The following is a 142,251-nucleotide window of genomic DNA, read 5'->3' as shown; positions in this document are numbered from 1 at the left end:
GTCAACACATGCACTCACATGTCTACAGTGGCCACAAGAATTATGCTTAAGCCACTCTTAATAATGTATGAATGTTATTGCTTTAAATATAAAATGTCAACACAATCACATTTATTTTAAAGGAATATAGTGCAAACACTCCTTGAAGCAAAACAGTTTTAGAGGTTTTTATTTTTGTCTGTATCTGTCACACTGTTCTACTGTACACCTAAAAATTAAGAGTGAATAGTTGTCAAACTTTAGACTGTGTCTTATATTGTGCTAGGCCACCTGTTTGAAGCCTGGGGTTGGGACCTTAAGGGTCACAATCCACTGCGATGGTGGTCATCGCCTGCTGTGTGTTGTCCTCTGTGCTCAAGCTAGTCTTCCCTAGATGCAACACTGTGACCTGTGCTCTGGAATCAGACACAGAGCAGCCATTAAAGAGTTTTAACCATCTGAACAGAATGAGGTTAAGTGAGTAGCTAATAAATGTTACATGGACTGTTGGTGTGTGTGTGCCTACTTAATATTTTAGAGAGAAAAAGTTGTACCCAAAATTTTGAGCTAAATCTGAAAACCTCCTTTTAGGAATGTCCTCATTTGTGAAAATGGTATAAAAATGAAGCAAGAAAGTAAAAAAAAAAAAAAAATTGTAAAAATGCAGAACGTTTTCAGGTAGGGTTTGGGAATGGGTAAGGATTAGGTTATAGTATTTACAGCTAGCTGTATATAAAATTAGTGTGTGTGTGTGTGTGTGTGTGTTTTGGAGATGTCCTCATTTGTACCAACACTATAAAAATAAAGTTATTTTAAATGTGAAAATGCAGAAAGTTTTCTGATTAGGGTTTAGGCTTAGGCTAATAGCACTCAGAAAATTATTTTAAAGGTGACATTATGAATGCTGAGAAACAGAAGTCTGTTTTAAAATTAAATGTGCATATCAGAATATGATATTTTAATATTTATAATATTATTTTTAATTTTTATATATTTGTATATTTATTATCTTTACCAGCCGTTTGTATACTGAAGGAAAAAAAAAGGAATCATTGGTATTTTTTCTGTCTTATTATTCTATATGAACAGCCGGTGGTATTTTACTAACAAGATGGTCAGTAACATTAGTTAATAATTACATGTCACAGTTTCACAATTTTATAAGAGTATACATTCATGTTTGTTTTTCTTATCAGGTTTAATCAATACGTTTAAAACTCACTTGTGTCCAAACACTCTTTGGAATCTTAACGCATTTAAGATTTTTATAGAACTCTTTGATATTGCTAATATGGGTAAATGAAATAGTTTTAAATATTATAATTTTGATCATGAATATAATCAAAATAATTGGATTAATGAGAGTTGTGTTTTGATATCATAATTGTGATAATGGCACTGACAGGAGGTCTGAAATCCAATCTTAGTAGGCATGGTAGTTTATTGTGTTTTCGAGGTGGCAGGTGGCTGATCTGGAAGGTTGTTGGTTTGAATCCCTGTCAAAACTCTTTTCGTCTGAATTCAGCTGTTGCCCTGGAGCAAAGTACACTGCCTGCCATGTGCCAAGGCCAACCTATTTCCCTTTGTTTGTGCAAACCTGATGCTTATAAATATTTAAACTAAAAAATCAGTGTACGGAGAGCGTGACTACAAGGTTCCAGCGTTCTTATTATATACTGTATATATATACACAGGATATTTTATATAAAATGTCACATAATTATCTGTAATGTACCAATAAATATATAAATAAAAATAATTCTCTTGAATAGCCTTTTTTTGTTCACAGATATGTGGATGATTACATAAGGAACGTTTTGCTGTTTCATTTCCAGCTTAGTTAATGGTTGAAAAAGCTAATCTGATGTTGAAATAATTATTTGTTATGGCTTATCAGTTTCAACAATGTCTGATGCCAGATGACTGACGCATCTACCATTTATTAAACCGAGAACATCAGCTCATGATACTAAAAGGTCATTTCATTCAAAAAGCTCATTAAACTGAAATTCCTCAATTATAGTCAGTCATGACAAATTGTATTTATTAACTAACTGATTAACCAGTCTCCTCCTCAGAGAGAGAGAGAGATTGTTTGTATTCAGTCAAAAGGCCTAGTGTAAACAGTTGCTAATAACCGTTTTGATCCCGCTAAAAAGGCTTATATTTGCAGATAACATGGAAATGAATCCAATTTGTGGAAGAGTTAAAACTTGCATATTTTGTAGCACTTAAGCTTCTAGATTAGTGGTACTTATATTTTCCATATTTTAGATTTGTTTGGTATCGCTTATGTAATATCTCAAAACAACTTCATTTTCTACAAATGAATAAAATTAGTTTTATTGCAATTTGATAATGGTCATGGACATAGAACCACTAAAAGTTGATATAATACAAAGATTTCTTTAATCTATACAGATAAACTACAATGAAACAGTCGATGATTCTGTTTTAACCTGGACGTACGATAGAGGGCACCAGGTAACCGTCAGCAGCAAAGGGTCTCTGATCTTCATCCAAAAACAGATTGTGGTTGAGCATTAAATTTGATTTTACTCCAGAACTTCACATTGTATTTATCCACTGATGTGTGTCAGGGTGCTATGTGCTTGTGCAGTATTTTTAACAGGGCAAAGGTAACAGGCCATTGGAGCCAAGAGTTCAACAGTCATGTTTTCTCCTCAGTGCCGTCTTCTTCTGGGGTTCATGATTGTAGTTCCAGGGTGGTGATAAACTCAAGACCAGACAGAGATGGAGTTCTGTTGAGGTGTGATACTATGTGATTTAAGAGCTTTCTTGAGGGTACAAAATATGGTATATCTGGTCATTGAAGATGCCGGCATAGGTGCTGACAGCGCGAACTGTGTCTTCATACAGGTTCCTTGATGAGGGAGGAAAGACAAAATGGATCGTGAGTCTTCATTTTTAGGGTTTCATGAAAATTACACTTAATCACCCTCAGGTCATCAAAGATGTGGATGATTTTGTTTCTTCATTGGAACAGATGTGGAGAAATTTTGCATTACATCACTTGCTCACCAATTGATCCTCTGCAGTGAATGGGTGCCGTCAGAATGAGAGTCCAAACAGCTGATAAAAACATCAAAACAATCCATAAATAATCAAAACTACTCCATTCCATCAATAACATCTTGTGTGGTGAAAAGCTGTTTTGGCCAAAAAAGTCCATAATCCATAAAAACACTTCTTCCAGTGAAAAAGTCCATCTCCTGTTGTCTCTCATTTTAAAATTCACCAACATACTTGTTTAGAACTGTTTTTGCTCAAACAGTGCTTGTTCTGTCAATATTTCTGTTCTGATTCAGATGAAATGACTTTTTCACTGAAGAAAGCAATATTATGGATGGTTGATTCTTATTTTAACCAGAAGCAACGGGTTGAAGTTAAAAATGCCTCGATTTTTACTTCTTACAAACACAGCTTTTCACTTCACAAGACATTAATTGATGGACCGGAGTCGTGACAGTTACTTGTGGATTGTGATGTTTTTATCAGCTGTTTGGACTCTGACAGCACCCATTCACTGCAGATGATCCATTAGAGCAAGTGATGTAATGCTAACTTTCTCCTAATTTCTTCCAATGAATAAATTAACTCTACATTCATCTTGGATGGCCTGAGGGTGAGTACATTGTCAGTAAATTTTCAGATAAATCTCATCATTGCACATATATTGTAATGGAAAACTACAAGTGTTCCTGTGTGTAAAAGCCCAGAAGGGAGTGTTTGTAAGTACGGACTAGGGTAATGTGTAAAACTAGATTTACTTGGCTTTCTCATTCAGCTTGTAGCCCTTGATGGTCTCAACATAACCGCCGGCAGTGTCAACACTCTGGTCGTAGTAGGACTTAAGTGTGTCCACCACAGTGGCAATGGTTCCTTTCTCCTCCTCAACTTGCCTGGGCACACGGAAGCTATCCGCTCCTGCAGGGGGTGAACCAAATTTTGAGGGAGTGAGATGAGATTTAAAAAATCATTCTTTATTTTCATGTTTCATTGTCATTTTAGGTTACTTCATTAGCAGCAAAGCAGATATAATAATAATCTAAATTGAGTATGTTTATGAATGTGTCTGTCTGTACGTACCCAGAGCAAGGAAAGCAATGACAGCTGTGATAACCAGTAGCTTGTTCATAATGACAGGTATCTCTGAGGGATTTAGTAAAGCACTGGTCAGATCACAGCAGAACAAGTGTGAGAGTATGAATGTGACCACAAGAGGCATTATTTTATTTTTAGTGCATGCAGTCACTTAGTAAGTCATTGGGTATTAAAAGCATATTGTATATGCTGTTATACCCGATTATCCTTTTACTGATGAAGCACTTTTAGTGGCATTAAAACAATTTCATATTTGTTTATTTAATCGATTATTAGTTTTCTTTGTTTTTCTAAGACAGTAACCATTTGCTCATATAATAAAGGTTGTGAAAAAAATCATGTTTAAGAAATCTGCATGTATTTTATCAATTATATTTTAAATAACATTGAAGCTTTTTACAAAGCATACTAAATGCAGCAATATTACGTGTACAGTCATCTATACAGACTTACATCATGTGCATTTTAGGAATTAATCAGGTGTATGTATACGTGCTAAACAGTCAAGAATCATAGAATCTGTCATAATATCCAAACATTTTTATAATGCCTTTAATACAAGAAGGAAAATATGGTTGTACTCACAGTTTCTCCTCTGCAGAAAGTGTGTCAGACAGGTTAGCGGCAAAAACTCTTTGGCCTATCTTATATATGGGTACAGATTTATTGACTTGATAGCTCAAGTGCCAAAGTCCAACCATCTCAGATAAATGTAATGTGAGTTTGTGTGTGTGTGTGTGTGTGTGTGTGTGTGTGTGTTGATGTGGGGCTGTGATTTTTGCTAGTGCTTGTTGTTGTAAGATAAAGGACTAAAATTAGATTACCTGTTAAAAAGATATGGCTCTTCACATAACTAGACATACCGATTGATCACATTAAACAAACTTACTGACTTTGATCAACAGTCTGACATTTAAGATGATGTAAAACTATCTAAAAATATCTGAGCTCTTATTATGATTACACACTTGTTATAGCGTCTTTTATATTCTGTTCTCATCCACCAGCAGACAGATAAATGCTAAGAGGCTCTTGTCTTGCGTAATTGAACTTCAACACATTTCCAAATAAAGTCCTAAGTCTATTTTACCAAATACACGTCAGCCTGTTGAGGCTACTTCAGGTTATTTTTTGCAAAAGTGTGAGTGTGTGTGTATAGATCTTTCTTTGTGTCTGTACAAGATGTTTCTGAGTTGGTGAAATCAATTTCTTCACTAACATGAATACTCTTTCTTTATAGGCACCTATGGTACCATGAAGAAGGGATAGTTCCTTAAAGCAAGGGATAGTTTAAAGGGATTCACCCAAAAATGTTTTATTTTGTCATCATTTACTCATGCTCATGTCATTCCAAACCTGCATGAGTTTTTTTCTTATGTTGAACATAAAAGTAGATATTTTGAATAATGCTGGTAATCAAACAGTTGATGGTCCCCATTGACTTCCATAGCCCAGACCAACAACTGTCTGGCTCTTCAAAGACAAAAATGCAAAGAAAACAAAAATAATGACTTTATTCTCTCCATAATGGAGGCAGAGGGTGAAGCGGAGGAGAAGAACTGTTGAATGAAGTCATTGTTTTTTTTTTCTTTGCACACAAAAAGTATTCTCGTAGCTTCGTAAAAATTACGTTTGAGCCACTGATGTCAGATGGACTTACTACGTTTCTGTACCTTGACCGTGGTAGTTCCCTTGCTTTCTATGGAGGGTCAGAAAGCTCTCAGATTTCATCAAAAATATCTTCATTTGTTTTTCCAAAGATGAATGAAGGTCTTACGGGTTTGGAATGACATGAGGGTGAGAAATTAATGACAGAATGTTTTAGAACATTTTGTTTGGTCAACCAGCTAATAACCAGTTACTATATTGCAAACAACAGCTACGAGTTTAAGCAGGATGTCCAGGTCAGGTATCAGCTGTTTTAGTTTTAGTTTCGGTGGAAATACGAAGGTGTCGATGAGTATGATTATTTACTAAAAAAAAGAAACAAGGGAGTGACAATGATTTTGGCAGCAGGACAGATATCATAATGAGAAATCAAATCATGTGAGGTTTCATTGAACTTTAGTGATGATCCAGTGACACTGGTGTCCCTTAGAAGGATTTTGGTTGGTTGGAAAATCTTACAAATATGTATAATGAAAAATGTTTTACACATGTACTGTACTGTATATTATTGTGTATGTATGAGAGACAACAAGAGAGAGTGTTATAAACAATAAGCCCCAGTCACTTGTATGAACCTCGGCAGGTGGTTACCATTGACAGCTTCGGTTTTAACTTCCACATTACCACTGTAGGTAAAGCACTCTTGTTGCACACTTGAGGAGGAGCGTCTCGCTGCAGCCCACAAGATCCAGTGGGCATGGTTGGATCCAGATCCAACTTTACATATACCTAAACCTACCCATCTCCACCCCCTGATCCCTAAAGCCACCCATCTCCACCCCTAAACCTACCAATATCAACCCCCTAGATGTGGATCCAACCACGCCCCCTGGATCTTGTGGGCTGCAGCGAGCCCTACTTGCACTTGAGGGCATTATTTCTTTAAAAACATCGACACGCTAGGCTGCTAGGGTGCTCTATATGGTTGCGTTTGGCTTGCTTAATTGGAGTTAAAAGATCCTTAATATTCAGTAGTATTACGGATTTGACTGCACTGACAATATCATATGAGAATAAAACTTGAGCTGAATTGAGCTGTATGGTGAGCTGCTTTACAGCTTAATCAAATTCATTCATTATCATTATTCAATTCATTATAATTGATGAACTCTGCAGTAATTGAACTGAACTGGATAAACACTGAACTAATGCTGAATAGTAACACTACGTCTTTATAGAGCTGCTTTACAGCAGAATTTGAATTTGTCATTACATGAATGAAGCCTGCATCATTGACGTTATTTCCCTCTTTATTACTGTGAATCTGCTTTGAAACAATCTAATGACTTGATTTGCTAACGTTGCTAAATGGTTGCATGGGTGTTCTGGGAGGTTGCACACTTACAAGTCTCTTTGACTTTTAAAAAGTCATGTGTGAAAATCATTTCCCATTGGTAATAATATATGCACCACCTCTCCTCAATAAGATATTGGATTTGAAACATCATTTATGTGGGTAGAATGCAGGATAAAGTTATGCTCCCAGTTTTAATGATCCTTCATGTTCGCAAAGTATGAGCAAATATAATAGTAATATTTGTCTTACATTATTATTATTATTAGTAGTAGTAGTATTTGTTTTATTCACACTTTCAAACAAAGCAATTATTATTGCTTCTAAACTACTATATAACAATTACAAAATGTCATTGCAGTAGAAATGACCGAATCTAAATTTCCATGAGCTATGATCCAAATAACTAAAGGTGAAAACTGAATGAAACTAGTTAACAGTGACAAGCAGAGAATACGGTGGCTTTCTATTATATTCTTTGATTCGAATTGCACAGTTCTTGAACATATTTGCATTTTTGTTCAGATTATGTGAAAGCGTACATTAAAGAATGCATTTCTTGTGTTCGTGTCAGACTAGAGAGGAACCGTGGAGCTCATCATTGGTCATTACAAAAGAGTGCAATGCACTTGTAAACACTGACCTTTCAGGTCTGGAATAAACCGTTTAAATAAATACCTTACATTATGTTGACATAAATGTACCCATGTTTTTGTTTTGCTATAGTACACATTTTAGTTCATCACAATCAAAACTCGGGTTTGCATTTTCCAGATGTTTTTATTTAGAATTAGTCTTGTTGTTTCTTTATGAGGCACACAAAAATCATATAATTCATACTCTATTAATGCTGGACTGGATGTTATTTATTTTTCCTGCACTGAACAGAATGGTATAAAATACACAGATACAGTATATACATACAAAATCTGCACCGACATGCTGGACACACAGCTGTCAGAGAGTTTCAGATTCGGATCCATTATTGAAGCAATGAAAATACATGTTTGCTGGGTTGAAGGAGTCAGTGGTTGACGAGCTGCAGACTCTAACCCTCTTGAGGCAGCACGCTATCCAGCACTGGCTTGATGTTGGTGATTGCTTTGTCCAGGTGTTCTCCAACGTAGGGCCGCAGATAGTGGCCATAAGCACCGAGAAGAGCCATGCGAGCTTTGTCCACAATAGGTTCGAGCTCGCTGGCCAGACCGCTGGAAGAAGCACACAAAACATAATAGATTTACTCACACGGAATAACTGGAATGAACAGCGTTAGAATGATATGCAGTAAGGGCCAGGATGACTAGTTTGAGGCAGCCCTCACCCAATGATTTTGATGGCGCTTTCCACTCTTGGTCTTTTCTGCATTTCTTCAAAAAATTCTTTGGCTTCTCCTCCTGTTGTTGAGCTCTCTATTGCTGGTTGAATGGCCTCTTTGGCCTTTTCCCAAGCATTGACGAGCCTCTTAAAGAAAACTGCCTTCAGCCCCTCATATTTCTCCACTAACTCCTTGTCAGGTTCGGGCCAATCCTGTGCCCAGACACACACTGACACTACAAGAGGAAGAAAAGACCTTGAGAATGATATAAACGAGCCATGTCCACGTTTATTGAAGAGTTCCTGGTTACTGTGTGTATGTAGTCTGGTTTTATCACGGAGACATGTGAAAAAGGATAGTTTGGATCAGATAAAGGTCTGCATGACTGTGTGTGTGTCTAGTAATTCGCTGTTCATGCTTAGATACCACTTATATGTCAGTCATTCCTTTTTAATTTAATTAGAATTAATTTAGGATAAATGGGAGAGTCTTTTTTGGCAAAAGTGTCCCAGTTCATCCTACTAAACTAAATACAAATAGCCTGGTGACTTCTGTTATTTTACTGCTCATTTGATCACTTCATAACAACTAAATCTGCCTCAAATTTCCAGCAAGTTCATAACCTTGCCTGATGAGCAAAAAGAGATGAAAAGGCCTCAGGCCTGCTGTTCCAATATGCTAATATGTCTTATTCTTCTTTGCAATTGTGCACCAGTTAACAAAGAGAGACAAAATTTCAAGAACTAGCTTTTACCTTGGAGTGCAAGAATGAGAGCAAATGTCAGCTTCATCTAGGAAAGGAGACAGAAAAGTAGACATGATATCCTTGCTGAATATGTCAGTGAATGCAACCAATTCTCAGTACTTTATAATAATATTTTAAATATGCCCAAACCAAGGGAGGTCAACCAATCACTGCAAAAACAGCCATGAAACATGTTTAGTGCCGTTTTAATATAATGTTATGCATTTGAAAAAATATAGTTTTGCCATTAAATGTTAATGCATGCATGTATAAGAGCAACTTGGTGAAGATTCACTTTACCTTGTGCTAGTGAGATTCCTGTAGAGAGAAATAAAGGACTGGAGTCAAGTGCAGTGGCTGCGTCCGCAGTTATATTGTCTACCGTCCATCCCTATATCTGCCTGACCGCTTGACCAAACAAACGTCATCACACACACACACACTCAATAACTTAAAATCAATCACATACTCTTGCCGTATGCACATACACCCACGCGGGTGGACCTACTGTTCCTGCAGGGCAAACATTTACACCATGGTTTGCCCACTCAAAGTCCACTGTCCCCTTTGTGTGTATTAATAAGGCATGAGAGGATACTCATGAAACCACTAATCGAGGATATTCATGTGCTCTCTTTGTCCGTTAAAACATTAAAGATGCATGTAGGATAAAATGCTAAGCAGTATATAACTTTTATACAAAGAATCCTAGGTGCATTCAAAGCAAGACCCCCAAATATAATGTTCCCCATCTCACAATGTAAAACCATTTATATTTTTAGGATTTAGTATAGTATATGTTTATGTATATGTATAAGGACCCATTTTGGCTGTAAAGATAAAGTGTGATATTATGTAAAACTCTATAATTGGCTTTTATATTGTTACTGGTCCAATTCACCATTACCAACTACAACCTTTGCCTCAATAAACTACTAATTTGCTGCTTATTAATAGTGAGGTAGTCATTTAGGTATTGGGTAGGATTAGGGATGTAGAATATGGTCATTCAGAATATGTGCTTTATAAGCACTAATAAACCATAAAGCCAAAAATAATAGGCATGCTAATAAGCAACTAATTACTAGTGCGAACTGGTCCCTATACTAAAGTGTTACCAATTATTCAAACATATTATGGAAACTACTTACCTTTTTTATTCCCAGTAATAGAATGATATTAGATTAGATCACATTTATTTGCAATTTTCACAGTGCATGTTGTTCAGAAGAAATATTTAGTTGCTTACAGTTAATATCTGGATTTCTTCTATACACAGAAGTATAGAATACATTCAAATAAACATAAAACATTTTTTTAACCTATTCAGCATTAAATTGACTGATTGTGCTCAGACAGCCATTTCATTTTTGAGTGCCAGAATCGATGTACACAAACTAATGAGGGTTAAGCAAAGGCTGTCCAAAGGTTGTGAAAAACTTTCCACATGCCAAATTGACAGAAGCAGACCCTAATGAACTTTCCACTTTGGAACATAACGTGTCTAATCTACAACCTGTGGACCTTTTTTTCTTCTTTTTTTCATAATATTAATTCTATTAAATTATTTATTGCATACGTTCACTTTCCTTCTTTTTTTTTTTTTTGGTCTTTTGTCTTCTTCCTTAACTTTTCTCTCTGTTTACTTCATTCACTCATGCGTTTCTCAAGCAAAGATTCCACAATCCATTTTTTTGTAACATTGTCCATGTTTATTAATTTGATGTTAAAAGGAAACATACAGAAAAATAATTGGATTATCAATTTATAATCTTCATATACATTTGGGTATAAGTAATTGCACTTTATCTTAAGTTGTGCATTATTACAATGGCATGACTACATTGGAGGTATGATTTGGTGTATTAATTCCAAAATATCTATATCCTGAAAAATTGGGATTTGGATTGGTCCCTAAAGAATTGCTTTGCTTATTGATCTTGGGTTGATCTGAAGGAGGGCACTCTACTTTTCATTCTCTCCCACAGGGAACTTGCACGGTCTTTTGCCCACTCCATGTAAGGGTCAGTTACAGGTTTGAGATGTTCCTCATAGTACATGCCAGCAAACTCAGCCACTGTGCTGCCAACATTTAGAACTTTAGTCTTTGTGTCCCTGTAACAAGAACAAAATGTACAATAAAATGTTCACACTTGCATATGCATGTATATGGTGCATTTTATGTAAGAATGTAGCAGTTAATGAACATCTTTAGCTGTACCTGTACACTTGCTTTGCTCTTCCGATAAATCCAGCATTGTCTGGAGCAGGAGTGGGCAATGGATTGGATGATGCCAAACACACTAAGGGGCCATAGATTTAAAGATTTAGAAATATGTTGCATGACAACGATATTTCTGTTGATATTTTTAGATGCATAAATATAAATAAATAAAATATACATGCATATATAAAGCCAGACCTTGCAATGTCATAATCAGAACAAAGAAAATCAATCTGGACATCTGGAAGAATAATCAACTGAATTAACTATTTGGTGATGATAGATCTGGAATTGCTTACATGTACATTATTACAGTAAACCTTAAACATATATAGTAAATATGTACCTTTAGCGTTAATGCAGTAGAAGTAAATGTAGTTTTTTTTTTCTTCAGATGAACTATCAGCTGGATTTCGGAGACTTTTGTAAAGCTTACGGTTGCTTTGAGCTTGTCTACAGTTCAGAGTTTTCTGTGAAGAATGATATCTTGCTGCAGTAAAGCTGTATTTGAATCAATTTACATTCTGAGAAACAGGTCACACATTATTTCTGAGCAGGCACTGACTGCTGCTTACTTAGATGAAGAGCAAAAACAACCAAATTTGGAGATTATGAAACAATTATTTTTTACTTTAAATAAGAAATGTTGGGAGAAAAAAAATCACAATTATATATTTTAGCAGTAGTTTTGTTTGTGGGGTGTCCACTTGATGAAGGTGGGGTTGGGGTCTGACTGTATTTCTTTATTAATAACGACATACACCTATACTTAAAAGGCAACTCTCTCTCTCTATTACTTTATTATATAAGAATGATTCCTGTTACCATTTGCATTTTTTTTCTGTGACTGTTAGCACAAATCAAGAATGTTTCAACCTTGATCCACTGAGGCACTGAACAGAAAAACAAATTTACATTTGTTGCATTTAGGCCAAAAAATTCAATAGTGGGATGTAATTCAAGGAAAAGGGGTTCACTCGACTGCTGAACTGGATAGATTATTATTAATCAAGGGAATGTACTGATCATTAACTGGGGACAAACAGTGACTTTACCCGCATGTGGTCTGATATTAAAAGCCCTTTGACCTATGACTTGCATTTGACTTTAAATACTGGTCTACATATTGTATATTGTTTGATCCTTTATAAATTTTTACGTTGATGCTGTGTCTTCATTTAAGTGTTTGCCTGAATATTTGCTGTTTATTTGCTATTTATTTTAGAAATAAACTACCAAAACGGACTTGATTTTATGAAATGATTTCATATAGCATACTATAGTTATGTAGGTTGATACGAATAATAAATATGAATTCAAATAATTTATTTTCAAAATAAATCAATCTTGAAAATAATGCAAAAACATATTGGTTCTGTTTCAAAATTTATTCTTTTGAAAAAATTCAGAATGTATATTTAGATGTTACATTTTCCTCCACAATATTTAACAGCATTCCACAAAATTGTAAACTATTTTACAGATTACACAAATGACAAGAGATCATCAGTTTTTGGATATGTACTGAACTGTAACAAATGCACCAGTTGGCACAACAGGGTTGGGGGTGGTATCACATATCACACAGCAATTGCATGATTGCAGGGAAGAAGGGTATAAGGTGATTGGTTTTCACTTTAATTGAAGGTTTCAGACAGCTTCTGCTTCACCTTCTCATACTGCTCACTAAACCAGTTCCTGCCAAGACAAAAAGACCAATTCATGTTAGAAAAAGCTAACTGACAGCAGCTTCTATACCAGTGCAAAAACAACATGCACATCCTAATAATACATTTTTATGAAACTAAAACAAAGTTAATTATGATAATCTTACTTGGTTTTAATAGCAAACTCGCTCTTTTCAAGCTGTTCAAAGGTGGTCTTGGTCTTCTCTGTCAGGTCATCTGCAATGTCTTTCACCTGGGTCTGGAACTTGGTGAAATGCTGCTCCAGTGTAGGCTCATCCTGGGCCTCTGTTTAAATGCAATTTAGACGTTGTAAATGTATAAATCTCATTTGTACTTATATGATATTAAACGACTAAGAATAGTTGTTTTATAGGTCTTGAGTTTGTACACTGTAGAAGCATCAGAGGGAAGACTGTACCTGTGTGTACAGCAAGCACAAGCATCAGCACGGCTGCAGCCAGGTACAGTTTCATCTTTGCAGTCTTTCCTGTAACATAGAGAATACAACGCGATTAGATCCAGTGATAATTGGGTCAAATTATTTGATGGCTACATAACAAATAGCCTATGTCACATCCAGAGTGTTAACTGGTATTTTTTATGTATCATAAAAACTATCTGCGAGTTTAATTACATATGATAGTTATGCGTTTAAAACACGAATACGTTCGTTTCAATAATAAAAATAAACAAGATAAACACAAAACCGAATTATAACACATCATGTTTTTATATTTCCATTTTTGCGCTCGTTCTTGTGCTTGTTTGCCAGGATTTCTAAGCAGTTACTGTTATTAAATGTTTTTAAATAACTGGCAAGAATAATTAAAAGCTGCTGCATTTACCGATGATGGCAAACAACGACGCCTAGATGTCGCTAATTTGCTGCCTATTTACTGACTGAATGTAAGACGAACGTTTATTCTGTTGTTTCAGTATAAAGCTCGCTGGATTCACTTCGTACTTCGTTTAAAGTTTTGGAAAGTTATCGCAACAGGAATAAATGTAAGCTGTCATACCTTTTTGGCAGTCCTCAAGAGAATTGGGTTGAGATTGTAATGCCCCACAGATGGCTGGGCCCTTTATAGCGGCACTGAGCTGACGTAGTGTGATAACACCACCTCTGACCTATCAAGACCTCCTGCGATCACCCTCTGTCCCTCTCTGTTGATCTTCTCTCTGTGTTTTGCTAGGTCACAAATGACTATAGTGAACATCTTTTAAAGGTGAGTAAACTCTGTTTGCCATAACACCTGTATTCCCAGAGATTCTGTTTAATTATTCCTAAAAAGTATGCATTCTGTGACCTTTGAGACAACAATCACAGTCACAAATGAAACAATTTTACAAAACAGTGGGTATTTTCTTTATCTGGTCCCCTGATGCCCAGATGGTACAATGTCCATTCATTATTAGGGATTTTACAGTTACGTACTTTTCTCAACGCACACATTTTCAAAACTATCCTAAAAGTCAAAACAACAGTATCTGTGGACTTAATTAAATCTTTGGTAACACTTTGGAATACTGTTCCATCATTAATGAATAACTACACACGAACACATGAGTAATGCAATATTAGCACTTTAGTAACTACTCTGATTAATGAATTAGTAAGTGCTTAGTTGAATGTGGTAGTTCACTATTAGCTAATCAAAAAATATTATTTTTTCATACCTCCCTAAGAACTACTGTATACAGGTTCATAATTAATATGAATACTGCATAATATATAATTAATTCTAAAGTGAAGGTCATGGTAACCCACTAATAATGACTCAAGTATTACCAAATTCATCAGAAGGAATTACTAATTCTAAAGTGAAGATCATGAAATCTTCTTAGTAATTACTGAAATCATTGTAAGCTTTTGAGGGTTTTGTAAAGTATTGGATAGTAGTTATTCAGGTGTACTACATCCTTCTAAAGGAATTACTCATTTTTTTGGATCAGTATTCTAAAGTGAAGATTGTGATAACTCCCTAGTAATTACTGAAGTCATTGTAAACTTGAGGTTTTTGTAAGGTTCTGGTTAGTAATTCATTTTGCTAGATTTGGTAGCACTTAAATCATTACTAGTGGGTTACCGTGATCTTCACTTTAGAATACTGATCCAAATAAGTAGTCATTTCTTCTGAAGTATTTGGTCATTCTTGAGTCATTACTAGTGGGTTACCATGATCTTCATTTTAGAATTAATTATACAATATGCATAATTCACATTAATTATGAACCTGTATACAGTAGTTCTTAGTAGTTCTCCAGGATATATATATATAAAAAATAGTAGTTATTGATTAGCTAATAGTGAACTACCAGTTTCAACTGAGCACTTTTACTTACTAAACCATTAATTAGAGTTTCTTGTTATGCAATGGTGGTTACTACAATGTTAATAGTCCATTAGTCACTTGTTACCGTGTAGTTATTCATTAACGAAGGAACAGTATTCTAAAGTGTTACCAAATCTTGTCTCAGTAACGTTCATACACTAGGAAAAACTCAGTATCTACTGCCCCCCCCCCCCTTTTTTTGCACAAAACTGTTAAAATTGGGAGTATTTTGCTTTACTGGTAAAGTCATTCCAGGTCTAAAAAAAAAGATCTAAAGTGTTGGTTCCCATTATAGTTGAGAGTAGTTTCTTTGATATCAGTTTCATTACTATGTAAAGTAGTCAATAATGATCACATTATGCTATTCTATGTAAACATTTCTCAAACTGGAAGCAGTGATTGGAGGAACCTCTGAGAGAGAATGCATTGTTTCATTGTGTCTAGGACTTGATACCAGATGAAAAAAGAGAGGAAGTAAATTGCCAACATTTCAGCAATTTGTGCAACCTGAGTTCATGTGACGCTATCGAAGCATCCGCTCACCATTCACCATCTGGAGGTGGGTAACTGGAGGGGGTTTTTTACGCAATGATACACTCATTTAGTCCACAGCTCTTTAACCTTTTAGCCACATCATACCATGAGATAGAGAGACTGGATTTGAACTAGAGTAAATTAAAGTTGTTTATATCAGTTCAGTTTCACAACCTTTGCCTCATCCCTGCTGCTGTCTGCAAGCATAACAAAGATACAGGAGTTTGGTAAATGCTGATCGCCTGCATTGAAACCACCTTTGGATTCTAAATCAGCAAGATAATTAGATCTCTTAACCTTTTATTGACCCAGTTTCATGCACTAACCTACTTCATAGCAATATATATTAAAGTGTATTTATGTGTGTTTATGTCATATGCTCTGCTTAAAGATCCAAATACATCACCTCTTGCATGCTGTAATTTTATTGTTAATGCACTTCACTTTTGGGATCTACATGTCTGGAAAGGTAGTTAATTTTTATTTATTTTCACACTGCAAATTTTATTTATTACAAAATGTATATAATTTTTTTTTTAAAGTGACCATAAAGAGTAAAATATATACAAAAAACTTTATTTTAAATATAAAAGCATTTTCATTGTATTAATATTTTACATTATTACTGTTTCGCTGTATGTTTCATTTAAACGACTTCTTTAAAAACAATAATATATATTACTGACCACAAACTTTTGAACAGCACTGAAATATTAAACTCACTATATATGTTAGTATCTAATATGATTCTATAACAACATTTAAATTCTTACCTGTTGAAATAAGATCTCAAAGGCCAAGAGTTACAATCTTGTCACCACTGATCTTAAATCTGTCACACAGAATCGATTGTGACACACACACACACACACACAAACTCAGCAGTTCATTCTGGGCAATGGCCAATGACCTGTTTATTTTTTTTATTTTCTAGGTCAAGAAGATGTCTCTGCCCTTTTAATGTTTTTTTTTGCACAATAACATGCTTTCTTGTACTGCGGTGCTTCTATTAAAAGACTTGATCATGATAGGAAATGCTGACAATGAAAAGCTGAAAACATGCAAAAGTGTTGAAAGCGTCTAGACTCAAAAGAAGGGAAGTGAAGCTCTGTGCAAACGAGGACATCATGTTTATGTGGGATCCCGCCGAGAGTGAGTGATCTGCAGTTACCTCTGCTCACATCTGATCACTCACAGTCTGTGGCGGTGGCGGCTTGTGTCTTTTGTCAGTTAACTACAGTCTTTGTAGCACATTTCTTGACAAAGCCTTGCTAACCACTTACAGATTTCCTTCTCATACATGCATGCATGATTTACCACCTTTTTTTCTTTCAATTTCATATACGTAGTCAATGGCCCATAGCCTTTTATGTAATGTGAGAAGGGTTCATCAGCGTGTCTAGTCAGTGACATGCTGTGCCATCTGAACATATTGGATTTTCTTTTTTTTTTTTTTTTGTTTGCTTGCCAATGACATGAAATATTAGCTCCTCAAAACAAAAACTAAACAAAAATTTACATTTAATTGTACAAACTTGAAAAAATAAAAGTTTATAAAACAAGTTAGTATGTGTGTCTGAAATCTAGAAAGAGTTATTTTCATCTCAATGTGAACAGGAAAGGCCTGGGCTTTCAGGTATAAAGTTTTTGCGGATTTTGTCTTCCAGACACCTGCATGATTGAAAGCTGAAGCTTCAGATGAGGACAGAGTTTGCTATTAAAAAGGACCATTGAATGTTGTGGTATTTCAAGCTAACCAAGATATCCATCAGTCTTTAGTGAAGAAAGGGACTCTTTCTTCTTGGAACAGGGGGAGTAACCAAAATTACAACAGATGTTTTCAGGACTGACGCTCAATAGTGTTATGTAATTTCTTTCTTTCTTTCTTTCTTGCTTTCTTTCTTTTTTTTCTTTCTTTCTTTTACTGTCTTTATATCTTTTTATATACAAATACAAAGCTGAGAATTTGAGTTAATTTTATATTTTATTTGTTTTTTTATGTATTAGTGTGTTTATATATTTTATATTATTTTTAATTAGTTATACTGACATTGGAGCACACAGAACATTAAGAACTTGCTATCAGGTATATAACAAAAGTTTAAAAAAAAAGACTGAAACTGAAACTTTCTTTTTCACAAAGACTGAAACTGTAAATCTTTCCTAAATTATGAAAATTCAAAAAAGAGAGAGGGTGGCATCTGCTGGTATGATGTACTTCAGACTGATAGACAGATCAGGCTCTGGCAGCTGTGATTGCCAGAAAGTTGGCATAAAAAAATACGGTATAGCAACATTTTAGGTTATTTTTATGAAAAGCCATAAAATGTGAATTGTCACACAAAGAATTCTGGGAATTACATATTTCACTGTAAATTGTAAGATGACCTGTTCTTTTTCCATTATTTTGGGTACAGAATTTTATGAACTATACCAATTGATTTTCCACTGTATAAGGAAACATAATATTACCCAAGTAACAAGTTTTGCTGTTTTAAATGTCTAAATTTTTCACAGCGTTTGGAAGTGCAAGTCATTGTTTGCAGTCCCAGTGCATTTGTGTGTTGTGTTGCTTATCCAGATGTGAGAGTGAATACAAGATAGCAAAGATTAAAAAGGAAAAACATAACCAGGGGCACAGCATGTTCCTCATGCAGCAGTCCCGCAGGCAAGCAAATGGAATTTGGAAACAGATCTCAACATGTCTTCCTTAAGATTAAGCAGCAGAAAAAAAAAGACAGAGAAAGAGGGGTTAGAGAACAGGTCCTTTGTTCATGTACACTGTTTTATCCAACATATATATATATATATATATATATATATATATATATATATATATATATATATATATATATATATATATATATATATATATATATATATGTCAATTAATAAAGTTTTAATCTGTGATTAATTTAGGTTGACTGAAGGCTTGTACACAACAATGACATAATATTAGTTTTAAACAGTCCCTTTGGATATAATTTAAGTGTTCATTTCAGAGATTTTTACCTTTGTCAGTAAAAACAGTAATTTTTACAGTATTTTACCAATGTCAACACACACACACAAACACACATGTTGAGTTTATATGGTCATGTTTTATGGGGACTTTATCCATACACTCTTAAAATAAAGGTGCTTCACGATGCCATAGAAGAACCTTATTGTCTAATTGGTTCCATAAAGAACCTTTAACATCTGAAGAACCTTTCTGTTTCACAAAAGATTCTTTGTGGCAAAAGAAGGTTCTTCAGATTATAAAAAGGTAACAAAGAGATGGTTCTTTAAAGAACCTTTGACTGAATGGTTCTTTATGGAACCAAAAACGGCTCTTCTATGGCATCGCTGTGAAGTACCTTTCAAGCACCTTTATTATTAAGAGTGTATATATGGACTCGGCTGGGGGGGGGGGGGGGTCCTGTTTAATCAGTGATTTTATACTGTACAAACTATCCCCTGCATTACCTTAAACCCACATCTACAGTAAATACAACCCCCCACAAAAAATGCATTTTTACATTTTCAAAAAACATATGCAGCACCCAAACATAAGCTGTTTCCACCATGGGGAGCAAAAATCAAGGTCAAACATTTCACATTTTCTATCCTTGTGGAGACATTTGGGTTTTCCTGGACCACAAACACAAACACACACGCACACACACACACACACACCTATTTCCAAAAGAAATTCAAATAAATTGGAGGGTCACAAAGCATGGTTTTATTTGCACCTGATTGATTAGAATTTTTTTTTTTAAATCCAAGAAAAGCAGACCTTCCCTTGAACTTGAATGGTTTAAATCTCAGGTTCCTGGAAAAGGAAAGGTGTGTCCAGTAAACGGGTCTTGCCCACACAAGTCTTATTGAAAATGCTGGAGAAGGCAGAGAGATGCGTGACAGTAAGCTGAAGTTAGAAATAGGGGGAATAAGGGGGTATATAGAAGTGAAAGTTTCCTGCGGAATTGGGTCAGTCTTGTCTAAACATACAAAATCTGGAAATTCGAGACTAGATTAAATGCTAACTGCTTTTTGCAAGGGCATATGTATGTGTTGTTCCTGACTCTTATTACAGGTCTACATTAATAGTTGTGTTGTATAAAGTGAGTGCATGTTTCAGCCTGTCTGATCCTTTTGCCAGTTAGAAAAAAAAAATCAGATTATAACCAGAAATACACTGCAAAACAGATACAATACTCATGCTACTGTACCAGTGTATTGCCTGTCTGTTTATATGTATTGTCATTATATTGTTTTTGTAAGATTCATTACTGTACCAATGTTTGTGGTCTGCATAATTTTGTTTACAAAGGCTGAAATATTTCCAATTTAACAAATTTAAATTTTAAGTTTACTCTATATTTCTAATTGTCAATATATGACGGCAAAGCTAAATTTTCATCAGTCATTACAGCAGTTTTTAATAAAAAAAATTCTAAAACCATGAAAACAATCTTACGACCCCCAACATATATGTTGGAAATGCATGTATTTGTCTAGGATTATTAACATGGCTGTGGTGGGAAAAGAAATGTTTTCATAAGTACTTTGTAATACTCTTGACAAGAATCAAGTGACATAAGTAGTGTAGTAGGACGAACATTTATTGAAAACCAATTCAAATACAACAGTGCACAAACATGTAAAGTAAACAAGCATTTATATGTGGATTTGTGGCTAACAAAGCTCATCTTTGCATATATTCTGATTTAGTTCAGCAACTGAAGGCACTTTTTTAATGTTTATTTTGAATGGTGCCATGTTGGCCCCACTAACTAGAAAAAACTAATAGAGCACTGCCAAAACAGGCAAGTTGATTGATCTTAAAATTTCTGTACTGTATGCTAACGAAAGACGCTGAAAGTATATCTTCAAACAGTGGGTTAATACTGAGAAAGCAAACATGGTGGGTACAGGGTATTTTTGGTCTAATAATGTACAGTGCTAGTCCAGTCGAGTCCAGTTCTTAACCACTTATCAACCTCACAGAATGAAAAAAGCACTTTTCAGTAACACAAAACCTCCCTTCTTGTTTCTGTTTGGTGTTAACACTAGATAAGTGTGGAACTCTTAAGCTTGAGTGGGAAGAGCTGCTGAGGCCTCCTTGATCTTGTCCATGACGATCTGCAGCTGCTCACGGATCTTCTCGGAGTAAGGGCTGAGGAGGCTGGTCAGCTCATCCACGCGTCCCTCTATGGATGTGCGCAGGTTCTCGGCGGTCTGCTCCAGCTTCTCCTTCAGAGCTCCAGCCTGGACTTCCAACTGCTCGCTGGCCTCCTGAGCCTGGGACTTCATCAGCTCGCCAAGGGCATCCAATTTCTGTCTGGCACCATCATGGGCCTGGCTGACGTAGGGCTCGAAACGGTCCTTCACGGCTTCAGCATTTTGTGAGGCACGAGACTGCAGCTCACCCAGGTAGGTAGCCACGGTGCTGAAGACACGAAAGAGAAAAGTTTTAATATATTCAAAAATTGTTTTATTAGTTAGCTTGCTTTTAAGCCATCTGAGAGGGCATCCAGACTTACTTGCGGATCTCCTCGGTGTCCTTGTTCAGGCGTTTCTTCAGTTTGCGGGTGTAGGTGTTCACACGGTTCTTCACGTCATCGGCGTTCTGCTCCATCATGGTCTTCAGCTCTTGCAGGTACTGAGTGGTGCGTTCCTTAGCGTCGGTCATGTCAGTTTGCAGTTTGCCAGCCAATAGCTGGATATCTTTGTTGAGCTGACCAGCAGCATCAGAGGCATATGGAGTCATCTGGGTTTGAAGATTGTCGCTGTATGCGCCCAGCTCAGCCATGGTGTCACTAATCAGGGTGCTGCAAAAACAAAGCTGGTCAGGAACGGTGTTTCAGAAGCATGCATGCTATTTGATAATGTGAGAAGATGAGTATGATGGTGCTGTAGATAAATTTTAAGAGGAACTTACTCAAGCTCTCTGCTAAGCTGGGAGCCCTTGACGTTCTGGACCACACCGTCAGCATGTTTGTTGAGTTCGGACACAGACTGCCAGAAGCGGTCCACCATCTCCTCCCATCTGGGCTGAGGGGCATCAGCCTGGAACAGGCTACGAGCCTGGCAGCCTATAAGGAGTGTGAAGAGATTGTGAACTCTATGCCACATTAGGTTATTCACAAATGAGCGAGCTGGATCATTTCCAGTGCCCTTTATTAATTATGTAATGAAATAGTTGATAAAGATGCATTACAAACATAACATTGTGCATTGATATACCAAACAGACAGAAAAACTAAACCATGAGTGAATGGAGATTTTTTTTTTCATACCAGTAAAAACAGCCAGAGCAAAGATCACCACAAGAGACCTCATTTTGATGGGCAGACAAGTACACCTGGAAATGGGAACCCCTAAACGTATTAATTCACAGGTATTAAAATATTTCAATCTAAACAGTATGATATAAAAGACTCGTCTTATAATGCACAAATAAACAGCATATGAATATATGAGTATGCATGCAGTAGGCTACTTTCTACATGAATGCGCGTTTAAAACTCAGTGACCGTTAACTGGAAGTTTAATAGGTAATAGTTTTAGAAACAAACTGCTTTTCCTGCATATAACCCGTTCAGTAATAAGTTTACGACTACCCTGTGAGTGAGGAGCAAATGTTACTTACCTGAGACGTGTAATTTTCTCCGTGTAGAGGGAGTGTGGATGTCAGGTCTTTTATACAGTCCCGGGACGCACCCGCTGCATTCACAAACACTGCCACGTGATTTCTCCTTTGTTCAGGGCTCGCGCATCACCCCACGCGTCACTGGCTGCAGCAAGTGTGCGAAGTCCGCATCTTTCCGTACCAGCTGGAGATAAATTGCGCAATTTATATTATTTCCTTAAGAAAATATAAAGGGCACATCGCCTTTCATATTGTGCTAAGGAATTGCTGATGTGTGTTTTTCTGGCTATGAGATTTTGCGTCTATTATTCTATATAATGAATCAGACTATAAACTAGGCCACTCTCTTTAATTCCCAAAAAATGATGATGATAATAATAATAATATTGTAGGCTACATGCAATATATTTATGCTTTCCTTTAATGACAAGCATTCTGTTTAAATTAAGGCGTGTATCTAACAATATCGTTTATAATTAGCCTATTTTATGAAGCCAACTCTCAATAATGTTTGCGCGAATGAAACTCGAAGCTGTTCTTAGACGGACGACTTTAAAAGTCAATCAATTGTTAATGTGCCTGTAAGACAAGTCCCTCGTGATTAAACAGACAATTGAGTCCGAAGGTGACAGGAACATCAATGCAGGCGCCAACAGTTGTTTACGTTTTACTGGAATGGGCTGGATTAAAATGGATGACCCTATTAGCATTTAAATAGACCCAAATTGGCCATACTATTGCTCATTTCACATATTTGGATTAGCATTTACATGAGCAATGGCAATAGTGGTGGTAACAACAACAAAAGCATACATTTTTTATTACAGCATACAAAATGTTCCCCTATAATATCTTGTGTATTTCTTGTCATTTTGTTTAGTAGGCCTAAGCTCGGTTATGATTTAACAAGTAGCAATGTCACAAATTTCAAACTTCTGCTGATTGCAGCCTGTTTGATCACAATGCCCTTCCACGTCTATAAGGCCTAGAGTTTATCTTAAAAGATAAGACATTCTTTGGTATTCCCTAAAGTTAACATAATGAATGCAGCCTTATATTTCCTTCAAAGTTCCTGAACTTTCAACACAACCCAACAAGATTGTGTTCTTTTCTAATCTAAACTAATCTTTTTTTCCGGTCGAAAAGCTTAGGGTAATTATGTTGTTTTTTCCATGACAACGTAAGAAAAGCCTTATCACCCACAATTTGATTCCACCTATTCAGTGATTGTTAGCCTCTTGTCCCAACTTGTCCCTTTCTCCTGGCTCAGCTCTGTCTGTTTCACCCCTGCAGCTGGTGAAAACAAACATGGCTTTAGAATGCACAGGGCCCAGTATGATCACTGCTCATGCAGACATCCACTGTAGTTTCATATACTCTTCTGTACATTTTCCAATTCAATGTTGATCTGTAAAAATCTACTTTTTACTGTGATACAAAATTCAGTTTGTGAAGAAACAGGTATTAAGAATGTATATTTTCTACTCTAAATTATAAATATACTGAATTAAACATGAAATTTTGAAGCAGAAAAACTGAATTTTAAGTAGTTTTTTTTACAGCACATGATGAGCTTGTTGTTGTTTATGTGTCCTGATGAATTGAGGTTGTTGAACTTAATTTGTAAGTCACTTCAGAATAATGGATCTTACAAATGAATTATTGTGAGCAATGAAGTTTATTCCGTGATGCAATGAGTTGCACCAAGGTTACCACTGGCACTGAGGTAATGTCTGGTTGTCTTTAAAATGCTGATGCATTATATAAGTCAGAAACTTCCCATTTCCAATGGTTGTGTCTTGAAATGGAGAGTATAAGGCATGATCTGAATACTGCAAATTATAATGACTGACGGTGCTACAAGAAAGATACATTTTTACTGACTACTTGAATAGAAAAAAGAAAAACAAAAAGAGGCAAGACTAAGAAAGAGTTGACTATTATGGACTGCTGTTTTTCAGCCCTCCCCAAGCTTTTGTATTATGTTCCTAATGGATTAGTTAGATGACAGCATTGCAAACAGAGCTTCCTCTGTAATTCATTTTTCTGTTTTTGATAACACTGCTTTCATAAGGGGAAGATCAGTGCCAAGTGTCGGACAAAACATTTTTCATGGGTTTACAATTAGGAGGTGGTGAACTTTTTTTTTTAACTGAATTTTCTCCATGAAGTATTAGACTTGTGGTTTCACCAAAGTGAGTATTTAATTATTTTGTTGCATCTAATAATAATGGAATTGGAGAAAATGTGATTGAAGACTATCCTGCTCCCGAAAACAAACAAAAAATCAATTCAGCGTGATGATTCAATTATGAACTCATGAAAGGGCTCGGTTGTTTATGTCCCATGTGGTTTTTGGATAAATATGTGAAAGGTGAACAGTAAGTAATGAACGCATGTAACCTCAGCCAACTCATCATTTAGCAGAATAGGGCTGCTAGATCCAGTGTACCGTATGAGAGGGTCTATACGCTGCTCCCCCATGAGATACCAACTATTCTTCAGAGCAGCAACATCACAGCCACGACTCAAGTTGATATTCATGGACTGGATTTATCTAACACAAACACGAACAACACAAGTGCTCTAGCGTGAGGGCTGATGAACCCTAGTGACTCTGACTCTTTGTTTTTCTCTTTTCTTGCTTTCTGTGGTTTGTGATTCAGTCCTCACATGTGTCAGTTAGGAAGATTGTCTACATTAGTCATTGTTTTCAACAGTCAGGCATCCCGGGTCAAAGGCCTCTCAGCTCCTTTGTTTCAGAGAAATCAGTCATCTGCATCTTAATCAGTTTCTTGACCCCTCGTCTCTGTGCAAAAAGTTATTTTGTGCTGCTAAAGTGCAAATAATCAGGCCCACTTGCAGAAAGCTCAGCAGAACTGGAACACCCATCATTCATAAACTTCTACAAATCCTAAACTCATTTAAAAACTCATTTTTAAATGAAACATATTTAGCCAATCTGATGATGCTTTGAGTTACCTGTAAAATGCAACAGACTACCTTACATCACCAGACTTTGAGTAAAACTGCTATGAAAAATCCATTTGTAAAGTAAACATAAATGTAAACGTGAACCAACAGTAATGCAAATTGATGTGTTTTCTTTAGCTGTATCAGGTTCACTTCAATTTACATTTATGCATTTTTGACAGACATTTTTGAATACATGTTAATCAGGTCATACATTCCCGGGGTATTGAAACCATAATCTTAACTTCTTGTCACTAGTGCCATGCTCTTGAGAAGAAGAAGGAAAAAAAAGCAGCTTATATCAGCCTAAGCTGCTCCGGTAAATGTGGTTTTCTGGTTTTAGTGGTGCCATCATCAAATGTTCAGGCTGGGAGACCAGATAGAGCAGCTATAAACCAGCTCAGGCTGGTTGCAGCTGTTTTCATGGAGTGTAGTGTCTTAGTATACTCTTGGAAAAGGCAGGATTAGCTTCTTTGTGTGAGGTGGAAGATGAAGGTTGTTTTTTTTTGTTCTGATGGGAGTGTGTGGCAGACTCTTGGAAATGGCATCAACAGGTACTTTTAGAAACATGCAAGAACAACTCCTGACTTGTTGCCGCTGGCATTTATATGGGATTTTAATGCCTTGATGGGTGCTGTGGGTGTTTATGAATGTTCTGGAGGCACGCACGTGTCTTCATGCAACCATTAAAAAGGAACTGGCAATCAGTCAATAACAAATTGCATGAGGTGTAAAACCGGTTCCACTTTAAGAAAAAGCTACATGAATAATCATGTACTAATACCTAAATTAATACTTACTTCAGCTCATGATTAGTGAAGACATGAGCTAATGGTGAACCAGTCAGCTATCCTTAACTACAACTCATAAGTCAAAATTTTCCACAAATGTTATTTGTAGGTTTTAATTCTTATTTTTAAGTCGCAGTAGGTTGAGTTCAACAGGAAAGAAAATAACACAAAAACAGATTATTACCTTTTAAGATAAGTTGATAGTGTATTTAGTATGTTGATACGGAGGATCAGTGAAAACAATGACAAACTAATCCCGTGCCATACAGTAATGTTTATGATGAAACTCCAGATGTCAGTAGTTTAAATTATGACTATAATAAATTGTTTACATTTAAAGTCAAAATACTTATCATTCCTTCTTTTAGAAACTGTCTGACTTAGCTAACCCCTAAATGTTATTTAATGCATTAACTATCAAACATGTTAAGGCTGCGTTATTGTTTGAATCCATATGACTCCAGTCTAGATAAGCTCTTGACTCGTTAGTTCTTCACTTTTCACAAGTTTCATGTAGTGACTTCAAATGATAGTAGGCTTCCACTAGGTGGCATGTGTGGTGCATAAAACTAGTGCAGGAGATGTAACAGGTTTGAGCTGAGTATTCAGTGAAAACCCAAGGTACATAGTACATGGTAGTGCCTTTCTACATATAATAACTTTGGTGTATGTCTAAGTGTCCAGCTTATATTTTATAAAGAAGCCATTATTCCGAATCCTAGTTAGGACACTATGGCTAATTTCAGATGGCCTTTATCAACAAAGCCTTTTTTTTTTTTGCCCAGAATTCAAAATAAAACATTTATTGTGGAAAAACGATTTACTTACTAGTTTTGAAAGATTGTATTATTTGACTGTATCATGCATAAATAATCATCTTATATCTCATCCTTGACACAATTCCCATTCATTTTATAAATAAACCTTATGATCGTTTAATATTATGAGAACAAGGATACTAATAACTATTACTAATACTACTGTTCAAATGTTTTTAAATTCCTATTTTATTAATATTTGTATTCAACCCTTTTATTCAAAACAGGCAGTGAAGACATGTATAATGTTACAGTAAAATCTATTTCAAATAAACTATGTTCTTTCAACTTTTAATTCATCGAAATTTTAGACACACAACCGTTTTCAACACTGATAATAAAAAGAAATGATTCTTGAGCAACAGTTAGAGGATGACTGATTTCTGTAAGATCATGTGAACCTGAAGACTGGAATAATGGCTACTATTTAATCAGATTCCAAAAAATAAGTAATTGTAATTAGATTAAATTACATTTTAAAATACTCTAGGGTTCCTTTTTTATGGATCACGCTAAAATATTATTTATACAATATCAATAAATTATTCAAAATTGATTCTTCTTAATTCCTCTTTTTCATCTATTAAATGTTCCTTTCTAAAATATCCTACCACTTTCATACATTCAGAAAGTCTTCCAGTTTTGTGAACATTTACACAAAGACCAGTCACTAGTTAGGTGACTAGCATTTGACCACTGGATTTACAAAAAATCAGTTCAACATTGCATCAACTACTGATGAACACAAATTTGCATGTTCATGGTTCTGTGAATTTGGTTATGGTCACATGACATGCAGGTAAACAAATAAAACATTCAATTTTCTTTCAAATTATGTTTTTTTTTTATTATTATTTTGATTTGACATTTTTATGATTTAATTCATTCTTAGCTTTTCATTAAACTCATAAACACCCTGCAGTTCCTTCACAGACCCCAGTCTACGAAACCTTGATGTAATATAATGTTTAATGCACTTCATGTTGTTAATAACAACAAATTGAATATATTTTCTTACTCTTTGTATTTTTTTACACCAATATGGTACAAGATTATCCTATTTAAATAAATGTGAAAAACTAGATAGGTCAAAAGTAATCTAAAATTAGTCGGTTTTAGTATTATATTATATTATATTATATTTTATAAATGGACTAGTTCCATTCCTCGATTCTGATTGGTCAGCAGCTGTTTTATTCACGATACAGCGCGGCTATGACCGCTTCATCCAGTTTTGGGAAAAATTATATTTTAAAATATGTTGAAATAGAAGACATTTATTTTAAATTGTAATAATATTTTACAGTATATTGTATTTTTTTTTTTTACTGTATTTTGGATCAAATAGCAGCAGACTTGGTGAGTGTAACAGATTTATAAAAAAAAATAAAAAAAAATCTTACCAACCACAAACTTTTAAATATTGTATATATCTAAATCTCAGAAGAAATTCAGAAGTGTCTCATTGTTTTTAGGAAGTAATATTTAACTAATGAAATACTGTATTTTTTTGTCATCAGGAGTTTTGTTGGTTGTATGTAGAAGTAAAATCATTTGAAATGTATGCAAAATTTAGCATATCTGTATACAGGGATCAGCATCAAAGATTAAACATATACATATTCTGATGGCATTTAACATTTGTATATTTGAAAATGAGAATTCTAGAGTAAACATAACTGGGTCTTAAAACTTCAACCACCAGACCAGGAAAAAGAAAACATTTTAGACTTATTTCCTTTGACAAAATATTTATTTAGTTTAAATTAAAATGTTTCAAACATTACATAAACATCATTGTGTAAATGTAGATGCACATGATTGAATCTTTGTGTTTTGTTACTTGGCTGTGAATAAATTCTTCCATCAGGTCACTGTAAGGTCACCAGCAGTTGTTAGTGTTAACCACAGACAGTGAAGAACATACTTTCACACTGAACAGAATCTAGCATCGAATTCCATTAGCAGCAGTTGGCAAAAGTCTGTTGGTAGCATTTAATTTCTCTTGGTGAAGGACTCGTACAGGGAGGTGAGCTGGGCCTGCAGGTCCTGTGCGTAGGGATCCAGCTTTTCCTTCAGGTCTTCAGCGTAGGGTGAGAGACTCTGCTGGACCATCTGGGCTTTCTCTCTAATCTGGGTCTGGAGGTCCTCAGTCAGGGGTGTCACGGTCTTCTGGAACTCCTGCAGATGTTGATCCACTTTCTCCTTGATCTCAGCAGTGTAGGGCTCCAGCTGAGCCTGCAGCTCCTTCACGCTCTGCTCCAGGTTTCCTCTCAGCTCCTCGCTCTTCTGGAGCAGAGTGGCCTTCAGGGTCTCAGAGTCCAGGGAGTCCGCATATGGAGCCATGGCCGTCCTGAGCTCCTCCACTCTCTGCTGGATCTGGCTCTTGAGGTTGTCAGCATAGGGCTCCAGTTTGTCTCTCACGCTGATCAGGTCCTGTCCCAGACGTTCCCTCAACACCTCAGTTTCCTTGGTGATTTTGGTCATCAGCTCTTCAGTCAGAGGATCCATCTGTTTCTTGAGGGTGACGGCATATTCGCTGGCCATATCGGCACTCTGGGTCAGTCTGGCACTGTGAAATGGAGAACATTTGAGTTTCTTTTCAGGGCGCAAGAAATACTCTAAATAACTGTGTCCTGCAAGTAAATGTTCTTGACTTACTTGACTTCCTGTCCCACTTGGGAAGACCTGATCATCTTGACAGTTTCCTCTGCGGTTTGTGTTGCCTTCGCAACATAGCTCCAGAAAGCATCTGTCAGCTGCTCCAGCTGTGGCTTGGGCTCATCAGCATAGAAGAGGTTGGCCTGGCAACCTTTTAATGGAGCATAAATAAAGCCGGTCAATACAAATTGTTAATTTGAATATGAATTTATCCAGCCAATAACACCATAATTTTCTCTGAAAATATTACCTGTAAATACAGCGAGTGCGAACACCACAAGAACCTTCATGGTCTTTACTTTGAGTCTGTAAGTAAAATACATTTTTCATCAACATTTCTGGTTTTCATTAGGAATTCATGATCATCGTAAATGCAGTACTTTAACTTGACTGAAAAGTAAGGCTGTCTTCTTACCTGTGTCAGTGTGTTTTAAATGACGCTGTCCTGTCTGAAGAACAAGTGTGAAGGTGGCTGTTTCACATCTGTATTTATATTGCATGGGGAGGTGATTGTTGTAGTGGAAACCCAAAGTCCAGTGGGTAGTGCTTTGCTGTCACTACTCCACATCATAACGTCCTATTATCACTACAGATCCTGAATCCAATACGGACTGATAACTCTTGGACAATAAACTGTACAGCTAAATTCCACTATAAATATTGTTTTAGATGAATGCTTAAGACTATTTAGTAAATTCTCTAAGCTAAATAATTTTCTTCAGTGTGATAGAAATAAAGAAATGATAGTCTGTCCTAAAGTGTTTCTGTAGACTCATAATCTAAGAGTGTTTTAAAAAATGTCAGGGGATTCAAGAACAGACAATCTCCTTTTAAGTTTTAATATAAAGACATTTTGAATACCGCCCCTTTATGAAATTGTCGATCTGAGGTCTTAGGTACTTAATCTATGAAACCAGACTCTGATTTTGAACCTTTGAACTAATAACAGTAACAAATGACACCAGACTTTGTTCACTTCCTGATAAGATTTGACACATCACTCAAAGAGATATGTGTTTTTGAGCCTGGATGAATCTATGCTCTATAAATTCACTCTAAATAAATCTGATATATATCCTTATATCTTAAAAGTTAGCGGTAGGTCTTTTCAGTTTCTTTTTTTAAATAACCTGTCCAGTGTTAAAAATGGACCTCAAGTGATTCTTAAAAGGAATTATCATCACAGTCAGTGATCATGCATGTAACACTCGGTCCAGGTTACACATGTTTGCTAAACCCCTACAGATAAGGGCAGCTGCTTGACCTAGAACCAAACTACTGCTGCTGATGGATGTCTGACCTTCATAACATTATAAAAGTACTTTTATTAAGGAACTTACTTTTTTTTAGGAGCCCAAATGTAGTGATACACTTAATTTTCGTGGTGAAGTTAACATTTGTCATTTTGACAAGAATTAGAGTTGATTTTAAGTGAAGTTAAGTGAAGCATCATTCCTTTTTTGGCTAAATGAATGACTTTATATCAGTCTGATGTGGAACAGAATAAGGAGTTGATTTCAGAAATTGTGTTTGTTCACTAAAACAAATATAAGTAAACCATAATATTTGTAAACTCAGAAGACAAAAATTCTAAATAGATATAGACTATACCGTAGGGGTGTAAGAAAATATCGAAACACGTGAGTATCGCGATATTTTGTTTGGCGATACTGTATCAGTTCTCCAAAACGGAATATCCATATTTAAAAAAATAAAATAAAATAATCATACAAGATTCATGGCAGTTGTTTCGTTTTGAGTTCATATCCCGACCGCTAGTCTTCATCTCTGAACTTAAACAGTGACAGGAAATACTAGCATCAGGGCACTCCACTAATGTTAGCGTTAATATAGTTCGCTGCCAATAATGGAGGATGAAAGAATTGTTCCAGCTCTCGTTTCGATGTACAAAGCTGAAGTGTGGCACCATTTAGGTTTTTTTGTCTGAAGGTCCATGTCTGAAGGTCTGGCTACTTGAGACTACATTAGAGCAGGCTAAATATTTTCTAAATAAATTCAATTGAATGATCGCAGATGTATCTAAAATAAGATCAATAAAACTAATTTAAAAGATTTTAAGATTTGAAAAAATTACCTATTTATCAGCATGGCTATGTAACCACTTTTGACAATACTTGTATGTGTAACCTTACTCATGTCTTATTTTAAGGTCACCTGAATGTAAAGCCTAATGCTCTGGATAAAATAAATAAAGGTGTCTGTTGATCTCCAGTGGATGTAATCGCTGATAACAGAAGTGTTTATCTGAGTTTTATTTATTTATTTTTTCCATTATATTTAACGTATTTAACATGTAACAGAGGGTAATTATTTTATGGAGTAGTGTCCTTCACAACTTCTTGTAATGTGACAAGAAGTCATTTGCACCCTTCTCAAATGGACTAGTGACATATTCAACGCCCACATCACTAGACATAGAACTAAACTACTGCTGCTGATGAATATCTGACCTTCGTAACATTTGAAAGATGCTTTTTTTTAAGGAACTTACCTTTTTAGGCAAAGGGGAGCACAAATGTAGAGATACTCTTGATTTCCATGGTGAAGTTAACATTTGTCATTTTGACAAGAATTAAAGTTGATTTTCAAGGATAAACTTTGAAGTTAATTAAGTGAAGGATCATTCATTTTTTGTCTGAATCACTAAAACAAATATTATAAGTAAAGTAAGCCATAATGCTTGTAAACTCGGAAGACAAATATTATGTATAGAAATAGGCTATAGGTTGAATACGGCATACTTTACCATGTACTGTTTATTCCTCAGAGTGGATGTATGAATGTATGGATGTTTTATATATATATATATATATATATACACTGTAAAAAAATGTTTACGTTCAGTCAATTTCTGACTTCAAATTGTTGCCTGAATTGTTATTTTTTAGTTGGCTCAACCTTTACTGAAGTTTTATAGTGCACTTGCACGTGTATTTATTAGTTTAGTCAACATTAGCTTTTCATTTTATACTTAGTCACCAGATATGTTCACCTTAATAAGGAAGCGTTAGTTTTTTATAGAATTTATTTGGGCATGCAAATGTGAATATATAGCACATCTTCTACAGTTCAGAAAAGACACTGTGTTAAAACAACAGTGTTTCATAGTTGCACATGGAAAATGAACAGCTCTTGAAAAAATATTTTGTCATTATTTTCTAAAACAAATACAATTTTTTTACAACTCCATGTATATAACATGAAAGGATAATCAATGCAACTGACAATTCTGATTATTCAAAAATAAATACAAAGGTTATATTAAAACATTTTGATGTTTTACACATATATTTACCTTCTTGTTATTTCATAGAAAAACAGTCATGTTGATAATAAAAAGAAATCAAATTATTTGAATATTTAGGTTGTCATTTAGGTGGTCTTGGTGAGGTTGCTTCACTAGTTTAGTGATCCAGCATTTCCTTTAGGTAGAGGGTTCCAGCTTAGCCTGCAGCTCCTTCACGCCTTGCTCCAGGCTCTCTCTCAGCTCCTCAATCTTCTGGAGCTCAGAGGCCTTCAGGTCCTCAAAATAAAGGGATTGTCTTATGTATTTCTCACCCTTCTCAAATGGACTAGTGACATATTCAATGTAGGGCTTCAGTGCACATCTCACAGTGCTCACTTCCACCTCTATACGCTCTCTCAGCATGTCAGCACCTTTGGTGATTTTGGTCATCAGATCTTTAGCTAGAGGATCCATCTGTTCCTTTAGGTTTGTGGTGTACTGGCTGACCATATCAACATTTTCTGTTAGTCTATCACTGTCATTTCATGGCATTAGAAATGTTGAAGGAAGTTATTACTAGCAATTGATTCCTTAACTTACTTGATTTCTTTCCCCAGTTGAGAAGTCCTACTCTTGGCTCGTTCAACTGCATAGAATAGGTTGGCTTGGCAACCTGCAGATATATGTTCAAGCAATATAATGTTTAATTATGCCTTAATTATGCCAGAAAAAATATTTATGTTAGCTTAAAGCATGGCATACATTCTGCCATCCACAAAATTTATAATATGAATAGTGACAATAAAGATATTTTCAGTAACAGTGTGATAATATTTGCTTTATCTGTTTTTGTAATACTGTATGTCTAACCTGTGCACACAACCAATGCAATGACCAGGAGTATCTTCATTATTTCCAGTTTTGGCTTGGAAGAAAAATAGAGTCAGTGTATATTGATTAAAATTATATTAATATAATTAATATAAGTAATAATAATAATTACCTATCAGTATGTTTAAATTCACGCTGTCCAGTCTGAAGTTGTATTGTGGAGGTAGCGGCTGTATAGCTCTATTTATATACCACAGATTGTTGCAATGAAGCCTAGTGAAGTGGCTAGTGCCTGACTGTCATGATTACTCCATAACAAATTTTCCAAGATTGGAACTTTTTGTCACAAGAGATCATCACGTTTCCTGTGTAGCTAAAAGCAATGGTCACTTGGTGGGGAAGTTGTGGCCTAATGGTTAGAGAGTCGGACTCGTAATCAAAGGTTGCGGGTTCGAGTCTCGGGCCAGCAGGGATTGTAGGTGGGGGGAGTGAATGTCCAGCGCTCTCTCCACCCTCAATACCACGACTGAGGTGCCCCCAACTGCTCCCCGGGCGCCGCAGCATAAAATGGCTGCCCACTGCTCCGGGTGTATGTTCACGGTGTGTGTGTGTTCACTGCTGTGTGTGTGCACGTTGGATGGGTTAAATGCAGAGCACGATTTCCGAGTATGGGTCACCATACTTGGCTGAATGTCACTTCACTTCACTTCACTTCACTTAGAAACAAATTTAGTGCAGCCTCTGATGTCGCATCACAATTTAATGTTGTGTTATTTAATTATTTTGTGTTTATTATAGATTTAATGTTGTGTTTAATTTGCGGCACAGCTGTCAGTTATTGCCTATTCAAATATATATATATATATATATATATATATATATATATATATATATATATATATATCACGGTTTGGTTTCAGGTTAGTTCCTGTTTGTCCTTATTTGGTTGGTTTTCTGTCATTAGTTAATCATCATTTCCTCATTAGTTTGTGTTCTTTATACGCCTTGAGTTCTGTAGTAGTCTTCGTCGTGTCTTAAAGTTATGTTCATGCGGTTTAGCCTGTTGTTAATACTTTTACTTCATTAAAGTACCTGATTATTCTGCATCCCTCGTTGTCCTACTTCCCTACTCCAGCAACGCATAAAAAAAAAAATATATATATATATACTGTATATATATATATATATATTTGATATGTCATATCGTTTGATATCATTTTTTCCTTATCATGGATTTGTTTAATTTCCTAATATGGATGTGTCTCACATAAATCTTTTTAAAAAATCACCATTCTGTTAATAAATAATATTTTATTCATCATTAAAATAGCATAAAATGTGGCATTTGTAAACTTACAAACAGGAATATAGCTGCGAGCAGCGATGACGGGCCCAAGCCGTCAGCATACGCCATCCCGGTGGCATCGATAAAACGGTGCCCAGCGAGCACACACATTACAGTAACCCTCTGGCAGTTTGGTTTTAAGGGATACGGCAATTAAAGGGTTATTCCAAACCATCAACTCTGTGAAACACACACACACAGAACAACATATAAAACTTTAAATTCTGTGAAAATATATTTTTCATTGGTAGTTGATGTTAGTTAATGCATTTACTAATGCTAACAAATGAGAAATTATTATAGTTACCAAAGGTTTTAATGATTTATAAGCATTTTTTAATGATTTATTTTTCCATTAACTAACATGAATAATTTATTCTAACACAAATGAATAAAGTAAAACATATATTGTTAATATTTAATGTTATTTGTGAATTAACCAATGTTAAAAACAACATTATTTAACTGTTGTTAATTTACATCATTAATAAATATATACCATTTAATGTTTATCAAAATCAATTCCAAAATGTGTTAATATATTATTACATTTTAAAGTTTTATCTTTTGAACATGACTATTTTTCTAATATTAAAAATATTTTGTTCATTGTAAGTTCATTGTAAGTTCATACTATCAATGAAGAATTAACATGCTGTAAAATATATATTTTTCATTGTTAGTTCATGTTAATTAATGCATTCCCTACTGTTAACAAAAGAGACTTAATTATAAAGTGTTATCAAAACCTTTAATGCTTTATAAGCATTTTTTAAGGATTTTATTGAGAAGTTTAAACAGACCCTCTCTCTCTCTCTCTCCCCCTCCACACTCACTGAACTCACACAGTCAGTCACCCACCCAGTCACCCACCGCACACATTAGAAGCACAGAGACAGGAGAACTCTGATAGTTTTAATTTTCTGCTCTCCATAGTGTATTGTAAATTCATGAAATTAATCACATATCTCAGACTGTCTTGTTCTGTGTATGTAATTTTTTATGAAGTGTTTGGAAGCTGCTCTTTAAAGATAAAAAAAAAAAGTGTTCTTTTTTACTGTAACTTTAATAAATTGCCATTAAATCACCGTTCAAGATATCCTAAATCAGTCCGCAATGTAGCATCTTCAGTATCTTGGAAGCATGTGAAAAAATGTTTGGTGTGAATTTTTGGTTTCTGCTTGAAGGAGTATGAATTTGTTTACAGCCCGTTTAAAAAAAAAAAAAACACATAAAAAAAAAAAATAGCCGATTTCCTGTTGGTCGTAGCTAATGACTGTAAATTAGAAAGTTGTCCGGATTAATAAGAACAATTTATGTACCGAGTTTGGTGTCTGTAGCTATCATTATATATATATATATATATATATATATAATCATTAATAATTATATACCATTTAATGTTGATCAATATTAATTCCAAAATGTGTTTATATATTATTACATTTTAAAGTTTATCTTTTGAACATGACTAATTTTCTAACATTAAAAAGATTAATAAATGCTTTAAAAAAATTGTTCTTTGTTAGTTCATACTATCATGGAAAAATTAACATGCTGTAAAAATATATTTTTCATTGTTAGTTCACGTTAATTAATGCATTTCCTAATGTTAAGAATTGAGACCTTATTATAAAGTGTTATCAAAATCTTTAATGATTTATAAGCATTTTTTAAAGATTTAAAAAAACAGACCCTCTCTCTCTCTTTCTCTCTCTCACCCACTGGCTCAATCCACACAGTCACTCACACAGTCACTCACACCCCACCCCACCCCTCACTCAGCTGCAGGCTGACAGGGATCTCTCACTCAGAAGCAGTCTAAGTCTAACTCTCTGATAGTTTTCAAATTTTCTCCTCTGCATAGTGTATTGTAAATTCATAAAATTAATCACATATCCTCAGACTGTATTGTTCTGTGTATGTAATTTTTTATGAAGTGTTTGGAAGCTGCTCTTAAAAGATAAAAAAAAAAAAGAAATGATCTTTTTTACTGTAACTTTAATAAATTGCCATTAAATCATCGTTCAAGATATCCTAAATCCGTCCGCAATTTAGCATCTTCAGTATTTTGGCATCATGATAAAAAATGTTTGGTGTGATTTCCGTGTTTCTGCTTGGAGGAGTATTAATTTGTTTACAGCCCGTTTTTAAAAAAAACCCACATTAAAATAAATATAGCCGACTTCCTGTTGGTCGTAGCTAATGACTGTAAATTAGAAAGTTGTCCGGATTAATTAGAACAATTTATGTACCGAGTTTGGGGTCTGTAGCTAAAACTAACCCCCTCATTTTTGACAAAAGGTGGCGCTATAGAGTGCCTCTTCCACGCCCGTATATGAGCTTTTTCCAGTGTCTAACTATCATTAATACTCATATGTGTGTTGAGTTTCATGACATTCTAAACATGTTATCTGCCTCAAAATCACCAGAAACGAATTTTCAACTTTGACACGTTGCCATGGCAACATAATTTTAGATATCAATCTTCCCTTCACAGTTTTACATCGGCCGTGTTTTGACATTATTCTGGTGAAGTTTGAAGCAAATCGAGTAAAAATAAGATGCTGAATTCAAAGCATTTTGAAAACGACACACTTCCTGCAGCCAGTTGGTGGCGCTATAACTTTCAGTCATAATAGTCACATCTATCCGATCGGCATCATACAAAGAACAAATCACTGAAGTTTGATCTACATCATACAATGTATGTGGACGTTATTAGGCATTTCCTGGGTCTCATTTTTCGCCATAAATTCATCGCCTCGCCACGGGCAAACCGTTCGACATATCAAAAATATCTTCGCAATTTAGCGTCCCCAATGTCCTGAGATCATGTTCACCGAGTTTGGTGGCAATCGTATGGAAATCCTCAGAGGAGTATATCAAATTCCAGAGCATGCGCTTTTTAAACAGCCCTGAATAGCCGACTTCCTGTTGGGCGGAGCCTAAGACATGCTGCGTGAAAGTTGTTCAGCTCAATGAGTTCTATATGTGTACCGAGTTTCATATGAATACGTGCAAGTATGTGTGAGCTATACATCAAGTTTTCTGACAATTTTCCAGGGGGCGCCGTAGAGCCCCTGTGCCACGCCCGGGTCCCACCCTCAGCGGCGTCCTAATGGCCGCAGGTTCCAATGTGCGTGCCAATTTTCGAGAGTTTTCGGGCACGTTAAGGCCCCCAAAAGTGCCCGGATGATTGAAATAAAAAAAAAAAAAAAAAAAAAAAATAATAAATATAGCTGCGAGCAGCGATGACGGGCCCAAGCCGTCAGCATACGCCACCCCGGTGGCATCGATAAAACGGTGCCCAGCGAGCACACGCATCACAGTAACCCTCTGGCAGTTTGGTTTTAAGGGATACGGCAATTAAAGGGTTAATCCAAACCATCAACTCTGTGAAACACACACACACACAGAACAACATATAAAACTTTAAATTCTGTGAAAATATATTTTCATTGGTAGTTCATGTTAGTTAATGCATTTACTAATGCTAACAAATGAGAAATTATTATAGTTACCAAAGGTTTTAATGATTTATAAGCATTTTTTAATGATTTATTTTTCCATTAACTAACATTAATAATTTTTTCTAACACAAATGAATAAAGTAAAAAATATATTGTTAATATTTAATGTTATTTGTGAATTAACCAATGTTAAAAAACAACATTATTTAACTGTTGTTAATTTACATCATTAATAAATATATACCATTTAATGTTTATCAAAATCAATTCCAAAATGTGTTAATATATTATTACATTTTAATGTTTTATCTTTTGAACATGACTATTTTTCTAATATTACAAATATTTTGTTCATTGTTAGTTCATTGTAAGTTCATTGTAAGTTCATACTATCAATGAAGAATTAACATGCTGTAAAAAATATATTTTTCATTGTTAGTTCATGTTAATTAATGCATTCCCTACGGTTAACAATTGAGACTTAATTATAAAGTGTTATCAAAACCTTTAATGCTTTATAAGCATTTTTTAAGGATTTTATTGAGAAGTTTAAACAGACCCTCTCTCTCTCTCTCTCTCTCTCTCTCTCTCTCCCCCTCCACACTCACTGAACTCACACAGTCAGTCACCCACCCAGTCACCTACCGCACACATTAGAAGCACAGAGACAGGAGATCTCTGATAGTTTTTAAATTTTCTCCTCTGCATAGTGTATTGTAAATTCATGAAATTAATCACATATCTCAGACTGTCTTGTTCTGTGTATGTAATTTTTTATGAAGTGTTTGGAAGCTGCTCTTAAAAGATAAAAAAAAAAAAGTTTTCTCTTTTTTACTGTAACTTTAATAAGTTGCCATTAAAACACCGTTCAAGATATCCTAAATCCGTCCGCAATTTAGCATCTTCAGTATTTTGGCATCATGAGAAAAAATGTTTGGTGTGATTTCTGTGTTTCTGCTTGAAGGAGTATTAATTTGTTTACAGCCTGTTTAAAAAAAAAACCCACATTAAAATAAATATAGCCGACTTCCTGTTGGTCGTAGCTAATGACTGTAAATTAGAAAGTTGTCCGGCTTAATAAGAACAATTTATGTACCGAGTTTGGTGTCTGTAGCTATCATTATATATATATATATAAACATTAATAATTATATACCATTTAATGTTGATCAATATTAATTCCAAAATGTGTTTATATATTATTACATTTTAAAGTTTATCTTTTGAACATGACTATTTTTCTAACATTAAAAAGATTAATAAATGCTTTAAAAAAAATTGTTCTTTGTTAGTTCATACTATCATGGAAGAATTAACATGCTGTAAAAATATATTTTTCATTGTTAGTTCACGTTAATTAATGCATTTCCTACTGTTAAGAATTGAGACCTTATTATAAAGTGTTATCAAAATCTTTAATGATTTATAAGCATTTTTTAAAGATTTTAAAAAACAGACCCTCTCTCTCTCTTTCTCTCTCTCACCCACTGCCTCAATCCACACAGTCACTCACACAGTCACTCACACCCCACCCCACCCCCACCCCTCACTCAGCTGCAGGCTGACAGGGATCTCTCACTCAGAAGCAGTATATCAACTCTCTGATAGTTTTAAAATTTTCTCCTAAGCATAGTGTATTGTAAATTCATGAAATTAATCACATATCCTCAGACTGTATTGTTCTGTGTATGTAATTTTTTATGAAGTGTTTGGAAGCTGCTCTTAAAAGAAAAAAAAAAAAAAAAAATCTCTTTTTTACTGTAACTTTAATAAATTGCCATTAAATCATCGTTCAAGATATCCTAAATCCGTCCGCAATTTAGCATCTTCAGTATTTTGGCATCATGATAAAAAATGTTTGGTGTGATTTCCGTGTTTTTGCTTGGAGGAGTATTAATTTGTTTACAGCCCGTTTTAAAAAAAAACCCACATTAAAATAAATATAGCCGACTTCCTGTTGGTCGTAGCTAATGACTGTAAATTAGAAAGTTGTCCGGATTAATAAGAACAATTTATGTACCGAGTTTGGTGTCTGTAGCTAAAACTAACCCCCCCATTTTTGACAAAAGGTGGCGCTATAGAGTGCCTCTTCCACGCCCGTTTATGAGCTTTTTCCAGTGTCTAACTATCATTAATACTGATATGTGTGTTGAGTTTCATGACATTCTAAACATGTTATCTGCCTCAAAATCACCAGAAACGAATTTTCAACTTTGACACGTTGCCATGGTAACATAATTTTAGATATCAATATTCCCTTCACAGTTTTACATCGGCCGTGTTTTGACATTATTCTGGTGAAGTTTGAAGCAAATCGAGTAAAAATAAGATGCTGAATTCAAAGCATTTTGAAAACGACACACTTCCTGCAGCCAGTTGGTGGCGCTATAACTTTCAGTCATAATAGTCACATCTATCCGATCGGCATCACACAACGAACAAATCAATGAAGTTTGATCTACATCATACAATGTATGTGGACGTTATTAGGCATTTCCTGTGTCTCATTTTTCGCCATAACTTCATCGCCTCGCCACGGGCAAACCGTTCGACATATCAAAAATATCTTCGCAATTTAGCGTCCCCAATGTCTTGAGATCATGTTCACCGAGTTTGGTGGCAATCGTATGGAAATCCTCAGAGGAGTATATCAAATTCCAGAGCATGCGCTTTTTAAACAGCCCTGAATAGCCGACTTCCTGTTGGGCGGAGCCTAAGACATGCTGCGTGAAAGTTGTTCAGCTCAATGAGTTCTATATGTGTACCGAGTTTCATATGAATACGTGCAAGTATGTGTGAGCTATACATCAAGCTTTCTGACAATTTTGCAGGGGGCGCCGTAGAGCCCCTGTGCCACGCCCGGGTCCCAGCCTCAGCGGCGTCCTAATGGCCGCAGGTTCCAATGTGTGTGCCAATTTTCAAGAGTTTTCGGGCACGTTAAGGCCCCCAAAAGTACCCGGATAGTCGAAATAAAAAATAATAAAAAAAAAAAAAAAAAAAAAAAAAAAAAAAATAATAAATATAGCTGCAAGCAGCGATGACGGGCCCAAGCCGTCAGCATACGCCACCCCGGTGGCATCGATAAAACGGTGCCCAGCGAGCACGCGCATCACAGTAACCCTCTGGCAGTTTGGTTTTAAGGGATACGGCAATTAAAGGGTTAATCCAAACCATCAACTCTGTGAAACACACACACACAGAACAACATATAAAACTTGGAATTCTGTGAAAATATATTTTTCATTGGTAGTTGATGTTAGTTAATGCATTTACTAATGTTAACAAATGAGAAATTATTATAGTTACCAAAGCTTTTAATGATTTATAAGCATTTTTTAATTATTTATTTTTCCATTAACTAACATGAATAATTTACTAACACAAATGAATAAAGTAAAAAATATATTGTTAATATTTAATGTTATTTGTGAATTAACCAATGTTAAAAAACAACATTATTTAACTGTTGTTAGTTAACATCAACATTAATTATATACCATTTAATGTTGATCAATATTAATTCCAAAATGTGTTAATATATTATTAAATTTGAAAGTTTTATCTTTTGAGCATGACTATTTTTCTAATATTAAAAATATTTTGTTCATTGTTAGTTCGTTGTAAGTTCATACTATCAATGAAGAATTAACATGCTGTAAAAAATATATCTTTCATTGTTAGTTCATGTTAATTAATGCATTCCCTACTGTTAACAAATGAGACTTCATTATAAAGTGTTATCAAAACCTTTAATGCTTTATAAGCATTTTTTAAGGATTTTATTGAGAAGTTTAAACAGACCCTCTCTCTCTCTCTCTCTCTCTCTCTCCCTCCACACTCACTGAACTCACACAGTCAGTCACCCACCCAGTCACCTACCGCACACATTAGAAGCACAGTGACAGGAGATCTCTAAGTTTTAAATTTTTCTCCTCCGCATAGTGTATTGTAAATTCATGAAATTAAGCACATATCCTCACACTGTATTGTTCTGTGTATGTAATTTTTTATGAAATGTTTGGAAGCTGCTCTTAAAAGATAAAAAAAAAAAAAAGTTTTCTCTTTTTTCTGTAACTTTAATAAATTGCCATTAAAACACCGTTCAAGATATCCTAAATCCGTGCACAATTTAGCATCTTCAGTATTTTGGCATCATGAGAAAAAATGTTTGGTGTGATTTCTGTGTTTCTGCTTGAAGGAGTATGAATTTGTTTACAGCCTGTTTAAAAAAAAAACCCACATTAAAATAAATATAGCCGACTTCCTGTTGGTCGTAGCTAATGACTGTAAATTAGAAAGTTGTCCGGATTAATAAGAACAATTTATGTACCGAGTTTGGTGTCTGTAGCTATCATTATATATATATATAAACATTAATAATTATATACCATTTAATGTTGATCAATATTAATTCCAAAATGTGTTAATATATTATTAAATTTTAAAGTTTATCTTTTGAACATGACTATTTTTCTAACATTAAAAAGATTAATAAATGCTTTAAAAAAATTTTCTTTGTTAGTTCATACTATCCTGGAAGAATTAACATACTGTAAAAATATATTTTTCATTGTTAGTTCATGTTAATTAATGCATTTCCTAATGTTAAGAAATGAGACCTTATTATAAAGTGTTATCAAAATCTTTAATGATTTATAAGCATTTTTTAAAGATTTAAAAAAACAGACCCTCTCTCTCTTTCTCTCTCTCACCCACTGCCTCAATCCACACAGTCACTCACACAGTCACTCACACCCCCACCCCTCACTCAGCTGCAGGCTGACAGGACCTCTCACTCAGAGGCAGGCTGGCAGGGAGCTCTAACTCAAAAGCAGCTCTGATAGTTTTTTAATTTTCTCCTCTGCATAGTGTATTGTAAATTCATGAAATTAATCACATATTCTCAGACTGTATTGTTCTGTGTATGTAATTTTTTATGAAGTGTTTGGAAGCTGCTCTTAAAAGATAAAAAAAAAAAAAGTTTTCTCTTTTTTACTGTAACTTTAATAAATTGCCATTAAATCATCGTTCAAGATATCCTAAATCCGTCCGCAATTTAGCATCTTCAGTATTTTGGCATCATAAGAAAAAATGTTTGGTGTGATTTACGTGTTTCTGTTTGGAGGAGTATGAATTTGTTTACAGCCCGTTTAAAAAAAAAACCCACATTAAAATAAATATAGCCGACTTCCTGTTGGTCGTAGCTAATGACTGTAAATTAGAAAGTTGTCCGGATTAATAAGAACAATTTATGTACCAAGTTTGGTGTCTGTAGCTATCATTGTATATATATATAATCATTAATAATTATATACCATTTAATGTTGATCAATATTAATTCCAAAATGTGTTTATATATTATTACATTTTAAAGTTTATCTTTTGAACATGATTATTTTTCTAACATTAAAAAGATTAATAAATGCTTTAAAAAAATTGTTCTTTGTTAGTTCATACTATCATGGAAGAATTAACATGCTGTAAAAATATATTTTTCATTGCTAGTTCACGTTAATTAATGCATTTCCTAATGTTAAGAAATGAGACCTTATTATAAAGTGTTATCAAAATCTTTAATGATTTATAAGCATTTTTTAAAAATTAAAAAAAACAGACCCTCTCTCTCTCTCTCTCTCTCACCCAGCTCCTCAATCCACACAGTCACTCACACAGTCACTCACACCCCACCCCACCCCCACCCCTCACTCAGCTGCAGTGACAGGGAGATCTCACTCAGCTGCAGGCTGACAGGGACCTCTCACTCAGATGCAGTATATCAACTCTCTGATAGTTTTTAAATTTTCTCCTAAGCATAGTGTATTGTAAATTCATGAAATTAATCACATATCCTCAGACTGTATTGTTCTGTGTATGAAATTTTTTATGAAGTGTTTGAAAGCTGCTCTTAAAAGATAAAAAAAAAAAAAAAATCTCTTTTTTACTGTAACTTTAATAAATTGCCATTAAATCATCGTTCACGATATCCTAAATCCGTCCGCAATTTAGCATCTTCAGTATTTTGGCATCATGATAAAAAATGTTTGGTGTGATTTCCGTGTTTCTGTTTGGAGGAGTATGAATTTGTTTACAGCCCGTTTTTAAAAAAAACCCACATTAAAATAAATATAGCCGACTTCCTGTTGGTCGTAGCTAATGACTGTAAATTAGAAAGTTGTCCGGATTAATAAGAACAATTTATGTACCGAGTTTGGTGTCTGTAGCTAAAACTAACCCCCCCCTTTTTGACAAAAGGTGGCGCTATAGAGTGCCTCTTCCACGCCCGTTTATGAACTTTTTCCAGTGTCTAACTATCATTAATACTGATATGTGTGTTGAGTTTCATGACATTCTAAGCCTGTTATCTGCCTCAAAATCACCAGAAACGAATTTTCAACTTTGACACGTTGCCATGGTAACATAATTTTAGATATCAATATTCCCTTCACAGTTTTACATCGGCCGTGTTTTGACATTATTCTGGTGAAGTTTGAAGCAAATCGAGTAAAAAGAAGATGCTGAATTCAAAGCATTTTGAAAACGACACACTTCCTGCAGCCAGTTGGTGGCGCTATAACTTTCAGTCATAATAGTCACATCTATCCGATCGGCATCATACAACGAACAAATCACTGAAGTTTGATCTACATCATACAATGTATGTGGACGTTATTAGGCATTTCCTGGGTCTCATTTTTCGCCATAACTTCATCGCCTCGCCACGGGCCAACCGTTCGACATATCAAAAATATCTTCGCAATTTAGGGTCCCCAATGTCTTGAGATCATGTTCACCGAGTTTGGTGGCAATCGTATGGAAATCCTCAGAGGAGTATATCAAATTCCAGAGCATGCGCTTTTTAAACAGCCCTGAATAGCCGACTTCCTGTTGGGCGGAGCCTAAGACATGCTGTGCGGAAGTTGTTCGGCTCAATGAGTTCTATATGTGTACCGAGTTTCATATGAATACGTGCAAGTATGTGTGAGCTATACATCGTGTTTTCTGACAAATTTCCAAGGGGCGCCGTAGAGCCCCTGTGCCACGCCCGGGTCCCAGCCTCAGCGGCGTCCTAATGGCCGCGGGTTCCAATGTGCGTGCCAATTTTCAAGAGTTTTCGGGCACGTTAAGGGCCCCGAAACCCTCCGGATAGTTGAAATAAAAAAAAAATTCTTAGGGGAACAATGATTCAATATAGCTGCGAGCAGCGATGACGGGCCCAAGCCGTCAGCATACGCCACCCCGGTGGCATCGATAAAACGGTGCCCAGCGAGCACAAGCATTACAGTAACCCTCTGGCAGTTTGGTTTTAAGGGATACGGCAATTAAAGGGTTAATCCAAACCATCAACTCTGTGAAACACACACACACACAGAACAACATATAAAACTTTAAATTCTGTGAAAATATATTTTTCATTGGTAGTTGATGTTAGTTAATGCATTTACTAATGCTAACAAATGAGAAATTATTATAGTTACCAAAGGTTTTAATGATTTATTTTTCCATTAACTAACATGAATATTTTTTTCTAACACAAATGAATAAAGTAAAAAATATATTGTTAATATTTAATGTTATTTGTGAATTAACCAATGTTAAAAAACAACATTATTTAACTGTTGTTAATTTACATCATTAATAAATATATACCATTTAATGTTGATCAAAATCAATTCCAAAATGTGTTAATATATTATTACATTTTAAAGTTTTATCTTTTGAACATGACTATTTTTCTAATATTAAAAATATTTTGTTCATTGTTAGTTCGTTGTAAGTTCATACTATCAATGAAGAATTAACATGCTGTAAAATATATATTTTTCATTGTTAGTTCATGTTAATTAATGCATTCCCTACTGTTAACAAATGAGACTTAATTATAAAGTGTTATCAAAACCTTTAATGCTTTATAAGCATTTTTTAAGGATTTTATTGAGAAGTTTAAACAGACCCTCTCTCTCTCTCTCTCTCCCCCTCCACACTCACTGAACTCACACAGTCAGTCACTCACCCAGTCACCCACCGCACACATTAGAAGCAGTGACAGGAGAACTCTGATAAGTTTTAAATTTTCTCCTCTCCATAGTGTATTGTAAATTCATGAAATTAATCACATATCCTCAGACTGTATTGTTCTGTGTATGTAATTTTTTATGAAGTGTTTGGAAGCTGCTCTTAAAAGATAAAAAAAAAAAAGTTCTCTTTTTTCTGTAACTTTAATAAATTGCCATTAAATCATCGTTCAAGATATCCTAAATCCGTCCACAATTTAGCATCTTCAGTATTTTGGCATCATGAGAAAAAATGTTTGGTGTGATTTCTGTGTTTCTGCTTGAAGGAGTATGAATTTGTTTACAGCCTGTTTAAAAAAAACCCACATTAAAATAAATATAGCCGACTTCCTGTTGGTCGTAGCTAATGACTGTAAATTAGAAAGTTGTCCGGATTAATAAGAACAATTTATGTACCGAGTTTGGTGTCTGTAGCTATCATTATATATATATATATATATAAACATTAATAATTATATACCATTTAATGTTGTTCAATATTAATTCCAAAATGTGTTAATATATTATTAAATTTTAAAGTTTATCTTTTGAACATGACTATTTTTCTAACATTAAAAAGATTAATAAATGCTTAGTTCATACTATCCTGGAAGAATTAACATGCTGTAAAAATATATTTTTCATTGTTAGTTCACGTTAATTAATGCATTTCCTAATGTTAAGAAATGAGACCTTATTATAAAGTGTTATCAAAACCTTTAATGCTTTATAAGCATTTTTTAAGGATTTTATTGAGAAGTTTAAACAGACCCTCTCTCTCTCTCTCTTTCTCTCCCCCTCCCCCTCCACACTCACTAAACTCACACAGTCAGTCACCCACCCAGTCACCCACCGCACACATTAGAAGCACAGAGACAGGAGAACTCTGATAAGTTTGAAAATTTTCTTTTCGCCATAGTGTATTGTAAATTCATGAAATAATCACATATCCTCAGACTGTCTTGTTCTGTGTATGTAATTTTTTATGAAGTGTTTGGAAGCTGCTCTTAAAAGATAAAAAAAAAAAGTGTTCTTTTTTACTGTAACTTTAATAAATTGCCATTAAATCATCGTTCAAGATATCCTAAATCCGTCCGCAATTTAGCATCATCAGTATTTTGGCATCATGACAAAAAATGTTTGGTGTGATTTCCGTGTTTCTGATTGGAGGAGTATGAATTTGTTTACAGCCCGTTTAAAAAAAAAAAACACACATGAAAATAAATATAGCCGACTTCCTGTTGGTCGTAGCTAATGACTGTAAATTAGAAAGTTGTCCGGATTAATAAGAACAATTTATATACCGAGTTTGGTGTCTGTAGCTATCATATATATATATATATATATACAAATTAATAATTATATACCATTTAATGTTGATCAATATTAATTCCAAAATGTGTTAATATATTATTAAATTTTAAAGTTTATCTTTTGAACATGACTATTTTTCTAACATTAAAAAGATTAATAAATGCTTTAAAAAAAATTGCTCTTTGTTATTTCATACTATCATGGAAGAATTAACATGCTGTAAAAATATATTTTTCATTGTTAGTTCACGTTAATTAATGCATTTCCTAATGTTAAGAAATGAGACCTTATTATAAAGTGTTATCAAAATCTTTAATGATTTATAAGCATTTTTTTAAGATTTTAAAAAACAGACCCTCTCTCTCTTTCTCTCTCTCACCCACTGCCTCAATCCACACTCAATCCACACAGTCACTCACACAGTCACTCACAGCCCACCCCCACCCCTCACTCAGCAGCAGTGACAGGGAGCTCTCACTCAGAGGCAGGCTGGCAGGGAGCTCTCACTCAAAAGCAGCTCTGATAGTTTTTAAATTTTCTCCTCCGCATAGTGTATTGTAAATTCATGAAATTAATCCCATAACCTCAGACTGTATTGTTCTGTGTATGTAATTTTTTATGAAGTGTTTGGAAGCTGCTCTTAAAAGATAAAAAAAAAATGTTTTTTCTTGTTTACTGTAACTTTAATAAATTTCCATTAAATCATCGTTCAAGATATCCTAAATCCGTCCGCAATTTAGCATCATCAGTATTTTGGCATCATGAGAAAAAATGTTTGGTGTGATTTCCGTGTTTCTGTTTGGAGGAGTATGAATTTGTTTACAGCCCGTTTAAAAAAAAAACCCACATTAAAATAAATATAGCCGACTTCCTGTTGGTCGTAGCTAATGACTGTAAATTAGAAAGTTGTCCGGATTAATAAGAACAATTTATGTACCGAGTTTGGTGTCTGTAGCTATCATTATATATATATAAACATTAATAATTATATACCATTTAATGTTGATCAATATTAATTCCAAAATGTGTTAATATATTATTACATTTGAAAGTTTATCTTTTGAACATGACTATTTTTCTAACATTAAAAAGATTAATAAATGCTTTAAAAAAATTGTTCTTTGTTAGTTCATACTATCATGGAAGAATTAACATGATGTAAAAATATATTTTTCATTGTTAGTTCACGTTAATTAATGCATTTCCTAATGTTAAGAATTGAGACCTTATTATAAAGTGTTATCAAAATCTTTAATGATTTATAAGCATTTTTTAAAGATTTTAAAAAAACAGACCCTCTCTCTCTCTTTCTCTCTCTCACCCACTGCCTCAATCCACACAGTCACTCACACAGTCACTCACAGCCCACCCCACCCCCACCCCTCACTCAGCTGCAGGCTGACAGGACCTCTCACTCAGAAGCATTATATCAACTCTCTGATAGTTTTTAAATTTTCTTCTCACCATAGTCTATTGTAAATTCATGAAATTAATCACATATCCTCAGACTGTATTGTTCTGTGTATGTAATTTTTTATGAAGTGTTTGGAAGCTGCTCTTAAAAGATAAAAAAAAAAAAGTTTTCTCTTTTTTACTGTAACTTTAATAAATTGCCATTAAATCATCGTTCAAGATATCCTAAATCCGTCCGCAATTTAGCATCTTCAGTATTTTGGCGTCATGAGAAAAAATGTTTGGTGTGATTTACGTGTTTCTGTTTGGAGGAGTATGAATTTGTTTACAGCCCGTTTTTTTAAAAAACCCACATTAAAATAAATATAGCCGACGTCCTGTTGGTCGTAGCTAATGATTGTAAATTAGAAAGTTGTCCGGATTAATAAGAACAATTTATGTACCGAGTTTGGTATCTGTAGCTAAAACTAACCCCCCCATTTTTGACAAAAGGTGGCGCTATAGAGTGCCTCTTCCACGCCCGTTTATGAGCTTTTTCCAGTGTCTAACTATCATTAATACTCATATGTGTGTTGAGTTTCATGACATTCTAAACATGTTATCTGCCTCAAAATCACCAGAAACGAATTTTCAACTTTGACACGTTGCCATGGTAACATAATTTTAGATATCAATATTCCCTTCACAGTTTTACATCGGCCATGTTTTGACATTATTCTGGTGAAGTTTGAAGCAAATCGAGTAAAAAGAAGATGCTGAATTCAAAGCATTTTGAAAACGACACACTTCCTGCAGCCAGTTGGTGGCGCTATAACTTTCAGTCATAATAGTCACATCTATCCGATCGGCATCATACAACGAACAAATCACTGAAGTTTGATCTACATCATACAATGTATGTGGACGTTATTAGGCATTTCCTGGGTCTCATTTTTCGCCATAACTTCATCGCCTCGCCACGGGCAAACCGTTCGACATATCAAAAATATCTTCGCAATTTAGCGTCCCCAATGTCTTGAGATCATGTTCACCGAGTTTGGTGGCAATCGTATGGAAATCCTCAGAGGAGTATATCAAATTCCAGAGCATGCGCTTTTTAAACAGCCCTGAATAGCCGACTTCCTGTTGGGCGGAGCCTAAGACATGCAGCGTGAAAGTTGTTCAGCTCAATGAGTTCTATATGTGTACCGAGTTTCATATGAATACGTGCAAGTATGTGTGAGCTATACATCAAGCTTTCTGACAATTTTGCAGGGGGCGCCGTAGAGCCCCTGTGCCACGCCCGGGTCCCAGCCTCAGCGGCGTCCTAATGGCCGCAGGTTCCAATGTGTGTGCCAATTTTCAAGAGTTTTCGGGCACGTTAAGGCCCCCAAAAGTACCCGGATAGTCGAAATAAAAAATAATAAAAAAAAAAAAAAAAAAAAAAAAAAAAAAAAAAATAATAATCCTTAGGGGAACAATAGGGCCCTGCGCCTTACTGGCTTGGGCCCTAATAATCCTTAGGGGAACAATAGGGCCCTGCGCCTTACTGGCTTGGGCCCTAATAATCCTTAGAAGAACAATAGGGCCCTGCGCCTTACTGGCTTGGGCCCTAAATATAGTAATATCACATTTTTCTCAAAAATAATGTTTCCCATTTTTACTAAATAAATATCCACCTTTACACAGAAAAAAAAGAGAATTTGCAAATGTAAAGGACATTGGATATTGCACATTTTAATTAATGAGACTTTCTTAAATCTTTTGCTTTTAGCTTTAGTGTAGGGCATGGTAGGATGAATAAATGGAGGAAAACAAAGATCAAATATGTCAAGTTTTGAGGTTCATGAGTAGTTCTGCAGTTCTGATAGTGACAAAAGATGTCTTAGAAGCATTTAATTTCTCTTGGTGAAGGACTCGTACAGGGAGGTGAGCTGGGCCTGCAGGTCCTGTGCGTAGGGATCCAGCTTTTCCTTCAGGTCTTCAGCGTAGGGTGAGAGACTTTGCTGGACCATCTGGGCTCTCTCTCTAATCTGGGTCTGGAGGTCCTCAGTCAGGGGTGTCACGGTCTTCTGGAACTCCTGCAGACGCTGGTCAACTTTCTCCTTGATCTCAGCAGTGTAGGGCTCCAGCTGAGCCTGCAGCTCCTTCACGCTCTGCTCCAGGTTTCCTCTCAGCTCCTCGCTCTTCTGGAGCAGAGTGGCCTTCAGGGTCTCAGAGTCCAGGGAGTCCGCATATGGAGCCATGGCCGTCCTGAGCTCCTCCACTCTCTGTTGGATCTGGCTCTTGAGGTTGTCAGCATAGGGCTCCAGTTTGTCTCTCACGCTGATCAGGTCCTGTCCCAGACGTTCCCTCAACACTTCAGTTTCCTTGGTGATTTTGGTCATCAGCTCTTCAGTCAGAGGATCCATCTGTTTCTTGAGGATGACGCCATATTCGCTGGCCATATCGGCACTCTGGGTCAGTCTGGCACTGTGAAATGGAGAAGAACATTTGAGTTTCTTCTCAGAGTGCAAGAAATACTCTAAATAACTGTGTCCTGCAAGTAAATGTTCTTGACTTACTTGACTTCCTGTCCCAGTTGGGAAGACCTGATCATCTTGACGGTGTCTTCTGCGGTTTGTGTTGCCTTCGCAACATAGCTCCAGAAAGCATCTGTCAGCTGCTCCAGCTGTGGCTTGGGCTCATCAGCATAGAAGAGGTTGGCCTGGCAACCTGTTGATGGAGCATTTCAGAACGATTCAATTTTATTGTTAGTACACTCTGTGAATTTATCAAACCAGAAACATTTTTACCTGTAAATACAGCGAGTGCAAGCACCACAAGAACCTTCATGATGTTCAGTTTTAGTCTGTAAGTAAAAGACACTTTTAATCAATGTCTCTTTTACATACATTTATGTTTAAAATGCAGCATTTTGAACAGACTGAAAAATAAGGCTGTCTTCTTACCTGTGTCAGTGTGTTTTAATTGATGCTGTCCTGTCTGAAGAACAAGTGTGAAGGTGGTTGTTTCACATCTGTATTTATATTGCATGGGGAGGTGATTGTCGTAGTGGAAACCCAAAGTCCAGTGGGTAGTGCCTTGCTGTCACTACTCCACATCATAACGTCCTGACTGTACCTTCAACCACCACAGATTCTCAGATTCAGTGCAGATACTGATAAGAGTGGAACTTTGTCTTTGAAAGCAGTTATGAATTTCTTGATGCAATTTTTAATTGGTCAAAATAAGTGAAAATTATTTTAGGGTTTGCACACGACACAGATGTCATTAAAATAATAAGAATAAAAAGAATTAAAATAGAATTTCACACTGCTTAAAAACAAACAAGAAATCTACATATAAAAGTATATCTAAACTATAATTTAATAAAAATCTGATAAAAATCCCCCCCCACGTCATCCTGAATATAGTCTAATTATTTAAAATCCATCTTAGGTACTTAAACCAGACAGGGCCCCGAGTTTGAACATTTGACCTAATAAAACAGCAAATGATAAAAGATGTTCTACACGCCCTGATAAGATCTGACACATCACTCAAAACCTCATTTCTGTCTCTGCTGGATTTAGGCAGCGTCATGCTTTTCCTTCAGCCTTAAATCTAGGAGTAAACTTTATTAACAATGATAATAATTTGCCATTTATTAAGAATATATAAATAGTTTCAAAGGATATTCAGACTCCAGAGACTGATCCTTTAAGTATCCCATTGAATTGTCATGACCAATAATAGGGCTGTAAGAACATTTTCATTATTCATTAATATTTAGCTGTTTAAACTATGCAATTTTATCATAAATTCCTCCAATTTCACCATTAGCTGATTTATAATAAACTACAGTAGGGGCCAAAAGTGAAGTCTGGAGAGGATATTTCTCAATATTTGCTTTTAATGATCCAACAAGATCGAAATATATTACAAAGAGGAAAAAACACAACTTGGTTCAAATTTAACTGACAAAATGATTTGGCAATAACTTGCCACAAGCAAAACTAAAAAGCTGGCAGGAAATACAGCATACGTTGAATACAAGGATTTTTGAATGTTTTTTTGTTACACAGTCGTGTAGGGCAGTACTCATTAAGTTTTGTGTTAAGTTTTGCAGAATTTCTTTGTATGACACAATTTATAATGTTTTTTTTTTGCCTTATTATAAATTAAACTGCATTTTTTCACCACTAGAGAGCACTGTCACTGCTTATGAAGCCATATGGGTTAGTGTTCCTTTTATTGATTTATTAAATTAATTTATACATAATCGATTCTATTATGAATCCTGCATAGAAGAAAAATATTGAGATCATGAGAGATGAGTACACAAATCAAGCCTAAAATGAAAAATCAAACTCAAATGAAGCAATAGATAATCTTTCAAATTTGCCTAAAATATTGATAGAGTCTAAATTATAAAAGGATCTCAAGAAAACTTAATGTGCCTCCTCAAATATAATGTGCTAAATTTAACAGTTCTTTTTATCATAGATTTTTTAATGTGCATAATTCAATAATAAGTCTTCATCGCATAATCTTGCATAATAAACTCATAGGTTTTTCTAAATTGGACATGCAGTCTTATGTATCATTGAGAAATGAGAATAGATGGCAGATGTTTTATTGTTGTAATAACAAGAAAAGAAAAAAATCTAAAAACATCACAATGTAATATAGAAATATGAAAAAGAACTCCAAAGTAACTGCAGATTAAACGTGGGCCGGGAGATCTTCAGGTAATGCAGCAAAATATTTTTGAATTTCCTGCAGATATTGGCCCATATTATAGATGAACTCAGCAGTGTAGGGCTCCAGGTTTCCTCTCAGCTCCTCGCTCTTCTGGAGCAGAGTGGCCTTTAGGGTCTCAGAGTCCAGAGAGTCAGCATATGGAGCCATGTCTGTCCTGATCTCCTCCGCTCTCTGCTGGATCTGGCTCTTGAATGTATCAGCATAGGGCTCCAGTTTGTCTCTTATGATGTTCAGGTCCTTTTCCAAACGCTTTCTCAACACTTCAGCCTCCTTAGAGACTTTGGCCATCTGATCTTCAGATGGAGGAGTCTGTGTTAGTCTAGTGTGGAAAGGAATGGTATAATTTATATCTGGTAAATATTACTAATTCATTATGCTAAACATAACAATGGTGGTAAATTTGACTTACTTGACTTCCTGTTTCAGCTGGGATGTCCTTATCACATGGGATGTTTCATCAGTAGGATGTACTGCTTGGGCAACATAGTTCCAGAATGCATTTATTAATTGTTCAAGATGCAGATTGGGCTCCTCTGCATTAAATACATTGGCTTGGCAACCTGGGAATACAGCATATCAGATGATTCAAAAGTCATTTTAGAGGAGATAAAGTCATGAAAGTTTGAACAGCATATTTTTAACATTTAGCTTCTTCAAACAATGTAGAAAGGGTTCCCGTGTGTTCCTTCAAGGAATTCATACATAGGCAAGGCATAATATGTGTGCATGATATTTAATTACAAAACTATTTTTCGAGCATCTACACACAAGTATAGATTAATAAATGATCTTGTTTTAAGATCATGAGAAACAAATTCATGTGTCCAAACTTTCTGAACACATCAAGAATATGATGTATTACATTTCACCCCCTAGGAAATTCTATGTAAGTTAAATGCATTATATTATTGTATTATTGTTATGTATTATATTATATTATATTCAAAAGTAAATTATTTCAGTAGTAATATCTAACCTGTAAAAACAGCCAATGCAAGAACAGCAAGAACCTTCATGGTTTTCTGGCTTTGCCTGAAAATTACAACACATCTGATTCATTTAACAATTTAATCATATTTTACATACAACATATTTTGAACTAATAAAAAGTGAATTTCTCTTCTTACCTTTGTCAGTATGATTTAATTTTACCCTGTCCGGAGTGAAGAGTAAGTGTGGTGATTGCTGTTTCATAGCTGTATTTATATAGCATTATTTTAATATCTCCAGTGGATGTTTATATCTAGATACATTGTGTCTACAGATTATTTGTCCCAAGATGTGCAGGTCTGGATGTCACTTGAAAGCACCAGGCCCATGAATTACTGCATACACCTGCGTCAGCACTGATAATGAAGTACAGACATTATGTCAATGCATGTTCTATCATTAGTACAACCAGAAGAGACTGGAACAGGTCCACCTTTGGAAGTCCTTAACCTTATCTAATCTTTATTATATGATAAAAGAAATCAGTTGAGATGACCTTTATCATTTCTTTATTTAAAGATTTTTTACACACTTACAGACTTTTTAGAAATATTGTGTATTTCTGTCTGTGTATTAGATTTGGTATCCAATGCCACATTTGAACCTTTCAAAGCATACAGTCACTCTTTTAGTATTATTTTCTAGAAGCAGTTCTCATTGTTAGATGACTAGACCCTATGTTTATAGAAATAATAACATACCTATTTTAAAAAGTATGTCAACTTAATCTTATGCATTTTCTGGGCTACTTAAATATAATATTTTGAAGTTTAAACTTTTACATTTAGTCATTTAGCAGACGCTTGAAACCAAAGCGACTTACAAATGAGGAAAATAGAAGAAATCAAAACCAACATAAGAGCAATAATACACTTTACACAAGTTCTAAGTATATGACATTATATTTGTGCTAGGCACAATTTGAGAAATAAAATAATTAGAAGCATTGTGTTTATAAATGGCAGATGTTTTATTGTTGCATAAATAAGACAAATGATACACTTGGGATTTGCAAGAAACAACATTTTCTGTCAGACATAATAAAGACTTGGTAAATTGAAATAAATACACTTCAGCTAGAAAAGAGCAACATTTCTGCATCTGTATGAATGGTTAAAGTGTAAACAACAGGATTTCAGCAAAATAGAAGCTCTCTTTTTCTCTATATTAGTGTTTGGTCTACATGTAAGACCAAAGATATTGCTGTTGCCGAGTAGTTTGATTTAGGTCACGGTTATTGGAGAGATATGGGATTTTGGAGTCACGATGGAAGGAAAGACAGTTCTGTTAGTGACAAAAGAGGTCTTTAAAGCATCTAATTTCTCTTGGTGAAGGACTCGTACAGGGAGGTGAGTTGGGCCTTCAGGTCCTGTGCGTAGGGATCCAGCTTTTCCTTCAGGTCTTCAGCGTAGGGTGTGAGACTTTGCTGGACCATCTGGGCTCTCTCTCTAATCTGGGTCTGGAGGTCCTCAGCCAGAGGAGTCACGGTCTTCTGGAACTCCTGCAGACGCTGGTCAACTTTCTCCTTGATCTCAGCAGTGTAGGGCTCCAGCTGAACCTGCAGCTCCTTCACGCTCTGCTCCAGGTTTCCTCTCAGCTCCTCGCTCTTCTGGAGCAGAGTGGCCTTCAGGGTCTCAGAGTCCGCATATGGAGCCATGGCCGTCCTGAGCTCCTCCACTCTCTGTTGGATCTGGCTCTTGAGGTTGTCAGCATAGGGCTCCAGTTTGTCTCTCACGCTGATCAGGTCCTGTCCCAGACGCTCTCTCAACACTTCAGCCTCCTTGGTGATTTTGGTCATCAGCTCTTCAGTCAGAGGATCCATCTGTTTCTTGAGGGTGACGGCATATTCGCTGGCCATATCGGCACTCTGGGTCAGTCTGGCACTGCGATGTGAAAAGGTGAAATGTATATTTGCATTAATGTAATTCAATATTTTAGTATTTCAAACACAGACTGTGAACATTCTAAACATTACTTACTTGACTTCCTGACCAAGTTGAGATTCTCTGATCATTTTCAGGGTGTCTTCTGCGGTGCGTGTGGCCTGGGCAACATAGCTCCAGAAAGCATCGGTCAGCTGCTCCAGCTGTGGCTTGGGCTCATCAGAATAAAACAGGTTGGCTTGGCAGCCTGGTAAAAATACAAATAATTAAGTTTAAGTCTGCCAATCCGTTTCCAAATCTGCTCAAACAGCTAAATATTGCAGTGTGTGTATTTAGTCATATTTGTAGTTTCTTAGTATATATGACTAAAATTCAGTGCAGGTCTTGGCATACATGTAATATTATTTTAATTGATAAATAGTTTTTGTTAGCTTCTTGGCCATATATGATTTACCTGTGAATGCCACAAAGGCAAGTACCAGATACAGTTTCATTTTCACAGTTGTTTGCTAAAAAAGAGAGAGAAAAAAATAATTATTATTTACATTTGCATATCTTAAAGCATTGCATATTTATTTAGACAATACTTTCACTGAGCAATTTGTTGTAGTATTTTAGTAATTTATTATTGTCTGTTAAGCTTAAATTACCTTCAAGTCCCACAGTTATTTTTTAGTCCAGTAAGCATTAGTGAGGATAGGCTGTGGCTATATATATGTGTGTGTGTGTGTGTGTGTGTGTACGTGCGCGTGCGCAGTTGATCCAAAGAAAAAAACAAAGTCCATCATCCAGTGCCATGCTGTCAGTGCCGCTCCCCCCACCGTCACTTCAGCCTGCTGTCACATGATGTTGTGCTTTGAACCTTCTGATACTGAGTCTCCATTCAAATGGATCTCCATAGAAATCACAGAGTCATGGTGTATTCAGAGGGTATTATAACATTTAGCATTTAGCTCAGTATCAGCTGTTTAAATAATAAGATTTCAGAAAATGAACCCAATTTTATTTATTTTTTTATTTAGTTCATTTGTCATAATAATTCACAGATGATTGGTGACTGATTAAATTTAGTTTACTTTTTTTAATATCACATCAAATAATTGCTTTCTTAAGAAAGTGGGTGGAAAAGTTTAAAGTTTTTATTTCATATTTTTAATTGAGTACTATAAAGTTAAAAAGTTAAAGTTAAGCATTATAAAGACCTTTGTGCCGCCGCAGTATTTAGTTCAGATTGGGATGTGAACTTTGAACTGAGGGTGTACGGGGCAGTTGTCTTACACTGTACATGTGGTAGCATCCCCTTTCTGTTTTTTTTTTGTTTGTTTTGTTTTGTTTTGTTTTTGTTGAAAATTTTACGTTGTAAAACATTTTATTTTTAAATTTATTTGCAATTTACTTTTACTATACCAAAAAGAAAAAAAAGAAACAATTTTGTCATGCTATATTCAGTAGAAAAGTTGACTTGTGAAAGTGACTTGAGAAAGTGCTTTTAATGAATGGAGACTTTCAAGCTTCAGTATGTGGAACAACTCCATAAAAGTATCATAATAGACCAGGTCTCAAGCCACAGGATATGTTTGTATGTGAAAACCAAAAATAATACGGTAATAATGTCTTAACTCAATTTAATTGTAATTACATGGAAAAGTGTGTCAAGTATATTATTTAAAATATCTCATTGTTGTGTTTCACAGAAGAAATAAAGTCATATAGTACAGGTTTGGAATGACATGAGGGTGAGTAAATTATGACAGAATTTTTGAGTGAACTATTTCACTCAATTCAAGTGCTTTTGAATAAAAATATCAACATAGGGAACACTAAGCATTAAATGGAGTCATGTTTGTGTGGATTACACGAGCTACTTTTCTGATTTAGATGGTCTGTGACTGTGGAAGGGGATCAATGTTTCAGATTAAGGGCAATGGTGCTTTTGTTGACTAGTTTTTGTTGACCAAATTCCATGGGGATTTTGAAAAAGACTGTTTACTTCATACAATATCTAATAACTAATGTATTCCAAAGATTCTTTAAATGCTATGCTATTATTAGTACTTTTGAAATTTGATCACATCACATTCACTTAGACGGTATATGTTTAGAGTGCATAATTTAATGGTTTTGATTTGCTTGGGTGAATTGCTGTTTTCACATGAAGAAAACTACCGAGTTTACACTAAGTGGCTCGTTCAGCATTATTATACACTTTCTGTTATAAAAAACAGAAACTCCACCAGACACACCTCTTCATCATCCAGCCAGCGTGGAGGGGCAGAGTCCGCTTACAACACTTCAGTTGGATATCTGATTTCCTTCACACATAAACAACATTTACTGTAACCTTGAATATTCAGAACACAGAAGAAAAAAAACATGGAAACTGTGCCACTCTTACCAAACAGAATTTCTGATTTTTTGTGCTGTTTTTATAAACATGTTAGGATAAATTTCCTTGAGGTTTCAAGCATGTTTGATTGTCTTATAGGACCTAAAAAGTTAAATATTTCCAGCCAAATTAGACTTTATCACAGTGTGACTTATAAATGTATATAACTAGAACACTAGAATTTCAACTTGTACATTGGTAAACATACAGTAATGTTTCTGTCCTGGACTATTGTTGGTAAGATCGAGACATGATCGGATTATTATTTATTTGTCTGTGAGTGTTTTTTAGTGGCATGGATGTTGACTTAAACAAGCAAATTCAAAACTTTATAAACTGTAATCTTTAGCTTCCTCTAACAACTACAGTGGGACACCTGCTCCACCATGTGGTGATCCTCAGTTTCTTTGTGAATAGACCACTCCTAAAAACACATGAATCTTATTGTGGAAACCCTATTGTAACCTATTAGTACTCATTAATGAATATGGGCTATGGTTGATGACAAATAATCATGTAATTATCATGTAATGTAATGATTGTTCATGTAATTATGCATCTAAGTCCTTAGATTACCTATTTTTATAAAACATTTTTGCATATTTTCATGTAGAGTATATAGAATTTTACCACCTATCCATGACTCTGTGCACACATTTGGTTTCATTTATCAATGATGAATACATCATATTGAAACTATTGTAATGACTGACATATGTATGCACTGATATCTAGAAAAGCGAAGTTAGTACAAATGCTAGAGCATTGGTTCTCAATCAGGGGTCTGGGGCCCTCAAGGGGGCCTCAATGTTATCTGAAATTATTTAAGATAAGATAAATATTTAAAAAGATTTGTTTGTTGTGTGTGTGTGTGTGTGTGTGTGTGTGTGTGTGTGTGTGTGTGTGTGTGTGTGTGTGTGCGTGCATTTGTTTGTTTGTTTGTTTTTGTCTTTTGCCTTTGAAGAACCAAATATTTCAAGATCTTGGAAAACTCTAATATATGAGTGATGGGTAGAAATTATGAGTAAAAAATTTATGTTGTAAAATCCTTAGAAATTATTAGAACAGGCCTCCATACAAACAGTGACGTGTGGAGACCCTTGGAGTAAAAAAAATTGAGAACCACTGGCTTAGAAAGTGAGAACTGATTTTATACTGAAATTTTTAATTTTTACACATTTGAGATGCACTGTGGAAAAATGACTAAGCAATCATTAGGTATTTTTCCAACCACACCAACAGATTACTGTCACAAGAATGCATACCTTAAATGTTTTCAAAACTAAATCAATGAACCAGCAAAGTTTCTTCAGTTCTGAACTGAAACCTTGTGACTTCATAGATCATTAAGATAAGTACTCAGGTACTTATCTTAATGATAATGTGGGTTCAGACCCACACATTAAAACCATTCCAGATTTAAAGACAGTAAAGGATTGCTGACAATAGTTCATCTGTACATTGATAACTTTGTGTTGATGACAGTTGCAGTATTCTTTCTTTCTTCTAAAATATTCAGAGATTTTAAGTGTTTTGTTTCTGTTTATTTCTGCCTTTTGTTCTTTAAGAACCTGTGAGAAATGACGACGAGATGCTGGTTCACATCAGGAAGCAATGTAAAAATGTTCTTAAGCTTGAAATATATAATGAACAGGATTTTCCAGATTACAGAAGAACATGTTAACACAAGTCGATACTGATGGATATAAGATTTTTCTACTTTTTACTTAAAGACTGTAATAAAGTAATTTATGTACTATTAGAATATCATTGGTCATGATTAGAAAATAACTCCTGAAGAAGTCAAAGGACACATACATACATCATGTGAGTCTATAACTAGACTCATAGTGATTTTCGATCCAAGAAGTTCATATGAATGTTCCTATGAAGTGCAATTCTTGAAATATTAATAAGTTCTCAAATATGTTCTTATTCTTTTTTGTTCAGAAGAGAATGACCATCTTTGATGTTATCTGACTGGATAAATGGCGGTTCATGCTGAAGACTCACTGATAAACACTTTGAAGGTTGTCTTTTTGCACTGCCTGCAGATTACCATATAAACATAATAACAATGTTTTCATTGCAAAGGTTTGATGGGCATTCAGCACTCAGTGTTGCATTTTTAATGTGCCGTGTATTTTGCAATTAATCTTTGTAAAGTGTTTTTGGTAAACAACAGTATCATATATATAGTTGACAGAAGCTAAATTTTATACAAGCCTATTCTAATAATAAAAAATATTATCATTATTAATTATTATCATGACCAACTAAAGTTAAAAATAAAGCAACTCATCCAGAGCAGTTGTGTGACAATACGTCACGACTTTACTCATACAGCCTGGGGGGTCATTCACAGAGCATGTCTTTCAAATCAAAAACACAACCCAGAAACATGAGGCACTGGTAGTGGAATGGGGTTTGGTAAAAACTTGGTTTGGTAAATATGGGTTGATTTTGCTAATCAAAATATTAATAAAATGTTAAATATTAACCTTAGACTAGGTGTGTTCCCTGAGTATGAACATTTGTGTGTGCGTGTGTGTGTGCATGTGCATGTGTGTGTTTGTGTGTGTGTGTGTGTGTGTGTGTGTGCGTGTGCGTGTGCATGTGCATGTGTGTGAGTCTGTCTTATTTTTTCTGAACTCAGTATAAGGAAATAAAAAACTACTACCTGCGTATTTAAATGACCTGACAAACTTGAACAGAATCTCACTTGGTATTTACTTGCCAAGCTGGGTGATCAAGCTGTTTTATGTTGTAACTTCAGCCACTGATTATTGAAAACTGGTATGTATCCCCCTTTTATTCTAGAGTTTTAAATCACATATTTTGATGGCCTGTTATAAATGTAACTGGGATATTATTTTAAAATTATTAAACACTTAAAAATTGTCTTAGTGTATCCATCGCATGTTGCTTACAAATTGTATGCAAGTCATAACCGTCAGTCATCAAATGCGATCATTTCCAGAGAAAATGCATTTAAGTGCTTTTCTTCTGCTGAGCTCGGCATTGGCTCTTTGTCTGGCATCACCTACGGTAAGTGTGACTATTGACAGAGTTTGTTATAGTACATTGTAAGGGTGGTATACAATTGTTGATCTTCAAATCTGTTTTTGTGTTTTTTTATGTCTGATTATTGTTTTGTTTTTTTATCTTGTGTTCTCAGCCCCCTCCAGATATAATTGGTAAGTACAGCACAGTCATAGATATTGATTTGTTGTAAAGTTAATATGTTTCCAGTGTGCAGATCCTGTTTGGTCACTGCCAGAAGATGTGATGTTCTTTTATAATTTTGCTTTCTGGGTGTTTTACTAAGATTATGTTTTTGACTAGCACTCAGTTCTATTTTCTTATTTCACCTTCTTAATTACAAATGTCTTTATTGGCACTACAGGGGAATGGAAGGATATTCCAGATATAAACAAAGGTAAACCCAATATTTTATCTGAAGAACTCAAATATGGTAATATAAGCAGAGGTGTAAAAAGTACTCAAAAAGTTTACTCAAGTGAAATTACAGATACTCAGTGAACATTTTACTCAATTAAAATTACTAGGTCTAGCTGGCCAAAACCATACTTGAGTAAAAGTAAAAAGTACAACTTTAAATTGTACCCAAGTATTAAAAAAGTAGAAGTAGGCTACTTTATTTTCTGACAGACATTCGGGAGTTTGGTTAAATTGAGAAAACGAAACAAATTGCAATGGCACAGGTCAAACACAGTACAGTATATATATATTGCAACAACAACAATTAAAATAAATGCAGCACAGCAGAACACAGGGGAAAAAAATACATGGAAAGTGAATAAAAGGAAACTCCATCCTTTCCACCCTCATGCCATCCCATATGACTTTCATTTATCAGATGAACTCAAACTATAGTTTAAGGGGGGGGGGAAATCACATGTAAGGGACATCCAAAAATGACACTTCAAAAACTATGAATATGACAGTAATGCATGCAACCCCTGTTAATGAATCAGTGTCTTCTTAAGTGAAACGATAGGCATAGTGGCGCATTAACGCGTGGGCTTCAACGGGCTGCAGGGAAATTATATTTTTTGAATAATTATTTGTATATATGGGAGTTTGCAGCAGTGACAACAGCATTCTCTAAACAAACTCGCGCTCATTTTCAGCGACGCCCTGGTTGTAGTATGGTTAAGTTTAGGTTCCCCCCGCACAGTTTGTTTAGTTGGAAGGTTCCACGAGTTCTACCATAATTGGAGTGCATGCGCTACTAGTAAAGAAGCCCGGCACGAGTGTGGCTTATGTTAACGTGTTGATTAACAAGAAACACAACACTGCCGTGTGAAAGGAACTGGACCAGACAACTTTCTGTAACGTCCTAAAGTGCAAGTTCAAGGGCCAAAAATATGTTGCTCTCTGGGTGGTGTTTAAATCATACCTGTAAATTCACATTTCGGCCAGAAAAGTTTTGGAGGCATTTTCTTTTCATATTACCTAATGCCTATTATAACGTAATGTTTACTTTATGCAACGGCTATAATTCTAGTGTTCCACAAGCGCCACCTTCTGGCAAAAGACTGAAATTGCATATTTATATTCTCACTTATGCAGAATAGTATTGTGAATGTTGACTGGCATAATAAAAAGAAAAAAAATAATTATACATAAATAATTGTCAGGAAGCTTAAAAAGGTTTTCTAGGGTAGGGGGGCTTATCATAATGCTGTAGCCCAGGGGCCTCTGGTTATCTTAATGCACCCCTGGGCATATGTAAGAAGGATACAAATAATAATATTTTGAACTTGACCATCGTGTTCACTTTGAGTGGGTTTCGAAGGGGTTCTGTCCCCTTGCGTTATCTGGACTAAAAATATTTGCTTGTGAAGAAAAAAAGTCATAAACATCTGGGATGACATGAGGGTCAGTAAATGATGAGAGAATTTTCATTTTTGGGTGAACTATCCCTTTGAAGAGCAAGATGTGATGCAGAGGCTAGAAACATATTCCAGACAGAATACAAGAATGTGTTGAATTAATGAAGAGAGTCATAGAATTAAAACATACAACATTAACGTTTTGAGCGACCACTTTTGTGTGTGTTGTCTATTCAACGTCACTGTCTGAAAGGATAATTAATCTTTTAATTGTTTATTTGGGGCTTTAAGAATTTTTTCTCAGCAAATATTGATAATTATTCGTGACTAATTAGATTAATTAATGAGCATTCATTTTTCTTTAAATATATAATATGTGTCATATAATGACATATGTGAACCTGGGCCACAAAACCAGTCTTAAGTCGCTGGAGTATATTTGTAGCAATAGCCAAAAATACATTGTATGGGTCAAAATTATCCATTTTTCTTTTATGCCAAAAATCATTAGGATATTAAGTAAAGATCATGATCCATGAAGACATTTTGTAAATTTCTTAGCGTAAATATATCAAAACTTAAAGGCGATTTTCTCAATATTTAGATTTTTTTCCACCTTCAGTTTCCAGATTTTCACATTTTCACTACCTGGTGAGAACATCACTAAACATGAATTACAGTTGATTTAACAATGTTTATTTAAAACATTTTTTTTTTTTTATTAATTAAATAAATATTTCCACAATAATATTAATTGTATTTAAATTTCTCATCACTGATTTTATTTGCACTCAATCTTGTGCATTCAGCTAATATATTACACAGCTAATGGCTCTATCAAAACAGAACAAATAATGAATAAACATTTTGATGAAAGTCGTGAGTGAAGTAGAAATATGTGTGTTTGATGCATGAAAACAATGATCACTGGTTCTCACATCAGGCATGCATGTTTGAGCTTCCGTTTAAAATATTTAATGTGCGTAAGATGTAATGTACATTTTAAGATGAAATAAAATTGCAAGGAGTAAAAAGTACTGTTTTTTCTTCAGAAATGTAATCAAGTAAAAGTACAAGTAGTCAGTTTAAATTGTACTTGAATAAAATACAAATCCCCCAAAATAATACTTAAGTACAGTAATCAAGTAAAATTACTCAAGTATTTTACACCTCTGAATATAAGCAATAAGGCAACGTGTATCTATTTTTGTTTAGAAATCATTATTTTTATTCAAGCATATGTACTCTGAACTGAACAGTCTTGTGATATTAGGTTTAAATCTCAGAGAAGGAGACATCATGATGGTGAGTTCTGTTTGTTGTTTATTGTATAAATACAGTACTGGATAATTCAGTAGATTTAGTTCTCCCAGGATAATTAAAACAATCTGCTTTAAAGCCCAAGCAAAGGAGCGCCATTCTTGGGAATCAGTACCGGTGGAATATTTCCATCTCCTATCAGCTGAGTGTGAATCTCAGTAAGAAAACTCAGATTTCTCACTCACAGTTTAACAGTTTAATGAACTTTTCATTGTTTTATATTATTGTTTTTGATTGCGGTTATAGGTTTGAACTATAAAGGAATCATTTTGAGAGCCTTTGAGCAGTTCAGACTGAAATCATGTATTGACTTTAAGCCCAGAACAGCAGAAGACATTTCTTATATCTCTGTGGAGAGTCGTGACGGGTACAGTATTGTTCCAGTTAGTAATCAACAATATTAGTAATACATAGTAATATGTGACCCTGGATCACAAAACCAGACATAAGTCGCATGGATATATTTGTAGCAATAGCCAACAATACATTGTATGGATCAAAATTTTAGATTTTTCTTTTATGCCAAAAATAAAGATTATGTTCTATGAAGATGTTTTGTAAATTTCCTACCATAAATGTATTGAAACTTAATTTTTGATTAGTAATATGCATTGCTAAGAACGTAATTTGGACAACTTTAAAGGAGATTTTCTCAAAACTTTGTTGTTGTTGTTTTTTTTTGCACCCTCAGATTCCAGATTTTCAAATAGTTGTATCTCAGACAAATATTGTTCTATCCTAACAAACCATACATCAACGGAAAGCTTATTTATTCAGAAAAAATGACTTCAAAAAATGACCCTTATGACTGGTTTTATGGCCCAGGGTCACATTTACACTATATAACCTTAACTATGCTGTACTGAATGTATAGTGTACAACATTTAAATGAATAAACTCATGGTCGAAAGTCTGGGCACACTTAATTAGTTCTTCTAAAGGATTTTGCCAAATATACAATAATGGACAGACAATAATGGACAGACAAAAAAAATATAAAAGAAAAGAAGACATTAACATTTAACATTGTTTGGTCACTTCTGTGCATAAATCTTCTATTTGTGTTATTTGACAGCATTGGGTTACATTTTTTTTTCCAAAATTCTAGTGTTGTTAACATTATACATCAATGTAACTGTATAAATGTGCTCTCGCACTTATTTTGCAGGTGTTGGTCATATGTCGGTCGTGCATTTACTGGAGCTCAGATTCTTTCCATTGGAAATGGCTGTGGAACAAAAGCCATTGTTGAGCATGAGTTTCTCCATGCACTGGGATTTTGGCATGAGCAGTCAAGATATGACAGAGATGATTATGTGACCATTAACTATGCAAATATCACTACAGGTTGCCCTGTTTTTTACTATTATAATTTTTAACTTTAATTGTCTTTTAGGAAAAAAGTCCTTTGATACTGAAATTTATTTAAATTTTGATTGTAGTGCCCATTTAACTAATCAGCGCTTAGTTAAGCCATACCTTATGAACAACCACATCAATAATTCCATTAGTCTTTATTTTCAGGTTATGAATACAATTTCCATAAATACAGCGAGAACTTGACCACCACCCAAGACACCCCATATGACTACTACTCTGTGATGCATTATGATAAAAATGCCTTCAGCAACGGTAATGGATCCACAATCATTACCAAGCGTCCTGAATTCCAGGATGTGATTGGTCAACGACTGGACATTAGTGAATATGATGTGATTGAACTCAATAAACTCTACAAATGCAGTGAGTATTTTCCACATTATTTTCATTTGTGGCTTTTTATGGTTTTTATTGTTTTTTTATCTGAACTATATATAAGATTAAAATATTGCTATTGGTTTTTGTTCGATTTTTAGTACGAAAGTTTGCTGTATAAGGGAGACCAGGGAAAACGTGTTAGGAAAATTATAGTGTATTTATTTTACCTCAAACAACTATTATGTCTGTTTGCATTACAGATTCGTCCATCTCTTTCCTTGATCACTGTAGTTTTGATGATGAGTCTCTGTGTCAGATGAGCGTCTGTTCTGAAGCTGATTCTGGCTGGCAGAGAGTGAAGACAGTGAGTGGCTTCAGTGTGACTGACCACACATACTTGGGCAAAGAAAAAAATGGTGATTTCTGTTACAGTCAATCTGCGAATGTGAAGTTTCTTCTTTGACAGTGTGTGCTTTTCCATAGAAAAAGATTTTAAGATTCAAGATAAACTATATTTTTATTTCCCAGAAAAAAAAAAAAAAACTCACTTCCGACCACAGTTGCAGTCACTGTACCATCCAGTTTCACCTCGATGCACTTGTTTTAATGTCTGCAGGGACGTCTTTCTTCATGCACTTCAGCACTGAGGGCAGAAACGAGGGGGACACAGCCAGAATGGAGAGCAAGACAATGACCCCTAAAAGAGACTGCAAAGTCCAGTGCCTGCAGTTCTACTACTATCACAATAGTCATGAGTCTGACCAGCTCAACATCTGGATCCGAGAATATCAGAACGAAGCAGACAGCAGAGGAATTCTCAGACTTATGGATCAGATCACAGGTCTCTGTCCCGGATCAAATATTGTGCATATTTAAATAATAACAATAACACATGTAGACCTATATTTCAAGATGTTCCTCAAATGATCTATGTTACTGACAGTTTATTTCTTGCAGGATCTCCTGGTAATTACTGGAAGCTGCATCATGTGCCACTGAATGCAAATAAAACCTTCCAAGTTGTATTTGAAGCCCGTAAAGGAGCTGGAAACTCCAGTGGAGGATTTTCACTAGATGATATCAATATTTCAGAGACTGAGTGTCCCCACACATGGCAGATAAGAGCCTTTGAGAAGGTTTTGAGCAACAATGAGTCTGGCACTTGGATGTACAGTCCGTTGTATTACTCCAGTGATGGTTATCGCTTTCAGGCTGCTTTAGGGGTGTATCAGGATTACCTTTATATATATGTTCGTCTGGTATCCGGTGTATATGATGAGCAGTTGCAGTGGCCTTGTCCGTGGAGACAAATAACCTTCCAGATGCTTGACCAGAATCCACACATACAGAAAAGAATGTCCTCTGAGCAAAGCATCACAACTGATCCTACTTGGGCTTCTTCCAGTGAGACCTTTAATGCAATATTATTATTTTTCAGATTTTTTTTACTTAGCTGAAAACCAGAGTTATTATCTGTTGCTTTTTTTAACAGTCTTTTAAAAAGCTATATTGTGTTGTAATAGATGTCAGTTATTACTGGGACAATCCTCGAAAAGTTGGAAATCAAGTCATCATTGGCAAAGAGTCTGTGTTTGTGGGTACTTGGATTTATTCATACTACATAAGGAAAGAAGATCTCACTAGTAGAGAGTTTATCAAGGGTGGTGACATCATATTACTCTTCACCATGCAAGGTAGGTTTTGTGAAGTACCTTTAGAGAAACTCTGTTTTAAGTGCAAAATGGACAGATTTAGGACCATTCACATATAATATTTTTTTTAATGCAAACATGTGCTAGTCTCTGACTGCTGCGACTTACTGCCATTTCTCCATCTCACAAATGAATGCCAGACTGTGTCAACTTGAGAAAAGTTCTAAAAGGTCTTTGAGACCTCCAATATTTTCCATTTCTTTTGCAATTCAAGAATGTGTTCTGTGTTAACGGTTTTAATAGCAAGAATTCAAAATGGGTGGCTATGATTTAGCTAAATGTTGTTTACTAAACCTGAATATGTTGTCATAGATATCTCAGGGCTACTTCAATCTGAATTTCTACCCTGCCCAAAAGTGACAGTCAAGGATTTCAACGTTACTTCTCATTCGACTGCCCAGCAGGGATCATGTGCTACAAGGTGAATATCTATTTAAGCTCTGTTGTACCCTTATTTAAAACACAGGAAAAGTGTTTTTAAAAGGTAGAACTACTGAAAAATTAAACACCGTGTTTAAGAAATAAGAGAATATGCTATAGGTTACTTTATGTACTTTTAAGAAAAAAAAACTTTATCCAGTTTTAAAAAGGCTATTCTTAAGAAATTGTTCCATGCATAGAAGATACTTTATCATTCTAACTAATTATTGACTAAAACACTTGTTTTTGTTGCTTGTAACTGGACACATTAATTTAGCATCTGGTGAAATAATGAAATAAACATAACATTACTTTCCCCCAGAGCTCTTCCCACACCCCAGGCAATCACAACAACAACTACACCACAACCCACTGAGGGGTAAGCCACAATTTCATACGGTCAGATTTTTTAATGTGGGTAGAAAATAAGCAGTAAGGTTTGGAAGCTGTGCTATAATGTGTATATAGTCATCATGACTAAAGAGTGTTGCAAGGCATATTTCACAGTACATTATATTCACAAATTTAACAGATATGTGTTAAAACTATAAACATATATTTTTTACTAAAAGCAAACAAACTTAATTGTGTCAAAAACAAGTATGGTTTATAATTGTTCTTTTAGTAAAATGAAACAGTTGCTTATTGCATTCCAAATTGTGTAAAATCATAAAGCATATACTATATAAATCATAATATCAAAATATATGCAGTGAAATCCATATTTGGCCACTGTGTAGTCAGATAGTTTTGTATGAATAATATTAATTGCCACATCTGTATCTCTGTCCTCTTTTAGTGAGTGCCTGGACATATTTTGCAATTCCAGTGCCAATACTGTTTCTTCTCTGATCCTCCTGGTAGTTTGTTTCCTTTTCTGGTGAATCAAACATGAGAACCACTAGTAACGACCATCCAGTGTCTGAATACACAAGAATTCAATGTCAAAGCAATACATCATCCTTCAGCCTTCTGGTATATGGTACAATTAGCTTGATACCACGTGCATTTTAATTCAACTCTTTACACATATTGACATATCTCTATATTCACATATCTGCGATAAAGCAATCAACATGTTAATCTTAGCTCTAAATCCAATACTTACCAAATGTAAATATCTGTAATGGTGTTTGGCTGTCTTTAAAAGTTCAATAAAAAATGTTTTAAAAAAAATCAATATAGCTGAGGCATTATTGTAACATTTTGGTGACATCTAGTGACTGATGGTAGAACTGGAATTCTATTGACAAAACAGCTTCTGATTACAAGTAATAGAGGAAATCACTTATGTATACATGTTGTGTTTTATATTGGAGAAGTAACCTTAGCAAGCCTGTATCCAAGTTGTGGGCTCAAGCCCTTGCCCTTTTTCAAAGGTACCACAAAACAAAAGTTCCTCCCTCAACAATTATCCTCTCTATTGTGGTCAATAAAACAAAATGCACTTGAATTAACATGGGACAACATGTACAAAACAGTAACAAAAATTTAATTCCAACTGAAAACTGACAAGGAATGAAGGTAGAACCCAGTCGCAGTGTGGTAATGATCCAAAAACATAAACATACAAACTTAATTCAAGACATGAAACAAAATATAAACTTGTTTGATTTTGCTTGATTGAACTTGATTTGACAATAAACAATGACCTGCTCCCAACGCCGTTAACAAGACACTGGCTCTAAACAATAAATACATTTGAAAAAATATCCAGGAGGGTGGTGGAGTGGAAGGCCCGTGAACTGGAAGTGAGCCTGGATAATGAATCAATGGACGAGACCGTGGAGCAGACCCAGGCAAAATGCTCTATTTTCATGCACTACTTTTGTACTTAATATAAAAATTATTCTTTAGTACTTCTTAGATCATCTTAAGAACATCTAAGTGTAACACAACTATGCTATTTTGAGACACAGTGAATATGAACTAAAATACGCTTTTAACATAATTTCTCTGTATTAAACTTTCTCTGTATTAAAAAAAAGTATTTAGTTCACTTGATGGTACACTTAAACCCATCTTTTTAAAGCATACTGCAAGTGGTAACTAAATACTGAAAACTGGTATATTCCCCTTTTATTCTACAGTTTTAATCACTGTTGATGGTCTTAACTGAGAGAGTAGTATTGTTAGAGATTATTAAGGCTACTTAAAAATATTTAAGGTACATAATAAGTATATATATCCTTTGTATTTTGTTTGCAAATAAAACATTGAACGTTATCATGCTGTGAAAATGCATGTATGTGCTTTATGAGTTTGGCTTTGGCTCTTTGTTTTTGCATCACCTATAAAAATGCTAACAATTACAAAGAGGGTTACATCTGAATATTTTCACACACAGATTTAATTGATTTCTTTCCCAAATTGCATTGCCTGCTCTAAAATATGAGACACCAATGTTTCCAGAGTTTAGGACATAGAATAGGACACAAGCTTGTTCGATGCACGTTTTATTTGCTATCTGGGTTTATGTATATTTTTTTAAGGATTAACTGTTTTTTCCAAGGCATTGTGCAAGGCATTTGGTAGTTATGCAAAGTCCGATTCATTTCCGCGAACCGGTTCTTTTAGACAGTTCGGTTCATTGAACTGGTTCAAAAAGACGATTCATCGGTTCCTGACGCCATCAAACAATGATGTCACTACGCTTCTCTTCTCCAACAACTAAGTGCCATGTTGAATCAATAACATTCAAATAAAGTCAAATAAAGCATTTTTAAATATTAAAATAAAATAAAAAAATTGTGAGAACGGACATATTGCTGATTATTGCCTTTCGGTCACTTAATTTAATGGTGTTTGTGGTCACAGTTTTATTTGCGTATCCTTTAAGTCAGACTAGCCAACAATTTGGATAAGATTCCTAAATGTTTTGCACCTACAGCACATATTACAGTCATTGATGCACAATTGTGGATATGTCCTTTTGCAAATGTTAAAAAATGTTAATTTATAGCAGTAATCATAATAAGCGTTCACACTAGTATTGCACAGAATCGTCAACTCACTCATCAGAATCCTTCGTAATTCCTCGGCAAACTTCGACAGTTGTTTTAACCTGCTCATTGGGTTCTTTTTGAGTCGGACGTGCTACTTCGGCTGTGCGTCTCGAAACCTCCTGGCCATGCGCACATCAGAATAATTTTTCTCACACTGTACAACAATAATTAGCCTACTATTTTTTGCATTATTGTAAGGGGTACGTTTAGACGTTAATAAAACACAATCTACTAGGTAGAAAATTATATTTATCATTAACTTCCGATTTTTGCTGTATCCTAAAACCGGAACTCGGTTCAAAAGAACCATACGTTCAAGAACCGGACATCTTTTTTTCTTCTTCTTCTTTTTTTTTTTTTTGTGCAATAACAGAACAACAAATAAAAAAACAAAGAAAGAACAAAAGACAATGAAGGTTACAAACAATAAAGCATACTATGTTAGCTTATAAGACTTACACCATGAAAGAGTTGTACATGCAATAGAATTATTAGAGTTTCTTAACGAATTTATATAAACATCAAAATCTTTCCTGAAAATAAAAAAATAAGAAGTTTTCTTTGAAAGTTTACATTTATGAATGTAAAATTTAGCAAGAAATAGCAATAGATTAGTAATAAAAGGGTCTAAATTCAAAGAGTAACCAAAAAACACAATTTTGGGGGTTATACGGAAATTTGGATATAAATATTTTTTAACAAAATTGGAAAAGTCAACCTAAAACACTTTACAATAAGCACAATCTCAAAACAAATGATTGATCGTTTCTTCAGACTGAAGGCAAAAGGAACAATTGGGGGAAATACTATTGTTAAATTTATCAAGTTTGTAGTTTACTGGATAGCAATTATGGATCATTTTGATAGAGTCTTCAACAACTTTATTAGATAAGAAGAATATTTGTAGAAGAAGCCAAAACTCTTCCCATTCTATATCACTAAATATGTTATTCCAAAAACTCACACGAGCAGGTAAATAAATCTGAGATCTATTAATAATTGAACGAATGTCTTTTTTTGACATGGTATTGAGAAGTCTTTGGTCAACAAATAAATTGTCAAAAAGAAGAGAGTCTAAACAACCTTTTTGGCCAGACTTGACTAAAGGTATAATACAATCAGGAATTGCACCAAAAACAACGGCATATTCTCTCGGGGTGACTGGAAAAGAATGCTTGCATAAATTATTCATAAGTAAAAAGGGCACCCCGATCATCTAAAAGTTGACGACTAAAAGTATATTTTTATCAAACCAATTGCGAAAAAAAAAGAGATTTATTTTTATATCTATGGAAGCAGAATAATGACAATAGTTTTTGAAACAAAGCATGCTGAATTCCACAAATCGAAAAAAAGATGCATTGAGATAACAAGGAGGGCGGGGTCAGACATTAGACTGAGGGCACATTTAGAGAGCACATGGCACAAACCACAAACAACAAGCCATGTGCTCAAACAAACACACAGTGACATCTGGTGGCCAATCAGGGCACACCAGCAGGACCGTGACACCCTGATCATCTGCTGATTTTGAACAATCGGCTGATGGCCAATAGTGAAATAAATTGCTTTTATCGACCAATACCGATTGTTGGCCGATACATCGGTGCATCTCTACTTAGAAGAAGTAGTTGATGCTATCAAACATCTTAAATGTAACAAATCACCTGGCAATGATGGCATTGCAGCAGAATTCTATAAACAATTATCAGATATTCTTGCCCCTTTACTTTTAAATATCTTCATTGAGAGTATCAAAAAACCATGAACTTCCTCCTAGTTTATCTCAAGGAATAATAAACCTCATACCCAAACCAAAAAAAAAAGATTTACTTTTGATTCAAAATTGGCACCCAATAAGTTTATTAAATAACGATTATAAAATCCTGGCTCTTATATTGTCTAAAAGAATTAAAAAATGTTTTAAATTCTATAATAGATGAGAGACAGTCTGGTTTTCTCAACAATAGACATATCTCAAATAATATACGTTTAGTTTTTGATATTGTTGATTACTCCAATTTGATAGTGATGATTACTTTCTTCTATTTTTGGATTTCTATAAAGCGTTCGACACGTTGGAACATAATTTTATTTTTCAGTGTCTCAAAGTTTGGATTTGGATTTTTTTTTTTTTTGTAGTGCCATTAAAACCTTATATATGGATGGTAGTAGTTCAGTTATTGTAAAAAATGGAACAACTTGTCGTTTTGAATTATCGAGGGGCATTCGGCAGGGCTGCCCTATTTCCCCTTACCTTTCTCTTCTTGCAGCTCAGATTCTTTTTCTTAAAGATGAACATCAGATTTCATTTGCAATAAATGTTATTGATTCATTTTCTAAAGCTTCAGGTTTATGCTTAAATATTCAAAAGTGTTAACTTTTTTGCCATGAAAGACTGTAATGAATCCTCTGTCCATAACATCCCAGTGAAGGGAAAAAAATTGGTATCTAGGTTTGTTAATTACTAAGTATCAGAAAGAAAGATGTAATCTTAATTACCACCCCCTTATTGATAAAACGGAGAAAGGTAGGGTACTTCTCACAAAAGCAGAACGCCTCTCAAGGCTTATGTCTCTCAGTCTGTTCCTCTGGACCCAAAATTAGGTAAAAGAACTACAAAATTGATTAACTACCAGCTACATTATCTGCTCTTCATAGGGAGACTCTCTTGGCTTCGTCGCTAATATTCAAGCACAACTTTTCACCCCACAGATTTTTTATTTGGAATAACTGTAATGCTTTATACAAGAATAAATCCATATTTTTTAAGAGTTGGTTTGATAAAAACATACTGTTGATCAGTCAGTTAATGAACTCTCAAGGGTTGTTATTTTCATATAAAGAATTTTTAGATCACCTTCAATTTCCTGTCTCTCCAAAATAATTTTCCATAGTTATGGGGTCTATCCCATCAGGTGTTATTACTTTACTGAGAGGTACCCATTCTTTGTCACCAGTTTCTCCTGATTTGGTTGATACTTTTATTGGTAAATTATGTTTTGCCTCTCCATGCAAAAATAATAATAGGACAGTTTGTTCATTATTTCAGCAGAATTGTATTACTCTGCCAGCTGTGACTGCATATTGGAATAATGCTGTGGGTAACATCTGCTGGAAAAAGTGTGGATGCTTCCTCATACTTTTCTACTAACTAACAAAGTAAAGGAGATTTCCTACAAAATAATCCATAAGTTATATCCTGCAAAGCATTACACTGAAAAATTCAAAAGTAATATTTCCTCCAGTTGCTCTTTTTGTGATGACTCTGTTGAAGCTGTTGTTCATCTCATTTGGAGCTGTCCATTTACAAAGAAATTTTGGCAAGATGTTTTAAGTTTCATTAGGAGTAATATTTATAATTAATGTATTCTGTTCTGGAAAGATGTAGTGTTGGGTTTTGTTGAGTATGAACAATCTAAAAGAAAACAGTTTTATGTAGTGAATCTGATTTTGCTTTTTGCAAAATTTCACATTCGCAGATGCAAATATTCAAACTCTAGACCTCTCTTTTTTTGTTTTTATAAAAGAATTTGAGCAATACCTCAATTTTATTTTTTCAGTTTGTAATGTATTAAACACCCCCCCCCCCCCCTTTTCCTGTTCTTTATCTGTTTCTACTTTTTGTTATTATTGTTTATCATTTTTATGTTGATGGTTGTATTATTCTATGTGTTTTATTTTTGAGCATTAATAAAAAAAATAAAAATAAAAAAACTTGCGGATGCGTCAAGTATAAATCAGCCTTTACTCACCCTAATGTCATTCTCTGTTCAGATTTGGAATACAAATTAAGATATTTTAATGCATTCATTCATTTACGTTGTTTACACTTTGATCTAAAGGAAAACAACGTATCGTCGTGGTGCAGCTGACACAGAACAGCATACACTGTTTACGCTAAGTGAATACACTCCAAAATGGTGTGAGGGTAACGCAGAATTTTCATTTTTGGGTGAACTAACCCTTTAAGCTTAAAGGGTTAAAGTTGTCTTGTGTTTGATGCGAAATAAGCCCAAAAGTTTAAGATTATTTTAATCAGTTTGTACATAAAGAAATTATTAGTTCATCAACTCATTCATCATGGGAGAAGTCTTGTACCAGCATATGACTTCTTACCGGTGACTCCTGATGGTTTTAGAGGTCAATTAATCCTTGTCGCCCCCTGTCATTTCAAGGAATAGTACAACGGCGAATGCGACAAGTATAAAAGCTTCATCTGTTTGGGAAGGTGCACGCGCAATCAGCGGATGCTCCTGCTCACTGAAAAGCCAAATGGCCTCCAGCTCCCCCTCCCTGAATGTCCAGCTCCACCTCTGTGTGAACTAATGGATGGAGTTATGTTTAGCGATAGGATAAGGGGTAGGGTTAGGGAGGGTGTGGTTAGGTGTCTATCTCCACCAGTGTTGGGGAAAGTTACTTTCAAAATAAATGCATTACAATATTGCGTTGCTCCTTAAAAAGTAACTAATTACGTTACTTAGTTACTTTTTATGGAAAGTAATGCATTACATTACTTTTGCGTTACTTTCCCGTTACTTTTTAAATATGAGCAGGGCTTGATTATTTGTTTTTAATATAAGAAGTACTATTTATAGCAAATGTAAAAGCCCTTTCACATCAAAAAGTGTAATGAATAAACCTCAGGCTGAAGGAAAAGTAAATTAACGTCTGTACAGTAAAACGCAAGAGATTCAAAACTCTTCAGCAATATAAAAACTGAAGCAGAATTGTTAGTTTATCTAAAGTCATTTTTGCTTATTAGTATGGTTGAACTGGATCTTCAAAGGTCAGCATCAAAGACATTGGTTATTAAAATGGGATTAGATACATTTGTGTTATTTAACATATTTAATTATTGCAGGTTTGCGACATATTCTGAGTTTGATTAATTTTGATGAATACTAAATCTGTTTTTTTGCAAGTGAGATGAATTAATGCACATTCACATTTAGTCTAGAACTACACTAACATCATGTTCACACAGTGCACACAACAGAGGAAGTTCACCCTTCCAATTTCTCCCAACATGGGGACAGGAGACTTGTCAGTCAGTAAATGGGCTTTTTTTTTCAGTAAATTACATTATTGAAAAAATAACGGATATTTTCTTGTAAATTAAAAAGTAATCCGTTACTTTACTAGCTACTTGAAAAAAAGTAATCTGATTACGTAACTCACGTTACTTGTAATGTGTTACCCCCAACACTGCTCTCCACTCATTACCTCCAGCGAGGGGGAGCTATAGAGCTCCAGCTCCTCCCGTTTGGCTCTGCAGCGAGCACCCTCTCCTTTAAGGTCGACTAGTCACCGGTCCTATAGAGGGCGCAACAGTAAACGTTACCCAAATAAATGCAGCGTATTTACCCAGCACACAAAGCACGCGATTTCTCCCGAGGGTGAGCCAAAGACAAAAGAACTGACAAAATGAGCTATTATGTGAGCAATATCCATGTGGGCAGTGCTGTGTCTTATTTTTCCATTAATGACATCATCAGCGACTAGTCGACGTCGACTTTCATCACATAAATGTCGACTTTAAAAAATCTGATTTTATTAAACTCCTCTTCGTAGAAATAAGCTTATAAATCTGCATGCTTTGATTGGACAATGAAACCTTCTTTAGAACATTTTCAAAAGATGCCAATAAAAATACATCATGTAGGAACCTGTCAGTGAAGGTGGAAGCAAAAAAAAAAAAAGTTCTTCTAGCATCCCTGTAAAAAACTCTTTTTGATTTTCGGAACACCTCTGTTGTTAAGACTGTACTTAATGGGGAACTCATTATGAGGAAGAAAATCAGAATCAGAATGAGCTGGTATGTTTACACATACGAGGAATTTGTTTTCGTGACAGAAGCTTCCGCAGTGCAACAGGATGACTGACAGAACAAAAAACACAGATAATAAAAGAATAAAAGTAGAACAAGTAAATAGGGAGTAACACTATACAAATTGACAGTGGTATGTACAGGTGCAATACAATAGACAGTTTTGTATGTACAGGTATTATGTGCAAATTCAAAATGTAAACTAAGTATGTGTGTTAGATAAATAAGTGTATTAGTGTAGTGTTGTGTGTTCCACAATTATCAAGTGTTCATGAGATGGATTGCCTGGGGGAAGAAACTGTTCATGTGCCTGGCCGTTCTGGTGCTCAGAGCTCTGTAGGGAACTAGGAACTGTTTTAGTTCCCGGAACTGCGTTTGGAGGAACTAAATTCAGAGTAGGGTCTAAAACAGTTCCATATGAACTTCGCGTACGAAAACGCCCTCACCCACCATGATTTAAAACGCCGTGTTAACATTCCATGTCTGTTATTGTGAAACACAACAAAAACACAGCTCCAATCACAGCGTCCTCCATCCTCCTGTTAACGTCGTTGTTCTTTGTTTACGTTGTTGAACACAGCATACAAATGACGTCGCTGTCGACCGGCTTACGTCACTTCCGAGTACCCACTGTCGGTGCAAATGCAACCCTTTAAATGGTACTGTGAAATAGTTTGCGCAAAATCGGCCCAGTACTTTAGTACTGTACTTTTAGTTCTGGAACTAAAGCGGTGCGAAAGGGGCTCATGATGGTTAGTGGGGGGAGTGCAGGGGGGTTTCTCCTGAAGTCCACGATCATCTCCACTGTTTTGAGTGTGTTGAGCTCCAGGTTGTTAAGACTGCACCAGACAGCCAGCTCCTTAACCTCCTGTCTGTAAGCAGACTCGTCACCGTCCTGAATAAGGCCGATCAGTGTGGTGTCGTCTGCAAACTTCAGGAGCTTGACAGATAGGTCTTTAGATGTGCAGTCGTTGGTGTAGAGGGAGAAGAGCAGTGGGGAGAGAACACAGCCTTGAGGAGCTCCAGTGCTAATCATAAGATCTGTAAGATATTAATTTCATAGTGTAAACAGCTTCAGTGATTTTAATGGGTGTTTTTGAGAGTGCTTGAACTAGACTCTCAGTGTTCTTTGCTCTGTTTCTCTACAATGAAAGTGTTATGATTAGTAGCCTATTACTTGCAATGTTTTAATTCACATTAACTTTCAATGTTAAATTCACATTATATATAAAGTCAGTCGTATTAAAAAAAAATGTGCAAGTAGCCCGCCTTGTTGGCAAAGGCTATTTATACTAACGTGTGATTCCGCCCACTAACATGTGATTGGGTTAGTCAACACTAGCTAGTTTAGCATCAGCTTCAGTGGTGTAGATGGTAAGGCATGCTTTTTGATGCGTTCGAGCCCGCCTTTTGCCAAACTTTTTTTCTCCCTTTTCAAATCTCATATCACATCAGGCATTTATTTTTTTTTAAATGAAGGAAATAATCAAAAAGTTGAAAATAAAAGTATCGGTTAGGGTAGGTGTAGGGAAGGCTTTATTGTTCCAATAATGTGGCATCCATTTAATAATTTAAATTAAAACTATAATTTAAACTCAATACGTAGTTATTGTGTACAGTTTTATAATGTACTACAATACTGACGTGCAGATAATTGCCACTATTTGCAATAAATAGTATAAATAGCAGAAAATCTTGCTATTTTAACACAGTGTAAATAGAATCCATTGCTATTTGCACTGAGTGTAAATTGCATCTATCGCTATATATCGCTATAGCATCTATTGCTATTTACTCTTAGTGCAAATAGACGCTAACAAATATTATGACATGACACCCATATGACATGACATGACAAATATTATAACATGACACCCATATCGGTTAATAAATGGACATTCTACCAGAAACGTACATTTTATTCATTGTAAGAAGTCAAGGACAGATAAAGTATTTCATCCAAAACATTTCTAAAACTGACTGATTGTTGATTTCTGTGAGTTGTTCTGTAAAGGAAAATGTCATTCATTAGGTTCTCAGATATTTTTTTCTTAAAAATTACAAATCCCGTCTTTGTCCTTGTCCTCAGCCAAAGTAGACCTACAGCTTTCATAGTTCAGGAACACGAGCTGCGTCGAAAACGCTAGGGGAATTTCTCCAGCTTGACCGCGCTCTGAATCACATGTGTAATCTGTCCAATGGAAGGGCGAGACGTCACGGGCGGGTGACGTAATTGACCAGGGAGCATAAAAGCACGTTCGGCGGAGCCGGCATCAGCTTTTTGTCATTCAGCAACTGCTACTCTGTGTGTGTGTGTGTGTGTGTCTGTCGATCTGTGTTGTGAGTCTTATTTAGTGTTGTTTGTCCCCAAGCACAATCACTTGAAATAAGCTCCACAGTGTGTGCAAGCACTTGGGCGAGAGCAGATCGCATTACAGGCTGTATGTTCCTCCCTGCAAACGTTATGTCACTGCTGGGGATACACACAGTCCGTGTGTGGTCTGCTTGAGAGCAGAGCACGCATAGTCAGCTCTCGAGGGAGTCAGCTGCCCGCTTTGTGAGCGTTTGTCACTGCGTCTGCTTGCTCTCGGAAGGCTCTCTTTGAGAAGTGAGCTTTCACTAGCGTTCCTCACAGTGCCGGTCCCGCTTTTGCCGAAGAAAAAGAAAAAAAGGTGGAGTGGCGGCTGCGCTCGTGGGAATCACACATGGATCTGGTGGAGGGAATGAAGACGGGCGAGCCCCTATCATCTTCTTTTCCCATCAGATCCAGCGCCTGCTCTCTGTGTTCGGAAGCCCACCCCCCGGTTACTTCCCCCCAGAGAGAGGGCTTGACGCTCTGTCTGTCTTCCTCCGAGGAGGTGGATGTAAAGGATGTCGATGAGCTTTGTAAAGCTGCAGTGTTTGCACAAGCATAATATGAATGACGACATCATTATATTCGCGCTGTCAGCTCTAAAGATAAAGGGCTGATTGTGCTTCTCCTCGCCGTAAGATCTCGCGGTTCCGGTCCGCCACTGCTGAGGCATGGCGGCGAGTGAGATCGCGGGGATCACAACATGGATCTGGCGGACGGGTTGGAGACGGGTTCGGCCTATCTCCACCTGCATTCCCCAGAACTAGCACTCTCACTTGGGGCTGGAAGCCCGCGGTGCGGTTCTTCCCCCTTTGAATGAGAGCTCACTGTTGCAGCTCGCGTTGCCGAGGCGACGCGTGCATTATGTCATTCTCATTCTTATTATGAATCCTTTTCATATCAGACCATGTTCACTCATCTGGTTGTCTTTCTGCATTTAATTTTGAGGAATTAAATGATGTATTTCATCTAACTAGGAGAAGTTAGATGTGTATATATGTATACATATACATATATGTGTGTATAGGAGCCTCTTGGGACTTTTCTCGAGTGAGAGCACGATGCTTTACCTCTCTTCCTCTGAGGAGGTTGAGGTGATCAGCAGGGGCTGCTGGGCGGAGCAGCCCCAACCGTGTTCCAGCTCCTCATTTAGGGAGCATCCCTTCTCGTACTCCCCATAATATTGGAGTCAGAGTTGCGCTCCCGGACCAAAGGTTTCTAGCAGAAGACGGATCTGCGGATCGTCATTCTCGCTGGATAGTCTTTGGCTAAAATGTCCTGCTGCCTATGACCCAGGACTTCTGAGGGCCGGCCCCTCTGGGCAAGAGCGGCGTACATCGCATTACACGGTGCCCGTCTCTCCTCAGTGCCCTCAGGAGATCGGTCTGCCAACCCTGCCAGTGTTCCAGGGCGCAGCAGTCTCCAGCAAGCGCTTCTCTCAGTTACTTCCGCCCGGAAACGTAGCAGAACTGAGAGGCTCGCCGCCCCTTTAGGGGTCTTTAGATCAGCTAGAGCGGCCGTCCCCTGCCGGTCTTCCGCTTCAGGGCACCGAGCTAGCAGCTCTAAGCACACCAGAGGCCAGTCTCGAGAGACTGGTTTCCCTTATTAGGCACCAGGCGGTGAGGGAGCCCCTGCTAAGCGTGTCTCATTGGGTCCTGCCTGAGCAGGCTCTGGTTCTATCAGTCTAGTCTTCCTATAAATGATGCGGGTCTGAGGACCGTCGTTTCAATAGGAGACTTCAGCTGAGGCAGTCCTGATGCTATGGTCCAGGGCTCATGAGGGCAGGCCCCTCTGGGGAAGATCGGCGTACACCGCGATACACGGTGCCCGTCTCTCCTCAGTGCCCTCGGGAGATCGGTCTGCCAACCCTGCCACGTATGGTGTTCCAGGGCGCATCGATCTCCAGTGAGCACACATCTCAGTTTCTTCCGACCAGAAACGTAGCGGAGCTGAGATGCTCGCCACCCCTTCGGGGGTCTCTAGAGCAGCTAGTTCGGCCGTCTCCTGCCGATGTGCTGTTCCAGGACACCGAGCTAGCCGCTCTGGGTACACCAGAGGCCAGTCTCGAGTGACTGGTTCCCTTAGTAGACTATTTGGCTGCATGGAAACTACTGCCAAATGTGTCTCCATGGGTCCTGCATACTGTAGAGGCTAGAGGCTAGAGAATCCAGTTTGGTTCTCCTCCACCTCAATTCAACGGGGTGAATCCCACTCTGGTGGGCCCTGAGCAGGCTCTGGTAATGGAACGAGAAGTAGAGTACTGTCTTGAGGAAGGAGGCCATCGAGGTGGTCCCTCCTCGCGGAAGAGAGTCCGGGTTCTACAGCCAGTACCTCATAGTTCCCAAGAAGGATGGAGGGTTGCATCCCATTTTAGATCTGCGTCAGCTGATCCGCTCAGTCATGCGACTGAAGCTCAAGATGCTCACAATCAAACATGTTGTGTCTCAAATCAGGTCCGAGGACTGGTTTGTCACGATAGATCTAAAGGACGCGTACTCCCATGTCTCCATCCTTCCCAGTCACAGGAAGTTCCTGAGGTTTGCTTTCGGGGGCGAAGCTTACCAATATTGAGTTCTTCCCTTTGGCCTAGCACTCTCAACCCATACTTTCACGAAGTGTGTGGATGCGGCACTGGCCCCGCTGTGTAGAACCCTGCACGGGCCTCAAATTTAGGCCCTAGCCCGGCCCTGGCCCAAGACGCTCAGGCCCTAGCCCGGCCCACGTCCAACAGCTTATCAGAATTACCGGCCCGAGTCCGACCCGAGCCTGTATTTTTTCCCCCTTCTCCTAAAACAGCTTATACTACTGTTTCGGCTATTAAAATAGTTCATTTTTGTGTGTAATGGCAAAATTATTATATTTCGTTTCATTTTTTATTAAGTTAATTTAGAAAAACGTTTGGAGCATTTTTGTTCGCTAAATAGCCTATAAGTTTTTGTTTTTTTAAAGTAACGACCAAGCGGCCAGCGGCATGAGCTGATCATAGCCTATGTTTGATCAATTTAGCCTTCTCATATCATCACGACTTGCCTAAAATAAAATCTATAGATATACTAAAACAGTTCAAGTATATAACAATGTTTAAACGTTAAACCTGCCCTATAATAATAATGTGCGCAGCGCGCTCTGCAGGACATGGAGACACCAGCGCAAACACTTGCATTGTTTTCAGTGGAAGTAAATTAAAATAGCCTACGCCGTCTTTTTTTTTTTTTTTTTTTTTGATAAAGGTAAGAGTAATACATCATTCAGACCTGTAAAGGGTCTACTTGTATTTGTGTGCACTCACAATACCAACAAAAGGTAGTTCTTTTATAAAACAAAGAAAACAAACATGATGCGCTTTGCCGTCTTTAACAGGAGCGCTTCACAACAATGAACCGAAACTGATCGAATACATGCCTCACAGACATGATAAATATATCTATAGAAAGCTTTAAATTATTACTTAACGAAATAAAAAAATAAAAAACAAAAACTCTTTTATTATAATTTTAATCATAATCAATAAAGATGCATTTCTCTCTAAAGGCCCGTCTAATGAGGAGATGGCGAGTCAGGATCAGTAACTTCATCCTTGCGACACAGACTCAGAAAACATTAGTTTATTAGTAAATAATTCAAATATCCCCTTACTATTTCCCGCAGACACATTCATGGTTATGTTTGCTGGGGTTTTGCAGCAAGCTTTAGCCTATTGCGTGCATTTGAACGCAGAAGTATTCAGCTGTGCTGAAGTCACTTGCGGTCGCTGCTGCTGCTCCTAGCTCCTAGCTTCCGATCACTCAACCGAGGTTACTGAGACCATCCTCCAATCCAGAGCTCCCTCTACGAGGAAACTTTACGCCCTGAAGTGGAAGCTCTTCACTTCATGGTGCGAAGGTTGCCAGCTCGACCCAGCTTAACTGCCCGATTGGTACAGTTCTGGAGGCGTTCCCCTAGCGTTTTCGACGCAGCGTCTCGTTCCCTTCGGAGAACCATGGTTACATACGTAACCTGAAACATTTTGTTATGCTAACAACTATTTAGAAAAAAATCTCCATCAATAACAAGTTTAAGTTGTTATCATTCACATCAATTGATACCGTCACAGTATCACTTCATATTACAGCTTGGTAATAACAGAGTGATACCATGGTAATATCTACATTATTACCTAGGAAATTACATGCAATTTCCACTGTTACCATGCAATTTCCTAAGTAATAATGTAGATATTACTATAGTATAACCCTGTTGTTACTGAACCGTAATATGATGTGGCACCCCACTTACTTTACATTGTGCTATTCAGTTAAATGTCTATTGATTACATTTGCTGTATCATAGTAAAATGTATTTTATATATTATGAAGTAATATTTCCATAGAACTATACAGTAATTTAATAGAGTAGTGTAACTTTTTAATGACTGTTAAATGGTTGTGTGACAGTAACTTTACCAGTCTAATATTACATTAACATTAAGATTATAATAATAATTTAAAATAGGAATGCTTATCAAAACTTAAGAACACAAAACATAACTTTTTCTGTCACAGCACCGTCAGTCCTGTCATGCCAATGTCAGTCCTGTCACACAGGAAATTATGATATAGAAATGTGCTATTTGAGAAAATATTGATGAATTAATCTCTTTCACTGTGTAGATGAAGGTAAATATACACTGCTATGTTTTTGTAGATATCTCCTATGTAAAGGTAGTTTTTTTTTTTTTCTTTAACACTATATGAGTGCCTGGCGGGTATTCTGTGATTTTTGTGTAATACAGTTGACCAAAAAGTTGCTTATATTTCTTATATGAATTACAAAACCATGTTAAATACAATCAGGGACATGTGACCAATAAGAAAATGCTATTTGTATCAAAGAAATGTATTAGGTAACCATTCTAACATATACAAATTTGTCTGTGACAGGGCCTGATATTTTAGGGGTGAAATGCGTATAAAAATGTATTTTATTCAATCATAAAAACATGCTGAGATGGCACAATATGCGTTTCTCATAGTTTAACGCGTCCTCCATATGACTGAACGTTCAGATTTAATAATAATAAAAAAAAATTCCCAAGATTTTTACAAGTGGAAATGTACATTTCTGGTAGAATGTCCTTTAAGTAAACAGACAGGTTTTTATGCATAGTTAATAGAGTACATTATTTAGGATACTTTGTCCATCACCCACTATAGATCAACATAATCTATAAAGGTGAGAATCAAGATACTGTATTTCATAATATAGTTCATGTTAAAATAAAAATATAGTTAAAATAAATTTGGGAATGTTTCGAATAAAAAGGAAAAAATAAATAAAATATAAGTGCTGTTGTGGCTGCTGTGTGTCACATGATGAACACCCCCACCCCCCTCAAAAATAATGAGTGCATGACGCCCCTGGATATGGGGAATAAATTCACAGGGCAAATGAGGAAAGAGACAGGGCAAATGAGGAAACGGAGTAATACTGGGTGTATTAATACGAATGGCAAATGAGGAATGAGATAAATAACAAAAGTAATAGTAATAATACAATAGTAAAAAAAAAAAAAAAAGAGAGAACCGACTTAGATACAAAGGAAACTAAAAGGAACTAAGCACAGTGAGAATGTGAGAACTTGACACTTTCTTGTCAAACTTGGTGATTGGGAGGCAGTTTTATGTTCCACTGTATTACTGACTGAAAACTGGTATCCATATTTTAGGTTACAGAATTTTCTTTTCTTTATTTTCTTTATTTTTTATTTTTTATTACCTTAAATTTAAATAACTGACTAATATTTAAACATTATTAAACACAATTAAGAATATTTTTAGGTATTGTCTCAGGTATTTTGCTTGTAAATTTTAAAGTGATTAGAAAAATTTCATAAATCAAAAATAAAATGTGATCATTATTATTTTTCAGTGAAGATGTGTTTATGCACATTTTTTTTGCTGAGTTTGACTTTGGCTTTTTGCCCAGCATCATCTATGGTAAGTTTGAGAGCTTATGTTATAACATATTGTCATTGTAAAAACAGTATATTGCTGATTTTATTCTTCTGCTATAGTGCTGATTTGATTCTATTTTAATAATGTCTGTTTTCATATCTCATGTTCTTAGCCCCAACCAAATGTAGTTGGTAAGTACGGCATAGTAGAACAAATTAATCAACTGTAAAATTATTGTAATATGTTTATTATGTGTGTAGTGTAAAAGATCCTGTTTTGGCTACTCAATTCTGTCTGATGATATGATTGGCCCTTCATCATTTTATTTAAACAGTTTCACTAAAATTACTTTTTTGTCTAGCACTCAAAGCACACATTTCTGATTCCCCCTCTGTCTTTTTTTATTTTCTACGTTTATATTTGTCTCAAAGGCATTAATGAGGAATGGAAGGACATTCCAGATATAAACAAAGGTAAAACTACTATATTATCTCAAAAACTCATACATATAGGCTATATATAAATAAGGTAATTAATATCTATTTTTGTTTATAAATTATTATTCAAGCTTATTCTGTTTTATTCAAGCATATTCACTGTGAACTGAACTCTCTTGTGATATTAGGTTTAAATCTCAGAGAAGGAGACATCATGATGGTGAGTTCTGTTCCAAGACATTCTATAATTACAATATCGGATAATAATAAAAAATCAGCATTTATAGTCTTCCCAGGATACTTATAATAATCTGCTTTAAAGCCTAAGCGAAGGAGTGGCATTCTTGGCAGTCGGTACCGTTGGGATATTCCTGTCCCCTATGAGATGAGTGTGAATCTCAGTAAGAAAACGTGGATTTAGCACTTACAGTTCTGTCAACTCTTAAATTATTTTATATTATTTTATTTTATATTTAATAATTTGAATTAACTTTTATATGTTTTCCATGGCTATAGGTATGAACTATAAAGGAGTCATTTTGAGAGCCTTTGAGCAGTTCAGACTAAAATCATGTGTTGACTTCAAGCCCAGAACAGCAGATAACATTTCGTACATCTCTGTGGAGAGTCGTGACGGGTACAGTATTGTTTCAATTAGTAATCCAAATATAGACCAATATATGTTTTTTCTGTATGCTTAATCCAAACTGTATAGGTATAAAATTACATAAATAATAAAAAAAAAAAAAAGTGTATTTTTTTTGTTTTTATTGTTTTTAATGGACCACATATGTAGGAATCCTACACTGAAGCCCAAAGCATGCACATCTGTAGTCTAGGCAAAAGAGTAGCTATTTTGAGGAATATTAAAAAAAAGAGAGAATTTTGACTTAACTTTTGTGTGTGTGTGTGTGTGTGTGTGTGTGTGTGTGTGTGTGTGTGTGTGTTATTTCACAGTGACGTTTTTGTTGTCATAATATGTGGACTACTTAATTTGACTGTCAGTGTTATTAAATTTAGGCTACATTATTCTACATGTATGTGTTATGTGAATGTGCTCTGTCACTTATTTTGCAGGTGTTGGTCATATATCGGTCGTGCATTTACTGGAGCTCAGATTCTTTCCATTGGAAATGGCTGTGGAACAAAAGCCAGTGTTGAGCATGTGTTTCTCCATGCACTGGGATTTTTTCATGAGCAGTCAAGATATGACAGAGATGATTATGTGACCATTAACTATGAAAACATCATTACAGGTTGCTCTATCATTTTTTCTTTATTTTAAATTATTTCTTTTAGGAATTTGGTTGATTTGCTTTATTGACTCTGACACTAAAGTGTCCATTCAGCTAATAAGCACTTTCAGTAAATAAGCCATTCTTTATGAACATTAACCTTAATAAATGCAATTGTCTTTTTTTTAGGTTATGAACACAATTTTAATAAATACAGCGAGAACTTGACCACCACCCAAGACACCCCATATGACTACTACTCTGTGATGCATTATGATAAAAATGCCTTCAGCAACGGTAATGGATCCACAATCATTACCAAGCGTCCTGAATTCCAGGATGTGATTGGTCAACGACTGGACATGAGTGAATATGATGTGATTGAACTCAATAAACTCTATAAATGCAGTGAGTATTTCCCACATTATTCATTTTAAGATTGAATGTGTATTCTTTGCAACATTACTGTGAACCTGTGGTTGGTAAATATCTGTATCTGTTGTAAGAGATATCAAAGAATGGTAATAAATTGCCATGTAAACACTTGTAAACATTCTGTTGGAGCGTCCTCACCTGTCATGTTAATTGTGCAATAACATATACATATAGTACCAAAAAGGCAGAATAATTTAGTGCACATAATGAAAAGTTTGTCTCAGACATGTTTGTTTATTTGTTTGCATTACAGATTCGTCCATCTCTTTCCTTGATCACTGTAGTTTTGATGATGAATCTCTGTGTCAGATGAGCGTCTGTTACGGCTGGCGGAGAGTGAAGTCAGTGAGTGGCATCAGTGTGACTGACCACACATACTTGGGCAAAGAAAAAAATGGTGAGATCTGTTATAGTCAGTCTGTAAATGTGAAGATTCTTTTTTGACGATGTGTGCTTTTTCACAGAAAAAAACTTTAGGATGGATAACAACCTCTATTTTTAACTGCCCAAACAGTAATGTCGCACTTCCAAACAGTTGCAGTCACTGTACCAAATAAACAGCAAAAAGTCATCTGAATGAAGCGTGGCTATTATTTCATTAGACCAGTGCAGCTACACTCTGTATACACCTGTTTTAATGTCTGCAGGGACATCTTTCTTCATGCACTTCAGCACTGAGGGCAGAAACGAGGGGGACACAGCCAGAATGGAGAGCAAGACAATGACCCCTAAAAGAGACTGCAAAGTCCAGTGCCTGCAGTTCTACTACTATCACAATAGTCATGAGTCTGACCAGCTCAACATCTGGATCCGAGAATATCAGAACAAAGCAGACAGCAGAGGAACTCTCAGACTTATGGATCAGATCACAGGTCAGACTTTTTCAGTCCTTTACCTATTACAAAACACAAATGCTTTTTTAACTTAACTGTCACCATCCTGTATACGGGACGCCTAACTTTACCTCAATATATTACAATTAAATCCTAATGTAATCATGACAAACGACTCCTAAATGGATATTTTACCACTGTTTGTTGTTAAAATATGTAGGAGCAATAATAGATTAATTTATGACGAGAGTGCACCTCAAAACATATACACCATAACAGGAGCTCTGACCTTTGACACAAAAATTATATTAGTTTCCTTTTTTTCCTATTACATGTTTTAGTAATCATCATACACCATTTGAAAGCTTAAAACCTCAAAATTCAATCTGTGAAAACCGTTTTGAAATCAGACATTGCGTTTCCATAGAAATGGTATTCCATAGAAATCTTTTAGCGGGCTCCTCTCCCTTAGTGGGAGGTGTCATCTTCCAAATGTATTACGCTCTTATAGAATCAAAACCTTTTATAATCTTGACAAAATACATACCATCGGAAAGGTCTGAGTCTGGTATTTATTTTGTGATAGGAGTAATACTGAGAGAGAAATGTATACATGTAGACAGAAAAATGCATAAAAAATCAATAGGGTTTGGATGGCACCCGGTGGCTGTTTGTGGTATAACGCATGAACAAAATTTTATAGTGACCTCAATTTTTTTTATCAACTTCAAATTTGGAACACAATTTATTTAGACATGTGGCTTTATTTTTATGCCAAATTTGGATCAAAACCTATTTTGTAAAATATTTATTTTATATAAAATAAAAAAAATAGTACAGTACATTTTTTTTTCAGTAAATTTACAACTTTTTTATAACTTTCATATTAAAATGATTTCACTTCTGCAATAATCTGCTGATTGTCTTCTTTAAAAAGAGACCAACCTTAGGTCTGTATTAAAGAGGGTTCATGAATTATAACAATTTAACTTTAAACAGTGGACTTTCAAGTCTATTTTCAAAGGGGGGGGGGGGGGGGGGGGGGCAGTTAAGGGGTTAAATATTTAATGTTATTGACATGTTATTTCTTGCAGGATCTCCTGGTAATTACTGGAAGCTGCATCATGTGCCACTGAATGCAAATAAAACCTTCCAAGTTGTATTTGAAGCCCGTAAAGGAGCTGGAAACTCCAGTGGAGGATTTTCACTAGATGATATCAATATTTCAGAGACTGAGTGTCCCCACACATGGCAGATAAGAGACTTTGAGAAGGTTTTGAGCAGCAATGAGTCTGGCACTTGGATGAATAGTCCATTGTATTACTCCAGTGATGGTTATCGCTTTCAGGCTCGCTTAGTACTTTATCAGAATTATCTTTCAATATATGTTCGTCTGGTATCTGGTGTATATGATGAGCAGCTGCAGTGGCCTTGTCCATGGAGACAAATAACCTTCCAGATGCTTGACCAGAACCCACACATACAGAAGCGCATGTCCCCTGAGAAAAGCTTCACAACTGACCCTGCTTGGGTTTTTTTCAGTGAGAATCTGATTATTTTTCACTCCCAATGTGTTTACATGCAGCAAGATCAAGGTTATGTAGCTTTGAAGGGCCTAAAAGCCATATTTTGTTTTAACAGATGTCAGTGTTTGGGACAATCCTCGAAAAATTGGAACTCAAGTCGTCATTGGCAGTGAGACCGTATATGTGGGTTTATTCTTTGGCTATCAATATGCCATAATGAAAGAAGATCTCACTAAAAGAGAGTTTATCAAGGGTGGTGACATCATATTTCTCTTCACCATGCAAGGTAGGTTTTATGAAGTAATCTCAGAGATCAATATGATGACAAATATTAAGTTGGGTGGCTATGATATATTTCAGTTGTGTCCGAATTTCTGAGAATGTTTATATAAATCATGTTTACCAATCCAGATATATCAGGGCTTCTAAAGAAGGACTCTTTAGCCTGCCCTAAAGTGACAGTGAAGAACTTCAACATTACTTCTGATGTGAGTGCCCAACAGGGATCATGTGCTCCTAATGTGAGTGCCCAACAGGGATCATGTGCTCCTAATGTGAGTGCCCAACAGGGATCATGTGCTCCTAATGTGAGTGCCCAACAGGGATCATGTGCTCCAAGGTAATTACTTTGAATTAGTTTTGTAGTTTTTTTTTTTTTTTTGTAAAATGGTGGTCACAGAGAACTCATTATTTTGCATTTGATGATGACTACACCAGGATCCACTAAGGGGTAAGACATAGTCTCATCTGTCCTAAAATTTTAATAAGGTTGAGAACCGCTTCTTTACTATTTCACTGCAACCAATAATTATGTGACCAATAATTTTCTTCCCGACCTGACAGTTCCCATTAATTTTAGATCTCGTTTCCAGAATCTCACATTTTCCTAGCTACTAAAAGAGAGAGATAACACATAAAAATGTAGTCTGCACACAAATTGTAAGCTAGTTGTTATTTTGTTTGAAGATACAAAATTTGTTTACCATTTTGCTGTCAACACAGTTGGAAGAAGGTCTCGCAGAGGAAATAATGTTGGTTGTACAAAAATTGAATCAGACTTGCCTGATTTAATGTTTTAGCAATAAACCGTTAAATTTAGATCTCGTTTTCAGAATCTCACATTTTCCTAGCTAAAGACTCCCATATACATCAGACTTGCCTGATCACGGGTTTCTTAGCAATAAACTGACCACTTTCCAGTCCAAGTTGAATGTCCTTCAAGGACAGCGCTTCAACACTTTGCTCTGTCATCCTTTTTCTGCTTGTCACTCATCGACAACCTGCCTGTTCTGTCTGAGGGCTGTATATTTACCACCAGCTTGCTCTGAGGACTGTTATGCACATGCTGCATGCATAGACCCCACAAATAAAATGCATGACACAGAAAGCACTGGTCCAAGTGTACAGCATGTGCATAACAGTCCTGAGTGCAGGCTGTAGCGGTGGTCGATATGAATGTGTAAAGCGCAGATATGCTGTTCTGAAAGGACGTCGGGAACGGGATATTGTTAGACCACCTGCTCCCGTTCAAATTAGGCTACACCAGAGTTACCAACCGCTACCGTGTTTTATTTGGAAATTTAATCCTGTGTTACAAGAAATCTGGTCAGGTCTGGTCGAGCCGCAGGAATGCAGACCTCCACTTTGATTTGATAATGGTTCATATGGATGTTTTTTAGTTACAGTCCCCATTTGCTTTATTTATGAGCTGGTTTTACAAAAACTGACGATATTGCCAAATGTCTCCAAATCTGTCTAACAATGAGTTAATGCAGTGAGTTAAATAAGTGAAGGATTTGTCAAAACAAACAGTTACTCGTAAGCCTGAGTCATTCATTAACAGGACTGCCTCAAACTCATTTGTTTGTGAATCAGACTAATGGTTGCAGTATATGTTTTTGATTCACAAAAAAAAAACTGGTTCTTGAGAGTTTGTAAAATGATTTACTGCATTATCAAAATATATGATTTTTTTCTACTGCATTAATAATGTTTATCTTCACATTTGTACTTCTTTTCCTTTAGTGAATGTATGGACATGTTTTGCAATTCAAGTGCAAAGACTGCTTCTTCTCTGATCATCTTGGTGGTTTGCTTTCTTTTGCTAGTGAGTTGATCATAAAAAATCACTATCAGCCCTATGTCTGACTTCACAAGTTCAGTGCTAAAGAACTGCATCTATCTCCAGCTTTTTGCTACATGCATATGACAGTTAAATGTATTGTTAGTATGTTAATAGTATGTTTATCCTGCAATGTTAAAGCTAGCGTTACTCATGATGACTTACATTCTCTGTAAACATTAAGGTAAATATTTGCCATATATGAGTCTTTTTTTCAGTCTAATAAATCACTGCATGAATGCTATCATGAATCTAACTTTTTTATGCAAGTGGGTTTTAATGTGAATGTAAGAGAATAAAATTATCATAAAAAGAGCCTATGCAAAATTTGGCATGAGAACGCAATATTTTTAACACATCTCAGGCACAAACATTACATACAATATAAACTGATCTGTTGATGATGATTGACTGATGAGTTGATGGCTTTTTACCAGTGGGATTAGTGTACACACTGTATATGTATGCAACAGCATTTCCGAAGATCATTTTCCAGCTGCCAAACCCAGATCTATTATGGATTTCAAGATGGTTGAGGAAACCGCTAGTTTGGTATTTAGTGGGAATCTCAACTTGATTTACCGTATCATTATAGTTGTGGTGTGTGGACTCTTCTATTCTCTAATAGTTACAGCAATTTTTTTAAATTATCGTTGTACGTATTGCATTCTAGGCCCCTGGATTCTTGCAAAATCTCCCATCAACCTATAGTCTAATCAAAGATTCTAACTACACTGAACAATGAATCAATTATTTCCGTGTCTTTGAAGGTTGAAAAAAGTCAGTTAGTGAACTCAATGTTTTGAGAGGTTTCTAAATAATGTGTGTGTGTGTGTGTGCATGTTTATGTGGTTTATGAGGACACAAATTTGTATAATGACATGGGTATGACAGAGGTATTACAATAGGAAGGTGGTTTATGAGGACACCGCCTATGTCCCCATAATTCAGAAGGCTTAAAAAACATACTAAATGGTGTTTTTTTGAAAATCTAAAAATGCACAAAGTCTCCTGTGAGGGCTAAGTTTAGATGTAGGGTTGGTGTAGGGCAATAGCACACACAGTTTGTTCAGTATAAAAACCATTACGCCTATGGAGAGTCCCCATAAATGTGTGTGTGTGTGTGTGTGTGCGTGTGCGCACACACACAGAATGACTTAATTCTAGATAAATAAATAAAAATACTAGTTTCCTGAACAAAATGACTAATTCTACTGCATCTTAGTGCTGCTTTTGACATACATTAGGTTAGAACAGAAGTTTTAAAACTGTGGCTTTTCACTCACTTGTGGGTCACACAACTAGTTGAGAAATGATGAGCAGACAACTCTAAAGAGATGACTCTTTAAGGGATTGTTTTAACAACGAGTTGGACTGTCACATCGGCATTATTAACATACAGCATTCAAACGCCCCGCACACATAAAGTCAGCATATGCTTATTAGAATGGAAATGGTTTTGAAACTAAAAGCATGCAGACCTCTGTCAACTCTTTGGATCAAGATTAAACAATAAAAATGTTAAATGAAGTCACATATAAAATAGGACATTAAAAATATACATTGACCTTGGTTTTTATTACCTGTGAAGGTCCAGACAACGAGGAAGGCCCTCAGTACCTTTTATACTATGAAAAGTTAGCCAGTGCTAGCATGAAACCCTCAAACGGGACCTCACAACAAAATTTCTGTATTCATATTCAACAAGGACGGCCTTTTTGTTCATCCACCATGGCGTTCTCCACCATCATGTTACCCTGGGTTCTTTCAACACACAAGACCTCTTGGATTTCTTCAACCCTCTCTATGATTTCATCATCCAGCACAAACCAAGAGAGCCAAGATGGGCTGATCAGCCTCAGTATGTTGTAATTTGGGATAATGTCAGTTTCCAACTAGTTCACAATTGGTTTAATGGCCATCCCAGATTGGTTCCAGCATACTCCCTATTCTTCAATGCTACAAGGAGATATTTTCCCCACTGCTTTGCCAGAGAAAATATTAACTTATTTATTTAGCCTGCTCCTGCCCAGAGACAAGATGCTGAGGGTTTCCCCCCCCCCCACATTTACTGTAATTGACAGCATACATTGTTGCATACGGAGTTCATGCGCGGTTTTTTAGACTCTGATGTAGCTCCACCTTTCCATTGATTCCTGATTACCAGTAAGATGTTTTAGTAACAATGTTTTGGACTGCTCTCACTTGTGTTTTCTAGGCCGTGATGTAAGTCTGTGTAAGCCTGTGTCTATCTAGGAACAATCTTGAAACAGCTATCCATGCCTTTATAACATCTCGGCTTGATTATTGTAACTGCATCCAGAAATGTAGGCAGCTGACTTGCTGCATTGATGCCTTATGAGGCAATGACTTTGTAGGCAGCGTTTTTGCACGAAGGCACCTCACAAAACTGTTTTTGGACAGGCTTCTGAGGCAGCGAAACGATTTAATGATCTACAACAAAATAGAATGAGTTTTGGTGATAACTAAACAAATATTTAATTAGTATAATACTAATTTCTCGCTAGAAATAACATCAAAAGTGTAAAATGTTAATCAGAAATATACATTTACACACAAAATAACCACCATCGCAACTTTCAGACGCCATCTCTATTTTTTTAGCTCTATTGTGGGATATCAAAGGCAGCGAAGGATACATCTATGCTGCCTTCAAAAATCGATCAGATGAAGGTATCTCATGAGACAGGAAGTGAAGCTAACTTTGGATTCGGACATGCCTTGATGCCTTCCTACCTTGGCAGCATGTTTCCGTTTTCGGATGCAGCCTTTGTATTCTGGTATTTCTCAGTTCAGAATGCAGCCGCTAGACTGCTTGAAGGGAAGCGAAAATATGAACATATTACACCTATTTTAATGTCCCTACACTGGCTTCCTGTCAAGTATAGGATTGATTTTAAATTTTATTGTTTGTTTACAAAGCCCTCAATAATCTGGCTCCTCAATACTTAACCGATTTGTTGCTTCCATATACCCCGTCTAGAACCTTGAGATCGTGTGGCCTTGGCCTACTCATAGTCCCTAGAGTTAAACTTAAAATCGTGGTGATCACGCCTTCGCTGCTGCGGGACCAAAGCTTTGGAATAGCCTTCCTCCCTTTATCAGATGTGTGTCATGATCGGCTGAAGGGAAGAGGAAACAAGATGCAAGTGAAATGACAGGGTTTATTGATGAAATGAAGTGAGACACCGACAGGACTGTGGTACTGGAGTGACACAGGAACTGGATGGGCTACACGGTGGAGTGGTGGTGAAGACAGACCCAACGACGACAGGGGAACTCCAGACACGAGACGAGGACACGACGACACCAACACGAACTCCTGATCCACACTCAAAAAAATGATTATCCAACACTGTTCAGTTTATTTTAAAAAATAATTTTCATTTAACACCAATATGTTAAGTTTCCCATTTATACAATTGCATTGTGTTAAACTGACTTGAAACAGTTACGTTTTGGCTCAACTCAATATTTTCATTTTGAAATAACAAATGATTTTACTTGTGTAACTAGGAAGTGGATTTCCCCTCCCCATCATGCTTTGCACAGGGCTGGATAAGCAGAGTAAATCTTGAAATAAAATGTTATTTTAGGCATTTTTTTATTCAGATGATAAAATTGGGAGACTTGTTAATGTTTAATGCTCTTTTATGTTTGTATTTAAAAGAGTTTCTGGTATGTTATTGCTTTGAGGGGTTACCATTGTAGTAAAGTGTAGAGCATGTGCTTGAGTGGAGGACCTCCTAACATGAAGCAAAGTTGTTTTAATAATAAAAAAAACAACTATGGGCATGCCATGGATGAAACAATACCAGCTTATGCTAATGCCTAAAGTTAAGTAAATCCAACAAATCTTTCTTTCTTTTTTTTTGAGTGTAGAAGGATGTCTGCCTGATAATTTATTTTCCAGTTAAACGTTTTAGTTTGAGTTCAACAAGAATAAAAAAAATAAAATAAAAAAAATCACTTCAATGTATCAATTTCATTTAAACTATATTTGATAAAATTGAGTTGGCCCAACTCAATTACATTTCATCGCATTAATTAGTTTTTTATGAGTTGGGGCTACACATATTTATTGGATGGAAATCCTGCCCTCAATTAAATTGAGTTCATAGAATGAATAATTTTTTTGAGTGCACGAACACCAGACGGGACACCAGATGACGAGATGACGACGAGATGACGACGAGAAGACTGGAACACTGTACGTGGGTAGACATCAAGAACAATCTGGCAGAGGAGAGGAATGAGAGAGAGGTATTTATGGTAGAGGAAATGGGCTACAGCTGGCTCAGTGATGAGACACAGCTGAAGGGAGTGAGTGGATGACGGCTCGGCCACGCCCCTGCACGTACAACACGCACACACATGACAAACCACGGGACGAGGTGAGACCGTGGGTAAGTGAACCGTGACAATGTGCCCCATCTATTAGTATTTTTAAATCTTATCTAAAGCCATATTTTTTTCACCCTGTCTTATAACATTCCTTAGTTTGTGTCCTGTTTTTTTTTATTGTATTCTGTTGATTTTATTTGTCTGTTTATTTCCTCGTTACTCTTTTATTTTGTTTGTGTTTTATTCTTTGTAAAGCACCTCGGTTGTGTTTAAATGTGCTCTATAAATAAACGTTGTTGTTGTTGTTGTATTTGTTAGGCTTTGTGTGTCATGAGGCCAAAGTTTGATTCTGATTCTTGATTCTGTGGTATATCGCTTATTTTTAAACCTATTTTTCATAATGTCTAAATATTGTTTTTGTATCTCATGTCCTCAGCCCCCACCGGATGTAGTTGATAAGTACAGCAGCACAGTTGCTGAAATTAATCAATTGTAAAGTTATTGTAATATGTTTAGTGTAAAAGATCCTGTTTTGGCTACTCATTTCTGTCTGATGATATGATTGGCCTTTTATCATTTTACTTAAACAATTACTTTTTTGTCTAGCACTCAATGCCCACAATTCTGATTCCCCTGCTGTCTTTTTTTCCTTTATTATATTTTTTCTAAAAGGAACTAATGATGAATGGAAGGACATTCCAGATATAAACAAAGGTAAAACTGTAGTATAAAACTACAATATTATCTCAAGAACTCAAATATATTTATATAATATATAATTTTTGAACCTGTTTTATTCAAGCATAGGCCTGTTTAATGTGAACTGAACTCTCTTGTGATATTAGGTTTAAATCTCAGAGAAGGAGACATCATGATGGTGAGTTCTGTTCCAAGACATTTTATCATTACAATATTGAATCATTCAGAACTCAGCATTAATAATAGTCTGCTTTAAAGCCTAATCAAAGGAACGCCATTCTTTGGGATCAGTACCATTGGGATATTCCTGTCCCCCATGAGCTGAGTGTGAATCTTAAGAAAACATGGATTTCTCACTTATAACTTTTAAACTTCGACTTTTAAATCATTATTTAAATTAACCTTTGATTTCCATGGTAATAGGTGTGAACAATAAAGGAGTCATTTTGAGAGCCTTTGAGCAGTTCAGACTGAAATCATGTTGACTTTAAGCCAAAACAGCAGAAGACATTTCTTACTTCTCTGTGGAGAGTCGTGACGGGTACAGTATGGTTCCAGTTAGCAATCCAAATACTGACTGATATTTTTCTCTGTTTGCCAAATATAAATAATATAGCTATAAAATAAAAATGTTATTTTTGAAAGTGTGTTTTTGTTGTTTTTAATGGACTAATATGTAGGAACTCTTACACTGAAGCCCAGAGCGTTGTAGTCTAGGCAAAAGAGTAGCTATTTTGAGGAATCTTAAAAGATTATTTTAATTTAAACTTTTTTTGTTTATTTTCTTTGCATGTTTGCTTTTGTTTTTTGTGTGAGTTATTTCACAAGTGAAGTTTTTGTTATAATATGTGGACTACATAATTTGACTAGCAGCATTATTAACATTACATTTATTATTCTACATGTATGTATGTGAATTTTCTCTCACACATTTTGCAGGTGTTGGTCATATGTCGGTCGCGCTTTTGCTGGAGTCTTTTCATTAGAAATGGCTGTGGAACAAAAGGCAGTGTTGAGCATGAATTTCTCCATGCACTGGGATTTTGGCATGAGCAGTTAAGATATGACAGAGATTATTATGTGACCATCAACTATGAAAACATCATTAAAGGTTGCTCTATCATTTATTTCTTTATTTTAAATTGTTTTTTTTATTATTATCATTAATTTGTTTTACTGACCCCAACACTGAAGTGTGTATTGAACACTTACCAGCGCTTTCAGTAAATAAGCCATTCCTTATGAACATTAACCTTAATAACTGCACTAGTCTTTATTTTCAGGGAAGGAGAGCAGTTTCAAAAAATACAGTGAGAACCGGACCACCACCCAGACACCCCATATGACTACTACTCTGTGATGCATTATGATAAAAATGCCTTCAGCAACGGTAATGGATCCACAATCATTACCAAGCGTCCTGAATTCCAGGATGTGATTGGTCAACGACTGGACATGAGTGAATATGATGTGATTGAATTCAAATGTAGTGAGTATTTCCCACATTGTACTTGTGTATTCTGTGGCTGAAAAGGTTTTTTTTTTTTGGAGCCTTATCTTCCATCATGTTTAATTTGCAACAATGGCTCAATGACATTATTTTACATATTGTACCAAAAAGGGAGAATAATATAGTGCACGTGATGAAATAATTTTGTCTCAGACATGTTTATTTATTTGCATTACAGATTCGTCCATCTCTTTCCTTGATCACTGTAGTTTTGATGATGAATCTGTGTCAGATGAGCATCTGTTATGGCTGGCAGAGAGTGAAGTCAGTGAGTGGCATCAGTGTGACTGACCACACATACTTGGGCAAAGAAAAAAAAGGGTGAGATCTGTTAGTCAATCTGTGAATAAAAAGTGCCTGTTTTGACTATGTACGTTTCCACATAAAGAGACTTTAGGATGAAAGATAAACTGTATTTTTATTGCCCAAAAAGTAATGCCACACTTCCAACCACAGTTGCAATCACATTGGATGGTACAGTTACACATATCTATACACATTTTAATGTCTGCAGGGACGTCTTTCTTCATGCACTTCAGCACTGAGGGCAGAAACGAGGGGGACACAGCCAGAATGGAGAGCAAGACAATGACCCCTAAAAGAGACTGCAAAGTCCAGTGCCTGCAGTTCTACTACTATCACAATAGTCATGAGTCTGACCAGCTCAACATCTGGATCCGAGAATATCAGAACGAAGCAGACAGCAGAGGAACTCTCAGACTTATGGATCAGATCACAGGGCAGTCTCTGTCCCAGATCAAATATTGTGCATATTTAAATAATAACAATAACAAACGTAGGCCTATATTTCAAGATGTTCCTCAAATGTTCTATGTTACTGACAGTTTATTTCTTGCAGAACCCCCTGGTAATTACTGGAAGCTGCATCATGTGCCACTGAATGCAAATAAAACCTTCCAAGTTGTATTTGAAGCCCGTAAAGGAGCTGGAAATTCCAGTGGAGGATTTTCACTAGATGATATCAATATTTCAGAGACTGAGTGTCCCCACACATGGCAGATAAGAGACTTTGAGAAGGTTTTGAGCAACAGTGAGAGCACTTGGATGTACAGTCCGTTGTATTACTCCAGTGATGGTTATCGCTTTCAGGCTCGCTTAACTCTGAATCAGGCTTACCTTTATATACCGGTATATGTTCGTCTGGTGTATATGATGAACAGTTGCAGTGGCCTTGTCCATGGAGACAAATAACCCTCCAGATGCTTCACCAGAATCCACACATGCAGAAAAGAATGTCCTCTGTGCAAAGCATCACCACTGATCCTACTTTGGCTTCTTCAAGTGAGAATATTATTTGTATTTGTATATATATATATATATATATATATATATGCGCACAGCATTTTACTTAGCTAAAGATCACAGTCATCATCTCTGACTTTGAATGGCCATTCAAAAGCCATATGTCTTTTTGTAACAGATAGAAGTACATACTTGGACAATCCTCCAGTTATCGATCTAAAGTTCTAATCGGCAAAGAGTCTGTGTTTGTGGATACTTGGATATATTCATATTACAAAAGGAAAAAAGATCTCACTAGAAGAGTTTATCAAGGTTGGTGACATATTACTCTTCACCATGCAAGGTAGGTTTTTGTGAAGTACCTTCAGAGAACAATTTCATCCTAAATAAAACACTGTATTAGGAATAATTCCACAGAATTATAATGATAAGATTCAAATGTGTGACTTGCAACATTCTGATAACATTTAAAGAATTGTTGCTTACAAATCCAGAATACTTTGTCGTAGATATCTCAGGGCTACTTCAGAAGAACACTCTACCCTGCCCTAAAGTGACAGTGAAAAACTTCAAAGCTACAAGGTGAATATTGTTTTAACTACTGTTACACAGCCTACAATAGTATCCAGCCGCAGACCCATAGTGACAGCAATCTCAGATTGGAGATTATAGACTTCAGCTATCCATGTTTCCCAACGGTCTGCAGTCTGTCTGCATGGAGCCCAATTTTTCTGTACTCACAGATGCAAGGTGAATGTTGAGGCAGAAGAGTCTACTAGGTGATAGTGTGCATGTATCAAACTCTCAGCCGTGGTTGAGTATACTTTGACAGCTGGGCAGAGGGTTACTGTTCGGGACGGGTTAGGTGATCATCAGCTCTGCCCTAACTTCTGGAGCCTCATTCATAAAATATTGCAAATCAATTTGATTTTATGATTCTCTCTCAAATACACATTTGTGTGATTCATAGAATGAATGTACGCACAGAAAACGCATGTAGGCCTCTCTTTCAGATGTGAAATCTATGAATCACAAATGATCTTGAATCTGCGGGCAACTGAATGGTTTCAGCTCTCTGCCTTGTAAACATTTGTTTTACACAGAACACACACACACACACACTCTTAGATCAAATCTGTGCATACCCACACTTTATAAATGAGGCCACTGGTCTGAGACTGCTGGGCTCCTGTCCTGAAATTGTATTATCTCATAATAAAAGATAATCTCACTAAAAGAAACTTTTTCAAGAGTGATGACGCCATACTTCTCTTCAGCATTCAGAGTAGGTTTTGTGAAGTAACTATCGCCGGGATGCTGGAGCCTCAGCGTCTCGGGCCGAAGTTACCTATCCATTCAAGTGAAATATATAGTATAATGTCTGAGTGTTTGAATGTATTGTGTATTATGTGTTTAAGATATGTGAGGGTACGATGTGTATTTTGTTCATTAGGCGTAGTGGATATATGCACAACGTGCTGGTTAACATTAGCCACTACATTGTTAATTCATTTTCATTATAACTACAATACACGTTTGATTTAAAGTATTTTATTTAAGGTTAGGTTACACAGTATAACAAATATAACTTACCTGCTTGTAATACACCAGGGACCAAACGTGAATTGTTTTAAACCCAAAGCATTTAAGATGCTGTTTTATGTGCATAATGCGATCAGAAGTGCATATGTAAGGAAGTAAACTTACCTGTAGATTGGTACACCACGGGGTGTGGCCTAGACTATAAAATGGCTGCCGGAGTTGTACATGTGGGTCGCCAGTCGTCGTGGTCAAGGGTCAGGTTGGTTTGTGTGGAGGGAGTAAGCAATAGAAGCTTGTGCTTAGAAGTTTGTTAATCAAACTACGCAACTGTTGTTGTGGCTAAAGTCCAACAAAGAGACTTGTAAATATTGTTTTTGTTTTGTTTTTTTGCTTGTTTTGCTGTGAGATCTGTACAATAAATTCACCTCCACTGGAATTTCCTGTCACCGTGGTCTTATTATGCCTCCGACCGCAAGTGCAATCTCTAACACTGCCAAGTGCCAATCTCTTAGCTGATACAAGACAATAAATAATTAACTCATTAACGGGATAAAATGCAGTTCAAACTAGTTTGGGGTTTTGGATACCAAACAAAACATGTCTTCTCACAAAATCTGTTAAAAAGACTGGATCCACATTCTAAGGGTAGAAAAGATTTAATAGTACATGCAAAATTTATAAAGACCAAAGCATCTGCAACCCCTGAAACAGCCCACTGTCAGAGTTTATCATGAAAAGGAGACTACATGCCCTGGTTTGGCCAGCAAATCACCTGCAAGGTTTTAGCGGCAGATGGTGGAGCTGTCACTTGTCTGCAGGTGAACAAAAGGACATGAACTTTTACGATAGACAAAAAATTATTTTCAACTTATTTCTGACTTCATTGCAAGTGTTTTGCATGGTTTTACTCTGGTACAGAATAATCTAGCATTAAACAATCAGTGAAGGTATAAAAAAAAAAAAACTACATCACAAACAACAGCATGAAAAATCAGCAGATGGCAGTAGAGCTCTGATTTTGTTACAAACCCCCTGTTGACAAGTTCCAAAAACACCTTTAAAACCAGCAGTCTAGACCGGCATTATCAGACTGGGAGAGCAGCTAAAACCAACTTCAAGCAATGCATTATATGAAAGTTTACCCAGACACAAAGGTCAGCATTTTGGTGTCAGAATGCAATATTTAAACACATATCAGGCACAGATGCTAGTCTATAAAATACAGACTGATTTATCAAGCAAAATATGTGTTGTTTGTGTTCTGTTGAATGCGTTTTAACAGCATACTGCATGTTTCACATGTCCGCAAATGTTCAACAGTATCCCTGACGATCATTTAGGGGCTGCCATACCTAAACCTCTATGTGGGATCTCAGGTTTCTTGAGAAAACCCCCAGCTAGGTATGGATGAAGTAGGAATCTCCTTTCTCAACTTGAGTAGCCTCTCACTGCGCTGACCCTCAGTTTCTATGACATCCTGCTCCTCAAGTGATTGGCGGATGAGGGACTTGAGGAAGGGCAGACCAAGCCCAGTTGTGGCAGAGACTGGGACGATGTGCGTGAAATGCATTAGGCTTTTAGGGATGACATCCTCAGGAAAGAGACAGCATCACTTAGAGTTATCAACAGAGGAAAACTGCACGTACACAGCCATCAAGTGTAATGCAATGAAAATCACATTTGGCCTGCACTTCAGCAAAATTTTCTTGTGGCAGAAACTCGAGACTGCCATAATAGTCAATAAGAGTACAAATCACTGACCTTCCCCTTTGGGAAAATTACAGTACACATATTTGTTTAAAACATGGCCCTTTTAACAGATGTAATAAACTGCTTTTTAAATGCAATGGAATATGCTGAACTGCTATCATTCTGCATGTGTGATGGATAATAGTTAAGGCCTTCTATGGTATCTCCTTTGAAGGCATCTTGAGTAAGACATCTCCATATTTAACAAAGTACATACATACAAAAGACCTGATCTGGAAGCAATGCGACCCGTTTTACAGAATACGGAACCACGAATTGTAACAACAATAACAACCACTCAATTGATAAAAGCATCTACTGTCATCATATGAATTTTCTCTAACGCACACACTGTATATATAAAATAACACAAAACAAAGTATAAAGGCAATTTGTGACTGATATGCTTAAATGGCCTATATAATAAATAGCCTGTTCACCTCTAATAAAACCTACCTTCCTGGCTTTCCAAGTGAGCTTCCAGTTCTTGGAGATGACCCTGAGCCCCAGGGAGGTCCATCTTATTTATGACCAAGATCGCTGGCTTGCGTAACATCTCCTCCTTATATAACTCCAGTTCTTGATTAACAGAGAAAATCATGAGCATTTTATCTTCCTGCAAAGCTACCTGAAAAACTTCCTGCAAAGCTACCTACGCGCAAAAATAAAAAAAAATGTTTTTGGCATTGAATCGTTCACTCAGGAGATTCCAATGGTGAAACGAGTCTTTATTAACTGAGACACCGACTCCATTGAATTTTATTTTATTTTTATTTTGTTCAAATGAATGCATATTTTTAAATGACTTAAGCGATGAACATTTTGTCAGAACCACTAGTAAATAATGCTTTTTTTTAGTTTTATAATATATATATATATATATATATATATATATATATATATATATATATGCAGCTCTAGTTTACATGTTGTTTATTACTGCATATAATTCATTAAAATAGAAGTTTAATTTCATAAAGTACAAGTTGATTTCAAAATGCACCTACATTTTTTTGCATTTTTCAGTTGAATAAGACTATTTTTCCCTATATTTCATTATTGAGGATTTAAAAAAAAAAAAAAAGTCTAAAAATCTTGTCTCGTCTTGTGGGATTAGTGTCTCGTCACACCCCTAATAAATACATCTTTCTTCATCATATTTATTCTCATACAGCCTAAAGCAACAGAACAGAAATTGTATCATGTTCATCAGCAGCACAGCACGTGAGTGAGAATAACGCAATATCTGCCTTTGATCTCGTGGGTATCTGTTCCACTTCGAGAGGGCAGAACTGTCTGTCTTGACTGCGTTTATTTCAGTCCTCCCCTCACTGCAGCCACCTACTCGCCTACATTTCATGTGAGGCGCATCTCAAACAAGCCTTTTTTTGCAATCGCAATATTGCGATACTGATAATAACGTTACATCCCTTATATATATATATATATATATATATATATAACACATGATAATATAAAAAAAACATGATTTTGGAAAATTTTAAAAAACAGTTATCGGTTTTTGCAAATAAACTCTTCATATATATAAACTTCAACTTGTTCAATACGTTGGCTTCACTCGTTTGTAACTGATTATCAATTCTCACAGGGGTAGTTGGCAATCCTTGGTTTAGCGTAAGACACGGCAGTCAGTAATGAGGATTTTCCTGCATTGGGAAACCTGTCAAAAAATAAATAAATACAAGCCCTAATTAACTAAAATATTTGATGTGTGCAAAATACACTTTACTGGAGAGAGAAAACAAGAAATGAGAATGGTCACAATTATGACACTTCTGAAAAAAATAATAATTATATACCAAACATAGTTCATGCATTATGTATTTTTAGTTTATCCATTATTTTGTGCATTGTTCCAACATCATTTTAGCTCATGTGCTTTACTTTGTAATTTTATGCCCTTTTTTTGAGAGCAATACTTTCTCAGTCCATATTCTGTGTCGACACTCACCCTACAAGTCCAAGATCTGCGATAAGTTTAAGGTACAGCCGTATCTGTCTGGATTGACCTTTACTGGGTAAGAACCCGGAGTGAAGAGTGCCACCATAACCCCGTTTGGCCACCAAAAGTCTGTCTCCTTCACAGTTCAACTCACCTAAAGAGAAAATAAAAAAATAAAATGACCATTAGGTAAGACATACGGAGTACAATATGAAAGAGAAAAAACATCACAAGATGGCATGTGTGATATAAAAGTGGAAAGGTGAAAGAATGTGTAGAAAAACAAGTCAAATAAAACGCGTAAAAGTGATGTGAGAGACATGACAGGTGTGTAAATGAAATTACCTAAGATTCTCCCTTTGTCCGTTGCAACACTGATCCCAACAGGTGCAAAGACCTGGGTGTCCTCTCCTTTAGCCCCTCTCAGAGCATGAATACTGAAAAAAAAAAACATCACACAATGCTTTACTTACAGTCTCTACTCTACAAAATCAGCACAAAACAAACCAGACTCAATATTCCTCAAAACAATTAAACATTGCGTATTTCTGAAGAAAAACGTGAGTAGAAAGATGACAGGAAAGCACATTCACCACATACTAAGTTACATAACTGACATTTTTACATTGTGTTGTATAACAAATAGGGTTGCAAAGGGGTGGGAAATTTCTGTTAAATTTCCAGAAATCCCTGGAAGATTCAGATTTCCAAAAAATCCTGGAAAGTTTCCAAAATTCCTGGAATGTTTCTGAAATTTACTGGAAAATGTCCACCTTTTTGCAACCCTAATAACAAAGCAATTATTTGTGATATTTGTTCATCAAAACAAAATGAACTGGTCATCATTCTAAAAATAAGTATACTTTTATGCACTTTTCTGGTAGTGCAAAAATAAGCATTTCACTAAAAATTCCTCACATTTGACGTGTGCACATTCTCTCAAATCATTTACACTTTTGCACATTTAAACCTGACATGATACGCATGCAAATCAAAGACGTTGTGAACAGTTGTTCTACTGGCAGCATGCAAACCATGTAATTCTTCCATCTTGTCAAAATTTGAACAGGTGGAAGTCAAGATGTTCAATGAATAATGTCTTACATTGCAATCTGCTCCTCATAAAACCTCCCTTGTATGACTCTTAAAGACTTGGAATACAGTAAATGGGTCTTATAGACTACATTCTGGAACTTAACTTTTGGGGTCACCTGTGCTGTTTTGTTATATAAAAAAGAATCTTGGAGACGCATCATTCCCTCTGCATGGAGCAAGTAAGCTTTCACGGCATCAGAAAAATATAGCTCCTCACATCAGATTCACCAGAAAAAATAATGACACGCACAACACATGTTTCAGAGTTCTCACTCTGACACAAACCATCAGTAGAAGAGATCACACAATCTGTTACTGCAAAAATATAATAGGCCCCTGTGACATGTTGCAAAGTCATCTAAATACAAAATAAAAATATAATTTTAATATCAAATATTAAAAATAAATTTTAATTTAATTTTAATGATCTTGTAGATTTAAAACACAATAATACACTGAAAAAAAAAATGTTATTTTGCTTATAATATAGGAAATTCCTATTATTGCCTTCCTATATTACTGACAATTGCCATTTCACTCATACATTATACGCTTTATTAAAAAAAGGACTCACCTGCTGTTTGAACCAACACCTGCAGTGAATCATTTGTTAGGGTGCTTGTCCTTTATTTGCTTCAGTGTAATGCCTTTTTTGGCCACCACCAAAACATCTCCACCATTTCCTCCATGTATCCCTAAAGGGGGCAAACCCATTCCTCCACTCCCACCCCTCACATAAAGTCGTATATTATCCACAAAGTTGCCATACTGAAATAAAAGAGACAGATAAAGTTAGTAGAAGGTTATGTTCGTGAAACTGTTCATATTTCACTTCTGAATGCATGAAAACTGTCAAGTAAAGACAAATAAAAACGATGCCAGTACAAGTTTTCTGTGACACTGTTCAATTATTTGCATATTAGTCTGTGTCTAATATTATGGCCTAAAGGATTTCAGATTTACCTGTCCCTGCACATTCAAAAATATCTTAATTTATGTTCAGAAGATGAATGAAGGAGTTCGAAGGAACGACATGACGGTGAGTAATTAATGACAGAATTTTCAGTTTTGGGTGAACTATCCCTTTAAGGGAGGCATCTTCCCCCATTTTACCCATGAAGCACTACAAACAATGCAATCTAATTGTATTTTCTTAATTTGATCTAATTCCTAAGTATTATTAAGCATACCAGTTCTTCATACGCACTTCAAAAAGGTGAGGAATGAGCAAGGATACTTTTATTTTGTGCTGTGGGTCCTCAGGACTAGGACTGAAAACAACTGCTCTAAAACTGCGTCCAGTCACGTTTTCGTTTGTGATGTAGACAAACCATTAATTTCACATACTTCACACGAGTGGATTTATTAAGAATGTTTTAACACATCCAACCTCAATGAACCCCCAACAGTATAAATAATGTCCCGGTTTGACCTGACACTTGGGCGAGCAGGAAATTCCATTTGACGAGCTAAGACGCAAGAAAAGACAACCATTGAAGGATTATTAAATGAAAGAGAATAGAAGAATTCCCAATCCCCCTCGTCAACATGACGCACTTTGTAGCATACTCAATTTCATTAATGGTTTGTCTGGGCCCTCTGGGGTTAACAAACGTCAAGATTACAACAGAAACACATCAGGAAAATTACCTAGGCTACTTATTCACGTCATCCTACAACTGCTGACCTACAGTGAGATTAGCCTATGGAAAATGCATTTATCATTAATTTGTGGAAATATTAAAACCGAGTTATGGATAACGCTAATTATGTCAGCTTGATTTCTACTAATCAGCTAATATGCTTAACACGTGATAAAGGTGTTTAGAGTGTAGCTTCATGTTTTCAACAGTAATTAGTTAGACGGTAATTTGCTACACGATCTATTAATGACAAACTGAGAGCATGTGAAGGTCGGGCTACTACTAGTTAAATGTCATTCGATAAACTCGCCAACGTTACCAACCTTCCAGAAGCAATCCCGAAATAACTCCCCAAAGGCAGTGATTGAAAAAAATAAATAAAATAGTCTGTTTTTTAGTTACAACATTACTGACTCTGCATCGTTGAAGTGAATATGCAAACACGTGTGCTCTTCCGGAAACATACCAATGTGTGCTGTGATTGGCTTAAAGTCCTGTCCATTACACGTGTTTCCGCCTCTCTCAGTCAGCATAAGATATATGATCTCTATGAGGGAGCTTGCTCACATTTATCTGCGCACATGAATTCTACTGCCAGGTTTTAAGTATCCCTTGTCATAAATAAAAAAAGTATTTGTATTTTTGTAAACAATTTACACTTTTCAAAAGGGACTGAATGATCTGCAATGCGAATTAACAATGTAACTGAATAAAAATAAAAATTACAAAACGTTTTGTTATGAAGTATAATTATTTGTATTTCTTATTTTATTACTACGTTTTATTTGTGTTATTTATTTATTTATTAGCCACGATTTTTTTTTCTTTCTTTTTTTTCTAGCAACTAAAAAAATCTGCATTAAAAATATAATGAAATAGGCCTACATTTAGCCTATTAGGCTATGACTAAGTTCTTAAGTAAGATTATTTAGGTTTTGTCTAGCCTAACTGTCAAATAATAATAATAATAATAAATAAATAACATTATAGGCTAATCATGACCTGTAAGTGCTTGTGTTCCTCAGATTGTAATTCAATTATGTTCCTCACGTCAGGTGGTTTGTAAGTGGAATGGGCTTCAATCAACAGCATGACGCTTGAAACGTGGGCGCGCAGCGCTTTAAAGGTCTCTGTAAATCGCAAAACACTCGCTCAAAGCCAATTATTCACCTCAAAGGTATGAACAGAAAAGGATCCACGGGACAGAAAAGACCGAACTAAACATTGTAAGTGAACTAGACTATTTTACATGTAACCATTTCACTTGCTCTGGTAGGAGACAAACGGCTTTTTGTTGCTTTATCAAATGTTTATTGTTGTTTTACGTGCCATTTTGTTTATGGTTAGTAACTATATACATATAAATGCTGAAGACACTCTGGATTAAGCTACCTAAATTTACACACTGTGTTTATTTACTTTGTGTATTAAATATGCAACAGTTTTCAAGTCATAAAATATTTCACTGTTGATTCCAAAGGTTCCAATGGGACGATTAATGGAACTGTTTGACGGCCAGTGGTGGCGCCTTCTGTTAGTGTGTCTGCTGATGCTCGCCTTCGCGTCATCGTACACCATACCCAATCTCGAGATACTCAACACCGAGGGCACAGGGGGCGGCAAGGCTCCCGGTCAGCTGGGCGAGATAAACCGCGAATGCTGGGACGCTTCCTCTCTGGCAGTAATACAAGCGCGTAAATTGCGCGTTGCAGAAACAGTAGCTGGACTCTGGGACTTTATGACATACTTGAGCGGGTCTAATCAACCCAAACATCAAGACATGTTCATTGAGCTGGCGCAGGTCTTTTGGGAGAGGTATGTGGATTGTGTGCTGGCACGCGCGCACGGACTGGGCAGAAGGGCCAGTGCGTCCAGGCAAGAAATCATCAAAGTGTTAACTTATCATTCAGAAGGGATGAAGATCTAGATACTTTATTGCGTGTTTAACTTTTCGTGTCTGTCAAATATAGAGATGGAATGTATTTCTTTGTGACTTTCGTCTGTCAAACTGCAGCTAAATTAGCTTGTACAAATAAATGTCGCTCATTGTGTTACAACGCTGTTATAATACATGCCAACCAATATGTATTAGAACATATATATATTTAATAATGTGTTGGCTATACCTACGCATTTCCAACATGTCCCACATCTTAGAAATATAATTTCTAATGATAAATTATAATAAGAAAAGACCATGCACCGTTACATTTTACATACAGTGGAAAAATAATTAGGTGATAATAAATATCACCTAATTAATATCATAAATATATATATATAATAAATATAACCTAAAATAACCATTAGGTGATCATTTTCAGCTATGGGAACAGGCCTAATAATTTAAAGGGCATACAATTAATTTGTTTAGATGTAGAGTAAAAATTACATACTACACTTGGGGCAACACAATAGTCAAAATGAACCTTGAGTTCAGTGAGTTATACACCATCATTCTGGCAGATCCCTGCAGTGCCACAACAGCCCCAGATAATAATCACAATAAATCACAATGCCGCAAATCAACATCCAATTAAGGTAACAACTGCCCAATTACCTAGATTTCACTGCTGGTTATACCCTGTATAATTGTGTATGGGACAAATAAAAATCTTGAATCTTGAATTACAGTAAACAACTACCAGTGCCAAATTTAACACAAAGCTCTGATGTATTGTGTTGAACTTGTTCAGAATCTCAGATCAGTGAAGGTGGGTGTACTAACATTTTCTCGCACTCATGATTCTCTTTTGATTAATTTTAGTGATTTTTGTGCCATAATTTCTCTTTGCTATTTTTGTGCAAAAGGTTATTTGATGTACAGTGTGGCACAATAATTCATTACTGTCAGTAAAGTATAATTTGTGCAGTGACATAATGAAAGATGATGTTATTCCTTGATTCCACCATCATATTTATTACATCAGTATGTTCAGTCTGAAGGTGTCAGGGTTATTGCAGTTAACTAATTAAAATGGTTGACAATTGAAAACAGGGTGAGACAGTTGAAACTGAGATTGACACGAAAGATTTTGTATAGGAATGAGCCAAAGTATTTTAAAGATTATTTTAAGCTTATTAGGAACTCTCATAGCTATTCAACTAGAGGTAGTGCCACAGACATAGTTCCTTGTAGATTTAACCTGTTAACCCGCATCGGCCCGCGGGCGGGCCGGAAGGGCGTGGTCGGGCGTGGTCGGACTTTTTATTACCTTTGTTTTAGAACAATATTCAATCAATTATCATTAACTATATATCATTTGAAAGCTAAAACACTCAAGATTAACGATGTGAGCTTGTTTTTGAAATCAATACACCAGAGAGGAAAGGGTTAACAGAAATGCTGAAAGACCGGCCATTTAAAATGAACAAAGCGAACCGCAGTACTCATGTTTGATCGCCAATAGCGCTGGTCAGCTCAGACTATTCCAAGACACACCAGCATACATTTCAAGAGAAGGGTCCACTCTTCAAAATGCATCCACTTTTTAATCCAAAACAACGAAAAAATAGGGGAAAACACGATAGATCCTCCTTTGTTTACATAAGCGATTCGAGTTATAGTTATCGATAGCGTCCATTTTCCAATAAATATCGATTATAATTCGTATTCCAGCTTTGAAACGCCATCTATTTCCAGCAGAATCGTCTCTTCCGAGTAAGAATAGCCCTCCCTCGTCTCTCTCCTTCAATCGCAGGAGCTGTTATAACCCGGGACAGTAAGCGCGTCCGTGAATGGGTCAGCGAGGTGTCAATCCGGACACATCACAATAGGGGTGTTTGAACCCAGCCAATGCCTCGCCAGCACAGTTTTGATGGATGGAAGTGTTAGCCAACCACAAGGACGTTTACAGTGATTGACAGTTTGAATAGTTTACGTAAGATTGTTTAGAGAATAGCTCGGCGTATTGTCCGTGTGTTTTCGTGCGCTCTCGGGTTACGCATGAAGCGTACACATAATGGCGTCGCAGCGCTACACAGACTGGCTATCAGCGAACAGATGTTGTCCAAAGCTCACATCTGAATCTCTCCATCGTGGATCTTCGACTTGAGAAGTGTTTCTGTGGCGTTTGGTGGTGTTTTGGAGGACGTGGGGAGAAAAATGGCTAATTTAGTAGCCGAATACGCGCTGAGATCGCTGGGAAGCGTGGATAGCATTAGCACGTAAGTGTCTCCACCCTCCTCTTGAATGTTTATGTGTCTTTATCATGTATTTGCAGCTTTTGTTTCATGTTAGCTGTTTTAGATTCTAAAAATGACAACGGAGAGGGATAATATGAGGGGATTACATGAGTTTTGTTCGTGTGGGTGGGTGGGTGTGTTTGTTTGTGGGTATGTCCCGGTTATTGTGTGTGTGTGCGTGCGCGCGTGTGTGTGTGTGTGTGTACAAAATGTAAACAGTGTTGCAAGTTTGATTTGTTTTGCTTACACACTTTCTCACTCTTTTTCTCTCACTCTTCCCGGTCTTTTCAGAGGTCTGGTGAATCCAGATGGTCAGAAAAAAAACCATTTTAGTGGCTGCTAGAGCGTCTTCCTCCACTGTAAATACTGTAAATAGTTGTTTTTTTTTATTATTTAGTAATATTAGTAATAGTAATCTATTACTATATTAGTAAAATAGTAATATTCATAATATTCACCATATAAAATAAATAAAAAATACAAATGTTGTAAAAACAATGTATTTTGCATGTTTTGTGTTTTCACTAGTTCAAAAATGATCAAATCTGTTTTGGTTCACTGTTTTCATTATTGGAATTGTTCAGAATAAAGACTGTTTAGTTATGTTCAAATTCTGAAATAGTTTTGTGTTTTTTTGTGGTTTCATTGGTAGAGCAGTTCTGAATTGATATACATATGTAGTATGCAGTGTCTTATGGAGTCTCTAAATAGCATTTTTGAAAGGATTCCTAGACTTTTCTTGAAATAAAATATCCAAATGACTTTTCCAAAGCTTTTCTTGAAATGAAATACCATAAAGATGTACTTTCTGTAAGTCTTTACCTATAAAAAATTTATTATTTCATATTTTATTTCAGGAAATATTTAGGCGTTTTTTTTCAAAAATGCCATTTGTAGACTAACCAAATGACTAAATGAGTCAGCACTACAAATGCTGTTCAGAAATAGTTTTTTATTGTGTGTTTTGGTGGGCAGAGCAGTTCTGAATTGATATACATATATGTATTATGTAGTTTTGACTCATTTGGACATTTGTTTACAAAGTGTCTATTTGGGGTCTCCAAATGGCTTTTTTGAAAGGACGCCTAGATTTTTTTTAAATAAAAGCTTACAGAAACTACATTTTTGGGAGTATCATCCTCAAATTTGAATCAAAACATGGTCAGATGTTCAGCTTTATCTTTATGGTGTTTTCAGGCCTTTGGCATGAAAGTCTCATCCATTTTTCCCTTAGTGAGCTTCATTAAAACATATCGCGAGTCAATTTCATGTATATTTTACCTTGTTTTACTCTATTGCTATACTAATTTTGAGTTATTATGACTCTAGAGTAACAAAGGATCAAGTGTCTAGTTTCAAACAACACCAGATTTTTAAATATAGACCTTAGGGTTCAAGAGCTACAGACATTTTTATTTGGTTATATCGTTTTTTACAAAATGCTCAAAAATAGGGGCGCAGGGTAACAGGTTAAGAGCTGTTCTGGGCAAAACACCCTCTTGTACACGGCAGCAATGGAATGGAATAAACTCCCAGTTGAGATTAAGTTAAGCCAGTCAGATCATTGTTTTAATAGAGCATGTGGTGAATGGTTGCTAAATGCTAATAAATGCTAATAATCTTAAGGAATATTTATTATTAAAGTGTATGTATTTTGTATATATATGTATGTATTAGATGTGGTTGAATGTACAGGGTACCTTAGTCATCTATAGCTTGCCTGACCATCTTTATCTAGACTACAACGAGGACCACAATGGAAATAAGTTTTTAACTTTCTTGTGTTATCCTCGACAGTTCTGATTAATGTATAATGTCATTGTGATGACTTCATGTTATGCATTTATTTATTTTTACTGTCTAATAAATCAAAAAAAAAAAAACTAAAGCTAAAACCATAAAACTATAAACTGAAATAAAATATTTACATTTTGTTTCAGCTAGATGTCCAGGCACTATTTCTCACATTCTTAACTTAAACTAAAATAACTAAGTCTAAAACTGAAAAACGAAATAAACATTTAGACTTTTTAAAAGAATAACAACTAGGCCTAATAAATGACAAGCAACTAAACAGATTAAAATTCACACACACATACAATCTACATACATACAAACGAATTCCGTATCAAACAGACTGCTACTAGCCTATGGAATAATATCAAATCTAAAATGAGTAACAAGGAGGAACACAGTTTTGGTTGGTGTTCATGAAGGGGTAGCCTAACTGATGCTGGAGCTGTGAGGTAACTCTAGGATACTTGTATTATGTGAACTATTTACGCCATCCGGTGGTCACCGACACGTTCTGTACGTTTCTGAACCATCACCGAACAGTCGACTGAACTGTCCTGTTTCATCAGAGCTGTAACGCACACAGCTGACCTAAATTAACAGGAATCCGTGTTACGTATGAGAGTAATTTAATGATTCAAGCAACGTGAGACTGTAATTGTATTGTCCTAATCTAGCAAGCGTTCCAATGAGGGCACTAAAACAACTTCAACACCTGCAGTGAACCAAGAACAAGTAATGGTAACGATTATAAAACTACTTGTATATTCTTTTATAAACACAAACAAATCGTTTGATTATAAAACCCACCACTACAGAATCATTTACTGAGTAGTAGGGAAGCTGAATAAAGAGATAAAAGGCACTTTTGCTATTATGCCAAAAAAGATGCATGTGCGTTAAAGTGATATTGCAAAGCTCACGCGCACATCGAGTAACGATCGATTGAGTTTCCTCCGGTTTAATGGAAAACGCGCGTGCTTTGTTATTTCTCTGATGCCATGTGCGCGCGGCGGACTCTGCTGATCTGGGCTCGCTCTGCATGCCTGCCGGTGCGGCACGAGGCGCAGATGATGCTGGTTGGAGGCTGACGCCTCGCAGCTTTTGCGCGATGCAACTTTTGGGTAACGTATATGATTCGGCGATGTGTTACCTCGTTTCGATATTGTTCAGCATCATTCATAAGTCTTAGTTACCCCCCCTCCCCCCAAAAAAACCAGCCAGCAGCATCTTTACAAAAACAGTCGTCTATGTCATCCTGTGACACGGCGTGGATCCTCCCACTAGGGATACGGTCTATTTATACAGCGTGCAGCATCCCGAGCCTTCTAGAGATACGCGAATCTGACAAAACAGAGAATCTGAAGATTTTTCGTTTGGAGGTAAGGACATCACTATAGAAATGCCTTTAATACTATACCAATCAGTATGCGACAGCAGATGTGACCTAAATTGTGCCAGATTCAAATCAAAGATCATTTTCACAATATTCGTTTCTGATATTCCTCCAAAGCTTCTCGTTTAATATACACGCATTTTAGTGATACCGGGTCGCATAAAGTTATAGGCACTGTTGTCATTTTATCTCTACGTAAGATGAAGTTTTTACTTGGAAGGATTGAAACAACTACTATTGTTGTGCCGTTAACAACATGAGCCCTAGGAAGATGGAGATACGGGTGTACGTGTATGAACAGACACAGGCCATAAACACAAAAAAAAACAGAAAAAAAAAAATCATTAATTTAGCCTGTAATATTTAACAGAAACCTTTCGTGATTTATGATGTGCATATTCAGAGCAGGTAACATTGGAAACAGTAACGCCATAAGTTAATGTCTGAAATGAGTGCTTTCCGAATACTGCTCAAACTGTTCTAAAATGAAAGTCTTTTAAATGGTTGCTTCATTTGCCGTTGTCTTTTCAGTGTTCATCTACTATTTTAGGGGCGTATACAGTATCCGCATCATGCATGCACACGTGCTTTCACAGACACGTGCATGGCTGTATACATACTGACATACCATCCAGGCTGAGCCTCAGACTCACTGATAACCCTGTATAGACTACACGCACACACACACACACAACTCTCTTCACACTTGTAATGTACATTCACATTGTATGAGATGTACAAATACTTTGTAGAAATACTTATAAAGATAGTGTGTCCTGCCATGTCTAATGTTTTGGTTTACCATCATATGAAACCAGATAAATGAATGGGGTCTTTAATTTAAACTACTTGAATATTGGGATTTGAATGTCTGTAGTCAACTGTTGGCTCACAAAACAGCAGCATACTCAATTTTACTGATAATACTTTTATCAACAACTTAAACCAGCAGAACATTCAAAATTGTTATTGGCACTGGCTTTGTTAAATAAATTAGGGATCATTCATAGCAGAAAATATACTTTAAAATATCAAAACACAAGCAAAGCTATAGGAAATCTGAATCAGCAGTCAATTATACTGTTTTGCATTTTTCAGAAATATTTGACCACAGAATTCAGTGATTGACCAGTCAGAAACAAATATTCTAGAGAGCTGTGTAATACATGTTATGAGGATCTAGTCTTTTTTGAAAACAGAGAAATGAGTGTGGAAAAACAAGGGGCTAGTCAGCCCATATGAGTACCCCTTGTGAATGTGGTCTGGAGACTGTTAAATGGGGCAGTGGGGTGGAAATGCTAGTTACACACCCCTGTCCCACCATCCTCACCCCCGGTTATGCCTGGAATCCTGTGCACTCTCTCTGAAAAGTGTAAACAACCAGGGTCAAAGAAAAACAGGTTGTGACGGGTGGCTGCGATGTGCCGACTGTCAGCATACCAAGCCCACTTTTTTTGAAAAACATAAACGGGTAGCATGGATTACAGGCCAAACTGAGGTGTAATCAGGGGGATTTACACCCGTCAGGTCGAGACAATGAGTGTGCTCGGATAACAGTGCCTCACTCCATAAAACTGATTATGATTTGCTTTTGTCAGGAAGCAGTGGCAGCGCTAATGCTAGCATTAGCTCAGCAGGGAACTGTGTCTGAGCAAGGCTATCTTTGTGTACATAGCTGATGACTTTTTTGTTATTAAAACCTTTTGCACACGAGACATGACAAGAGGGAAGAAATTACTGTTAGTTTGGTTCTATGGTTAAAAAACTTTAATGTAGAAAAATGGCTTGTGCAACACATTAAAATAAAATAAAACTGCAAAATTATCTACACTCTAAAATGGAGTTTAAACACAGAAACACCAATAGACAAGACTTAGAATAGAATTTACAGGGTAACACAAGTTGTTACCATCTATTTTTTGTGCATTAATCAACTCTAGATATTCAGAGCAAGTAATAATATGCAAACATCACAACACCATATGGTTTTATACAAAAGCAGTTTTAGCAAATGGACGCATATATAGATTTAGTGTAATATGCTAAGATTTACAGACAGAATTATTTTCTATTTTGTGTTTATCAGTGCCAGCTCTATAATTCTGGCTGCCATTATGCCTCTGTTGGAAGAAAGTTCTGTGCCGAGGGACTGTACTCGAACTGTGCCGGTAGTCATCATTGGTGAGTCAACAAGGAGCAAATGTTATCAGATTCATTACTGTTGAAAAAATGGTATTCACAGCATCAACCAATCCTGGTGGATCTTAAACAGTAGATTCCAATATAACATTCCACAGTCTCTCCCATTTCCCTCTCACAGGTAACGGTCCTTCCGGTATATGCTTGTCGTACCTTCTGAGTGGGTATACTCCTTATTTAGATCCAATGGCTGTGCACCCAAACCCTATCCTCTTTCGTAAACTACAGGAAGCCAAGCAGCTTCCCATCACTGAACAGGTAAAAAGATGAGTGTCAAAACAGGTTGTGAAGTTTAACCTAGAACTAAATTGTGGCGGAAGAAATTGTGGAGTAAAACTAAATTGTGAACAATCAGAAATGTTTGTCAAATGTGCAATAAATCAGCTGACCAATGTGTCTTTCTGTAGGATTTGGAATTTCTATGCGAAGGTTTAGAGGGGCGTTCAGGAAACCCTGTGGCGGTGCTCTTCGACACACTCCTTCATCCAAATGCAGATTTGGGCTTTGAGATCCCCTCTGTACTGCAGTGGAGGCTGGAAAAGAAACATCACATTCCTCATCTCGTCTTGGGCAAAGCTACACCTGGTGGTGCCTGGCATGTGAGTACCTCTCCGAAATAATCGGGTTAATGCTTCTCACAACTGTACAAGCTGAAAAAAACTGATTCAATAATAATAGCTTCTCGAACTGCCAGATTAGCTTTGAGTAGTTTCTATGGCATAGCTAAGACTTTCTCAGGTTAGAGTATTGTTATAACAGTTTTGATAGACTAGTTAGACAAGACTAATTACATAATGTGAAGAAACCTGAATTTACAATCCTAACAATCATTTTTGACTAGATATCCTTCACTGACAAAATATACTCTTTCTGGTCTCCAAGGCAATGGAAGGTTCGATGCTGACCATCAGTCTTGGTATATGGATGGAGTTACCAGGAGTCAACTATAGAGATTTGACCTCAGGCAAAAGGAGGTATGTACTATGGAGGATAACTGATAGTAGCTTCCAATAGTACTGGGGTGTCATGTCCTGCTTCTGGAGAGCCTCCTTCATGCGAAATTTAGTTCCAAACCTAATTAAACACACCTGAACCAGCTTGTCAAGGGCTCTGAAAGCTGAAAATCGGAGTGACGGGGGTCAGCAGCCTAATCTTTCAGATGCAGACAAGTTCTTTAGGATTACTAGAAACCTTTATACAGGTGTGTCAGAATGGGTTGGAACTAAACTCTGCAGGAAGGTGGGCCTCTTTGAGCAGGATTGGACACCTCTGCATTAGTGTTTCTTGATGATATCAAGAAGATGGGTTCCTCTCAAGTAGAAATGTGGTCCAATTTTTCAAACGTTAATGAAAGAGCTGAGATGGATAGGTTATGTATGTTATGGGCTTTTCTCACAGGTCAGTGTCCAATGATCGAGCCACTCCAGATGAGATCTCTTCATACTACAAAAATTATGTCAAGCTCATGGGACTCCAGAAGAACTTTGTGGACAATACCTATGTCACTTCTGTTCAAAAACTTCACCGCAGTCATGAAAAAAGTGAAAAGAACACTGTAAATGGTCAGCTGAATGGTGTGAAAAACAGGTTTGATTATTGCAATAAGAACAGCACTGAAAACGGTCAGAATGGACTGGTAAATGGGTTTAGCAATGAGTTAAAAAATAGAAAGGAGAATAACAGTAGAAGTGGTGACATTGGGGAGGAGGATGAAGATCAAAGAGGCAAAGAAAGAGTGAGAGAGAGTATTGGGGTTTCCCAAGGACTTTCACAGGGACTCTGGGAGGTCAGGGGCTACCAGCAGCTCCAAGGTGACGCTCATGTCCCGTTTAGCTTATTTGCTGAGAATGTTGTCTTAGCAACAGGGGCATCTGACTCTCCAGCTCGACTGGGAGTAGAGGGGGAGGATCTCCCTTATGTGTTCCACAGTGTACGTGACCTTGGGGTGGCTGTTAGCTGTCATGGCAAACTGGGCTCTTCCTCTGACCCTGTGCTGGTAGTGGGGGCAGGGCTTAGCGCAGCTGATGCAGTGCTGTGTACCCTGAACCATAGGGTCTCCGTGTTGCATGCATTCCGTAAGCGTGCTGATGACCCAGGTCTCATCTTCAAACAGTTGCCAAAGACACTTTACCCTGAATATCACAGGGTCTACCACATGATGTGTTCCAAAGTTTACCCAGCATCCCCTGTTGCCAATCCCACAGCTCCTAGTACATCTTTGTTCCCTGACTACACCAGCTTCCCTGAGCACTGTGTGCTCTCCTTCCAGCCTGACATGCACTGTGTGATGAGGGGATCCAATGGTGTCCTTAGAGTCTTCAAAGTCTCTATGGTGCTAGTTCTTATTGGGACTTATCCCAACTTGTTTTTCTTGAAGGAGCAAGGGCAGTACCTTGGTTTGGATCCCAGTAGGCCAATCTCTTGCAGACAGAATCCAATCGACATAAACCCTTACACCTTCGAGTGCAACGCTGAGCCTGGGCTCTTTGCCATGGGACCCCTTGTTGGTGACAACTTTGTACGTTTCTTAAAGGGTGGTGCTCTTGGCATTGCTGGCTGTTTGCGCAAGAGGCTGAAACAGAGGATCGAGAAGAACAGGAAATTGATCACCGAAGAAGGAGAGTGTGGAGGACGGGGTAGAGAAAAAGGTGGTGGCGGAGGAGGAGGATTTGTCTAAGGCTCCAAGAGAAGGTGCCTCACGACAAGAGTCCTGGAATACATCTCATTTTTATATGTATGCAGTGAATACTAATTAAACTACAACTTTCCTACAATTTACAAGAAGTACACTTATAAAAATGAGCAGAAGCTAGGAGAAACTTCTCTCTTCCCAATGGTGTCTTATGTTGACTGTCTTGCAAAATGAGTTTTTGCTGGTCAGGAATAATGTGCCAATTGCCTTGTTGTTTGTAATTAGTTACCTGCTCTTACACTACATCATAGATAGCGTGTCTTTCAGTCATGATTGCAGTGCCTAAAGGGGCGTTTACACTGACAGCGTTTTGTAGCGACAAAGAGGTGGCGTCACAAGCAACAGACTTGCTGTTGAGAAGTGACAAAGTTTAACAGAGCTAAAAGATGCAGCAACTATCAATGTAAGCACAGTGATTTGCCGTGAAGTTGGATACAAAGCAGAGTAGGAATGCCTACTAAACACCAACAGCTCAGAAACTCTGATTTAATATCTGTCAGGGTGAACACACCATACATCTAGGAGGCTTGCACTAAGCAGTAAAAGAAAGCAATACCAAAAGAGCAGATGACTTAGGCCGAAGGCCTGGTTCATAAAGATTATGTTGCAGTCTGCATTAATGTTTCTGCTGTGAAATGCCATTTAATATATATTAATATGCACAACATTTCCAAAACCTTGATGAGCTAAAAATGAGCCAATGTATTTCTTTGTCTAAAAACAATGATGCACAAACATGGCCTTATCCCAAATAGTTTATTACGTTCTGTTCATTTGGATATATATTCTAATACAGAAAACATAATAGCTCTTTAAACAAACATCCCTTTCTTCCAGTGATTCTATGGTACCCAAGCCTGCATAACAGGCTCCGAAAAATAATCTGGATTACTGCTAAAAGAAGAAAACTATGAGGCCACATTGTAAGACCTGGGCTATGTGCATCTTTTCCATCAGACAAGATTAAAAACCAACCTTACTCTTTCATTGTAACCTAAAACAAGTGCCAAACCTTTGAAATACAGTACATTTTCCTTTACAGTAACCATGGTGTTTGTCGGTCATTTTGGTAATTTGTAAGTAAAATAGCTAAAGAAGAATGTTCTGCATTACAGAAAATTTTGATCAATCCAATGTGCTATGTTTTAGAAATTTTGACTCCTCAATAACTCAATAGTGAAATATATTACTTCATACTCTGTTGTGCCAAATAAATGTTTTATTTCTTTGAAATATTAACTAAAATAACTTCTGAGCTAGCATTAAGTTTTCACCTCAGCCATTCATACTTTAAAGTTTAGACTGCTGAGGGAATCTTTGTGTGGAGTGACAGTTTTGATAGTAGATATCAAAAGACTTGAAGGAACCAAAACCATAAGACGACAAATCAGAGCTGTTCGAAGTAACATCCTTTAATTCAATGCAGGACGGTCAAAGCTGCTTCACAAGGTGATGTATTGTTGGCGTGGAGGCAAAAGACAACTGCTCAATTTAGTAAAACTTCAACTTTTAATATATACATATACATTTTGTACAGATAATTTTTTATTATAGACCAATAAATCTCTAAGAAAAATGGTGTTTCGCATCTTTTCACAGATAGCAGCAGCACTATGCACTTATTTCTTTGACAGTCTAGGGTTGTACCTGAGAGAAAAAGAGAGACAGAGAGGGGGGAAAAAACGATTCAACACAAAAGCAAGTAATTTATACCGACCAACCATTATTCCCACAAAGGCTTTTAACATTCCTGCCCTACGGTGACAATTAGTAACCAGTGTCTAAATGATTGAATAACTGAGCGAATTGATACAAACTGATACGCTGTAAAAATCAGACAGTGTTTAAAAATCATCAAACCAGACATCCCCTTCCATAAAACATGTCTGTGACACTTCATTAGCCTGGGGGAGTGAGGGAGCTGGAGAAGACGTTGAAAAAACAGGCGCTGTTTTCTTTTCATTCTTTTTATTTTCGGTGTGATGTTCCCACTCCATGCATGACTGGCTGAGCAGATTCAGAGATCAAACAGCTATGATGGACAAATCGCACGGTCGAGGCTGTGTATATATTTGAGGGCATGAGTGTGTGTGTTTTTCTGCTTAGGTAGGAGAAATGGCAGCACTTGAAAGTCCCCCGTTAGCTAGGTTCAGTCTCCAGGCAACAATTCCATGCTTGACATGGCCCAAACCTTCTTCCTATGCGAGTGTAAATCCTGGTTCTAACCAAACTCTGAAAAATGACTTAAAATGCTGTATTATGCATGGCAAGCCAGTAGTTGCCGATGCAAATAAATACTACACGAACACGTAATACGTATGTGCATTATGCACTGTTTTCACAAATTTGCGTTTTCGTAGTTTACACAGAGACATTCTGTAAACGTACACTTTTGTTTTCAAAATTTAGCATTTTCAGGCCCCCAAACCATAAAAACTTTTCAATTTTTACTCAAAAATGTGTACATGCCCCCAAAAAACAGGAGTGTGTTAAGGATTAGGTTGTCTTGGAGTAACTACACCAATATCCAAGAAGCAAACTGTTGCGTGTGTGTCAAACATTTTGAGTGGACTGGCATATATTTTGACAACAGTGTTTGGAAGTTTGCTTTCTGAATATTTGTGTAGTTATTCCTCAGAGATAGAATATCTTTTATACGAGTGAAGCTACTAAAGAAGTGCTCTTACAGGGCACTGACCACTAACTTAAACCATCACTGTATTTTCTGTCCTAATCATTGTGTGTTTAAACAGCATGAGCTTATTAGAAATATCCATGGGTCTTCGCAGCCCAGCGTGACCTGAACTGTGAACAATGACTTAAAAGCAGTTGGGAAATCATTGACGTCATTCATTCCAAGCGTGCTCTGCGAAAATGAAGGATCTGTTAAAAGGAGAAGTTCTCCCCCTTCAAGAACTCATGCGTGATGCCGTGACACTGATGGATCAGGCCCAGCAGCTCATCAACAGCCAAATCACACAGCTGATGAGTTCATGAATTCAGTTCATAAAAAGTGCGCTTAACTTTAAGAAAGAAACTTGCTGCGGTTGAGTGGAGCCTTTCAAAGTCAGAGCACTGGCATGTCAAAGCTGTGTAAGTCTACTACCAAATATCTGAGCGCCTGTTTGACAGAAGATTCAAAACCAGGCACAATACTGGGAACCAGACGTCTCTCTGTCCTGCCCGCCTCAGTGCGTAAGAGTATCCCGTCGCTTAAACCGGTCTCAGCCAGTCCACTGCAGACTAAGCCCTCACAAATGTTATTGTCTCATTGTAAGCCTTGATTTTCTGGGGTTAAAGGTCAGTGTCTTGTTGAATGTATTGTTAGTTTAGGCAGGTAGCGAGTGTCTGGATGAGGATGAGAATTGTACAGTGATCAAACAAGATCAGTCAGCGTTCAAATGAGCACTGAAATTGCTGACGTCACTGGACTTGATTCTGTCCATTCTGTCCTTTTGATCCAAGCCCTTCATTTATCCATTTATGCCCTACTGCATGCAAAAGTACACAGACTGCATACCTGAACAAATCATCTCCCAAAATCTCCTCCCGTTCATTCCGTTTTTCCTCCTAAAAGAGAGAGAGAAAGAGAATGCCAGAAATGAGAACACAAATCCTGTATTCATAACTGTATTCAACATGTCAGGGGTCAGCAACCACTAGCATGTGAGCGATTGCAACAGAGGTGAATGCATTTCAGAGTCACAGCTAGTCTACATTTTAAAGGAAAACTTCCTCATATTCACATGGCCTATTTTAATTGAGCTGTTAGTTAGAAATACCATTAAAATATGAAAATTAACCGCAATAGACAAGAGAAGTGTGGATGGTTGATTAGTTTGTTGCTTTTAGCTTTCAGAAAAAAAGATGATACTGCTATCATTGTTGCTGTTCAACCCACTATCTAGGGTCCTTAACATTCCACACAAATCACAATAAGAGTTATGAGAAAACTACAACATTAAGGGAAAAGATCACACAAATAGTCTCTTAATGCTCTTAATGTCTCTTATGTTCACCAAGGCTGCATTTCTTTCATTAATAATACAGTAAAACATCAATATTGTGGAATATTATTACAATATAAAATAACTTTTGTACTTTAATACATTTTGAGATGTAATTTATTCCTCTAATGGCAAAGCTGAATTTTCAGCAGCCATTATTCCAGTCTTTAGTGTCACATGATCCTACAGAAATCATTAATATGCTGATTTGGTGCTCAAGAAATTTTTTTTTATCAATGCTGACAACAGTTGTGCTGCTTAACATTTTTGTGAAATTGTTTTGTATTTTTTTCCAGAATACTATGATGAATAGAAAGTTCAAAGTTGAAAGAGATTTTTTTTGTAACAATGAAAGTCTTTACTGTCACTTATCAAGATTCAAGATTCAAGATTCAAGAGTTTTATTCGTCACATACACAATTATACAGAGTATAACCAGCAGTGAAATGTAGGTCAGGTCCGCTCCAAGGACAGTGCAATTATAAAGTATACAAATATTAAGAGAAGAAAAGTAGAAAAAAATAAAATAAAATAAAAAGAATAAAATAAAATAAAAAGATAGATAAAAAATATAAATATAAATGTGCAGGTCAGTATGTTGTTGACTTAAATAGTACTAAGAGGAATGTGCAAAATAATGTGCAAAAAAGTTGTACAGGGTATATAATAGCAGCAATATGAGGTAGAGAAAAATTATGAATAGCTTATTGATATGGTGATATTTACATGGAGTCAAGTGATGTTATGACACAGAGTTAGAGTTTAGGAGCCTGATGGCCTGGGGGAAGAAGCTCCTCCTAAGTCTCTCAGTTTTTGTCATCAGGCTACGGAAGCGCTTACCAGAAGGAAGCAAAGTGAATAGCTGGTTACCAGGGTGATTTGAGTCCTTGATTATTTTGACAGCTCTATTTTTGCAGCGTTTGAGGTAGATGTCCTGCAGAGAGGGGAGAGCAGACCCTGAGATGCGCTCAGCTAAGCGCACAACTCTCTGTAGTGCTTTGCAGTCCTGATTGGAGCTGTTTCCATACCACACTGAGATGCACTGAGTCAATACACTTTCTATGGTCCCTGAATAGAAAGTTTTCAGGATTGCTGGTGAGACCCTGAATTTCCTCAGCTGTCGCAGATGGTACAGTCTTTGCCTGGCTTTCTTTACCTGAGTTTGGATGTGTGTAGTCCAAGTCAGGTTCTCGGAGATGTTTACACCGAGGTACTTGAAGCTACTCACCCTCTCCACAGGGGTCCCACTGATCATAAGAGGTGTGTAGGGCTGCTGCTGTCTCTTCCTGAAGTCCATGATCAGCTCTTTAGTTTTGCTCACATTCAGAGAGAGACAGTTGTCCTGGCACCATGATGTGAGTCTCTCTACCTCGTCCAAGTATGCGGTCTCATCGTTGTTGGAGATGAGGCCCAGAACCACAGTATCATCAGCGAATTTGACAATAGATGTGGAGCTGTGAGAGGACACGCAGTCATGCGTGTAGAGAGAGTAGAGCAGGGGACTCAGGACACAGCCCTGTGGGGCTCCTATGTTCAGAGTGATGGAGTTTGAGGTGAACTGGCCAACTTTCACCACTTGAGGTCTGCCGGTGAGGAAGTCTTGAATCCAGTCACAGAGTGAGGAGTTTAGGCCGAGGTCTGTGAGTTTAGATGCCAGTTTGATGGGGACTATAGTGTTGAAAGCTGAGCTATAGTCAATGAATAGCAGCCTTACATAATTTCCATTGTTGCTATCCAAGTGTGTGAGGGAAGAGTGGAGGACGTGAGAGATGGCATCGTCCGTGGATCTGTTTGGGCGATAGGCAAACTGAAGAGGGTCCAGAGTATCAGGGATGGAGGAGCAAATGTGGCTCTTTACAAGTCTCTCAAAAACCTTCATGACTATAGATGTGAGGGCAACTGGGCGATAGTCATTCAGGCAAGAGGGTTTATTGTTCTTTGGCACAGGGATAATGATGGATTTTTTGAATGAGGTGGGAACCACGGCGGTAGCAAGGGACTCATTAAAGATAGAAGTGAACAAACCAGCGAGCTGATCGGCGCAGGACCTCAGAACACGGCCGGTTATCCCATCAGGTCCGGCTGTTTTCCTGACGTTCACTCTCTTTAGCGCCCTCCGAACCTCATCCTCCGACACGGTGATTACAGGATCATCGCTGCTCAGCCTGCTGCTTCCAGACGCGCTGGTCGGCAGAAACGCGCCACCGCCGTTGCCATCGAAGCGGCCGTAGAAGATGTTTAACTCGTCGGCCAGCAACGGATCTGCTCTCACCTCCGCGGAGGATTTGTTTCCGAAGTCACAGATGGTCCTCAGTCCCTGCCACATCCGTCGAGAGTCGTTGAGCTGGAAATGAGACTCAATTCTCTCTCTGTATCTGTGTTTGGCGGCTCTTACTGCGCGTCGGAGAGCATAGCACGATGCTTTGTACTCGCTCGTATTCCCAGACAGAAGAGCCTCATTGTAAGCGGCGGTGCGTGTGTTAACCGCGGCACGGATTGTTCTGTCCACCCACGGTTTCTGATTGGAGAATGTCCTTATCGTTATTGTTTCTGTAGCTTGCTCGGTTAGCGTGTTTACGAAGCTTAATGCTACATCCGTGAACTCGCTGACGTCAGAAGAACTCGCCCGGAACATGTCCCAGTCGACGTCATCAAGCGCCGCCTGCAGCATAGTCTCTGAGTGGGAGGACCAGCGCGTCACTACTCTCTGCACCGGAGGTTCCTGAACGAGCCTTTGTTTGTATCTCGGTGTTAGAAAGATGGCGGCATGGTCCGATTTGCCAAAAGCCGGTAGTGAGCGGGCTTTGTAGGCATCCTTGAACTGAGTGTAGCAATGATCCAGTGTGTTTGGTCCTCTAGTTGGACAGGATACATGTTGGTAAAAGTTCGGCATGACCTGCTTGAGGTTGGCTTTGTTAAAGTCCCCCGCGATGATGAAGGCAGCGTCAGGATGTTTGTTGATGTAGCCGCTGAGCACATCGTGAAGCTTAGACAAAGCCAAGCCGGTGTCCGCCTGTGGTGGAATGTACACAGCAGTAACAATGATCGATGAAAACTCCCGGGGCAGATAAAATGGGCGGCAGATAATGGAAAGATGTTCCAGATGAGGCGAGCAGGAACGCGACAGAATGGAGATATTCCTGGGGTCACACCATTTCTTGTTGATCATGAAACATACTCCTCCACCCCTGGATTTACCGGCCTCTGCTGTTCTGTCCGTCCGAAAGACAGAGAAGTTATCACTCGGCATTACAGCAGTGTCCGGGACCGAGGACGAAAGCCACGTTTCTGACAAACAAAGGATGTTACAGTCCCTAATGTCCCGTTGGAAACTAATCCTGGCTCTAAGATCGTCCATCTTATTCTCCAAGGATTGGACATTAGCGAGGAGAATGCTTGGGAGAGGAGGACTGTGAGCCCTTTTCCTGAGTCTGACTCGAATTCCAGCGCGCTTCCCGCGGTGTTTCTTGATCCGTCGCCTCGGGGGGGTGTTGTTTATCTCCGCGTTCCGAAGAATCTCCAGAGGCCACGCAGGATTCGTGGATAAAGTGTCCTGAAACAGGTTGGTGTAGCGGTTTCCAATGTCCAAAAGTGTTTCTATGTTGTAGGTGATCAGTGCCGACGTGAGATGTGTAAAAAGAGAAAGTAAAACTAAGTAAAAAGGAAGGTAGAAGCAAATTCTCGGTGGAGCGAACCTCACGGCGTCCGAACACAGCGGCGCCATCTTGTGTTTTTCTGACTTATGATCAATTTATTGCAATACATTTGTGTGCACATAACTAATATCGGCCAATAATGCAAATATAATATATAACCCTCCCCCCACCACTTATTTCCTTGTTCCTGTGGTCTCTCACCTCTGCTGCCTGTCTGAGCCATTCCTCCAACTCAGAGTTCTTACTGCGATTGTAAGCCACCAGATCCGAGCCTCCGATAATGTTGGGCAGCCCATTAAATCCAGGGACATTTTTCTACACATGCACACACAGATACATGCACATTGATACGTGCACATTTCAAATGTCACACAAAGAGATATACAGTCATAATATCACTAAAGTGGGCACCCTCTAACCTTGCGGAACCTTTTCACATTCTTATCATTAGGGTCATGGGTCTGTAGTGGACCGGGTCTTGGTCTGGAAGAGGTGCTCACAGTCAGGGACATGAACTGAATCTGTAGGAGCCTCCTGGGCAGCTCAGGGTCATTCTCGGATCCAGATTTGGAGGTTGAGGCCTTCAGAAGAACAGAGATTTTACTTTATTATTACACTCTAGTGGGAACCAGGGTAAACATAGCGATCATGACCTTTCTGAAACCCAGAAAAGATCATTTTAGGTAGTGTAGTTCAAACTGACTCACAACCAGCATCTGTATTAAAACCTCTCACCTGCATTTCGTTTTTGACTGCAGGCTCACAGTGCTGGGAAATGCCATTTTGGGTCCTTAAATTCTGAAAGACAAACAAACATGGGACTAGCTGTTCTGCAGATTAAAAACAGACAATATATAATATAAAACATATATGAAACAAATTATGGCTGCCTTTGTACCACAACAAACGACACTTCCTCTTCTTTGACCTCTTCAAGTTCTGGTCTTTTCCCCTTTGCTGAATTATGCGCTTCCAGTTCTGGCGTTTGATTGGATGACCTCTTTGACTGCCTCTCAGAGCCCTGATTTGTTGCAGCTGGGCCTGTTCTGTCCAACTGCAAGTTCTGAATGTTGTTGGCACTGCTTTGCTGATTCTTTGTGCTTTTTCTGCTTTTGGACTCAGTGCCCTCTTGCTGATTCGGTAATTGTGGGTTATTGATTCTGCTGTTTGTTCCTGACTCAAGACGTTGTTTTTTATTAGCAGACTGCAAAGGCTCATCCATTTCATCGGACATTATGGACTCGAGCTCTTCAAGTGACATATCTAAATCAGCGGCTGCTGCAGGTTTCTCGGGGGCTGATGGGGTGTCTTTCTCTGGTTCTTTTCTCTTGCTGCCAGAGCTTTGACTGGACCCACAAGCCTGAACCAGACTGACACTGAACTCAGATCGTGACACTGAGCTGTGTTGGTTTTGGGCTGTATGTGAGGTTTTCTGAGATCTACTGGCAAAGGAACTTTGCTGGATCTCATCCTCTTTAACCTCACCATCTTTTCTGGAGAGTTTGGCATCTGACTGGACAGAATTGGGACTGTCTTCACGTGGCCTGTCACCGTAAACAAATATATAACACAAATCTTAATAAAGCGGTGACTGAAGTCTCACATCCTGCACATTTCTACTGCAAATACTGTCACATGACCCTGTTCACCTAATGTGCATCTTGGGTGATCGGATCACAAGTAGTCAGCTTAGACACATTAGCATGTATTTAGATTTTATTTGATTTCATGACTATATATGCATCGTTTTGTATGTCACTTTTCACTGTCATTATATATTAACATTAATAAAATAAAAAAAAGACAGAAAATTTTGAATAAATAAATAAAACTATGAATTTTAAATCTCACTACAAACACTTGTTCTACTCGAGCAGCTGTGTGTGCTTCACGTAACTTACACTACTGGTTAAAAGTTTGCGGTCAGTAATATTATATTTAAAAGAAATAAATATTTTTATTCGCCAAGGATGCATTAAGGATGTCAGTAAAGACATTTATATTGTTACAAAATAATTTATTTTAAACATTCAAGAATTCCAGTCTACCAAGGGTGAAAAACAGTATCACATTTTCACAGAAATATGTAACCGTTTTCAACAGTGATAATAAGAAAGAAATATTTCTTGAACAATTTTCTTTCAAATCAGCTTATTAAAATGATTTCTGAAGGACCATGAAGACTACAGTGTGTGCAGAATTATTAGGCAAGTTGATATTCTTGTCATATTTTTTTTTCCAAGAACATTTTACCAATTCCAAACCACATCAATCTTAATAACTACTATTGATTTTGTATTTAATCATTTATAAGTGATATATAATTGTCCGATAAGGCTGAATGTGTGCAGAATTATTAGGCAGGTTTTCTTTTACAGATAAAATGAGCCAAAAAAAGAGCAGCTGTATTTAAATGATTAAATACAAAATAAATAGTAGTTATTAATATTGATGTGGTTTGGAATTGCTAAAATGTTCTTGGAAAAAAAAATATGACCAGAATATCAACTTTCCTAATAATTTTGCACACACTATAAGTAATGGCTGCTGAAAATTCAGCTCTGCCTTTACAGGAATACATTACATTTTAAAATAGAAAACGGCTATTTTAAAAAAAGCCTACGAGATAGTGTGGCATTACACTTACCTTTTCTTGCCTGCAGGCTGGAAGAAGTTTGTGAGGGCTATCTGTTTCTGGGGAGACCGTTTTAGTGTGGTGCTGGCATTTGGAGGTGCTGTCAATTTCACAGAAACTTCAGGTTCAACTCGCCCCCTGCCAGAGGAAGAACTTTTCTTCATCCGCTGCTCAGGTTCAACCATGCTGAAGCTTTCAGAAGACATCACTGTCTCATTGACAATGCGAGTAGTGGAAGGTTCTGGGCCAAGGGATGAGGGTTTGTTTGCTGCTGACAGTGTGGAGCTCTTCTGTTTGGGGAGTGTCTTCTCTGGAGTCTCACCAACTGTATGGATCCCACTTGTAACCACCCTGCAAATGTGAACAATGACTATTGGCACTACTGATTATCACTATATGTAGAAGAAATTCTGTAAATCAGCAGAGTGGTCTGTGAATTGATTGGCTTAAAACAACAAAAAGTGTTTCTGTTGTCTCTCTTCCAAATACATACATGTAACTCAGAGATATATATCATAAATATAACTAAAAGTAGCAGTCTAGTTCATTTCAAAACAAACAAAGCACTCTGATAAAATTATACAAATAAAAATAAATTATAGACTCTAAATTAGGACACTTTTGAACACTAAAATGTGAGATTGTTGTATGGAGATGTTAGGTTTTCCAATTTTTTTATTTTTGAAGATGTCCACTACCTAAATAGGTATTCTGTAAGATTCAGTGCACAGATTTCTACCTGCTCTGGTTCTGAGAGAGTTCAGTGTTGACCACATAGGCTGTGATATTCTGGGAAGGTGCTGCGAGTGCCGTCTCATCTACAGCAGTGTTCTGAGAAAGTGTTGCTGCAGCAATGACTGGTTTCACTTTCACTGAATCTGTGAGGAAGTGTTGAGAAATTATTAATGTGTCGAGTTGTTCACGTGTCAGTCAGGAACCCTACTTCTAAGAGTCGCTGCCATGTAAGGATCAATATTTGTAAAAAGTACAATCAGTCATCATGTGAAAGTCATCATATTAATCGTTATTCACTCATTGTTAACACATTGCCTATTCTTAGTAGTGAACACACTACTAAGAATAGGCAATGACCTAGTACAGTCCATCTACACTGGATGTGCATGTAAGTGCATGGAAACCCACCAGATTGCATAGAACAGCAGGGATTGCAGTATGTTTTATTACTGACATGAATGGCAGCCAATCCAATCTCAGATTCAGTGATAAAGCGCAAGCCGTTACTGTGTGAAAAAGAAAAAAACATTAGAGACAAAGATCCACCAAAAAAGGAATTTACAGATTCCTGCAGTAATACTCAAATAGCTCTAATATTAAAAAATATATATTTTTCCATAATATATGCAAAATTAAATGTGCGTACATTTTATACTAAATATATAATTAATTATATTTAATAATATGTGACCCTGGACCACAAAACCAGTCTTACGTGTCAATTTTTCAAAACTGAGATGTATACATCATCTGAAAGCTGAATAAATAAGTTTTCCATCGATGCATGGTTTGCTAGGATCGGACAATATTTGGCTGAGATACAACTATTTGAAAATCTGGAAACTGAGGGTGCAAAAAAATCTAAATATTGAGAAAACTGCCTTTAAAGTTGTCCAAATTAAGTTCTTAGCCATGCATATTACTAATCAAAAATTAAGTTGATATATTTATGGTAAGAAATTTACCAAATATCTTCATGGAACATAATCTTTACTTAATATCCTAATGAATGTATTTGTGGCTATTGCTACAAATATACCCCAGCGACTTAAGACTTAAGGCTTAAGGTTTTGTGGTCCAGGGTCTCATATATATCTTTTATACATTTCATTATTTTTAAGAAATAGGTATTTTTGTACTACTGAAGCAGTAATGTGTGTTCTGCCACAAACAAAACCTGAACACACATATACAAAAAGGAATCAACCAATCAAACAAACTGTTTATAATTTGTTCTTTTTTTAAATGAAGTTAGTGGAGTACTGTTTTGGATCGCTCTGGCCCAATTTATGACCAGATTTGATCAGTGTTGGGTCCGAGTCCACCTTGTCGAGTCCTAGAGTTTAAGTGGGAGATGTCTATTAATGTCTTTTTATATTAATTTTATGTTGTTACTTTTTTATTTATTTTATATTACACATGACATGGATTAATCTGTACTCTGAAAAATTTCTGCATCCAAAACATCCGAGTCCACCCGATTTCGTCCAAGTCCAAGTTCATTCACAACTGCAGTCCGAGTCCAAGTACCCAACTCTGGATTTTATGCTCAAACTAAACAACAGCTTCACTGTGTTACTCAATACTCAGAACAATCAATATAGATGTTCTCTGAATAGACAGAAAATATTGGACATGAGCAAAAACACACACACACACACACACACACCTGTGCAGAATCTGGGCCACAGAATCCACCCACTTCTTGAAGGTTGGAGGGATTAGAGCCTGGGAGTTCCCCGATGTCACGTCGACAACACAGGTGCTGCTTGACTCCAAGACTGAAATGGGCAGAGAGCCTTCGTCCAAAAGCTGGCTCACCCCACCTCCACAACTCACCGCCTGACTCAAACGCTTCATCTGAAAAGATGCACAAAACATCAGTGATTACAACAATACATCTCTGATTATAATTCAGCTCGGATTATAGTGATTTTCTAAATCTTTCTTTAACTTAATTACAATATTTAGCATGATAGAAAATGAAACTGCAAGTTTCTAAATTGAAGTAACTGAAGCCTACTGGCTATTAAAAAGAAAGAAAATAATGGGATGAGCCATTCAATTTGTCCCACTCAAGCTTCCTGTTTTAATAAGAAATACATCTACACAGGAAATGTGTGCTCATGCATCATTATCCCGAAACGAAAAATAAAAATTGTCTACAGTCTGGCTTTCCTTTTAAAAGGGAAGTCGTGGCCTAATGGTTAGAGAGTCGGACTTGTAATCCGAAGGTTGCGGGTTCGAGTCTCCGGCCGGCAGGAATTGTAGGTGGGGGGAGTGAATGTCCAGCGCTCTCTCCACCCTCAATACCATGACTGAGGTGCCCTTGAGCAAGGCACCGAACCCCCAACTGCTCCCCGGGCGCTGCAGCATAAAATGGCTGCCCACTGCTCCGGGTGTGTGTTCACGGTGTGTGTGTGTTCACTGCTGTGTGTGTGCATGTTGGATGGGTTAAATGCAGAGCACGAATTCCGAGTATGGGTCACCATACTTGGCTGAATGTCACTTCACTTCACTCACTTTCTTTCTTTCTTTCGTTTTAAAAAAAAAAATTAATGGTTTGTATGTTCCAAACAAGCAAACAAAAAAAAAAGTTATTAGATATATGAAATACTTAAATTTAAACTAAAAACTGAAATAAAACAGGTTTAATTTGATGCGCTAAAAACCAAACACTCAAAACACACACACACACACACGAAAGGGAAAAAAATGTAGAAAACATTTTTTTCCCTGGGCCTTCAGAGATTAGAACCTTTTTCCCAAGAAATTACAAAGAAAGAAAATGACCTCCTTGCACAGCTGTAGCTTCTATGAGTAGTTATTCACTCACAAATGAGCCTGCTGGTTACAGAGAATATCCCTGCTGTTCAACTTCACATGGTCTACTCTTCCTCTGAGCTAATTAGACTGTTTTACACCTCCTGCTTAATATAAAACAGCATGGATGAACTCCTGTGTGACATCCAACTTTTTCACAGTATATAACAGCCTAACGAATAAAGACAATGCATATCTAACTTTCACTTCTCAGGAAAAGATCAAAGATAAAGAATACATGAAATAGGTAAAGGTCAGAGTGCCTGTAACTGATAATATTGCAGGACAAATAAAGGAGTCTTTTCACAAGTCAACAAAGATGAAGATGTCTTAGAATCTGGTAGCGGAGACTAAATGACACAGCTGCAGCAGTGTGTGGGTGGGCTGAAAAAAATAAAAATAAATAACTTCTGCACAGATTTGGGTTCAAAGGTGACATTTTTCTTATATAGTAACTGGCCATGTGGCATGATAAGGAATATGAAATCCTTTGGCCTCATATTTAGTGCCAACAGACAAACCAGCTTATACATCCTGCTCTAGAAGACTGTATGCCTTAGGATTTCACACCAAAATAAAATAAAAGGAAAAAAATTTTAGGACCATTAAGATTTTGTTTTGCACTGACACTTTTTTCATGAAAATTAAGCAACATTATAATATAACTATTTCTCATATTCCTGTATTTATTGTATGTGGTGTGTTCTATGTATTGGGCTATCTATCTACGTTTTAACATTTATATTTACACCACTGTTCAAAAATATGGGGTACATTTCTTTTTATTTTTCTGAAGTCTCTTATGCTCACAAAGGATGCATTCATTGGATAAAAAACTAAAGTAAAAACAATAGTACTGTGAAACATTATTACAATTTAAAACACCCATTTTCTATTTTCATATATTTTTAAAACTTAACTTATTCCTGTGATGGCAAAGCTATATTTTTAGCAGCCATTACTCCAGTCTTAAGTGTAACAAGATCATTCAGAAATCATTCTAATATGCGGATTTGGTGCTCAGGAATCATTTATTATTATCAATATTGAAAACAGTTGTGCTGCATAATATTTTGTGGACACCAAGATGCATTTTTTTCAGGATTATTTGATGATTATAAACGTCAAAAAACAGCATTTATTTTAAATAAGAAATCTTTGCCCAGTTATTGCTTTGCTACTAGCTGAATAAAAGCATTATTTTTTTATAAAAAAAAACTTTGAATGGTAGTGGCAGTCATGATATGTAGCTGTAGAAGTGTTTTTAAAAGAGGTGAAGTCTGTCCTAATGTTAATGTACAGTGAAGGTACAATTTATAATAAAAGAAAATCCCTCTTGCCTGTTTTGAATTCAAAAACAAAAACGTTTTCCCCTTGAAGAGGCTTTTTCTCTCAGGTCGTGCACTCAGATCCACATCCTCTTTAGCCAGGCTGGGCTCATCAATCTGAGGCCTAAATCTGAACAACACAAAACACAGCAACATCAGATCTATAATGTCTATTCAAAATATGGAGAGAGAAGGAGAGAGAAAAAGAGACACTCCGTACTTCTCGGGTTTAGGCAGCGGGAGTTTCTGTTGCACAGCTTTGCTAAACGCACAGAAGAATTCAGGTTTCACTAAGGGCCGACAGCACAGCAATGCACAGATTGTCTGCAAAGAGAGAGAATGATTCAGCAGATGTTTAAGTGCACCTCGAAGGTTCACTGGCAGTTAATCAGGGAACTCAAGGATCAAATGATGTGCTGAAGCGGTCAATGGCTTCCTGACCTTTATGGTGACCTTTACAGTGGGCATGACGAGGTGAGTGCAGTCAAGTGTCCAGGAGTTAACAAGTCGCCCCCCAATAGAGCGCAAGTCTTGAGAGAGGGAGGCTTTCCCTTCATTATCGACACATGAAGAACACACCACAACACACTCTTTTTCCAAACTGAGAGGGGAAAAAGGGTGATTATTATCATCAGCTTCATAAAATATAAATTCAGAATATCTAAACTATGCTAAAACACACACAAGAATAATGAGACCACAGCATAAAACAAAAAATAGAGCAACAATGTCAGTTTTAAGAATGTCAATAGTCAATCATTGTAGCAACAAACAAAAAATAACCAGTACATAATTAAAATGTTCATCATTTGTAGTGCACTGAAATAATGCCACAGATGTTTGGAACAACATGAGGGTACATTTTTTTTATTGTTGGCTCAACCATTCCTTTACCACTATTCCTCACATAACACACAGGAATGCGTAGCTACATACAAACCTGAACTTGCTCTGAAAGACTCCAAATGTGATTTTGTCTCCTGTCTGCAGGATCTTTGTGGAGCCAGTCGCAAGCTTCTCATCATTGATGAAAGTGCCATATTTAGAGCTGTCTTTTAGAGTGACCACCTGCCAACAGCATAAAAACACCCTGTCAGCTAGTTGGACGAGAAACCACTATGAACTAATCCATCCAAAATACAGCAGTAAAGGAAACAGGGCCATCTAGGGCATGATACCAGCAAACACGCACTTACAGAATGCAATACCATTTTAAGAATAAATAGACTTAAAAGAAATTGGATTAGTAATTTGATAGTGTCAGGATTAAAATAGTTTAATAGTTTTAACTAGATATGTGGTTTTATTTGGTAATACGATATATTGCAATAATGAATATGCATGGCATCATTATAGTCAGTACTTCAAAATACATTCAGATTTACTCTGAAAGCAGGTGGCACTTACAGAAATGGTTACTATGAACTGCCCAACTTTATATTTCTGACACCCACTTATTGTGGAAACATAAGGAAATCAAACAGTATTTGCATGTTTTTAAACAGCCAATCACATTTTTGTATTTGCTATGGTGATACTCTAACAGCAAACAGTTAAATACTTACTGTGTATTTACATTAATAATAGCCTTTTTTTTTTACATTTTAATATGGAATAAAAAAAAAAAAAGCCAACCCAGAAAATTCTCACAGTTGTGCTCTTTTACACTTTAATCAGTCTGGAACATTTGTCTACTTTTCACATTTTTATTGTATTTAAATGTTAAAGGTTCTTTTTGTCATTTGGAAAAAAGTTAAAAACTTGTTATTAAGAGGACAGCACTGAAGTTTGCTCATCTTTTCAGCCTGTAATGTCATTTAAATCGATAAAAGCTTCAGCAATTATCATGATATAAAAACGTGATAATGTCACATGCCTAGTTTTAACTGGTTTCCTATAGCACAAGCCTCTCAGTTATTTATTTGATCTATCAAATCACTAAAATGAGTAACATGGACACATGAAAGTTTGTCCTTTTTGGCTATTTTAATATAACTGTATATTGAACAAGGACATTCCTAATAAAATGTTCAATATTCTCAGATGACTTTTTTTTTTCAAAACTTTCCAAGACATTACTAGTAATATACAAATATATTCTTTTGCATCCTGAATTTAAATAAGTATTTCACAGCAAGAATGACTTACTGTATTCAAAGTAAGAGTGACTAAGGGAAATAATGCCTCACATGATTGCAGTTCTGCTAAGTAATCAGCAAAATAATAAAAAACAATTAGTAAATTAAAATTTGATTATTTTGTGAAATACTTCCCACAGAACTGCCTTTGAGAAAGTCTTATTAAGCAACATAAGATATTTATGGACAGGCTCTAAGAGATCCAAGGAAAAACAGTCAAGTTTACTGTTGTTAACAACACAAAAGCCAAAGGCATGTTAAAAAGTGCTGGAAGCTCTCATTGTGTTAGATAATGTTTAAGAATGACAAGGGCACAAAGTACAAAAGCAATCATAGTGGGACACCAAACATCTCTTCATGAAGATGCCCTTTGTTTCTTAGGCAACATAACACAGAGATGTTCATGAGGAGAGTTACTCACCTGCTCAGTGACGGTGAGGTTAGCATGTACACGGCTGATGGACTGATCATTGGACAGCAAGATCTCACAGTTCTTACGGCCGACCACATACTCCTGACCCGGCAGCAGAACGATACTTTCCCCTTCAGAAACAGAAAGGCCTGGAATGAATTACAGCATCCCAACATATACAGATAATAATTACTGGAAACTTGGGGGATTTTTTATGAGTCTTCTATTATTATTATATGACAAAATCTGCCTATAAATATTATTAATTTCATGTAAACATCTTTAAACCTCTCAAAAAGATTATGCCTCTGTCAAAGCTCCATAAAAATGAAGCATGTAAAACAGCTCTGGAATGCAAAAGAAGATATTTTGAAGAATGTTGGCAACCAAGCAGCTTTAGTTCCCATTGACTTCCATCGTATGGTTTAAAAAATATATGGAAGTCAATGGGAACCATAACTGCTTGGTTACCAACATTCTTCAAAATATCTTCTTTAGTGTTCCACAGCAGAAAGAAAGCAATACAGGTTTGTAACGACATGAGGGTAGATAGATGATGAGTTTGATATAATTTTTTGATAGCTTTTTTCATAATATCCTTAAATTATTTAAAATGATCCACTGGACCATAACATGTCAGTGTATGTAACACAAGAGGTAGAATATCAAACTCTTTTCCAGACTTGGTTTTAGTACTTCAAAGTTGCAGAATGTGCATGAGTGTGAGGGTCCGTGCATCAAACTTATTATAGAGCAATTGTATTAATGCATTATTTATCAACATTGCTACTGATTTAAAGCCATTAGCTAACATTCCAAAGCACTTCTAAACAATTGACAACTGCAAGTATTCCTTCAGATGTGGGCCTACATCCATCTCCGAATACAACAAAGCAGAAGTCCATGGCTGTCAATCCAAAGTATTATTCCCAAACTAAAGTATTACGAATTAAATTATGTAAATAATGAGTGCGAAATTTATCAGTTTTTGAAATTGGTTTAAATTATGTAATTGATGGCTTTGAAAGTTTTATGTGGACTGCCTTTTATAGTAAATCATGATCACAATAAATGTAAAAAGGGTGAAACCAAGAGCCCTGTTTAGAATAGTAACTGGTTGATTCACATCATAAATTAGATTACAATGCATCTAACATTTCTACTGGGTCTTACTGAGAAAATGAGTAATTTCAACTCAAGTTAGAATCGTGACCAGGAAACAAAACAAACGCCTGGTAAAATCTGATGTTAGCATGCTGAATGACATGACACAGCCTTAGTTACACTGTTATTATGTACTCAAACTCTCTATGTATGACAACAATTACAGTATAAAACAGTGTTTAACATAAGAAATGAACGCCTTGTGACTCAGTTAAAGCCGTATAAAAGGCCTTCGAAGTCGTTCCCTAAACAGAAACGCGTTATGTAAACAGGAATACATTAGCGTTACATGCGCATTGTTATTACTTTGCAGTTGGTCTGGATAATAGATACTGCCGCAGTACACTAAAACACTCAATAACAGGAACCTTTACCTCCAGACTCGGTTGGCTGCAGTTTCCACATTCCAATGATTCTTTCGAATCAGTACTTATCGAACGTTAGAATGTGGCTGTGACTGAACTGTACGAACTGGCGCGCAACATTTACATCTTCATGTGCGACGTAAGAAACTTCAGTTTCAAAATAAAAGTACTACATGCAGCGAAACAGTTCTTTCGAGTCGTTCGTTTCAAATAACGGACATTGTTAGCGTCCTGACGTAATTACGTCAGTCTTACTGGCACACGTATGCACTTCATTATACATTTAATCACTTTTAAAAAGTTATTTGTGAACATGTCGTTCAGCACAGGGTAAATTAAAAGGTAATAATAAATTAATTAAATTGAATATAACATTTATAAATGGGGATGCACAGTTAATCGAACTAAAACTGAAGTGATATATCAAATAACGATTATCGAATCTAAGGTAGGATATTTGTTCTTTGTGTCTGGATGTCTCTGCATCAATATTAGACATTTTATTTTAAATGAAATTCCATATCGCAATTCACAACCTTTTTGTCTAGTAATGAAATCCTGGTTCCGCCCAATTGAGCTCTAGCTTCAGCAGGGGTGAACCAGTTCAACCGATTCGTTTAAAAGATATGACTAAGAAGAGCAATTTATTCACAAATCAGACACTACTTCTTACCAATGACTTTTACCTTTAAAAAAATCTAAATGTATATATTTCAGTGTTGAAAAAGTGGAGATAGCACCTGAGAACATGAAACTGATAGATGATTTGATAAATTTGATGTGTATACATTTATTGGTGTGATTTTACATAACTTGCATTAAAAGTTCATGAAGTAGAGCTGTTTTAAATGTTCTTTTTAGGCATTATATTCCCAGAATAACAGTGTTTTCATCAGTCAGTTTAGAAGTTGTTTCATAAATAGTCCATAAAATCCTTAAATTAATTAAAATATTCCACTGGGCCATAACATGTCAGTGTATGCAATACAAGAGGTAGAATATCAAGCTCTTTTTCAGACTTGGTTCCAGTGCTTCAAAGTTGCAGAGTGTGCATGAGTGTGAGGGTCCGTGCATCAAACTTATTTACACATAGAGCAATTGTATTAATGCATTATTTAGCAACATTGCTACTGATTTAAAGCCATTAGCTAACATTCCAAAGCACTTCTAAACAATTGAGATGTACATCCATTTCTGAATACAACAAAGCAGATACACCAGAAGTCCATGGCTGTCTTTCCAACGTATTATTCTCAAACTGTCCGCAACATTGTAAAATCCTTGAACATATCAGTTTGACAGGGTTTATTGTCTCACTTCCAATGAGCGTTCTGTTTTCATAGGTATCAGTCAATACAAGGTCCCAATTTCCTGTAATAGTTCAAGATCTACAGTATGCTTATTGCCAGAGAATATTCTGTATTATAAAATCCAACATCCCCTCAAACATTTCTTTGCATTAGTGGCATCTACTTTTGTCACAAGCATGTTTATGTATCTGTGTGTGTTAGCACATTTGGTGTTCAATCAAGAGAAAACAAGCCTGCTCAATACATGCAGAGGCATTCTGGGAAAGTATTACACAGGCTGGGAAGATGGAGTCTGCCACGAGAGACAGACAGACACAAAAGATCAAAGCTCCAATTGAATTATCTTAGTTGTTTCAGAAAAAACATGCACTTCTACCGAAAAAAGACAATGAATCCATTGCTGCATAAACCTGGTGTTAATT

At 36.5% G+C, this 142,251-nt stretch overlaps 12 protein-coding genes and 2 pseudogenes across 24 annotated transcripts; 4 read left to right on the top strand and 10 right to left on the bottom strand.

The window, feature by feature from the left end:
* Window positions 1-2,295: 2,295 nt before the first annotated feature.
* Window positions 2,296-4,762, bottom strand: apoc2 (apolipoprotein C-II). Of its 2 annotated transcripts, none has more exons than XM_079444500.1 (4): window positions 4,690-4,762; window positions 4,090-4,152; window positions 3,771-3,927; window positions 2,296-2,863 (listed from the first exon to the last, which is right to left on the bottom strand). In XM_079444500.1, exons 2-4 carry the CDS (start codon window positions 4,136-4,138, stop codon window positions 2,767-2,769), a joined length of 303 nt encoding a protein of 100 aa, XP_079300626.1. In that variant the 5' UTR covers window positions 4,139-4,152; window positions 4,690-4,762; the 3' UTR covers window positions 2,296-2,766. The 2 variants fall into 2 exon arrangements, with proteins under 2 accessions (XP_079300626.1, XP_079300625.1); XM_079444499.1 differs by having other exon boundaries at window positions 4,090-4,172; window positions 4,690-4,708.
* Window positions 4,763-7,826: 3,064 nt separating this feature from the next.
* On the bottom strand, window positions 7,827-9,546 carry apoa2 (apolipoprotein A-II). The gene is made up of 4 exons (XM_079444684.1): window positions 9,427-9,546; window positions 9,136-9,172; window positions 8,388-8,616; window positions 7,827-8,274 (listed from the first exon to the last, which is right to left on the bottom strand). Exons 2-4 carry the CDS (start codon window positions 9,170-9,172, stop codon window positions 8,115-8,117), a joined length of 426 nt encoding a protein of 141 aa, XP_079300810.1. The 5' UTR covers window positions 9,427-9,546; the 3' UTR covers window positions 7,827-8,114.
* Window positions 9,547-10,822: 1,276 nt separating this feature from the next.
* On the bottom strand, window positions 10,823-11,834 carry LOC306886955 (uncharacterized protein). The gene is made up of 4 exons (XM_079444352.1): window positions 11,697-11,834; window positions 11,549-11,591; window positions 11,348-11,429; window positions 10,823-11,241 (listed from the first exon to the last, which is right to left on the bottom strand). The coding sequence occupies exons 2-4, from the start codon at window positions 11,589-11,591 to the stop codon at window positions 11,058-11,060; spliced, it is 309 nt and encodes a 102-aa protein (XP_079300478.1). The 5' UTR covers window positions 11,697-11,834; the 3' UTR covers window positions 10,823-11,057.
* An 889-nt stretch (window positions 11,835-12,723) lies between these two features.
* LOC306886954 (apolipoprotein C-I-like) lies at window positions 12,724-16,780 on the bottom strand. Its single transcript, XM_079444351.1, has 5 exons — window positions 16,679-16,780; window positions 14,058-14,227; window positions 13,457-13,525; window positions 13,185-13,323; window positions 12,724-13,048 (listed from the first exon to the last, which is right to left on the bottom strand). Exons 3-5 carry the CDS (start codon window positions 13,509-13,511, stop codon window positions 12,988-12,990), a joined length of 255 nt encoding a protein of 84 aa, XP_079300477.1. The 5' UTR covers window positions 13,512-13,525; window positions 14,058-14,227; window positions 16,679-16,780; the 3' UTR covers window positions 12,724-12,987.
* A 2,831-nt stretch (window positions 16,781-19,611) lies between these two features.
* On the bottom strand, window positions 19,612-22,663 carry LOC306887510 (uncharacterized protein). 2 transcript variants are annotated; one of them, XM_079445289.1, is made up of 5 exons: window positions 22,543-22,663; window positions 22,190-22,254; window positions 21,832-21,985; window positions 21,434-21,721; window positions 19,612-21,339 (listed from the first exon to the last, which is right to left on the bottom strand). In XM_079445289.1, the coding sequence occupies exons 2-5, from the start codon at window positions 22,230-22,232 to the stop codon at window positions 20,979-20,981; spliced, it is 846 nt and encodes a 281-aa protein (XP_079301415.1). In that variant the 5' UTR covers window positions 22,233-22,254; window positions 22,543-22,663; the 3' UTR covers window positions 19,612-20,978. The 2 variants fall into 2 exon arrangements, with proteins under 2 accessions (XP_079301415.1, XP_079301416.1); XM_079445290.1 differs by having other exon boundaries at window positions 20,491-21,339; window positions 22,190-22,270; window positions 22,543-22,600.
* Window positions 22,664-28,982: 6,319 nt separating this feature from the next.
* Window positions 28,983-30,258, bottom strand: LOC306887211 (uncharacterized protein). The gene is made up of 4 exons (XM_079444791.1): window positions 30,201-30,258; window positions 30,036-30,091; window positions 29,786-29,936; window positions 28,983-29,696 (listed from the first exon to the last, which is right to left on the bottom strand). Exons 2-4 carry the CDS (start codon window positions 30,073-30,075, stop codon window positions 29,120-29,122), a joined length of 768 nt encoding a protein of 255 aa, XP_079300917.1. The 5' UTR covers window positions 30,076-30,091; window positions 30,201-30,258; the 3' UTR covers window positions 28,983-29,119.
* A 21,075-nt stretch (window positions 30,259-51,333) lies between these two features.
* LOC306887210 (uncharacterized protein) lies at window positions 51,334-52,545 on the bottom strand (the record flags this gene model as incomplete). The annotated part of the gene is given in 6 exon segments (XM_079444790.1): window positions 51,334-51,910; window positions 52,003-52,153; window positions 52,234-52,289; window positions 52,390-52,394; window positions 52,398-52,424; window positions 52,426-52,545. Coding segments are annotated over 6 exon segments (936 nt in total).
* Window positions 52,546-56,121: 3,576 nt separating this feature from the next.
* LOC306887212 (uncharacterized protein) lies at window positions 56,122-57,770 on the bottom strand. The gene is made up of 4 exons (XM_079444792.1): window positions 57,708-57,770; window positions 57,512-57,566; window positions 57,154-57,304; window positions 56,122-57,057 (listed from the first exon to the last, which is right to left on the bottom strand). Exons 2-4 carry the CDS (start codon window positions 57,549-57,551, stop codon window positions 56,490-56,492), a joined length of 759 nt encoding a protein of 252 aa, XP_079300918.1. The 5' UTR covers window positions 57,552-57,566; window positions 57,708-57,770; the 3' UTR covers window positions 56,122-56,489.
* Window positions 57,771-62,051: 4,281 nt separating this feature from the next.
* On the top strand, window positions 62,052-70,620 carry LOC306887057 (meprin A subunit beta-like). 2 transcript variants are annotated; one of them, XM_079444528.1, is made up of 16 exons: window positions 62,052-62,239; window positions 62,424-62,491; window positions 62,622-62,640; window positions 62,850-62,882; window positions 65,576-65,607; window positions 65,702-65,780; window positions 65,869-65,989; window positions 66,791-66,969; window positions 67,147-67,365; window positions 67,581-67,736; window positions 67,937-68,161; window positions 68,278-68,724; window positions 68,844-69,014; window positions 69,345-69,453; window positions 69,775-69,831; window positions 70,252-70,620. In XM_079444528.1, exons 2-16 carry the CDS (start codon window positions 62,429-62,431, stop codon window positions 70,334-70,336), a joined length of 1,995 nt encoding a protein of 664 aa, XP_079300654.1. In that variant the 5' UTR covers window positions 62,052-62,239; window positions 62,424-62,428; the 3' UTR covers window positions 70,337-70,620. The 2 variants fall into 2 exon arrangements, with proteins under 2 accessions (XP_079300654.1, XP_079300655.1); XM_079444529.1 differs by having other exon boundaries at window positions 62,164-62,239; window positions 62,351-62,491.
* A 15,460-nt stretch (window positions 70,621-86,080) lies between these two features.
* LOC306887487 (meprin A subunit beta-like) lies at window positions 86,081-93,484 on the top strand. Of its 7 annotated transcripts, none has more exons than XM_079445241.1 (15): window positions 86,081-86,249; window positions 86,548-86,615; window positions 86,746-86,764; window positions 87,005-87,046; window positions 87,199-87,230; window positions 87,333-87,411; window positions 87,527-87,647; window positions 88,088-88,266; window positions 88,435-88,653; window positions 88,934-89,077; window positions 89,328-89,552; window positions 90,608-91,054; window positions 91,155-91,325; window positions 91,451-91,626; window positions 93,065-93,484. In XM_079445241.1, exons 2-15 carry the CDS (start codon window positions 86,553-86,555, stop codon window positions 93,065-93,067), a joined length of 1,920 nt encoding a protein of 639 aa, XP_079301367.1. In that variant the 5' UTR covers window positions 86,081-86,249; window positions 86,548-86,552; the 3' UTR covers window positions 93,068-93,484. The 7 variants fall into 7 exon arrangements, with proteins under 7 accessions (XP_079301367.1, XP_079301364.1, XP_079301369.1 ...); XM_079445238.1 differs by having other exon boundaries at window positions 86,081-86,344; XM_079445243.1 differs by having other exon boundaries at window positions 86,239-86,468; window positions 91,451-91,593.
* Window positions 93,485-103,179: 9,695 nt separating this feature from the next.
* LOC306887802 (GTP-binding protein 10-like) lies at window positions 103,180-110,082 on the bottom strand (annotated as a pseudogene). The gene is made up of 8 exons (XR_013785956.1): window positions 110,041-110,082; window positions 107,922-108,115; window positions 106,598-106,689; window positions 106,262-106,406; window positions 105,897-105,970; window positions 105,420-105,464; window positions 104,746-104,868; window positions 103,180-104,131 (listed from the first exon to the last, which is right to left on the bottom strand). The product of XR_013785956.1 is annotated as a GTP-binding protein 10-like (transcript).
* A 406-nt stretch (window positions 110,083-110,488) lies between these two features.
* LOC306887801 (protein FAM237A-like) lies at window positions 110,489-110,917 on the top strand (the record flags this gene model as incomplete). The annotated part of the gene is made up of 1 exon (XM_079445813.1): window positions 110,489-110,917. One exon carries the CDS (start codon window positions 110,489-110,491, stop codon window positions 110,915-110,917), a length of 429 nt encoding a protein of 142 aa, XP_079301939.1.
* Window positions 110,918-116,219: 5,302 nt separating this feature from the next.
* Window positions 116,220-121,241, top strand: LOC306887896 (oxidative stress-induced growth inhibitor 2-like; annotated as a pseudogene). The gene is made up of 6 exons: window positions 116,220-116,351; window positions 118,452-118,546; window positions 118,686-118,822; window positions 118,972-119,163; window positions 119,447-119,538; window positions 119,963-121,241. The product of its transcript is annotated as an oxidative stress-induced growth inhibitor 2-like (transcript).
* A 1,403-nt stretch (window positions 121,242-122,644) lies between these two features.
* Window positions 122,645-140,772, bottom strand: LOC306887895 (nibrin-like). 2 transcript variants are annotated; one of them, XM_079445916.1, is made up of 16 exons: window positions 140,529-140,772; window positions 139,000-139,121; window positions 137,381-137,508; window positions 136,882-137,041; window positions 136,661-136,764; window positions 136,453-136,570; window positions 133,959-134,149; window positions 132,698-132,795; window positions 132,294-132,432; window positions 131,567-131,905; window positions 129,818-130,463; window positions 129,655-129,717; window positions 129,339-129,500; window positions 129,121-129,234; window positions 124,777-124,826; window positions 122,645-122,903 (listed from the first exon to the last, which is right to left on the bottom strand). In XM_079445916.1, the coding sequence occupies exons 1-16, from the start codon at window positions 140,557-140,559 to the stop codon at window positions 122,876-122,878; spliced, it is 2,493 nt and encodes an 830-aa protein (XP_079302042.1). In that variant the 5' UTR covers window positions 140,560-140,772; the 3' UTR covers window positions 122,645-122,875. The 2 variants fall into 2 exon arrangements, with proteins under 2 accessions (XP_079302042.1, XP_079302041.1); XM_079445915.1 differs by lacking the exon at window positions 122,645-122,903 and having other exon boundaries at window positions 123,239-124,826.
* Window positions 140,773-142,251: the final 1,479 nt, after the last annotated feature.

Source organism: Barbus barbus (assembly GCF_936440315.1).
Source record: "Barbus barbus genome assembly, chromosome: 21".
NCBI lineage: Eukaryota > Metazoa > Chordata > Actinopteri > Cypriniformes > Cyprinidae > Barbus > Barbus barbus.
The sequence above is the reverse complement of the archived record's forward strand: the minus strand, read 5'-3'. Positions and strand labels throughout refer to the sequence as shown.

Bases quoted from the DNA above. Each gene is read 5' to 3' on its own strand.
- LOC306886955 (XM_079444352.1), bottom strand. From the start codon at position 11,591: ATGTCCAGATTGATTTTCTTTGTTCTGATTATGACATTGCAAG. The intron at 11,430-11,548 runs GTCTGGCTTTAT...ATGGCCCCTTAG, and splicing joins TCTGATTATGACATTGCAAG to TGTGTTTGGCATCATCCAAT. The intron at 11,242-11,347 runs GTACAGCTAAAG...TTCTTGTTACAG, and splicing joins AGAGCAAAGCAAGTGTACAG to GGACACAAAGACTAAAGTTC.
- LOC306887895 (XM_079445915.1), bottom strand. From the start codon at position 140,559: ATGTGGAAACTGCAGCCAACCGAGTCTGGAG. The intron at 139,122-140,528 runs GTAAAGGTTCCT...CTGTTTCTGAAG, and splicing joins GCAGCCAACCGAGTCTGGAG to GGGAAAGTATCGTTCTGCTG. The intron at 129,235-129,338 runs GTTAGAGGGTGC...GTGCATGTGTAG, and splicing joins ATGTGAAAAGGTTCCGCAAG to AAAAATGTCCCTGGATTTAA.
- apoa2 (XM_079444684.1), bottom strand. From the start codon at position 9,172: ATGAAGCTGACATTTGCTCTCATTCTTGCACTCCAAG. The intron at 8,617-9,135 runs GTAAAAGCTAGT...TTCCTCTTGTAG, and splicing joins TCTCATTCTTGCACTCCAAG to TGTCAGTGTGTGTCTGGGCA. The intron at 8,275-8,387 runs GTGAGGGCTGCC...TGCTTCTTCCAG, and splicing joins AGCGCCATCAAAATCATTGG to CGGTCTGGCCAGCGAGCTCG.
- LOC306886954 (XM_079444351.1), bottom strand. From the start codon at position 13,511: ATGAAACTGTACCTGGCTGCAGCCGTGCTGATGCTTGTGCTTGCTGTA. The intron at 13,324-13,456 runs GTACAGTCTTCC...GCATTTAAACAG, and splicing joins TGTGCTTGCTGTACACACAG to AGGCCCAGGATGAGCCTACA. The intron at 13,049-13,184 runs GTAAGATTATCA...TTGTCTTGGCAG, and splicing joins GAGTTTGCTATTAAAACCAA to GAACTGGTTTAGTGAGCAGT.
- apoc2 (XM_079444500.1), bottom strand. From the start codon at position 4,138: ATGAACAAGCTACTGGTTATCACAGCTGTCATTGCTTTCCTTGCTCTG. The intron at 3,928-4,089 runs GTACGTACAGAC...CACCCCCTGCAG, and splicing joins CATTGCTTTCCTTGCTCTGG to GAGCGGATAGCTTCCGTGTG. The intron at 2,864-3,770 runs GTAAATCTAGTT...TCCCTCATCAAG, and splicing joins AAGCTGAATGAGAAAGCCAA to GAACCTGTATGAAGACACAG.
- LOC306887212 (XM_079444792.1), bottom strand. From the start codon at position 57,551: ATGAAACTGTATCTGGTACTTGCCTTTGTGGCATTCACAG. The intron at 57,305-57,511 runs GTAAATCATATA...TATTTTTACCAG, and splicing joins TGCCTTTGTGGCATTCACAG to GCTGCCAAGCCAACCTGTTT. The intron at 57,058-57,153 runs GTAAGTAATGTT...TTCACATCGCAG, and splicing joins CAACTTGGTCAGGAAGTCAA to TGCCAGACTGACCCAGAGTG.
- LOC306887057 (XM_079444529.1), top strand. From the start codon at position 62,363: ATGTTGCTTACAAATTGTATGCAAGTCATAACCGTCAGTCATCAAATG. The intron at 62,883-65,575 runs GTAAACCCAATA...TTGTGATATTAG, and splicing joins TATTCCAGATATAAACAAAG to GTTTAAATCTCAGAGAAGGA. The intron at 68,162-68,277 runs GTCTCTGTCCCG...TATTTCTTGCAG, and splicing joins ACTTATGGATCAGATCACAG to GATCTCCTGGTAATTACTGG.
- LOC306887487 (XM_079445241.1), top strand. From the start codon at position 86,553: ATGTGTTTATGCACATTTTTTTTGCTGAGTTTGACTTTGGCTTTTTGC. The intron at 87,047-87,198 runs GTAAAACTACTA...TTGTGATATTAG, and splicing joins CATTCCAGATATAAACAAAG to GTTTAAATCTCAGAGAAGGA. The intron at 87,412-87,526 runs GTAAGAAAACGT...CCATGGCTATAG, and splicing joins TGAGATGAGTGTGAATCTCA to GTATGAACTATAAAGGAGTC.
- LOC306887510 (XM_079445289.1), bottom strand. From the start codon at position 22,232: ATGAGGTCTCTTGTGGTGATCTTTGCTCTGGCTGTTTTTACTG. The intron at 21,986-22,189 runs GTATGAAAAAAA...CACTCCTTATAG, and splicing joins TGCTCTGGCTGTTTTTACTG to GCTGCCAGGCTCGTAGCCTG. The intron at 21,340-21,433 runs GTAAGTCTGGAT...TCGTGTCTTCAG, and splicing joins GACACCGAGGAGATCCGCAA to CACCGTGGCTACCTACCTGG.
- LOC306887211 (XM_079444791.1), bottom strand. From the start codon at position 30,075: ATGAAGGTTCTTGTGGTGTTCGCACTCGCTGTATTTACAG. The intron at 29,937-30,035 runs GTAATATTTTCA...CTCCATTAAAAG, and splicing joins CGCACTCGCTGTATTTACAG to GTTGCCAGGCCAACCTCTTC. The intron at 29,697-29,785 runs GTAAGTCAAGAA...TCCATTTCACAG, and splicing joins CAAGTGGGACAGGAAGTCAA to TGCCAGACTGACCCAGAGTG.